This window comes from Neolamprologus multifasciatus, chromosome 16, assembly GCF_963576455.1.
Source record: "Neolamprologus multifasciatus chromosome 16, fNeoMul1.2, whole genome shotgun sequence".
Classification (NCBI taxonomy): domain Eukaryota; kingdom Metazoa; phylum Chordata; class Actinopteri; order Cichliformes; family Cichlidae; genus Neolamprologus; species Neolamprologus multifasciatus.
The window spans coordinates 2,938,575-3,075,084 of record NC_140454.1 but is presented as its reverse complement, the minus strand read 5'-3'; the positions used below and the strand labels follow the sequence as shown (position 1 = coordinate 3,075,084).

Below are 136,510 nucleotides of genomic sequence, written 5' to 3'. Positions count from 1 at the left end.
TAGTATAATGTAGCAGAAATACTATAATTTAGCAGAAATACTATATTAAGCACAAATCCTATATTAAGCACAATTCGTATAAAAAGCAGAAATACTATAAAAAGCAGAAATACTATAATTTAGCAGAAACACTATAAAAAGCAGAAATAGTATAATGTAGCAGAAATACTATAATTTAGCAGAAATACTATATTAACCAGAAATACTATAAAAAGCAGAAATACCTTAAAAAGCAGAAATACTATAATTTAGCAGAAATACTATATTAAGCACAAATCCTATATTAAGCACAATTCGTATAAAAAGCAGAAATACTATAAAAAGCAGAAATACTATAATTTAGCAGAAACACTATAAAAAGCAGAAATAGTATAATGTAGCAGAAATACTATAATTAAGCAGAAATACTATATTAAGCACAAATACTATAAAAAGCAGAACTACTATATTAAGCACAAATCCTATAAAAAGCAGAAATACTATCATTTAGCAGAAATACTATAAAAAGCAGAAATACTATCATTTAGAAATACTATAACACACACAGAAAGAGAGAGAAGCCAGTTTTTAGGTCAGTCAAGCAGCCTGGGAGCTGCTAAATTTGAATCCACCAATCAGAGAGGCTGTGTACTTTTTTCCCGCCAAAACAGGTGCAGCCGTTTTTACACACGCAGCAGAGAGGCAGGATTTTTGCAGTCTATTTCTCATAGTGAGGACTAAACTCAAACAAATGACCATAATTTCCTAACCGTAGGGGCTAGAACGATCATTCTTACACCGTTTTGTTCAGCAGAGATGGGGGAATCTTCAAGTGTTGACAATTTATCATTAAAATATGAATTATTAAAGATATTTGACTTCTAATGCACCATAACTGAGTAGAGGCGAAGCAAAAACTGCCTTGACTTGCCCTCAAACAACGCTTTCTAACTCTAAATCTATTTGGAGTATCGATATCATTCTTTCACCGTAAGAGACAGCAGGCTTTGGTGAACAACCATGGAAATTTTCAGGTCTTTGTGGAAATCTATCAAAAAGATATGACGAGAGAAAAAAGTGGCTCATTTCCAGAGTTTGAAATCTGAAGAAATCTGAGCGAAGGACAAATTTCCTACCCTCAAACAAGTCTAACTCATCTCAGAACGGTAATAGGTGAGAAAATAATTCTTGAATTGTGAGCGTCAGGAGTGTCTGAAGATATACTGGGACAAGCCTCATGTCTTAACGTCGCTTCGTTAGGGAGATATGACGATTCGAATATGCCTCTCATTACAGAAATCAAGCGGTGATTTTGAACAAACTCTCCATTGACTTTCTATGGAGAGTTTTCAGACTTTGTGTTGGTCTGAGGAGATTTGCCAAAATTCTATAAATCCCACAACAATGATAATGACATTTTCTGAAAGCCAGCAAAAATACCTACGTTTTGATGTATAATTTGTGGAAGTTGAGTGAAAATTGAGCAAGTAGCAAGAAGTTGTTCGGACATGAAGAGAAGACTGCGAAACCTTCAGTGCCTCACTTAGAACCAACTGCATAGCAACCATAACAACCCATGTATTTTGTGAAAAATCACAATTTTGCAACTCAACACTTTAAGGGGTATAAAAATAAAACGGTAAAAGATTTGAAAAAGCTGATTTATACCTGAATAGCCCAATAATTTGAGAACATTTTAAAGTTTGAATGGTTGTTCTAAGTGAAAATATGAGGAAGTAGTTAAGTTTCAAAAACAAGCAAGTTTTAGCAGAATTGTGGAAGTTTTCCATTCATTTCAATGGGACAAATTAAAGGAAAAAAGCTTAATATTTTAAAAAGTATAATAGTGAAAAATACCAAAAGATATAGCCGGAAAGAGCAAAAATAGCAGAATAGTTTAAAATTTGAATGGTGAAAATAGCACAAAAATTGTGGAAGTAGTTAAGTGCCAAAAAGTGTACGGAAGCAACTAGAATAATAATAAAGAATAAAGAGAAACAGGAAAACAATAGTGTGGATGCCTTAAAGCATCCACACAACTAGAAAAATTTGCATTTCCTGCGAAAATGCAGTGTGGATGCTTTAAAGCTGAAGCTGTCTGCAAAAACTAGCTGAAAAAGCTGAAAAGTTGCAGAAATTGTAAAAACTTTGCAGAAGCAAAGGAACTTTGCTAAAAAGTAATAACTTAGCAGAACTGCAATATCTTAGAGGAAACATAATACTTGGCAGAAATACAATAGCATAGCAGAACTTGGCAGAAATATTGTAACTTACCAGAAACACGATAACTTCTCAAATATACAAGAATTTAGGAGAAATAGTATAAGATAACAGAAAGAATATATTTAGCCAAAAATACTTAAACATTACAGAAACACTATGATTTAGAAAAATAGTACAACATAGCAGAAATACTGTGATTTACCAGAGAAACTGTGATCAAATATGAATATTGTAATTTTAAATTAATACTATGTTTTAGCACAAATACTATAATTTGACAGAAATACTATCATTTGGCAGAAATACTATGTTTCAGCACAAATACTCTGGTTTAGCACAAATATTATAACATAGCAGAAATACAATTATATAGCAGAAATGCTATATTTAGAAAGAGAAATATAATATAGTAGAAATAATATGATTTAGCAGAAATACTGTAATCAGCACATATACTGTAACATGACAGAAATTCCTCCACTTAGTAGTAATACTATAACATAACACAAATGTTATGATTTGGCACAAAAACCATGATTTGGCAAAAATACTATGATTTAGCAGAAATACTATGATTGAGCAGTACTACTACCAGTACTAAGTACTAAGATGTAGTAAAAGTACTTTGATTTAACAGAAATACAATTATGGAGGAGTAATACTTTAAAATGGGAGAAATATTGATACACACACACATACACAGAGCCTAAAGGGAACAGTATTTGTGCCATGGAGTGTTAACAAGAATGTGAGGTCCATATTAGAAAAGCTGGTAAAATCATAAAAAAGTTTGCAGAATTGTAATAAATGATGAATATGAATTACTGGTCTGTGATAGTGTATTAATTTGTAGGGAAAAAAACATGTTGACCAATGTGGGATTGAACCCACGACCTTTTGGTTAAAGACCCGTGTCATTACCAACTGCGCCACTGGGAAAGAGAGCGGGCGCCTGGAAGACAGGGTCATGAGCAGTCAGAATTAGATCGCGGTGAGAGGCGCGCTGAGTTACAAAACGTCGTGTAACTCAAAAACTAGGTGGACTAGAAACATAATTCTTGTACTGGGTCAATCAGCGGACTTTGGTGTACTTTGACTGCGATTTTTATTGCTCTTTGTACAACCGTTGCTGAGATATGACGAGAGAAGAAACGGCAGACCTCAGATATGATTGGCTGGCTGGGAAGCCGTGCAGGCCCTGATATGTAAATTTCAGGGCTAAGTGTCTCAGTCCTCACAGAGGATTGGCTGCCTGGGGACCTGGCAGTAATATATAGAAATAGTATGATTAAGCAGAAATACTATAAAAAGCAGAAATACTATAATTTTACAGAAATACTATAATTTAGCACAAATACTATATTGTCACGGGGGTGTGGGGAAGGAGGACCCAGGCGCAGTGCTCTGTGTATAAACAGTGCGTTTATTTACAGTGTGTGGAAATAACAACAAATTCCCGTGCTTTCCCCAGACTCCCGTGTTGTGTCTTCTCCCACTGTTTGTGCTCTCCGCTCCCGTGTCTCAGCACTCCCCGTGCTGGCTGCTGTCTGGCACTCCACCCCTCTCCTCTGGACACAATAGAAGCAGCCGTCAGGACACATACAATCGCGGGCATATACACACACACTAACCAAGCACAACTGGATGACTGACGTGGAGTCTCACGCAATGATCCCGCGTCGGTGGGAGCTCCAAGACTCTCTTAAGTAGCCAGAACCAAAACAAGCAAAAACAACAAACAACAAACCCTCCCAGGTCACAGTCCCAAAGTCAGACCGCGCATCCCGCAGCGGCGCATCCCGCTCGCCGATCTCCCCCGGCTGCGGCGCGGGCTCCTCCCGCTCGCCGAGGTCCCCCGGCTGCGGCGCGGGCTCCACTCGCTCGCCGAGCTCCGGCGCGGGCTCCACCTGCTCGCCGAGCTCCGGCGCGGGCTCCACCTGCTCGCCGAGCAGCGGCGCTGGCTTCTCCTGCTCGCCGAGCAGCGGCGCGGGCTCCTTTGGCAGCGGCGCTGGCTTCTCCTGCTCGCCGGGCAGCGGCGCTGGCTCCACCGGCTCGCTGAGCTCCTCCGGCAGCAGCGCTGGCTCCACCGGCTCGCCGAGCAACTGCTCGGGCATGCGAGCTCCACTGGCTCGCCGAGCTTCTGCTCGGGCAGTGCGAGCTCCACCGGCTCGCCGAGCTCCTGCTCGGGCAGTGCGAGCTCCTCCTGCTCGCCGAGCTCCTGCTCGGGCAGTGCGAGCTCCTCCGGCTCGCCAAGCTCCTGCTCGGGCAGGGCAGGTCCGGGTGGCGACGTAGCAGCCGGTGAAGAAGATGGCAGAAGGGTGACTGCAGGCGGATGAGATGACGGCGGTGCCACAGCTGCAGATGTTGAAGCAGCGAGTGGTGTGGAGACCTCTGACCGAGGTGATGTTACCTGCGCTGTCGGCTCGTCCACTGCAGACACAAAACCAGATGGGGAGGGAAATGGAAAATTGTCCGTACTACTCACCACAGCCGACTCTTGAGAAGTTCGTGGATTAGGCTGCGGTGAGGAAAGCCGGTGGAGCGAACGTCGTTTCCGTGTAGACGTCGGGGCCGGCATCTCAGGCTGTGAATCCACCAGCGGTCCGGGCCGGTGAGCAGCCTGAGGAGGAGAGTGGAGGTGGAGGGTGGAAAGCAGGAAGTCCAGGACAACTGGATTGAGGGAGTCCACCAGCCAGGGGAATTTAACAAGTGTCTCCACATATGTACAAGCATAGAGCAAACGGGGAAGCAACACCAAAAATATATAGTAATACATATAACTAGTCCATAACTGCTCAGGGATCCTGGGTTGCTCAGACCCAGAACCCTGACATATATTAAGCACAAATCCTATAAAAAGCAGAAATACTATAATTTAGCAGAAATACTATATTAAGCACAAATCCTATATTAAGCACAATTCGTATAAAAAGCAGAAATACTATAAAAAGCAGAAATACTATAATTTAGCAGAAACACTATAAAAAGCAGAAATAGTATAATGTAGCAGAAATACTATAATTTAGCAGAAATACTATATTAAGCACAAATCCTATATTAAGCACAATTCGTATAAAAAGCAGAAATACTATAAAAAGCAGAAATACTATAATTTAGCAGAAACACTATAAAAAGCAGAAATAGTATAATGTAGCAGAAATACTATAATTTAGCAGAAATACTATATTAACCAGAAATACTATAAAAAGCAGAAATACCTTAAAAAGCAGAAATACTATAATTTAGCAGAAATACTATATTAAGCACAAATCCTATATTAAGCACAATTCGTATAAAAAGCAGAAATACTATAAAAAGCAGAAATACTATAATTTAGCAGAAACACTATAAAAAGCAGAAATAGTATAATGTAGCAGAAATACTATAATTAAGCAGAAATACTATATTAAGCACAAATACTATAAAAAGCAGAACTACTATATTAAGCACAAATCCTATAAAAAGCAGAAATACTATCATTTAGCAGAAATACTATAAAAGCAGAAATACTATCATTTAGAAATACTATAACACACACAGAAAGAGAGAGAAGCCAGTTTTTAGGTCAGTCAAGCAGCCTGGGAGCTGCTAAATTTGAATCCACCAATCAGAGAGGCTGTGTACTTTTTTCCCGCCAAAACAGGTGCAGCCGTTTTTACACACGCAGCAGAGAGGCAGGATTTTTGCAGTCTATTTCTCATAGTGAGGACTAAACTCAAACAAATGACCATAATTTCCTAACCGTAGGGGCTAGAACGATCATTCTTACACCGTTTTGTTCAGCAGAGATGGGGGAATCTTCAAGTGTTGACAATTTATCATTAAAATATGAATTATTAAAGATATTTGACTTCTAATGCACCATAACTGAGTAGAGGCGAAGCAAAAACTGCCTTGACTTGCCCTCAAACAACGCTTTCTAACTCTAAATCTATTTGGAGTATCGATATCATTCTTTCACCGTAAGAGACAGCAGGCTTTGGTGAACAACCATGGAAATTTTCAGGTCTTTGTGGAAATCTATCAAAAAGATATGACGAGAGAAAAAAGTGGCTCATTTCCAGAGTTTGAAATCTGAAGAAATCTGAGCGAAGGACAAATTTCCTACCCTCAAACAAGTCTAACTCATCTCAGAACGGTAATAGGTGAGAAAATAATTCTTGAATTGTGAGCGTCAGGAGTGTCTGAAGATATACTGGGACAAGCCTCATGTTTTAACTTTGCTTCGTTAGGGAGATATGACGATTCGAATATGCCTCTCATTACAGAAATCAAGCGGTGATTTTGAACAAACTCTCCATTGACTTTCTATGGAGAGTTTTCAGACTTTGTGTTGGTCTGAGGAGATTTGCCAAAATTCTATAAATCCCACAACAATGATAGTGACATTTTCTGAAAGCCAGCAAAAATACCTACGTTTTGATGTATAATTTGTGGAAGTTGAGTGAAAATTGAGCAAGTAGCAAGAAGTTGTTCGGACATGAAGAGAAGACTGCGAAACCTTCAGTGCCTCACTTAGAACCAACTGCATAGCAACCATAACAACCCATGTATTTTGTGAAAAATCACAATTTTGCAACTCAACACTTTAAGGGGTATAAAAATAAAACGGTAAAAGATTTGAAAAAGCTGATTTATACCTGAATAGCCCAATAATTTGAGAACATTTTAAAGTTTGAATGGTTGTTCTAAGTGAAAATATGAGGAAGTAGTTAAGTTTCAAAAACAAGCAAATTTTAGCAGAATTGCGGAAGTTTCCCATTCATTTCAATGGGACAAATTAAAGGAAAAAAGCTTAATATTTTAAAAAGTATAATAGTGAAAAATACCAAAAGATATAGCCGTCATTAGCAGAAATAGCAGAATAGTTTAAAATTTGAATGGTGAAAATAGCACAAAAATTGTGGAAGTAGTTCAACGGCGAAAAGTGTACGGAAGCAACTAGAATAATAATAAAGAACTAGAAAAATTTGCATTTCCTGCGAAAATGCAGTGTGGATGCTTTAAAGCTGAAGCTTTCTGCAAAAACTAGCTGAAAAAGCTGAAAAGTTGCAGAAATTGTAAAAACTTTGCAGAAGCAAAGGAACTTTGCTAAAAAGTAATAACTTAGCAGAACTGCAATATCTTAGAGGAAACATAATACTTGGCAGAAATACAATAGCATAGCAGAACTTGGCAGAAATATTGTAACTTACCAGAAACATGATAACTTCTCAAATATACAAGAATTTAGGAGAAATAGTATAAGATAACAGAAAGAATATATTTAGCCAAAAATACTTAAACATTACAGAAACACTATGATTTAGAAAAATAGTACAACATAGCAGAAATACTGTGATTTACCAGAGACACTGTGATGAACTATGAATATTGTAATTTTAAATGAATACTATGTTTTAGCACAAATACTATAATTTGACAGAAATACTATCATTTGGCAGAAATACTATGTTTCAGCACAAATACTCTGGTTTAGCACAAATATTATAACATAGCAGAAATACAATTATATAGCAGAAATGCTATATTTAGAAAGAAAAATATAATATAGTAGAAATACTATGATTTAGCAGAAATACTGTAATCAGCACATATACTGTAACATGACAGAAATTCCTCCACTTAGTAGTAATACTATAACATAACACAAATGTTATGATTTGGCACAAAAACCATGATTTGGCAAAAATACTATGATTTAGCAGAAATACTATGATTGAGCAGAAGTACTAAGATGTAGTAAAAGTACTTTGATTTAACAGAAATACAATTATGGTGGAGTAATACTTTAAAATGGGAGAAATATTGATACACACACACATACACAGAGCCTAAAGGGAACAGTATTTGTGCCATGGAGTGTTAACAAGAATGTGAGGTCCATATTAGAAAAGCTGGTAAAATGATAAAAGTTTGCAGAATTATAATAAATGATGAATATGAATTACTGGTCTGTGATAGTGTATTAATTTGTAGGGAAAAAAACACGTTGCCCAATGTGGAATCGAACCAACGACCTTTGGCTTGCAGACCCATGTCACTACCAACTGCGCCACTGGGAAAGAGAGCCGAGCGCCTGGAAAACAGGGTGATGAGCAGTCAGAATTAGATCGCGGTGAGAGGCGAAAAACGCCGTTTTTTGGAGTTACAAAACGTCATGTAACTCAAAAACTAGGTGGACTAGAAGCATAATTCTTGTACTGGGTGAATCAGCAGACTTTGGTGTACTTTGACTGTGATTTTCATTGCTCTTTGTACAACCGTCGCTGAGACATGACAAGAGAAGAAACGGCAGACCTCAGATATGATTGGCTGGCTGGGAAGCCGTGCAGGCCCTGATATGTAAATTTCAGGGCTAAGTGTCTCAGTTCTCACAGAGGATTGGCTGCCTGGGCACCTGGCAGTAATATATAGAAATAGTATGATTAAGCAGAAATACTATAATTTAGCAGAAATACTATAAAAAGCAGAAATACTATAATTTAGCAGAAATATTATAAAAAGCAGAAATACTATATTAAGCACAAATACTATATTGTCACGGTATGGCATGGCAAACCGTGGGGGGTGTGGGGAAGGAGGACCCAGGCGCGGTGCTCTGTGTATAAACAGTGCGTTTATTTACAGTGTGTGGAAATAACACCAAATTCCCGTGCTTTCCCCAGACTCCCGTGTCGTGTCTTCTCCCAGTGTTTGTGCTCTCCGCTCCCGTGTCTCAGCCCTCCCCTTGCTGGCTGCTGTCTGGCACTCCACCCCTCTTCTCCTGGGGACACAATAGAAGCAGCCGTCAGGACACATACAATCGCGGGCATACACACACACTAACCAAGCACAACTGGATGACTGACGTGGAGTCTCACGTAATGATCCCGCGTCGGTGGGAGCTCCAAGACTCTCTTAAGTAGCTTAAGGCTTAAGTAACCAGAACCAAAACAAGCAAAAACAACAAACAACAAACCCTCCCAGGTCACAGTCCCAAAGTCAGACCGTGCATCCCGCAGCGGCGCAAAAAAAAAGCGCCGCTCTCCTGCTAGCCGCTCTCCTGCTCGCCGAGTTCCGGCGCGGGCTCCACCCGCTCACCGAGCTCCGCCGTGGGCTCCACCCGCTCACCGAGCTCCGCCGTGGGCTCCACCCGCTCACCGAGCTCCGGCGCGGGCTCCACACGCTCGCCGAACAGCGGCGCTGGCTTCTCCTGCTCGCCGGGCAGCGGCGCTGGCTCCACCGGCTCGCTGAGCTCCTCCGGCAGCGGCGCTGGCTCCACCGGCCCGCCGGGCAGCGGCGCTGGCTCCACCGGCTCGCTGAGCTCCTCCGGCAGCGGCGCTGGCTCCACCGGCTCGCCGAGCTCCTGCTCGGGCAGTGCGAGCTCCACCGGCTCGCCGAGCTCCTGCTCGGGCAGTGCGAGCTCCACCTGCTCGCCGAGCTCCTGCTCGGGCAGTGCGAGCTCCACCGGCTCGCCGAGCTCCTGCTCGGGCAGTGCGAGCTCCTCCGGCTCGCCGAGCTCCTGCTCGGGCAGGGCAGGTCCGGGTGGCGACGTAGCAGCCGGTGAAGAAGATGGCAGAAGGGTGACTGCAGGCGGTGAGATGACGGCGGTGCCACAGCTGCAGATGTTGAAGCAGCGAGTGGTGTGGAGACCTCTGACCGAGGTGATGTTACCTGCGCTGTCGGCTCGTCCACTGCAGACACAAACACAGATGGTGAGGGAAATGGAAAATTGTCCGTACTACTCACCACAGCCGACTCTTGAGAAGTTCGTGGATTAGGCTGCGGTGAGGAAAGCCGGCAGCGCGAACGGCGTTTCCGTGTAGACGTCGGGGCCGGCATCTCAGGCTGTGAATCCACCAGCGGTCCGGGCCGGTGAGCAGCCTGAGGAGGAAAGTGGAGGTGGAGGGTGGAAAGCAGGAAGTCCAGGACAACTGGATTGAGGGAGTCCACCAGCCAGGGGAATTTAACAAGTGTCTCCACATATGTACAAGCATAGAGCAAACGGGGAAGCAACACCAAAAATATATAGTAATACATATAACTAGTCCATAACTGCTCAGGGATCCTGGGTTGCTCAGACCCAGAACCCTGACATATATTAAGCACAAATCCTATAAAAAGGAGAAATACTATAATTTAGCAGAAATACTATATTAAGCACAAATCCTATATTAAGCACAATTCGTATAAAAAGCAGAAATACTATAAAAAGCAGAAATACTATAATCTAGCAGAAACACTATAAAAAGCAGAAATAGTATAATGTAGCAGAAATACTATAATTTAGCAGAAATACTATATTAAGCACAAATCCTATATTAAGCACAATTCGTATAAAAAGCAGAAATACTATAAAAAGCAGAAATACTATAATTTAGCAGAAACACTATAAAAAGCAGAAATAGTATAATGTAGCAGAAATACTATAATTTAGCAGAAATACTATATTAACCAGAAATACTATAAAAAGCAGAAATACCTTAAAAAGCAGAAATACTATAATTTAGCAGAAATACTATATTAAGCACAAATCCTATATTAAGCACAATTCGTATAAAAAGCAGAAATACTATAAAAAGCAGAAATACTATAATTTAGCAGAAACACTATAAAAAGCAGAAATAGTATAATGTAGCAGAAATACTATAATTAAGCAGAAATACTATATTAAGCACAAATACTATAAAAAGCAGAACTACTATATTAAGCACAAATCCTATAAAAAGCAGAAATACTATCATTTAGCAGAAATACTATAAAAAGCAGAAATACTATCATTTAGAAATACTATAACACACACAGAAAGAGAGAGAAGCCAGTTTTTAGGTCAGTCAAGCAGCCTGGGAGCTGCTAAATTTGAATCCACCAATCAGAGAGGCTGTGTACTTTTTTCCCGCCAAAACAGGTGCAGCCGTTTTTACACACGCAGCAGAGAGGCAGGATTTTTGCAGTCTATTTCTCATAGTGAGGACTAAACTCAAACAAATGACCATAATTTCCTAACCGTAGGGGCTAGAACGATCATTCTTACACCGTTTTGTTCAGCAGAGATGGGGGAATCTTCAAGTGTTGACAATTTATCATTAAAATATGAATTATTAAAGATATTTGACTTCTAATGCACCATAACTGAGTAGAGGCGAAGCAAAAACTGCCTTGACTTGCCCTCAAACAACGCTTTCTAACTCTAAATCTATTTGGAGTATCGATATCATTCTTTCACCGTAAGAGACAGCAGGCTTTGGTGAACAGTCCATGGAAATTTTCAGGTCTTCTGTGGAAATCTATCAAAAAGATATGACGAGAGAAAAAAGTGGCTCATTTCCAGAGTTTGAAATCTGAAGAAATCTGAGCGAAGGACAAATTTCCTACCCTCAAACAAGTCTAACTCATCTCAGAACGGTAATAGGTGAGAAAATAATTCTTGAATTGTGAGCGTCAGGAGTGTCTGAAGATATACTGGGACAAGCCTCATGTCTTAACGTCGCTTCGTTAAGGAGATATGACGATTCGAATATGCCTCTCATTACAGAAATCAAGCGGTGATTTTGAACAAACTCTCCATTGACTTTCTATGGAGAGTTTTCAGACTTTGTGTTGGTCTGAGGAGATTTGCCAAAATTCTATAAATCCCACAACAATGATAGTGACATTTTCTGAAAGCCAGCAAAAATACCTACGTTTTGATGTATAAGTTGTGGAAGTTGAGTGAAAATTGAGCAAGTAGCAAGAAGTTGTTCGGACATGAAGAGAAGACTGCGAAACCTTCAGTGCCTCACTTAGAACCAAGTGCATAGCAACCATAACAACCCATGTATTTTGTGAAAAATCACAATTTTGCAACTCAACACTTTAAGGGGTATAAAAATAAAACGGTAAAAGATTTGAAAAAGCTGATTTATACCTGAATAGCCCAATAATTGAGAACATTTTAAAGTTTGAATGGTTGTTCTAAGTGAAAATATGAGGAAGTAGTTAAGTTTCAAAAACAAGCAAATTTTAGCAGAATTGCGGAAGTTTCCCATTCATTTCAATGGGACAAATTAAAGGAAAAAAGCTTAATATTTTAAAAAGTATAATAGCAAAAAATACCAAAAGATATAGCCGTCATTAGCAGAAATAGCAGAATAGTTTAAAATTTGAATGGTGAAAATAGCACAAAAATTGTGGAAGTAGTTCAACGGCGAAAAGTGTACGGAAGTCCTAAGAATAATAATAAAGAATAAAGAGAAACAGGAAAACAATAGTGTGGATGCCTTAAAGCATCCACACAATAATAATAAGAGAAACAGGAAAACAATAGTGTGGATGCCTTAAGCATCCACACAATAAAGAATAAAGAGAAACAGGAAAACAATAGTGTGGATGCCTTAAAGCATCCACACAATAAAGAATAAAGAGAAACAGGAAAACAATAGTGTGGATGCCTTAAAGCATCCACACAACTAGAAGCCAAGGATGCAGAATTTGTTGCGCTGGCTGCTGAGCTCTGTGGGTTTTTGCAGCAGCTCTACCTGCACTAGATGCTCCTGCTCCTTGTTGTTTCTCTGACTTTATGTCCTCTACAAGAGTTTCTGTTTTTTTATCTTCAAATGTTCAACATGTATGCTAATTCATAACGAAGAAAGCTTTGTAACTATCCCCACTAGTGAAGACTGTCATTTCCACAGCACTGCCCCTCCCCTAGGTCTGCAGCGCTGTTGAAAAGGGTCTGGAGGAAGCAGGTAAGCCTGTGACACAAAAATCACCAAACTCGGACGACCACAGACTGTTTTCCTTCGTGGTGATGAAGGAAACGCTGGGCTGGCATTAAAATTAAAAGGGCATTTATTCCCTTCAAGGACCTGAAGCTCCATAAAGCGCCCTCTGACAGCCAAACCCACCTGTTCTCTGATTGGATAGTTAAATTTGTGATTGATATGACATTGGCCAATCAGATGAAAGGAAGAAAAACAGGGTCAAAATTCGTACTTGTAACTTGAAACTTGAGTGCAGAGTTTCACACATATCCACACACAAATTCACTTTACACATACAAATCCTGATTTACAAGCACAAAATATTTCTGACCACAATTTGAGCCCATAGGACATTTGACATTTGGTTTATTGTCTGTGTTCTCTTATGAACAAAATTCTATTTCTTTCTATTTTTATTTACATTTTACAAAGCACCTCAACACTTCAATCTTAAGTGAAATTATCTAACAAGTCACAAACACACAGCTGTCAAGAAGAGGACATGGATATGGGGACCAAAACCAATTATTTTTTACACCAAGACAAATGAACTGGTTCTTATATGGTGGTTCATGAAAGGCCTCGTTCACCCAGTCACACACATTCATAAACACACAATCAGATTGGAGGTGTTCGGGGCACTATGGCTGTGCGCTTGCTTACAACACATGGTGATTCCAGGCGGTTTCCCATTCAAGCCTGACCCTGCTCAGCTTCTGAATAATTATTTTTAGTCTTTCAAAGAAAGCCTGGAATGTTTTTGGCCTCTAGACCAGGGGTGGGCAACTTCAGGCCTTGAGGGCTGGTGTCCTGCAGGTTTTAGATGTGTCCTTGATCCACCACAGCTGGTTTTAAATGGGTGAAATACCTCCTCAATATGTCTTGAAGGCTGTATCCCAATTCAGGGTCTGCAGCCTTAAAGTCCACAAGGGCCGCGTACTCAAAGACCGCTAAGGCCGGAAGTGCGAGGCTTGTGAAATGGGACGGTCTAGCCTCCGCTGCCCAGGTTGCCTAGCAACCATGATACTAACCGCTGGAAACATTTCATACAGCTTTGTTTGACAGAAATGAAGGAGAAAATCGTTTGTTCATTTGTTTGTTTGTTTCTACATGAGCTTTTTGTGATTTAATAAGTATCTAAGGCATCTTACTTTGGTAATGTAAATATAATATGGCTAATATTACAGTTATTATATTAATCATTATTAGTTATTACAGCAGTGAACTTGAACTCTGTGTCAAACACTGAGCTTCAGTAAAGATTCAAGTTGCAGTTATTTATATTTCCTTAAATCTTCATTCAAAAACATCTTTGACAGTGTGTATAGATGTATTATATAGTGTATGTGAATGCCTTCAGATCTGGAAGGTATAAACACTCTTGATAAAGAATTTAAAATTTGCTGACGACACTGCCTTATTTCTAAAGAATGTAAATATGTTCTCTACTGCAATTAATAAAATCCTTCCATTCTCAAAAGCATCCGTCTTAACACTAAAGCTTGAAAAATGTGAAATCTTAGCTGTGCACAGCTGTAATCAAAGTACTGTTAACAATATTCCAGTACAAGAGGAGGTAAAATACCTTGGTTTAATAATCAGTAAAAATACTAATGATCAAGAGAATAATAACATAACTTCTAGATTAAATGTAGTTAAAAAATATTTAATCATTGGTTAACATTTGATTTGTCCATATTAGGTCGTATCTTACTGTCTAAAGCAGAAGGACTCTCAAGACTCACATACCCGTTATTCAATTTTTACATCTGCAAAAATGATTAAACTGTCCAATTCTATTATATTCAGCTTTATCTGGAAGAATAAAACACATCATACACGCAAATCACAGTTAAAGACTATGAAAACGGGGGCTTAAAAGCTTTAGACTTTGAATCCATTATTGCTGCGTTCAGGCTCAGATGGATGAACGACTGCATTTCCCTCAATCTATGTGGTACCATAATCCAAACAAACTCTTTAATAAGCTGGGGGGTTAAATTTTCTGCTCAGATGTGATTTTGAAATATCTGAGATTCCTCTTTTTCTATAAGCAAGCTTTGAATGTTGGGAAACTAATTTTCACCCACAATTCTGTGTTGTGGAATAACAGGGTCAGAGTCATCAATAAGAGTCCTTATTTAAATCAGACTGGTATGACAGCGGTGTGTGTTTTTGATCTGCTTGATAAAAATGGAAACTTGCTATATTATGAAGAATTTATTGATAAATATAAAATAGACGTTTCATTTAATAATTATAATAAGGTTTGTAAAGCGATACCCACACCATCGTAACACTTTAAAGTATTCACTAATAAGAACATGCTTACCTTCACTGACGAAAATACCTCAATATTTTCGTCAGTGAAGAACGGGGGTGTGTCTTAACACACCCCCGTTCTCTGCTAGCCATCGGGGCGGGGGGGCTGGGAAGAGATGCTGGCTGTCCGATTGGCCTCCCTGCTGCTGCGGAGCCTGGGGCGGTCTGCTTGCCTCCACCCCGGAGGGAAGGGTAATATCTCTTGGGTCTGGGTGCCGTTTCCATCTCTGGGGGTGAGGATACCTGGACCCGGGGTATAGAGTATGTTTGGGGAGTGTGATTGTGTGTACATGTCCATTTACGTTTATTCCTACGTTGGGCGAGTGCTGAGTGTTTGTATATGTGTGCATGAGGGTGGGAATGCATGTCTGTGTCTGTGTGTGCCTGTTTGTCTGTGTCTATATGTCAGGTCGGGTCTTAGACTCCACCTCTCTGGGAACTCCAAGGCCCTCCAAAGTGTGGAGGCCTATCTCCCCTCACCACACTCCCTGCCGGTGACTGATGCCCTCAGGGGTCGGTGCATTGTTGGTTCTTGGTGTCCAGGGCTGGGCGCTCGGGTATGTACCGGCTCACTCCCGGTGGCTACTTGGCGGGGCCTGGCGCCTGCTGCTCGGTCAGGCCTCTTCCGGGGCGCGGGGGGCCCTCGGGCCTCCGCCCTCTGTGCCTGCGGCTCGGTTCACTCTGGCACAGCTGGCTGCCGGCGGAGCCGGCGGGCACGCCGGTGCAGCCCCCTCTAGCTCCTGCCCGGTGGCTACTGGGTGACCCCTCGTCTGGGGATCCTCAGCCCTTCCCATGAAGGTGGCACGGATGCCCCTCCGGTGGTCCTCCTTGGGCTCTTGCACTCTGGGGCCTCTGGATGTCTGGGGCCTGGATCTCCTCCATGCCTGCTTCATGCCCTGGGGGACGGGGCTATGGCTCTCTACATCCTCTAGCAGACCATTACATGGGGAAACCATTTGAATACAAGCGCGCCGATCCACACAGGTGTGCACATGGGTGTTCACTGTTCGTAGACTTAAATCACACCTTTCTTGGCTGCTACTTCAAAGCACATTGTGCGCTGTCTGTCCTGCGTGCTGCACAACAACATTCAATATTTAGTATTTACTGCTGTTTACACTTAGCTAGATTAATGCGATGGTGTTGTGTATAGTATGTTGCTTTGTTTTTTTTTTTTTTGCTTGTTTTCTATTCTTTTTCTCTCAACAGGTGATCCCGGAGATATTTTTTCTTCCCCCCTTTCTCACTGTCCCTCTCCCCTTCTGTTTTTCTTTTCCTTCCTCTTTCTTTCTCCCTTTCCTATCCCTCACTCATGTCTGTCCCGTCTGTAACAACTGAAAATAAAATAAATAATAAAAACAAAGGTCGATCAAATGGACCAATACGGCAATGCCATGATGATCCATTTGGCAAAATAAATCCATTGGGTATCCTTGTTGGTCTTCAGACAACAATTCTGATGGCTAAAGAACCAAATGGGACAGGCAAAAAAAAAAAAAAAAAAAAAAAAAGAAAATACCTCAATAAAGGACAAACAGTTTAATAACAAGTTAATCTCTAATACCAGTTGGAGAACTCCTGTATAAAAGGTTTAAGTTTGAGGCCGACTCTTTTCTGTTCTTCTGATCCAGAAACACTGGAGCATCTATTTTTCACTTGCCAGTATGTTGATGCTTTTTGGTTTGAAATACTCTGTTGGGTTTCACTCAGAATTTCCAATATACCTTCCTTCACATCTAAGGATGTTCTTTACTTTATGGACAACCTGGATTCTGAAATCTCAGATGTTGTCAGTTTTGTAATAGTGCTGTGTACGTATTTTATTCATTCATATAAGTGGAAGATGCCTCTCCTCTGTTTACCGTCTTCTTGAATTACTTTTGTCAATATTTTAAGTCACTTAAGCTTATTTCAAATATGAATAAAAAGACTATGCTGTAAAATTGCTATTCTAATGTTCCTGCCTGTGTCAAATGGTCCATGTTCCTTATTATTTTACCCTAGAAACTTTATTTTCTCCCTGTAAAGTTATGACTTGCTTCACCATCTTTATAATGTAAATTGTTACAATTCTGGTCTGTTTCCTTGACTTGTTTTGTATATGAGCATTTCTTTCAATAAAGGTTTAAAAATAAACCCTGCAGGACCCCGGCACTCGAGGCCTGGAGTTGCCCACCCCTGCTATAGACAAACGACACTTTTTGCTGTGGTTGCTGGTTTGATCAACTCATTTTGTGGATGTTTTATAAACAAAGACTACAGCATGAATGTAATATCACACATTTGAAGCATCCATCACTGTGTGCATTTTGTTGCATCAGTTTACCCGCTAACAGGCATGCTCATGGAGTTCTGCTAGCTTGCCAGAAACATGGATCCACGCACTAACACGGCTTACAGACGTGTATACAAACGTTCAGATGTGCACACGTTTGAATCATTTCTCCTTTATTTTAAATGCAACAGCAGTCGTGACACCAAACAGCCATGTGCTCTGCTGGGCGTCCTCGAGCAAGACATTTTCAAGACATCAATCAGCGTCAAACTGTATCTCGAGCGTCGCTGAAACACACCGAGTGAGTACTTTCCTGCAGGGCAGTGGGTTATAGGAAGTATTTCTCTCAGGTGAATCCCTCCAACCTCCCCAACAACATCACCAAACAGGTGGTTGAAATGTTAAAACAAACTTAAACCATTTTCTCACCATAATTACAAACCGGAGGGGAAAAAACAACTGGAAGCTGAGATGATTGCCAAACTGGGGCAGGAATATCATATTTTTGGCATCTGTGCTGGTGCAGTGGTGGTGACATGTCATGCAGAGGATTTTCATCATTCAGGATTAAAAACTGGAAGGTAGAGACAGAGTGAGGTTAAGCGGCACATAGGAAAGAAAGATCAGAACATGGATTTAAAAACTTTATCAAAAATGACAGAGCAAGTTTCAGTAACTATGGTGGAAGCATCAGACGAACTACTCGACTGAGCTGAAGCGTCCTGCTGGCTACTCTAACCACATGTTCCCTCTGACTACTATCAGAAGACATGTTGCTAAAACAGAATCATTCATGTGTGACTTTATCTACTGACTTACAAAGGCTAACTACGACAGCTGACAGTGTCATGGTTGTATCCACTCTTAGCACCAGAGAAGTGGATTCTTTTAACAGGGTGCTCTTTTCTCGTGTCAGGCAGTGCTGAAAAATATTATTTTAACCAAACGTTAACCCTAAATGTTTGCACATGTGGGTGGGATCCTGTAGGTAAACAGTTCACAGAGCTGTCACCTTAATCCGATAGATATTTCAACTCCAAAGGTTAACATCAGGGTAAGATGTGGATGTTTCAGAGCTCAGTGTTTAAACAGGGCTCAAAAGACTTGCAGTTGACTGAAGCCCCATCTAGTCTTTAAAAAAAACACCACCAGGGGGCGCAAAAGTAAATAGAAAAGTGAAATTGTGCATTTCATGGTTCTATGAGTTAATTGCACCTGAACCTGTCCTAATAGAAGCTGTTGTTATTTTCAAAAGCACGTTCCAGCAATGGGACATTAAGGCCAACAGAGAGCTGGGCTACTCTCGGTCATCCTATCAGGTTGTTGCCCCATAAAAGCTCGAGATTAGTGTGTTTTGGCTACATCGTCACACAAAGATGCTAGTGAGTATGTCACAGATTACACCAGGCTTTAGGTCAGGGCGTGATGTAAACAATGCTTTTAACAGTTTGAGCATGTTGCTTTTCAGGCACTTGTTCCCAGCATATCCTTTAGTGTTTGATTACTTCAGTGGTCGCACACTTTCGCTAACTAACAAAGTGACTGAATAGTTAAAACACACACTCGTACAGTCTTCTTTCATTGGTGGACTTTAGGCTTGGGCAGCATCTTTGTCATATTTTACCAGGTTATTTCATGTTTGTCTGCATCTCGCCCCCACCCTGACCCCAGCTTGCACAGTGGGAAAGTATCATGTAAATTTCACTCAGCCATGACCCAGAACAAACTAATTACTGACACAGCTTACACATGGAAGCATCAGCTGGTGCTGGACTTCAAACATTAGTCACATGCAGGGTGGTTTTCTTACTTTGAGATTGCTGCATCAGTCTACATTATAATTTAACCCATTTCCATTGAAGCTGGCTGAAGACAGGCAGGTCTGACTGTGAAACGCTCTTCGGCCAATGACTTGTCAGTTACAAGTATACCTGATAAACACAGCATGACAAGGATTTACATAATGAACTTAATGAACGAACTTTTTATTCAATAGGACCAAAACGAGTGGCTGAGCGCCTCGTACTAGTGCGGGCAAAGACGTTACAGTAACAACACGTTCTCACTCCCAAAGCGTAACATTTTAGGCTAGGTGACAAATTGTCAACATATTACGTTTTCGGCTACCCACCACGTTCCTGAATGACGACCTCGGAAAAATGAGAACCGTATGGACTCAATCTACACATGTTCGCTCTTTTTCTTCAAATCGCTTACAAACACGCTACTTAACATCATTAAAGTCCTGGTTGAGCTCAGGAAAAAGGTTATGGTTAGGGCTGGAATACAGGGCTGGAACGTCTATTACCGCGGGAGCGTCATTGCACTGGATTTCGGCCATAACCCGCCGCGTACCATAAGAACGCCGAAGGGTTCTTATGGTAGGAGTCTTCTCTCACCCTCGTTCTCTGCTTTCTGCTGGAGCAGGGGGGCTAGGAGGAGGAGTTGGCCGTCCGACTGGGGTCCGGAGTGTGGGGCCTCCCTGCTGCTGCGGAGTCGGGGCGGTCTGCTTCTCCCCACTGCAGGGAAAAGGGTAACACAACCTGGGTCTGGGTGCAGTTCCCCCCTCCAGGGGCAAGGGTACCTAGACCCGGTTCGTAGAGTACGCTTGGGGAGTGTGATTGTGTGTACAGCGTCTCTTTATGTCTGTCTCCACGTTGGTTGAGTGTGGAGTAAGTGCATATGAGAGCATGAGGGTGGGAATGGATGTTTGTATCTGTGTGTGCCTGTATGTCTGTGTCTGTATGTCAGGTTGGGTATCAGATGCCACCTCTCTGAGGACAGCTCAGGCCCTCCAAGGTTTGGAGGCCTATCTCCCCCCACCACTTCCCCTGCCGGGGGCGGACTCCCTCAGACGTCGGTGCGTTGGTGGTTCTTTGTGTCCGGGGGTGGGCGTCCGGGTACACACCGGCTCACTCCTTGGCGGCTGCTTATCGGGGCCTGGAGCCTGGGGCTCGCTTGGGCCACTTCGGAGGTGGGGTGCCCCCGGCCTCTCGGCCTGGGGCTCGGTCACTCAGGCACAGCTGGCTGCCGGCGGAGCTCACGGGCACGTCACTGCAGCCCCCCCTGGCTTCTGCTCCGTGGCTGCTGGGTGACCCCTCATCTGGGACTCTCCTCAGCTCTTTCTGGGACAGTGGCGCGGCTGCCCCTCTGTTGGTCTTCCTTGGTCTCTTGTGTTCTGGGGGCCTCTGGATGTCTGGGGTTTTGATCTCCTCCATACCTGCTTCATGCCCTGGAGGACGGGGCAGTGGCCCCCCACACCCTCTAGCAGATCATTACATGAGGGAACCTTTTAAGAAAACAAGCGCGTCCATGCTCACAGGTGTACACACGGGTGATCACACACACAAACTACACCCTTTTTGGCTCCTACCTCAATGCACACTGTGCTGTCGATCTTACGTGCTGCACAATAATGTTTAATATTTAGTATTTACTGTCATATTCCCATATATCATTGTGATGTGGTTTATTGTATTACTCTCGTTTTCTTCTGCTTGTTTTCTTTTTTCTTTCTCAACAGGTGATCCAGGTGATCGATATATGTATTTTTTTTTTTTTTTTTTTTTTTTTTTTCTTCTGCTTATTCTGTTGGTTTTTGTTTTTTGCCCTTCTCCCCCGTCCCTCTTCTCAACTGTTTTTCTTCCCCTCTTTCTTTCTCCCTTTTCTTTCCCCCAGTCAAGTCTGTCCCGTATTCAGCAAGTGAAAATAAAATAAAGAATAAAAGGTGAATCAAATGGACCATTACGGCAAAGCTGGGATGGTCAATTTGGTAAAGAAAATCCGTTGGGCATCTTTCTTCGCCTTTAGACAATAATTCTGATGGCAAAAGAACCAAACGGGACAGGCAAAAAAAAAAAAAAAAAAAAAAAAAAAAAAAAAAAAAAAAAAAGAACGCCGAAGGTCTCCTTTTGCGTTCCTCAGGAACGCCGCGGGACGTGACAAAACGTCGGCATGTTACGCCTTGGGAGTGAGAACGGGCTGTTACAGTGTGATGAGATTCTGTGAGGACAGTGTGGTGACAGCGGGGGGGGATGACCTTCCTTTTAACAGGAAGACCTCTACAACATTGAGGGAGGCCCACCAACAACGATGTGGTGATTATGTCTGTCATTAAAAGGACGTCTTTGATATTGGAGCACGAAAGCTGAGCTCAGAGAATTAAACGTGACTCATCGTAACACTTAAATACAGACAGCTGAGAGAAAAGAAGTCCAGGTCCATCCCGACGGCCTCTACAGAGGGAAGACGAGAAAACAACAGGCGCAAATATACTCGTGTGATGTAATTTCAGTCCTAATTTGTTTATAATCTGTGCCCAGCATCCCTGGTTGAATGTCTACGTGACATACAACATGTTTTCAATCAGCAGATATTCCACCAATTGGTTTTACGCCCTGGGAGTCAGCAACCAATTAGCCACGAAGCTGCCAATCTCTTAACACCAGTGAAGTAGTGTAGTATCTTCTTATATCAGTGTAGCATCTTCTCGTTTGTGTCCTTGGGCAAGACACAACACCTACTGGTGTTGGCCAGAGGGGCCGATGGTGCGATATGGCAGCCTCGCTTCTGTCAGTCTGCCCCAGGGCAGCTGTGGCTACAACTGTAGCTGCCTCCACCAGTGTGTGAATGTGAGAGTGAATGAATAGTGGCATTGTAAAGCGCTTTGGGTGCCTTGAAAAGCGCTATATAAATCCAATCCATCATTATTATTAAACAGTTTGGTAGTTACTTGGCGGTTTGTTAAGAGTGGAACAAAAGAGACTTCTTTAGAAATGACCCAAATATAAACCCAGAGGAACTGGCTGTAGCCCAGATCTTTAGAGAAGAAGGCGGACCCATCCCCAGTCAAACTCATTCACTCCGGACACTTCTTAGAATCTTAAAATAACTATAACAACAATATCTTTCCAGTATTAAATAATCTTATATAAAAACACACAAAAACAGTTGGAAATAAATGGCAAACCTCCCTCTAAGGGCTCCCCGCCTGCCTCCCCCCTCAGTTCACAATACACATTTACACACTGCGCCGTCCTTCACTTATCCTCCTTCCCTTGATCAGTAACATCACTGCCACTGCTCCATGCAGTACCTGTTGTTTTGCAGCAAAAGGTCTCTGTTGCCGTTAAAGTCTTTGTCTCTTGTCGCGTTTCATTTAAGCTGCACAGACGTTGTGAAAAAAGCTCGATAGGTGACTTTTCTGCTTCGCTTGTATACAGATATATACATATACATACTTATTGGATTAAACATGTATTGTTAATGATAAGAGTAATGAGGCTAATATTAACAGGGTCTGAGATCAAGAGTAGGACACTTGCTACTTCCTCAGAGTCCGAGGGTGGATGGTTTAGGATGGAGCGAGACGGATAAGGAGAGACATTAATTATTTTCTCTTCAGGAACAATTACACCAAATTGTTGAGTTCAGTTCTTTAAGCTCCACCCACAGCGTCCTCCTTCCCCTACCACTCACTGGTCAGTTTGGTGCTTTGGTCCCGTTTCGGCGGAGCAGGAGGCGGGCCTCGCCGCAGCGTTGCATAGCCTGAGATGTTGGCGTGTTTGGCGGAGTGGGAGTGCGCGTGGTGGCGAGATAAAGTCTGAGAGTGTCCTCGGACTCCCTGCTGCTGCTGTTGCTGCAAGAGCTCAGGCGGAGGAGGGGGGAGGAGCGCCATGTCGTCCATGGTGCCCACAAGCTCCATCTTGGAGGAGGATATGAGGTGGGAGGAGGTAAGCGAGCCGTGGCGAGACACGGACTTCCTCTTAAGGGTTCGGTTTAGGTCTTCCAGGAAGTGAGATTTTAGTGCCAGGGAGCCCGGAGCAACGGATTTGGGGGAGGTGGGGGGAACAGGTGAGGAGGAATAGGAAGACAGTGATGGGGGTGGGGTCTGAGATAGAGGGGGTGGTGAGAGGGGCGTTGAAGTTGTATTATCGTACTGCGCCGTGTTGCTCATTCGCCGGTTCAGTGTTGGCGGAAGGACCGCCCCCTTTTTCAGCGACCCTTGTTTCCATGAGGACGAGGATAAGGAGGAGGTTGCCGGGTGTTGGTGTGACGGCATCTGGGGCTGGGGGTTCACCACTGCCACCTTTGGGGGTTGGTGAAAATCTGATGGGTGGGAAGGAGGAGGAGGAGGGAAGAGCTCAGAGTCACTGGGGGGAGGTGGGAAGTAGTCTGGGGACGAATCGAGGTGAGCAGGCTGGGAAGGAGGAGGTGGGGGCAGAGGACACTGGAAGTCAGCCGGCTGGTGGTGCTGCCCGGTCTGCAGTCCCTGGAGCGCCAGCGGCAGGTTCGCCAGGTTCAGTTTCCCTGGTTTGGGCAGCGGAGCAGGAAGTGAGGAAGAGTCTTTAGAAGGTGACCCCGTCGCGGACGAGGAGCTCGACGAGGTGCCCATTTGAGGAGCTTGGCCAAATTTGCTAACCAGGCTCTCAACCGTCTTGGGCCTCTCCTCCTGGGTCTCTCCTGACGAACTGGAGCGGATAGAGGAGGCTCTCTGAGGCGTGGGTGGGGGGCCCCGTTTGGAGGATCCCGTGGACGAGGAGGAAGGCGACCTCTTTATGGGCGAACTTGTCTTGGAGGACGAAGAAGAAGAGGGAGGAGGAGGGAACTCTCCCAGGGAGCTGTCGGTAGGAGGTGGTGGGAACTCTGGGGATTGTGGAGCCACGACGCTGCCAGGCTGCCACTTTGGTTTGGCCTTAACTGCTGGAGGAGACAAAGGGGCGGCGATCTTGGATCCCTCCATGTTGGAGTTAGGGGCGGGGTTTCCTGGGAACTGATTGACTATTTGTTTGACCAAAGAGGAGGTAGCAGCTGCAATGGAGACGGAAGAGGAGGTGGAAGAGGGAGAGATGGCGAGGTTTTTGGAGGAAAGGCTGTGCTGCTTTGGCAGAGTGGGAGGTGGCTGATTTGGGGAGTGTCCCGTGGAGAAACTCTGCTGCTTTTTAAATGATCCGTGTCCAACTTGTGGCTGCGTTGGAGACACGGGTGAGAGTGCGATGGGAAGGGAAGAGGGGCCGGAGGGTTTGGGAGCGGTGAGAGGAGGAAATCCTCCAGTGAAGGTTTTGGGAGGGGCAGGAGGTGGTGCGTTGGGTGACAGAGGTCGGAGACCTTGCAGGGAGGTTGGAGGAGACAGCTCAGTGGGAGGTGGAGGAGGAGGTTGGGGAGAGTTATCATCAGGCACTGCTGGGCTGAAGTCATACACCATGTTGGGAAACTTCTGTGCCAGGAACTGTTGGAGGCCCGTGTTGGAGAGTTGAGTGCACGCGCCAGGGATGGGCTCTGGAGGTGGTGGAGGTGGCAACCCATTGGCGTCCGGGCTCTCAGGGGGAGGAGGGGGTGGGAGATAGGAGGGCTCCTCCTCCAGCGGGGGTGGTGGAGGAAGAGCGGATGGGCTCGGAGGGCCAAATTTCAATGCTGCCATGGCTGAGCCCGGCGCTGGTGCCGTGGGTGGAGGAGGAGGGGGAGGAGACGGTGGTATCTGAGGGGGGGTGCTGTAGGCAGCTGGAAGGGTGTTGTAGTTGGAAGGTGAGGGTGGGGGGGCACCCGCCTGCTGCGTCCTGGATTGGTTCTGGCTCTGCAGGCGAGCCAGCGTGCTGTACTTCACGTATGAGGCGGGAGGCGCCGGCTGATGGGCCACGCTCGCTACAGGGGGCGGTGCAGGAGGCGACGGCGGCGACGGGGAGGAATCCTCAGATGGGACGAGGCTGTCGGTGAAGCTGGTCCGGGATGGGGGAGTCTGAGGCTGAGAGAGAGGGAGGGGCTGGGGGGAGAGGCTGGGTATCTGCACAGGGATGGGTCTACTGATCGGGTCGATCTTCATCATCTGCAGAGATCAGAGCGGGGGGGGGGGGGGGGGGGGGGGGTGCAGGATCAAGGCGTGGTGAGAAAGGAGGGGAAAAGAAAAAATGACCACAAGCTAAACACACCCGACTCTCAAAATTAAACAATCCACAAGAAGGCGAGACATCAAACGAGTGCAGAGAGCACACACAAACATTTACTGAAGAAACTCCAATCGTGTGAGGTCTTAACATGCCCTATATACAAAGGTACTGAATGTGTTTGTTATTAAATGTGTTTATACACCAGTTAGTATTTAATCATTAGTAACATTCTGCTCCTCTGTTTCCTGTCTTCCTCCCTGCTAAAGCTTTCTTCCTTTGAAAAGAGTTTTTCTTGCCACTGTCGCCCAATGCAGGCTCATGGGGGGTTTGTCTGGTTGTTGGGATTGTCTCTGTTTTATTGGAGCGTCTTATATATAAAGCACCTCGTTGTTGTGATTTATATCAATAAAACTGACAACATGCCTTGTTTGTTTGTTGCATTTAAGTCAGTTTTTTGATTTGTTACAGTTGTATCAACATAGTTTATTGTTAAATCCCCCAAACTGATTTTATCTCGTATAAAATGTTACAAGTTGTCCTTTTATATTCATATCTATATTTATTCCTATATGTCAATATTTATCTATCGTAACTTTGTTCCTAAACTAATTTAATACGAGTTCTTGTTGTTTGTTGTGTATTTGCTGCTCAATTTGCATCTGGGATTCATAAAGTTTCTCTGATTCTGAAGTTACTATAATGTTAAAGTTTTCGTGCAGGGGGACACGTAGGCCAGCAGCAGGCTGTCAGTATACAGGCAATGAACAGTGGAAACCTTCTCATTAAATCAACACACTGCTGAATCACTGTATGCCCAAGTCATAGTTAGCAAACGATGCATATTTCAACATTATTATTAGAGTTCAATGTTATTGACACATTATATATTCTGGGCAGGTGTCAGGTTCCTCTGACACGCTTGTCTGAGGCAGTTTGTGGTTTAGCTGCTGTTCCACGTTCTTTATAAACTCTTTGTTTGGCATCAAACTCAACGATGTTCACCGTGAACCGGGCTCAAACATGTCTGGTTAGCTTTAGTTAAACATTATTAAAATGTTTGCTAGTCAGGGCACTCACACCACGAGGTTAGGAAGAAAATCCAACAGGTCGGCTGCAGCCGTTTAAAACAGGCGAAAACCAACATATACATGTTCCCATAGAGACAAGCTGGCGGGATGGTCCTGACTCTAACCTCACTGGGGTCACCGTGAGTGTGACCCCTCCACGTACAGTAATGATAACAAGCCTGTGTTACATTACATGATATAATGACACTGGCTGCAGCGCAGCAGCAAAAAGAACATCTTTGACTTGCAAACACTCTGAATGATTTAGCTTTTTGTCAGCAGCTACTGGCTTTCTGATGACCAACAAAAAGTCCTGAATCCTAACTATACATCTGCAATATCTACATTTGCTTGTTTTTACTGTAGCTTTTTAAAGACTCGTACAGTTTGGGGTATTTTCACCTTCAAACTGATGCACAGAAATGCTGGAGGAAGCAGCGTGGGCCTAAAGTCGAGGAAAACATCTACATCTACCAGATTTACTCAACTGTTCAATGTCACGATTGTCTATTTTTGAACTGCAGCTCAAGTGTCACTTCAAATAAAACCAGTGTTTTAAAGATTGCAGCCAAGCTGTTGACATGCCGGTTACATCACTTCCTGTCTAACCTCCACTCCCTCCTCCTCCTGCACAAAGTGGAACTGGCATACGTCCCTTCATCTTTGATCGCTGGTAGGAAAGCAGAGGGGAAACGTGGGCGAAGAACACAAGCAAACAGATGATGAAGCGACACGCTGTGAGCACGACCGCACCTCTCCTTGCGTTCCTCTCCTCCAAGCGTCGGAGAAAATGGAGCTGACGACACTCTGGGAGCGGGTGTGGCCCGATGATGTCATCTCTGATACACCGCTGTCTGACTGGCTCGAGTGGTTGGACTGGGATTCTGGAGGGTTAAGAAAACATTGAAAAACTGGTGACAGTGTGTCTACTTGGAGGCCCTGACGTGAGAGAAAAGATTAGCTCATGTGAGCGCCTACGATCGCCGTAACGCTCCGACAATCCATCAAGCGGTGCGGCTTCGTAGCTTAGCAAAGTCGTACTGAAACATCTGACAGATTTTCGAGCGCCGTGTACATAAAATCATTTCGAGGTCAGTAAACACAACCAGAGTTCATACATAAGGCACACGGGATTATAAGGGGCTCTGTCGACTTTCAGAAAAATCAAAGGATGATTTTAAGTGTGCCGTATTTTCCAAACAACACGGTAATAACGACGGCCCGCTAGCATGCTCTACCAAAAATAGTGCTTTGTTGTGTATCTGACGGACGAAAGCTAAACCAGTTCCACACCAGTGAAGTTGCAGCATTTTTACAAACCAGTTCTGGTTCATCGTTTCATTGAACGATCCACTTTCACTCTTTTCATTCTGCGTCGCCGCCATGTGAGTATGTAAACAAAGGCACTGCGCATGCGCGTTTTACCCATATTCTATCGCCATATTTCATTTTCTTATGGTTGCCCAACATTACACCGTATCACCATGAACGGGATGATATGGCCCCGCCCTACCAGCCAGTGAATGATCTCAACCAAAGGAGGCACACGGACCTGGAAGGCTGGAGGAGCTGGATCCAGACTTGATGGAAGACGAAGACAGGGAGGACCAATCATAGGCTGCCTCCGACCTCCTCATCGCTTCCTGGAAGTTGATGTACAGCTGCTTCCCGTACTGATGGACACATACACAGGTGACACTTTACTCAAGACAGGCAGCTTCAGCAAGTCAAGTCACAGGTTACACACTCTGATAAACAGGTGGGCTGAGAAAAGGAGCACACAGGCAATCAGAGCGCTTAACGTTTGGCAAAGTTAGCTGGTACAGGGAAAAGAATTAGAGCTAAAACACATCATTTAACAATCATCATTTTCATGGTGCACCAGCACGGTCCTGTGTCCCAGTCTGTGAGCCGCACCAACATCATACACTACGAGTGAATCATCTCAAATTAGCGCCGTCGTGTGATGTGACAGGGAGACTGTGTGAAACGGTTACCTTAGCGATGCGGATACTGTTGATCCACTGCTGCAGGGTTCTGACATCATCACAGCAGAGATATTTGATGTACTGTGACTTCTTCTGGATCTGAGGGTGCTACAAAAACACACTGCATTAACTCACTGGATACTATTAGACCCCTCCACGCGTCACTACAGTTTCTCACCACTAGATGGCAGTATGCACCTACCTTCAGCACCATGCAGTAGTCTGTGGGAGCCTTGTACTTGCTCTTGTAGTCCTGACCAAGGTAGACATTAACATGATCCAGCTGGAGGAAACACGCCAGGTCTCTGGATGCCTACACAAACACACACATCTCACAACTTTGCACCAAACACTTCTGGCTGTATGACAACGTGCTGCCTCCATCACACACCTTGGCCTTGCCCTTGGGGACGTAGTAGATGCCCGAAGCCCTCAGCAGAAAGTAGCGCTTCTTCCAGGACTTTTTGCCATCCTCCTTCAGCCATAAGACGCCCTCCATCTCAGGGACGGACACGGAGCTGCCCCCGAAACACTCCTGATATACAAAAATTAAAACCATCACGTACAGTCTCGTTCTACATGTTTAGCCAGCATTTCATGTCAGGATCCAACAGAAGGGAATCTGATGAGGACACAGAGGAATAAAAATAGAGACCGACCTCTAACAGAGCCTCCTTGTTCCTCTCGGCCATCTCGCATGTCTCCTTCCTCCCCAACAAGTAGTTCTGCAGGAGACAGTGAGCATGAGAAAGAAGGGCGAGGTGAGGAGCAGGAAGTCCAAGAGAAGGTTCAGTCGAGAAGTCGCAGCAATCGGCTCATTATTGTCCAACTTCTGGTTTAAGGTCGACCCTAATGTTCAGGAAAAAGTCCCACTGTGACCTGCACTATGCTGCATGTGGAGATCTGAGGCTCCACTGGGAACCCGACCAGAATCCGTCCCCATGAATGAGAGCGGCGTCCTGCGGCGCTGTGAGGGACAACACGCCAGTTCTCCACCTTGCTCATCACCTGTTACCATTTACAAGATTTGCCTGGAAGCTTCTGCACCTCCTCTGACAGAAAACTTGAGTTCTGACAAACTGGAGGACACCCAAACGCCGTCGCAGAGACGCGTTTGATTCTTATGAGCCGATTGCTGAACTTTTGAACATGGGGTCATCATTGCAGGGTGCTTTACATGTGCATGTGCCTCACCTGGGGGTTTTTGAACAGAGCATACTTCTCGATACGCTCAGTGAACATCAGGCGGTTCTGGCTGTCTCTGGTCCAGTTCAGCAGGTTCTCCACGAGGTTCTCGTGATCCTCAAAGATCCGCTCTGCATACAGTCAAAGTCCAGACCGCAGCGTTAAAATCACTGCTAGTCCACCGCTAACACTTTCAAAGATTTTGTCATGAAGCAAACGATAAAGTGTTTCACACGAGCTAAAGATCTGGAAATGTCACCGCTGCCCTGACACGTTTCAGCTTTCCGTACGTCCACGTTTAAAATCTCACAACAGGAGACTTTTTATTTTCCTACAATAACAACCCAAAAAATGTTTTGCTGTGAGTTTCGTGACCAGTTTATGAATACTAACATGTGATTAAAGAGGTGTGTTTGTTGATACACGTCAGCTTTCCTTCAATCAGCAGAAGAATCCTCATTAGATCATTCCTGCTGTGCAGTGACATCAGCTTCAGGTCTCAAACAGGAAGTCAATTTATTGCTGGTGCCCAGCAGGGTGCTGGTGTGGAAATCGACGTGGAAAGCATCACTTACTTGATTAATTAGTGCAGCTTGATTTAAATCTAACCCAGATTGTGGTTGTAAGCAGAGCTTTGAGACACGTGGATTTGTGTAAACGAGGAAGCTTTAGATTCAGCTGATGTGATCAAACACACTTTGACGTCCCTCTCTTTCATAACACTGCTGACCGCAATTCAGCAGAAGCCCTGAAGATGTAGGTTAGATCACACGCATCACTGCCCTGGACCTACAAACAGACTGTGTGTGTGTCAAAGTCTGTTAAACTGAGGCGAAGCTTGTAGTACAGTGTGTGCTACATACACGCAGTTCAACCCCCAAAGGAAGTGTGTTTGCAGCTGAATATCTGTGCTGTCACTGATGGCGAAACATCACTGAATACAATTACAAATCTAAGCTAAACACCAGAGCTGAGCTTCACTAGTTTGGTTAAACTCACTGAACAAGTCTGGTAGATCACAAACCCCAGTCTGCTTCACACGGTGAACACGAACACGTTACACTCATTTAACAACAGTGTAAGATTTTAAAAAGAACCCTCTTGTTGATTGATGACCATAAAACCAGGTTCAGTTTCTAAGAGCTCACATTGAACACGGAGCTACAGTGATGCTAAACCAGATGTGACAGTGACGGAGGGGTCGAACCGTAACATCTGTCAACCACTGCTCATCAGCCATATGTCCCAAAATAAGTGCCTGAGCCTAGAATTTCACCTGCAACATGTTTTCCCAAAGACTGTATGACTGCAGCCATTCCCCAACTCTCTGTGAATGGTACTCATGGCCATTGATCAGTGGTTGTTGATCAATGGTCATGAGAATTTGCATAATTAAGATTAAGGAACTGACCTCACAGCCCATTGTTCCTCCAGTGGGCTGGTTTCAGTCATTATGCAAATGTTCTGTTTATAAGATTGAAACCTGCAGTCAGCTGAGACTGAAGACATCACCTGATGATGATGAAACGTTTCTCCCATGAAACGCTACGTCCAGATGAACAGAATCAACTTTTGGAGACAAAGACTGTATGACTGGAAGTACGTGCAGCAGCGTGGGACGTCAAAAAGAGGGCACGTCACGTAGTGTCCATGTGTAAATATGGGAACAGTTTAGAAAAGTATGACTCAGTGTGGATCACAACAGCTGGTGTTTAGAGATGAGGTCATCTAAGCTTCCACTGCAGCCACCAGCTGTACTTTCATACTGCATTTTCCATCTGTGATATATATAAACATTAGGGGCAACGATACTCGTATCGATATTGAACCGTTCGATACAGTGCTTTCGGTTCGGTACGCATATGTATCGAACAATACAACATTTTTAATTTATTTTATCAACTTTCCTTCTGACGATGCTGTCTGTGTTGAGCGCTCAGTGGATCTGCGCTCGACAGTGCAGCCTAGGCGGAGTAGTCGAACGCAGATTCACTGAGCGCAGCGCAAGCTAGCAAGACAGAAGCTAAGCTCGTTGCAACATGGCAAACTGAACCTCCCCCACCCTCATTCAGATCTGGCGTTTGGAACTATTTTGGTCTTCATGTGACGTATGACCCTGAAGGTAAGCGCGTCATGGACTAAAGTAAAACAGTATGTCGGATGTGCCAGCAATGCTCAATTACATTGGTGGGAACTAGTGCGTTAGCGCAGTTAGCTCGTTAGCGCAGTTAGCTCATTAGCGCAGTTAGCTCGTTAGCGCAGTTAGCTCGTTAGCGCAGTTAGCTCGTTAACGTGTTGGCCGTCCAGCCCCACGCACGGGGCGATCCGCGGTAGCTCGTTAACGGAGATTTGCCGTGTTGTGGCGTTAACGTCATTTCAGATTAACGCTGACAGCACTAGTGGGAACACAACGAATATGACTGCACATTTACTCCGACATCATCCTAGTGCAAAGACAAGTGGAAGCAGACAAAAACAACAAGCACGCATGCTACAAACTTTACCCGAGTCATTTAGACAGCCGTTAGCACATGATTCTCCTTATGGGGACCTGATATGTTTAATATGCTGCTGAGTGTGTGTGTGTGTGTTTATTTTTATGCTCCTCTTTCCCTTCCCATTTCTGGGCCACCTGTCAGACGGACGTGTATTTGGGATTTTGGAGGACTGAACTGGAACGCGTTTGTGGTGGAAACCTCTCTGTGTGCAGTGTTGCCAACTTAGCGACTTTGTCGCTATATTTAGCGAGTTTTCAGACCCCCTAGCGACTTTTTTTCTACAAAAAGTCGCTAAAAAAAGACGTGGAAGCGCATATCGCTTTTACTCTCAACAAGCAGCGGGTGCTGTAACGCAGTCAGTTCTTCTTTTACTCTTATGCTGTTTTGTGGATCAGGTTTAAAACTACTTATAAACACACACACAAAGTAACTCCACCAGAGTGCCTATTTCGGGTCACTTTTGCCGGTCCAAGCCCGGGTAAAGGAGCAGGGTTGGAATTGTGACATTACAAAAAACAATAATTGCTAAAAGAAATTTAATTTGTAGTTCTAAATAAATTCTAAATGCATTTAGGACGTTTTTTGCTCACTTTATGTCTCGTCCACGATGTTATTTCTCTCTCCAGCAGCGTAGGTTACAATTACATTAGCATGACCAATTATGCAAATTAGGTGATGACGTCATTTAGCGACTTCTAGCGACTTTTAGGACAACCAATAGCGATTTTCCTTACTGAGGAGTTGGCAACACTGTCTGTGTGCTGTGTGAAGGGTTTGCATTAGTCTGTACACATCAGGGACCCTCAACACAAACTTTTAGCAGTGCTGCACATTAAAAAACCCAACATATTATATAATTTTTTAGTAATTTCTCTCCCTGTGTTTGCTTTCAGGAAACAGGAGTACACATGACGTCATGAGCAGACAGAGGAGCCTCTGTGTACACGTGAACTCACCCATCTGCAACTCGCTGATGGTTTCCACCAGTGACCAGTCCGCACTGTAGCCACAGTGAGATTTCTCCAGCAAACTGTCCAGAACCTAAAGACAGGGACATACTGTGAGATTAGCGCTGTGCTCATACTCTACTGCTTTTTAAACTAACTGCATGGCTACACCAGCAGGAGCCGTACCTGTCTGACCGTTTGCCGTTCGTCCACCATCATGGTCTTTGAGCTCTCGTCTGACAGATGAACACGAATCACCAGCTGTGAGCAGGAGGAGAGAGCAGAGTACGTAACACGGCTAAATGTGAGCTGCTAACATCTTGTAAGCTAACCTTAGTCAGGCTAATGTTGCTAGCAACTAGCGTTTTCTTTTTAGGCTAGCGCACTGGCTAATGTTAGCTTTTCATGGGTAATGGCTAACACAATGTTTTATATAAGCTAATAGTATCGTTGTTTTCAGCTTCTTGTTTTCACAATTTATTGTTTGTTTTTAATTAATTTAGGCTAGCGCACTGGCTAATGTTAGCTTTTCATGGGTAATGGCTAACACAATGTTTTATATAAGCTAATAGTATCGTTGTTTTCAGCTTCTTGTTTTTACAATTTATTGTTTGTTTTTAATTAAATCTCCGACACTGAAACCAGCGCTGAGCTACACTCGTTTTATTGAAGCCTTTCTTGAAAGAAAGTTACAAACGTGATTACTTTATATTTACAGTACTCGTTCATTTATTGGTTAGCATAGTATAGGCTTGTTCATTGTTTTTGAAAATGATAAAATATGTTGCTATATGAATATTTCTCCCATCTGCTAGTACGGTGTACGTCATTCTGTATGCAGCGAAACAGTGCAAACCTTCTAGAGTCTTCAGGTTTACCGTCATCTACGCCAGGGGTGGGCAACTCCAGGCCTCGAGGGCCGGTGTCCTGCAGGTTTTAGATCTCACCTTGGGTCAACACACCTGAATCACATGATTAGTTCGTTACCAGGCCTCTGGAGAACTTCAGGACATGTTGAGGATCTATTTAACCATTTAAATCAGCTGTGTTGGTTCAAGGACACGTCTAAAACCTGCAGGGACACCGGCCCTCGAGGCCTGGAGTTGCCCTGATCTACGCAGTGATGTCAGGGAACCGAAATCAGTGCATCATGAACTGAATTCAAATGTTAGAAAACATCTGAATACACTGTTGTCAGTAAGAAAGCTTGCACGTAGAGTCTGACACTCATATTGGCAGAAGCTGGAGTGAGCACAGCTCCTGCAGGCTTTGGTAAAGTCCAGCTGCTGTCAGGTTGAATTACGGCCTGTTGTGATTGGTTCTCTTTGTGTTAATCACCACCAATCAGCAGTGATAGCAGTGCGTTTGAGTCAAAGTAAAGTTTCCAAAGCAGAAACGTGAGCTGGTCTCTTTACATACATGATTACATTTTTAACAACCTCATCTCAAAAGTCACCTCATATCACACTTTCCTTTAGAGCCAGTTCTATGCAGCCAGTAAGTGTTCATTCTTGTATTATTAAAAAACGTGAGCGATGGGTCGAGTGTGATTTTATGGGCTTTGTGCACACAGCTGTTCACACATCTGCCTCTTTCTCTAATGGAGGCTTTTACAGACAGGGTGCCGAAAGATCACTTTTCTGGAGCTTTGTGCAGGATCAACATACAGATGATTCAACACACACACACACCCAGCTACCTGAGTGAGTGTGTGTGTGTGTGTGTGTGTGTGTGTGTGTGTGTGTGTGTGTGTGTGTGTGTGTGTGTGTGTGTGTGTGTGTGTGTGTGTGTGTGTGTGTGTGGGGGGGGGTAAATCCAGGTTGGTAATCCCTCCTCTCTCTGGGATTGGAACTTAACTTGCAGCGGTCATTATGTAGAGTGCTCAGTGTGTGTGTGCATGTGTGTTGACCCCAGCTGTTACTGACCAGAGCTTTCAGTGTGGAGTAACACTGACCTGACCCAGAAAATAAAGTGCGGCGAGCACGTGCCGCAGCTGCCAGACAACGCGTGGCTCACCTTCTTCACCTGGGCCTCCTTGATCTTCTCGAGGGCCAGTCGGATGTTCTCCGCCTTCAGTTTGGCAGCCTGCTCCTCCTACAGACACACACACCGGTCAGTCAGTGCAAACAGCCGTCACTCAGCACCGAGCTCGTCACCTACCTGATTCCTCCAACATGAGTTCATCGTTTATTTCACAGCCAACTCTTCTGTGTCTGCTTGATGCCAAATAATATTTGCGAGGTTGAATTAAAGAAAAGTCCAACTCCAGAAAAGGTTGTTTAATGTTTGGGTAGGATCGATGCATTCCCAGCTGGCCGTGTGCCAGCTTCCCGTCTCGCCACGCTTTGGATGCGCTGGCGTAGAAAGAGCCAAACAGGTTAGCGCCACCACAGAGAGCCGCTGCTCAGGGAGCCCGAACCACGGAAAGAGTTTGGCTGGCAAGCGCGCCTCTCCTCCTGCGTCTCTTCGTTTTAATAATCGCCATCAGCGCGTTATTGGACAGCACAGGAAAATGAGACTGGATTAATGCACGGCTGTTGGATTATCCAAACGGAGCGCTCGCAGCTACTTCCGCCTGGACAGACGCCGCTTCATCATGTCAAAACGAGGAAGAGGAAGGAGTGGAGGAAGACGGTGGATCGGAGCAGCTTCAGACTATAATCAAACAGACTGAGCGCTTACGCTCAGGCTGATGCAACCGTCAGCTGATCTGCAGACTAACAGACTCGTGTATCAATCCCAGAGTGAAAGATGCGACCCTGTCCTGTCACGTCCTCCCCGGCCAAGCGAGACAGAGGGACTGAGAGGAGGAGACGGAGGGAGAGATGCACCCAGCTGGGGGGAGGGGCATTGTTGCTGTGCAAGCTTACATGGAAGAGCACTGATCTCTTTATCTCAGGCGCTCATGCCCCCTCCTCACAGACTCCTGCTGTGCTCTCCTCTTTCACTTTTCTCCTGTCCTCACCTCTCTCAAATTCTCTTTGAGTTGGATCCAGTTTTAAGGGCTCTGACACGAAGTATGGAGGCGCTCTGCTGTCAGGTGCATGAAAACAGCAGCCATGTGGTGAGTGAGGAGATTAGCAGCCACTTTCCCTCATTCCCCTCCCCCACCCCCCAAAACACACCGAAGGATGAACACACACATTCGCACACGCACCAAATTCTCCAGGCAGCACTGAAGCGAGCAGCCTAAGCTCATAAATAGCTTCATAATCCAGAGCCCATACTTGACTGACCTTAATTATTCTGCTTGGTCCCAGTTAACTGTCGTGAACAAACATATATGGAAGCAGACAATCATTCAGACGGACAGCACTGTGCAAAAGTTTTGAGCCACCCCTCATTTCTTTATATTTTGCCTTGAAAAAACTGCGATGAAACCAAATGTGCACAGATTGAACCGATACGGCCTGACAGCCACCGTTCCACTGAGACCATGTCACTGCTGGTGGATCAGTTTTAGGGCTCCTGTCAAACCTTTAGCAGGACTTGACTAAAGCCAGTGAAACAAATGTTTTTGTGATGGGCTGTTAGTAACAAAGTGTCTCTGGACATGTTTAAAACCATCCTTTCAGCCGTTTTGATGCTTGATTAACTCAGAGAGAGTCAAGTGGCTCTAACGGGCTGATGCGATGGCTTCACTGAACGTCAGACAAACAGCAGCTAATGCCCAAAGAAAGCCCAGAGAGCTGCTGCCCTACACCACCTTAAAGATGTAAGGGGTTGCTCAGGCACAGGACTGAGGCTGATTTAATAAATCGTGATGAATGATGACGTTTCCCAGAAGATGGCTATGGTTAGCTTAAAGTAGGCGATCGTGGCTCAACAGTTGGGAGTTCGCCTTGTAATCTGAAGGTTGCCGGTTTGAGCCCCGGCTTGGACAGTCTCGGTCGTTGTGTCCTTGGGCAAGACACTTCATCTACCGCCTACTGGTGGTGGTCAGAGGGCCCGGTGGCGCCAGTGTCCGGCAGCCTCGCCTCTGTCAGTGCGCCCCAGGGTGGCTGTGGCTACAATGTAGCTGCCATCACCAGTGTGTGAATGTGTGTGTGAATGTGTGGATGACTGGATATGTAAAGCGCTTTGGGGTCCTTAGTGACTAGTAAAGCGCTTTACAAATACAGACCATTTACCGTTTACCATAAAGTGCCAGTAGACTGTTAGTAAAATATGATTCAGTGTGAATACTTGAACACGCCCGACCTCTGACATCACTGTTTTCCATCTCGCAGCACAATCATCGTCTCCGTCTCACACATATTCAGCTGGCCTACATTATGAAGCAACTAAAACGAGCGTGTGCTCAGGGAGAGATCTTCTGCCTTTGAAGTTTTCTAGGATGAGTCCCCTCTGTGCTGCAGCTCGAAACACAGCACAGATGAAACGCACAACTGGGCCAGCAGTGTGTGAACAAGAGTGTGGGTGGACTGAGGCAGTGTAACACTGACACAAAAACAGTATGCAGACCTGCTGCATCCACACACACACACACACGCAGTCTAATGACTGCAGATAATTACGCCCGCAGTGTAATCGCTGCTGCAGGAATTAGACTGGCCCAGAAGCTCATAATCTGCCTGGATGGTCGGGGCCGTTATGCGTCCTCTAATCTGGGACACAAATGAAAAGAAAACACACAGCTCGAGCATGTTGTGTGAGTCAGAGTCAGGAATAGTGCAGCGAGACGTCTGACCCACAGCGGTGTGAGAAAACTGGTATTTGTTCGAGTATATTCACTGAATTCTTAGAGACAAGCAACAGTACAAATACTCTGCAATGAAATGCTGCATCATTAGAAAGTATAATTTGATCATTCAGCACTATGTAAAAGTCCAGCTTTAAACGCTGTTTGATGAGCTGCTATTACAAAGACGGCTGATGCCAAGATCTCCCAGCGAGAGCTCACGGGCAGCTGGCTGCGCTGTGTGCACGTGTCCACGTTTGAAGCTCCGAGGACGGGAATCACCGTCTCCGTCCTCCAAAGGAGATTACGCCTGCAAATTTGGCACATTCCCGTAACATCCAATCAAAGTGCCACAGTTGCTTTTTCTTCCAATGAAATCATGTCATTGCCGATCCAATCAGGATAAAGCCTTCTTACTCGCTTGGTTTTTAAGCTGGCCTTCCTAATACACAAATAAAACCTGCAGCTTAAGAACCACAGATTCTCCGACAGCTACAAGTCCACGGACGTCCACGCTCAGCGTTAATACAACTCCCACTGCAGTTAGTGAAGGTTCAAAATAAACAGTAAAACACATGAAAATGTTGGAAAAAAATAAAAACGAGTTTAAAAAAGAATAAAAAAATATTGAAAATAAACCGGGAACACCTGATCTCCACCAGCAGCCGATGCTGATCCCAGTAACTATCATATATAGCAGGTAGCTGGTCCCATTATCAATACCAGTCTCTGTTAAAACGCTCGTTAGCACAGAGACAGCCTGGCCTTTGGTGTCAATAACACAACCCTACTGACAGCCTGACCGTGGTTTCTGCTAACAGAGCAGCTAACCTAAACTGTCCAGGTCACACATTCAGCCCGAGTTATGCCACAATATGAAATATTATCACACACATTTCGTCTTTTTTACTGGAATGCAGCGTCCAGCACCGGCTGAGCTGGTTTGAGCTTGTAGACACAGAAGAGTTGGCTGTCACACCTGCTTACCTGTGCTTGGTCTCCTTATCAGAAGTTATCCTACATCAGATTTTACAGTTACAGGCAAACAGGGCACAAAGAAAACCACAGGTGGGTGTGCTCCAGGCGAGGTTTCATAACTCAACATGCACACAGAAATAATGACATATTAGCAGGTACAGACTGAGTTTATGCCAACTGTTTCCTGTGTGGTCTTAACCTTCAAAGACTTGGTACACCAGTGAAAATATGCCACACGTCGTGCACGTGCAGTGAAGCAGCATTTGCCTTCACTCATACATGAAGCAAACCTTAATTCAAAAGCGTCGCTGCACTTGGCTGCAGGTACGACTGAAGGCAAACCAGCTTTTGCATCACTGTAAACACAAAGTGAGCAGGTGCTGAGTGAGACGCACACACAGCAACGGGCAGCATCCACAAAGCAAAACAAGGTTCAAGCACAGTTAGAAAAGGAAGGCAGAGAGCTGAACAGAGTTAACTCTTGTTTTATCGTGCACATGCATGTTTATTTGACTTATGTAGAAGAAGCTGGAGGAGAGGATGGATGAGGGCAGAGGGGCAGTGTGCAGAAGTATGTGGGGGGTCACCTTGGTCAGTAGGTGAGAAGGTTTTCCCGCTATGTTTCTCAAAATCAGCGAGGTTTCCCTGTCCAAGTACGAGTGCTTGAAAGAGAAAGAGAGAGTGGCGGTGAATCGATCTGCTGCTGATTGGTTGAACGTGGTAGTTTAGCAGAAAGCTCAGAGGTCAGAGACAGAAACCTGTGAAGGAGAACTGCACACACAGCAAACACGTTAAAGCTCATCAGCTCTTAATGGCAGGATGTTACATCCCAGTGACCCATGTGAGGTTAAGCCTGACTGCAACCTGTTTATGTGTGGCATGTAGCACAAATACAAAGTTACTGCAGATGTCAAGAGATTAAGACACACATCATTTGACGGTCATATGCAAAAACTTGTTTTCATAAAAACAACCCACACTGCCCACGGATGCCTGCACAAGTTCAGTTCAGTTTACTCATACGGCTCAACAGTTTGTAAAAACGTCGTCTGCAGAGACCAGACGGAGCCGACTCTACTAACACAATCATGTCATCATGTTGGACTCTGGGTGAAGTTTGAGGGTTTAAAATAAACTACAAAACAGTCACATGACCACAAAGCTCAGGAGTGCAAAGACACCAGTTAATTGAGGACTTTGGGCTGGTTTTTGTAAAAGATCGGTGTCGTCATTTCTGGATTTGAAAGCATTAAACCTGCATTCTCTCAAACAGTCAGCAGGAGGCAACACAAGCAGTCATCCACGAATGGGCTCCAACACTAGCTAATACAAACCAGAGTGTCTCTTATTTATAATGATCTTCTTGTATTTGCTGACTCTGCCGTTTTAGTTTTATTGGATCTGTGTTCAGCCTTTGACCTGGTTGATCATAATATACTCTTGAGGAGGCATCAAGCGTTCTGCCCTTAACTGGTTTAATTCTTACCTCACAGACAGATCCTTCTCTGCTGTGGTGGGAGGATACTCTTCCTCTGTTGTGGTGTGCCCCAGGGGTCTGTATTGGGCCCTTTATTGTTCTCTTTGTATATGCTACCCTTAGTGCCTCTATCCTGTCTGTGCTTGTGCCCGATTTGTACTGTTATTGACTTATGTTGACTCTGCATGTTACTGTGAAGCACTTTGTGCCTTCGGGCTGTTAAATGTGCTATATAAATAATATTGTATTATGTTGTAAACCGTGTCTGTCTCTTATTGAACATGGAGCATTTGCAGGGTATTCTTGCACGGAGACGCTGTGGTTTCACAGGACCACGACGGTGATGGCAAAGAGCACTTAGTGTCAGGCAGTCGGTGTCACAGTGGAGACTTTCAGGTTTTATACGTCTCTGCAAATGCAAATATTCTCTAAAAACCACAGTAAATACAGGAGCACAATGAGACTGGTCCTGTGCAGTTTTCCATAAAGGAAAATGGTGCCAAACATGCTGAATGGATTCAAGGACGAACTGTTTAGTTTGCAGTTTGGGTAATAATGTGGGAAACATGACATCAAGGCTAAATCATGTAAACAGAAACGAGTACAGTGAGTCTCAGCAGCTCTACGGTAAAACACAGTGTTTACAACTGATTCACTAAATGTACAGTTTACTCGAAGTTAAAGGCAAAGCAAAGAAAGAAACTGCAGACATGTGGCATCACTGAGTGTGTCTCTACAGTGAACTCTGACCAAACACACATGAGGCACTTTAAACAATGACACGGCTTCTTTCATCTGACCTGCTCTTTGGGGCTGATGTTAAAATCTGATGCCGAACCATCCTCTCTCTTCTCATCTCTAATAATCTGATCACTGCACATTTGCTTCAATCTCTAGAAACTATTTTATAGAAAGCATTAGGTCTGTCGTGACAGCCGCAGATTAAAAATAATATTTAGGTCAGACACACATAACTGACCCGTGCACAGTGTGTGTGATAAAAGAGCTGCAACCAAAAAACAACCAGATCAGGCGTGTCACATGTAGGAAGGCGAGGCTGGAAACACGACTGGGATACTAAATATTCTGAATGGGCAGCTGACAGTGTTGGTGCCCTTTAGAGCAGCTCAATGTCTTTACAAGACAATAATAGACTAAAAATAATCATAACGTAGTGCGTGGTGAAGCCAAAGGTGTCTGATTGTCATACACACCAGTTACAACACTGTTAACGTCTCCATGCGTTACACTACAGACTTGCTAGCATGTAAATGCTGACAGTTGATTTTTTATCTAAAGTAACGTGACGTCATGCAGTTAAAATGATGTTTTTAATTTCACCACATATAAATCTTCTGTACTGAAACACGCTAACATTTAAAGCTGCTGTTAGCATGATGAAGCACAACATGTGACTGTTTTCATGGCAACGACTGAAGGATTTCATCCAAGTATTGAAACAGTCCTTATATTCATGCTTAAGTTCGATTCCTGCTTCAATCACAGTTTCCTATCAAAGCTGATGATGTCACTGATACTGACGTAACTGTGTTTCTACGATCGGACTTTCAAACATCCAACATCAACATATCTCTGCTGTGTGCTGACAGAGAAAACTGAACCACAATCAGGCTCCCACTGACTCAGAGCTCATGTCTGACTAAACCTTTGTGCGTCCATAACTAGAAAGTTCAATTTACTGAGACGAGGTTATTTTTGCTGCCCGCGGTCAGAGTGAGAGCCTCAGTGATTCAGACTGCACGAGTCAAACTTTCTAATGAGCTCGTGGGAGAAATGCTCCAGCAAACACAGCACTTCTCCTCTTCCTCCTCTGTGAGTCTTTCTTCCTCAGCCCTCTCAGTATTTGCATGTTTTGTGTTGCTAACATGTCTCACACGCTGACTCACTCTTGCTTCTTCCATTATTCTAATATTGTTTCTTCTCTGCTCTCTCAGACAAACTGGAGCAGTGACCCCGTTTCCTCACAGTAACAGGGTTTGTTTGAGTGGAGCTCATTGGTTTTTGTTAAACAAGGTTTGAGGTTCCACTTCCTCAGCAAGGAAGAAGAAGAACCACACCAGTAACAAACAGCCGACAAGGTTGTTGGAGAGGAAACAGTGTGACGTTGCATCGTTGGTCCCAAACACTCTGAGTCTCATGGGAAAAGATGGCTACAGTTGGTCGTTGGGGGTTAACCCTTTAAGACCTACCATAGAACCAAGTCCACCAGAGCTTATATTATATGTTTACATGCTGTGGAGCCATTTTTGGGAGCATTTCAAGTTGCTATACATCAATACAACCATTATAGCCCAGATTTTAATAATATATCTGCATTAAGTGCATAGTAATTACATAAATTGCAAAAAAGTGCAATAAACTACAAGAAATTGAAAATCGTTTTTGTTTTTTTAACATATATTTCTAGTTAGAGAAATTTAAGAGGCTTATCCCTCAAAACTGTAAATACAAAAAAGTTGCACAAAATAGTTTCCCACCACAGGAAATTTATTTTGAGTGTCTTCATAGTTTTATTTTTGAAATACACCAATTTTTATACACTGCAGGAAAAACGAAGATAAATATTATAATGCAAATTTGCAAAAAAGCAGCATATGCATCAAAATAAACTATTTCCAGCAGTGCAATATGAGTCCTAAACATCCCAGAAACCACACAGAATATGTGTTCATTACAGAATATTACAGAACAGCAATATGAGAGCACGATCTCTGTCGTTAAACTTTGTCAGGCAGCATGAACCACAGCCTCATGTCCTACCTGAACCATCGGCAGCTGCCAACGATAATTTTGAACTTGAAATTGATTATTCACTTGTATATGTGTATGTTGGGATTGGGCCGGTTGTTAGTATTGGTGGGGGTTCACCTACACTGCCGTATAGTGTACACTTCCACACTGTGTGGCTCTCAGGGCTTCAGCTTCCTTTGTCTTTAAGGAGAACATGAAACACTGATGGAGGGAGGGAAGAATCAGACTGACAGCTACAGTACTGCTATAGTACTGTATATACAGTACTGTATATAGTACTATATACAATACTGTATATAGTACTATAGCAGTACTATAGCAGTACTATATACAGTACTGCTACAGTACTGTATATAGTACTATATACAGTACTGTATATAGTACTATATACAATACTGTATATAGTACTATATACAATACTGTATATAGTACTATATACAATACTGTATATAGTACTATAGCAGTACTATAGCAGTACTATATACAGTACTGCTACAGTACTGTATATAGTACTGTGACTACTGCAGTAGTCACACAGGAAGTAAGGACAACTGTGTTTATGTTGCCTCCTGCTGGACTGTTTAAGGCTATTGGTGTCATTGTAATGATGTCCATCTTTTACATACAGTCTATGGAAACGTCCATGCTGTTGGAAACTGCAGTGTACACGTTTTACACTCGTCTCCAGCTGCAGCACTGGAATGATGCATCCATTAATAACATCATGCAGATGTTTCTTTATCAGCGGATTTTCACCCTCAACCTAAACTGCAGGAGAAAACTAAATGTGTGCATCTATGTTTGGACTTCCTGAGCTCCACATGTTCTTTACTTGTGTCGTGTAAATGCAGTCACTGTGTGATTAATCGGCTCGTTGTAACAAAGGCGGTGTAACGCCAGGCAGTGAATATCTGAACTTTTAACCTCTAACCAACCAGATGACCTCCTTGTTTGTGAGTTTACTCGTCATCACATTATCTACAGTTACGTTCAGCTAAAGCAGCACAGTACAGAGAGCCGTGTACCTCTGTGTTGGGATGACCTCGACCGGCTCCTTCTGCCGGGGGCGCCACCTGCTGGCCGTCCGAGTCAGCGCACAGAACGCTGTCCAGCGAGTCCATGGAAGAAGCCGAGTTAACGGAAACTCCGGATGCTGAGGTGACGGAGGAGCGTGACGAGTGGACAATCGAACGCGCCTAAAGTGGCAAAGCAGGAGAAATAAGAAGGAGAGAGGCGCTGTCATCTTCAGACTGGACACAAACGCTGGACGAGCAGAGATAATAAAACGCTGAGATGATGCTCAGACAGCAGTTTGCTGTTTAACTACTAACAAGCTGCTTGTTGTTGTGATGAAGCACGAGCTCTGCTCATACCTCATGTTCGCCGACCGTGCCGACCGACCCTGTGCGGCGATGCTGCCTCTGCGAGGATCCGGGCCTTCGCATCGTGGCTGAGGATGCGAAGGAGGAGGCGGAGCTGAGAGAGTGGGAGGAGCTCTGACGAGCAGCTTCGTCCATACTGAGCGACGCCTGAAGGAGACGCAAACAGAAGACATGAGATAAAGGACAGGCCGAGTACGTCTGCAGGAAGGGAGCGCGCCGGTGGTGCTGTGGATGTGTCATCAGTGACAGGTGGTGCAGGTGGTGCTTGAAGGTTTTACCCACTAATATCAGGGCTGTGTCACATGTTCAGGCCTAACATCTGCACAAAACTAACTAGGAAGCATCTGGAAGTTAGGGTTAAGTTGAGTCCCGACTGTCACCTTCTCCAGCTGGGCTGTGATGTCATCCAGGCTGAAGTTAGAAGCCAGGGCCGGTCGCCCGTGCTGCCCAGCGGGAGCTCTGATGGTGCCGGCCGGTGACGCCCTGGTGCTGCTGCTGCTGCTGCTCGCCCCGCTGCTGCCACCCCCACCGCTAACGCTGTTACTACCGCTGCCGGCAGCACCGCCGCTGCCCCCTGCTGGCTGCTGCCTGCTGCTGCGCCCAGCTGGGGGCTTCTGGCGAACCTGGAGAGACGAGGAAAAAGAAAGTGTTAGCGAGGCACAGTCGGTAATCGTACAGCCAGCGACCAGAGGGATGATCGTGCGTACCTTGGTGTCGGTTATGCCCAGACGGGCCATGCTACCAGAGCTGTTCGGTTTGGCGTTGACGGTGCTGAGTTCCTGCTCGATGGAGCAGAGGTCGGCCATGAGAGCGTCAAGGTCCACGTTCTCCCTCTGATTCAAGGCCTCTGCAGAGACAGAAGGATGTGAGGCAGGAACAGAGAGGAGGAAGCAGGCAAAACAGGGAGACTACAACTGAGAAGAAGGATAAAAATGTCTGACCGTTGATGTTGTACATGGAGAACCTGTAGGAGAAGTTGGCTATGTTGGTCTCCTGTCTGAGCGGAGGCTTCTCCTGAGGCGGCCGCTCTGAGCGACCGTCGTCCAGGCTCTGGGTTGGCAGGCGAAGCAGAAAGAGCGTTTACATGCAGCTGCATTTCTAACACAGATAAGCGTGGACTGTTTCATGCTCTGTGTACCTGCGTCAGTTTGTCCAGCTCTCCCAGCCAGGCACCGAACATCTTATCCAGGTCCTGGTCCTCCTTGTCACTGTCCTCCTCTTCCTCCTCCTCCTCCTCTCTGACCTCCACCTCCTCATCTGACAACTGATCCATCTGAGGGTAAGAAGAGTCACGCTCACTAATGCTGCACCTTCAGGAAAACCTGTGATCTCTGTGCTCCATCTGGTGGTCAATAGTGTGCACTACACCCGTATTAAACCCTGTCTGAAGCTTGTTGTGTGAAAGCTGCAAATTCAGTGCAATCAGCTGTTACGCTGTTTGGTCCTTTGACCTTCAGTCTCATCTGTGCCCATCCTGATATTTTTGACATTGTGGTCAAAAACAACATTTTCTATAAATCACATAAAGAGAACTTTTTAATTTCTCGACCCCTTTGAGTCTGATTCACAGGAAGAGTTGGAGCGGTTTGTTTCCACAAAGCTAAAGAGAAGCCAGAAATGAAAATAGAGGGGAAAGGTTAAGAGAGATTAACTGTGTACCCAGACAGAGAGCGAGGGAGCGCTGCTTTGATTAACATCAGAGTTATTTAAATATACTGAGAAACAGATCAGAGACGCAGCAGCTGTTACATACTTTACTGACAACCAGCAGCAAACACATCTTATTGTAATGAAACCAATGCTCCAACGGTTCATAGCAGTAAAACCATGAACTGCAACCAAACATCCATTTAGTCAACAGGCTAATTCCAGCTACAAGCTAATGTCTTTGGTAAATAAAAACACTGCTGACAACAGTTTAGCTGAATGAATCGCTTTGAAGAGTAATAATTGCTTTTATTCGCCAGAGTTACACAAGTATCACATGAGCATTTATGTCAGAAGCTAATAGTCAGAAGCTAGCTAGCGTAAAAACACAGTAACAATAGTAGAAAGGTGACACATTCAAATAATCTTAGCTTGTTTTATTTGCACTGACACCCATATCAACACAGCATATATAGAATATGGGAAAGCCCTCAGACCATGAATACAGCTAATCTAGCGGTGCGTCTCATGGTGGACCCGCTAACGTCAAAGACTGTCTGGCTACATGATGTGATATCAACCCAATGGAGACAGAAAGAAATGATGTGCAGCTCTCAGAAACCCACATTTATCTCATAAAACAACAGGAAATGTTCAAACTGACGTTTTATTATTTCATTGAAAATATGATGATTTTGAAGTTGGCTCAAAAAAAGTTTGGAGTGAAGCATAAGGGCGGAAAGTAAGTGGTGCTGAAATCAGCTGGAGGAACGTTTTTCTCGATCGTGGCTCAAGAGTTGGGAGTTCACCTTGTAATCGGAAGGTTGCCGGTTCGAGTCCCGGCTCGGACAGTCTCGGTCGTTGTGTCCTTGGGCAAGACACTTCACCTGTTGCCTACTGGTGGTGGTCAGAGGGCCCGGTGGCGCCAGTGTCCGGCAGCCTCGCCTCTGTCAGTGCGCCCCAGGGTGGCTGTGGCTACAATGTAGCTGCCATCACCAGTGTGTGGATGTGTGTGTAAAGCGCTTTACAAATACAGGCCATTTACCATTTTGTATGTAACTGTAACTGGTCACACGTCAGCAGCACGACTGCTCAGTGCGGCAAATCTGAAAAAATCTTTGTGTGGAAGCGACGAGGCCTAAACTCCATATTGGATGTCGATGATCTTTGGTCCTTGTGGCAGCACTGCATTAAAAACATGATTCAATCATCGAATCATTGCATCTGTGAACACAGGTCATCGTGCCGTCCACGAGTGCAGGTCAAATGTCATACAAAGAAGAACCTGATCCAGATCCTTTCATCAGGGCCAATGCTCGTTTAAGGTGGACCAAAGAAAAGCAGGAAACTGCTCTGAGGTCAGACAGATCAAAATTTAAAATTCTTTTCAGAAAATAACATGAATGCCGTGTCCTCCGGACTAAAGAGGAGCGGGACCGTTGGGATTGTCATCAGCCTGGGGTCTGATAGTACGGGGGGGGGGGGGGGGGGGGGGGGTGCATTAGTGCCTATGGAGTTGGCAGCTGGTGCATCTGCAAAGGCGCCATCAGTAGATTTTAGAGCAGCACGTGCTCAGACAACATTTTATTCAGGGAAGCTCGTGAATATTTCAGCAAGAGAAACTTCAAACTGCATCTACAAGCTGCTTTGCAACCCACTGCCAGCCTAACTGCTGTGCAGCTGTTCCCCCACCTCTGGCTTTCTATGCATGCATGCATCACATCACACTTCTAAGACCAGCTCATAGCAGAGGGCAGAAGATCAACACACGCAAACATAAAGCGCCTTGAGACGACTGTTGTAGATTGAATATCAACGCGAAGGAAAATAGTCGTATTTTGACTGCAGTGATCTCGACTCTGCCGTTTCTAACGTCACACTGAAGGTAGATGAAAGCAAATCATCATAGTTGATATTACACACCATTCTTCTCTGTTCCAGTAGTGAAAAAACTGTCTTTTGGTAAAGATTATTTCTGACAAAAATGTGGATTTATCCTACAAGCAGCTCCTCCACTCTCCACCCAGACAAGCCCACAGTGCTGCCCAGGGCACAGGATGCTATTCCTGGAGCGCTGCTTACTTGTCACCACTCTGCCCCCTTTATGGAGATACATAGCCAACCAACACACACACACGAGGAGCGCTGCTACAATTAGATCCCTGTGGTTAGCAAGGTCTGTCATTTAGACGTGTGTGTGTGTGTGTGTGTGTGTGTGTGGTTTGGGGGCTGCTGAGGGACCAGAGCAGCGCTGCTCTCACAGCTGCACTCTTCTACAACAATCTGCTGTTTCCCTGCAGCCAAAGGTTCGAGCGTCTCCTCATCAGCTCTGACTCAGCTCGTCTGATGCTCTGACTTCTGGTCACTGCACCGCATGTTTAAATGGAGGAAGACGACATGAGACCACACTGTCACACAACGCTGTTGCTGTACATTGAAAGTGTGTCAGGATAGTTTTAAGAATGAATCATCAGATATCTGTATCTGCCTCTTTCCTGAGAGTCTCCGAATTCATTCTGGGATCAGACGAGCATGTTAGCTTAATGACCTGTTAGCTTAGCTTCAAAGGAGCAGCAGGCTGAGCTGGGTCAGGCTACTGGTCGCCCACTACGGCTCGTTCTGGCAGCACCGTTTGTAAAAAGCAGAAGGAAACCACTGAGTAAATACATATATGAGTCCACTGGTGAATCTGTGTCACCCACACAGGCCGACGGTGTCGTTCCTGCTCATGCTTTTGTCTTCATCACTCTGTGGCTCTTTTCCTGTGTCGGCTGAGAGGAACAAATAAAATCCTGATATTTTCCCCTCCAGTATTTCGGTGGCAAACAAGTTTCTCACTCCAGAAATGTGCTGACATTTCTCGATCCGATGACTCTTTATGCTGAGACACTGATCATTATTCTCTGACGTGTGACATGATGTCAGGTGAGGCTGTGGGGTCTCACAGGGGCTTGCAGCCGTAGCCTGGGTTTATCTTGCTTGTTTTCAGTTCGTTTATCGTTGCTTCGGTTCTTGCTTCTGACCAGTTGTTAGCAGTGAGTCAGCAGATCCACAGTGACAAATCAAATCAAAACACATCACCAGTGTCCTGCTGCGCACCAGTACAGTAGGAGACTGGGACTGGTTTAAAAGAGCAAACAGCTGGTGCCTTTTTTATCTGTCATCACATCATGAAGGAGGTTTGACTGCACGGCTACATGTCAGCGTCCAGCTCAGCTGTACTCGCTCCACCCTCCACCCTCCAGCATGCTGTCAGATGCACCTTCAGGTGGAGTCAAACAGCTGAGACAGCAACTCACTGTGATGGGCTGTAAGTGTGTGTGTGTGTGTGTGTGTGTCCAAAGTAAACAGTAATTACTCTGCTGTAGCCACACTCCTCCTGTGTGTCACAATGAAACCATGCAATCATCCCCCATGCTTCCTACCTCCCTTCTTCATTTCTCTCCCTCGTTTATTGTCCCCCTCCTCCCTCGCTCCCCCCTCCTCTCCCACTTGTCTGTCACAGGTTACTCAGAGGGAGTGAGACAGTGTTTCTCCATATCCTGTAGAGACGACAGAGTGACACGAGCAGGATGTCGCTACAGTGTGAACGTTGCGCTGTTGCATGATGCATGATGCATGCACAGCTCAGCACGTAGGTGTCTAAGCACTGTCTTCCTTCTCTCACCCCAACCAATCACAGCAGATGGCCCCGCCCCTCCCTGAGCCTGGTTCTACTGGAGGTTTCTTCCTGTTAAAAGGGAGTTTTTCCTTCCCACTGTCACCAAAGTGCTGCTCATAGGGGGTCATATGATTGTTGGGTTTTTCTCTGTATCTATGAAGCGCCTTGAGGCGACTTTTGTTGTGATTTGGCGCTATATAAATAACATTGAATTGAATTGGTGCTGAGAACGCTGCTCACCCTGGGTCGTCTCTAACGACCTGGGAGGAACTGTGCCCGTTCTTATTATAACTGTACTCACGGAGAGTTGCTATTTCAAAGCTAATGCTAGCTAGAGTCCACTAGTCTGTATCAACGTTCTGGCTCTCAGCACAACGCAGACCAACAAAGTGTCTTCATGAAGATGGTAAATGGTTCTTATAAAGTGCTTTACACAACTCGTGCATTCACCCATTCACACAAGCAGATCTTTCTAAGTGCTTTATAGCTAACATTCACACTCTGATGGATGCATCGGAGAGTAATTTGGGGTTAGCATCTTGCCCAAGGATATTTGGCATGCAGACTAGGGGAAGCCAGGAATCGAACCACCAACCTTCCGATCAGTAGCTGACCTGCTCTACCACCTGAGCTACAGCCAATGAAGACAGAAAGCAGAAAGCTGCATCGGATCATTCAGCATATTAGCGAGCTGAGGTCAGCCATGTTGGGTTGGCGTTCAGCGCTCTACTGCACGTCTTTGGACGCAATAAAACGGACATTTTTTAGACCAAAGATGCTGTGAGATGAGCACAGACAGCACAACGACCTCTGAGAGCTTTTATCTTGTTTCCAGCTCCAACGACGCCACTTCCTGTAACCAGCTGGCAAACACTACAAATCATTACAGACGGGAGGGGCTAAACCTCTCCCCCACAGCGTTAAATAACAGACAAGAGCAGAAAGAGGACTTGCTAACGCTAACATAGACCTGAAACTGTAGAGCCAGTGTTCAGGCTGAGGACACAAAGGCCCATCTAGGACGCACCAGGGCGGCCTTCTGGACGTCTGCTTGCCCTCCAGTTTTCTGTGATTGAATCACACCATGCAGCAACAATGCAGAGTCTGAGTGCTCTTAACAACTCATAAGCACACTAGGACTAAAGAGAGGGAAGGAAAGGAGGAGGGAGGTGAGGACACCAGAAGGATAGAGGCAGAGAGAAAGGGAACAAGTGGAGAACGACACAAAGTGAGAAGAGATAAGTGGAAATGAGGCAAGGAGGAAGGAGACAAGGAAATGAGTTAATAGGGATGGGTACCGGTGCTGACATAAACGGTAGTAACCAGACCAAAAAGCAGCGCACATTTTGGTGCTTTATTTCCCTGAGCTGTGATACACTTTAGATTCTAGCCAATCATTTTACGTTTCCGAGGATAGTAGGCGGGTCCAGGTACGTACGTTCTTTTAGAGCAGAGCTACAGATTAAAAACGCCCAAGGCGAAGCGGTCAAAGTCTGGCTGTACTTCACAGCAAAAGATGCAAACTCAGCAGCTGCAACAAGTGCTTTAAGCTGATACTGTGATGCTGTCAAAGGAGGTAACACCTCAAATCTGATGAAACACCTGGTGACGCATAGCGTTTTTTTTAAAAGCCGAGAAATGCGCCGTATTTGATAGCTTGCTGTGAGACCTCACACCGAGCACATCTACTGCGGGTGTGGTGCCTGTTATCGACCCGGAGTTAGCAACATCCCCCAAAAACCCGAAGAGGAGAGTCCTGGCCCCTAGCCCTGCCAGTGTAGCAGAAATGATGAGGATGATGATGCAGCAGCAGCCGTTCTTCTCTGCGTGAGTAGCTTAATGTTGTTCGTGTGTAATTTACGTTGAGTAGGCTAACCACGTTATTACATTAATGCATGTAAGGTGAACTAGCAAACATCATCATAGCTACATGCGGCTGTCTTCTTGTTTGATGGCAGATACTCCCTTCACCCTGGACAAAAAGGCTAAAATGACCAAAGAAAAAGTGGAAAACAGTTAAACATGAGAGGTTTTTGGACAAAGTTTGTGTTTTTTCCATTGTTTAAGCTGCTTCCAGCCAAGAGTGATACCATATATGCCCCATAGCTGCAGAAAAGGCTAACATTGTTATCTTTTTCCAAAAAACAGCTGAACATGAGAGGTTTTTGGACCAATTTTGTGTTCTCCATTCTTTAAGCACCGGTTTGAGCACCGTTTAAGCACCGGCACCGTTTCAAAAGTACCGGTTTGGTACTGGTATAGGACAAAACCTAAACGATACCCATCCCTAGAAATGAGTGAAGAGGAGGTGAGTAAACAGGGAAATGACAAAAGACATAAAATCCGTGGAAACTGAAAGTGAAAAAAGGAGGAAAAGAAATGAAATCAAGAGAGCGACGAGATGAGACAAGTTCAAAAGGAGGGAAGAGGAGACAGAGGGGATGAAGGTTCCAGTCATGACTTCACCAACATCTGCTGTCTTAGTGCCCTCGAGCAAAATGCTGCATCTGTACTGGTTCCAACTGTGGTAGCGCAACAGAAAAGCCTTTACAGACCCCACAGCTCAATGTGGCTCGTTCCCACGGCTCTATATCAGGACATCAAACACACACACACACACACACACACACACACACGGTATTTTTAGGCCTGCTTGTTGGGTTTGTTGGGTTTTTGTGAAGCGAAGCTATAAATCAGAGAAAAGCAGCAGCGAGTAAATCCGGGTGGGACTCGTTCCTCTGTGGTGCTGATGGTGCACTCACACTAAAAGGCTCCAACAGCTGCAAACGCACAGCGCTGTCTGATCACCACACTTACAAGCACAGTTGACTTTTTCTTGAGATGTTTCAGTCAGAGCAGGTCGGTCAGGAGAAGACGCACATCTGAAACCGCCGTCCCCGGACCTGCAGCGGTCCCCGGACCTGCAGCGGTCCCCGGACCTCCGGCGGTCCCCGGACCTCCAGCAGTCCGCGAGTCATAGATTGTGCATCATCCAGGGTTGAGCCAATCAGGACTCTGGACAAATATTTTAATCAAGCAATGCAAAAACCAAACCAGCTAAATTAGAAACAGTTTCCTCGAGTTTGGCTTCTATCAGGACGATGACTGAAGCGTTTTATCAGCGGGGCGGGTGGTCCTGGGGAAGCCTTTATCCCAGTGAGGGGTCCCTGGCCCCTAACCGTTAGAGAGCCCCTGGGCTACGGTGGCTTAAATAGTTCCCCCCATACCAGAGCTTCCAGTTTGATGGGTGTGATCTTTATCCCCGAGTGTGGGGAAGATGCTTTCTGTTTACTTTGGTTCTATGTGCATCGTTGTGATGATGAGTCGTCTGCAGCTAACAGCACAGGAAGCACACTCAGAGTCATTAGTTCACTCGAGCAGCGGTGAGGCGACATGAATGATGATTACTCGCCTCGCTCTCCTTTCAAAAGCTCCCTCACAGCTCGGAGGTCATTTTAAAACTCTACCATGACAACATGTAAACAAATATCTAATCAACAAACATCGTTGTTGGTGTCGATGGTCTGAGATTTCCCACTCGAGCACCTGTGAGTGCTACAGTGAACAGCAGGTCCCTCATCAGCACCACAGAGGAGACTTGGTAGGCAGGTCTGAGCTAACAGGAAGTAGCTTTAACACTCACTACGACCAAAGAAGAAGAGCCTGTCTGAACGCGCAGCACGTCAACGCCACGCTCTGGCCAACCAAAGACTCACCAAAACTGGACAAAGATTGAAAATGTTTCCTGGTGGGATGGTCTGAATTTCTGCCGTTTGTCCAGTAAGACCAGCATGGATTCATCCCGTCCACCTGCTGGTGTGGGGATATCGTTGATGGCCACGTCCACCCACAGACGCTGTTTTTCCATCGATCCAGCTAATATCAGATAAGTGGTTTTTGTTGCTATGCAGACGACACCAGCTGCTATCTGCATGAGGCCGAGCGGTTTCTGACACAACCCCAGAAGAGAATCTGTGTCTCCAGCTGCAACCTTAGCCTTGCCTCTACACCAGTGCACCCAGTTTCCTACTTTAACCTCTGCTCGCCTCTTGGTCTCTCGTCTCAACCAGACTCTGAGCTGAATAAATACAAACTGAGCTACAAATGTTAGAAACAATAAAAGAAGCTGGTGTGAGCAGCTTTGATCAGGGTGTATTTGTAGCAATGAAATTACTTTTTTATCTCAGTTTCAGCAGGAAAGGCCATCCGTCCAACAGCGATGTCATTCCCCTCATTCAGCCATCTTTGTTACATCATCACCAGCTCGAACAGGATGCAGGAAAAAGACCAAAAAGGCCATCCTGTACTTCCTGTGCTTTGTAAAAAGGTCACTAACAACATAACACACATTGTTTGATTCTCTTAGCAGCAGCAGATTACATCAGCAGATTTCACGTGAATACAGTTTCGCTCATGTCACACAGGAAGACGAACGGTGGGAGGCAGAGGAAGCGGAGGACGAGTGGGGGGGCCGCCTGCTGATCCAGCACAATGATATCACTTCCCCCGAGACCACAGCAGGCATTACATCATTTCCTTTCTGTTTCCCTGCTTCGTATCGACACCTGCTTCTGTTTCTGAAGGAGGGGAGAGTGGGAGGTGGAGAGAGAGCGAGTGCTGCTGTACTGCTGGCTCACACTGCTCATCACAGCCACTGACTATAGTACAGGTTACTGTGTCTGCAGGCGTGGAGGACAAACCTGTCACAGAAACAGAGACAAGCAAACACGTGTGTGCATGTGTGTGGTGGATGGTGAGTGTCTATCCGAACCTCAAGACCCAGCAGATCCCAACAGGGCTGCAGCCATGTAGCATGATACTGCACACACACACACACACACACACACACAAAGAACAAATGAGATCTATTTTTGCTCCCATAGAAACAAACAGGAAGTTGATTCTACTGTACGACACAAGCAGGCTGAGGTGAATACAGCGCAGTGACGCTACAACAACCCGACCCTGCAGACACAAAGCTGTGTTCATTGTAGTTGATTGTTTTTGGCTTAAAGAACTCACAACAGGACGAAAACATGAAGAAACTTTTACTCTTGCATGCTTTCACCGACCGCACGTGGAGAGACGTTTGTATGTCAGACACGGTGACCTTTATAGTTACACTTGTTATATTCAGGATGCTGTAGGGTCTTCACCTGTGGTCTGATGAACCTGCTTCCAGCTGAATATTATACAGTTAATGTTGTGTTGGGTGCTGTTCCCACATCTCTGCTACTCTACCTTTGAGGAGAATTTAAAAACACACCTTTAGTTACAGCAGTCACAAGATTTCCTAACAACTTGACTCCTGACCCTGACTTTGAAAGATTTGTATTAGTTATGGAGTGACTGTAAAACTCCTGCGTGCATATGAACGGTGCATGTAGAAGATGACATGTAGAGCTTTGCTAACGCGTGATCATGTGATCAGTCACAGCTGATGTTTGTAAACATCACATGGGCACCGGTGTGGTCTCATCTGTTCTCACAGAGCGCACAGATGCATTTACTCCCAGTGCACTGGGATTTATACTTTACATACGCTAGTGCAAATCTATATTAAAAAGAACTTAAATAAACACTATTGATCTAACTTCACTCGTGTATGTGACTCACACACACGTGGCTCATGCTCGAGGAAGGAGCCCACAGATTTATACCACCAGCTAGGGCTGTTCGATATAACATATATATCAGATGACGATATAAAAACGTCTATTGTTTCATTTTACGCTATCGTTTGTTTCGTGGTGTCACAAATTAAACTGTTTACGACAATATTTTTCATGTTTTGATGTCACTGTAGTTATTATTAATTTATTAAAGTTCTCTCTTTCTCTTATATTTAATATAACCACACTACAGACGGACAAGCGCCTGTTTTTATGCGTTGTCGTTAGCAACAACGACGGTAACACCTTCGCGTGTCCGCTTGTTTATGTACCACAAACCTTTCACAATAAAGCTCAAGATCCTGTTGAGACTTTTCAAAATAAACTGAATCACGTGAAAGAGCAGATTATTTACGGATGAGAAGTAAAAAAGACGCCAGGTGCTAAAAAATAAACCTTAGAGTCAAACGTTAGAACAGGCTTTTCCCCGCAGCACGCCGTGTAATAAATACTCACAAAGAAAACGGCGCCGTTACAACTTATGTCTAAAAATGTATCGTTTCATGCATCGTTAAAACACTCGACTCCAGCTACATGACGCACAGCTGGAAACACTTCACACAAGTCGAGCTGCCAGAGATTCACAGAATTTACAGAAAATGTTACATGTTTGTGATTTATATCGTTATCGGACGATAGATGTCTTATATCGGGAGATGACAGTTTGGTCATATCGCACAGCCCTAACACCAGCACTCAGAACTGACACACAGCTGTGTGAAGTGAACCCATTCAAACAAGTCACACACACACGTGTCCGTGCGATTCAAAGGGCTCACGTGCTTTAAGGCCAATTACCTTTGGTCTGCTAACAGCTCAGTCCAGCTGGAGCGCAGCACACAGTGATGATCCAATCAGCCTGCAGACACACACAGAAAAGGCATCAAGTACAAGAGCAGACTTCAGATGGACTCACATGTTGTTGAAAGCACGCCGGTCCTCTCACAGCTGCTTGTTGGTGTGTGCGACCTGCTTACAGCCTGATGTGGTGCAGAGCAGCGTCCCTCTGTATGTTGCCAGCAGGTGGCGCTGGTGTGTGCATCTGCCGTGCTGAGTGTGTGACCTAAAAATAACTGACAGGCCCAACGTTTAAAGACGCTGCTGCAGGCTCCGCCCACGCTCCGGCCTCCATCTCCACCCTGTGAGCCTCACCTGCTGAATCAGCATCAGTGCATCATCCGCTCAGACCCAATCATGCTGTAATCAGGCCTCACACACAAACACAACGTGTGAAACCGTGTGTGTGTGTCCACAAACTGAGTGGACACATGTATAAAAACGTCACAGCGACGCTGCGATTGTACTATAAGATCATTAGCAGCTCTCATGTGATCAGGAGCTGGAAGCTGCAGCAACAAGCAGGCTGTTGTTGGAGCGAACAAAGAGCAGCACAGAGCTCACGGGCACATCGGCGGCATTCAACCCAGCAACTGTTCCCTGGGAAGCTGTGGAGCGTCTGATTTTAGTGCTGTTGGCACGGTTACTAACAAACAGCTCATAAACATGAACAAACAGTTTAAAATCAGCGTCTGTAGTTCAGTGTGTCACATCTGGAACGTTCCAGCTTGTTTATTAACCTCATCAATCTCAGGCTCATGTCAGCTGTTACATTTGGTTACGCTGAGCTCAACCTGCTGCTCACCCCAGATGGGCTGCTGGTGACTAAATGTTCAGAGGTTAAGACCCTCCCCCTGCCGTAGGGTAAAGTAACTCTGTGCTAACTGTACGCTATGAGGAGGAGCCCTTTACTAACGCTCAACAATGTCTCCCCATCAGCAGAGGTGTACATCCTCCACCAGTCACATCGACCTAGAGACCAGTTAGCCAGCAAATAGTTACCACTGGTCACCAGTAAACGTGTTGCCTGACCGGTTGTCAAGTATTGACTGTGGCAAGCTGCTCGCAGTTTCTAGGTGAAACTGACTGAAAAGAGGTAGAGCTGCTCGATTATGGCAACAATGATCATCACGATTATTTTCACTGAGATCTCGATTATTTGACGATATTTATTTAACAATAACAATGTGTTGATTAATGACTTTAAAGATTGTCAAAAATAATATAAAATAGTGCAAATGCTGATAACAGTGCAAATGTTTGCAATATAAGAAATAAATGAAAAATAAACATCTATGTTTAGTGAACTTTGCAGTGTTGCTCTGTGGTGCAGCTGCGACACTGTAGCAAAGTTTACACACTGTGTCTACTTGATCCACGTCTGACTGAACACATAATGTTTCCACACCACTGAAGGTTTTTACCTCTTTTCAACCAACAGCAGTCACTCTCCTCTCCAAATAACTTCTGCTGAGCTTTCCGAGCTTCCCTCGGGTCCTCTTAATGTTGTGACGCGTGTTCGAAATGCAGAGAGGTGCGCTCGATTCGCCGCACGGAGCAGCGCGAGAGTGAAGCACGAGGGAGGGGCTAATAATCGGCTCAGTCATTTTTAATGATCGTTGAAAGCCCAGATCGTAATCGTGATTAAAATTTGATTAATTGAGCAGCCCTAAAAAGAGGTCTACTAACCAAAGTACACCAAACACCTCACAGCTGCTTCGGTCACCAGCAGATTATCGTCTACTTTACTCATCGAGCACTCGCAGACGAGTCGGCAACTTCCATCTCATCTGCAGGTCAGTAACCTCCTCGCAACGAAACAACCACAAGGACAACAGTCACAGCGAGTCGATCAGAAGTCGAAACGACTTTTATCCCGGATTTAAACACTTCTCTGCGGATGAGAAGGATCTCTGGAGGAAAATGTTCAAATGTTTTGATGAAAAGCATGTTTATGATGTCCTACAGCAGTGCTCTCTGCCCTCAAAACACCAGCTGAGGTCACATCGTTTGGAAAAAGGTGTCCAAACTTCAGCGTGATGTTGCTGTTCTGAACACGAAGACATTTTTAGTCTGTGTGCTAACAGTAAGTGACAGAGTGAAGCAACATCCCCCTGTACTGTTACTGTTACTGTGCACAAGAGTCACTCAGCAGTGAGTGAGCCAGTATTCAGTCACTCAGCCGTCTAACAGGAAGTGTTAGCTGTTAGCTGTGTGACATTGTAGATGATACACTCCAACATGAAATGTAACCCACTGTGTGAACCCATGAAAGTACAGCACACTGGTGTGGGCCTGTTTAAAGGGTCCAACAAATCAAACAGGTCACAGTCTGGATGACCTTTGGCTTCGTGTCCTTAAAGTGACCTCACCATGTGTGTGCCGTATCACTTGGCATTCATATCTTCCAGGAATTAAAAGCTGATGTGTCATTTAAATCAGTTCCCCATCCTGCTGTGTTGCAACTGGAAAGCATTGGAAAGTATTAGCCAATAACAGTGTTTCAACACAGCTCGTGGTTGATCAAGTCTTCTTTGTGACGCTCTGCTGCCGCTCCAGCTGATTTCAACTGTTTGTTTTTCCACTCATCATTCTGTTACTCATTTATTTATTCTTTGGCTTGAATAGTTTGTCACATTTCTTTGCATCGTCCAACACCGGTCCATTCCCACCAACAGCCGAACATCGTTGGTGTTTTTCCAAATCCATCCGTCCACAGATGTAAAGTATATGTTGGCGTTCCTGCCCTCACTGTGATTCGTCTGTTACGTTTTTCAGCCTCACGATGACGTACGTGGACCTCACACTTCCCATAAAGACGTGACCACCTCAGTCATGTAAATATCTCGTTCTGCTCCCACCAGCACAAAGCACAACATGTACCTGACGTTCTTCTGTTGGGAGGCAAAGCTTAAACAACACTGTTACCTCCCCGACCTTTGGCCGTGAAGGGATTGCTAATGTTTGTAATATTAACGCTCCGCCTCTCCTGATTGGTTATTCCCGGCTGCCAAACGGGCCCCATTAACAAGTCTTATGAAACATGGCGGAGGCTTTAAGCTCTCTGGAAACAAAGGCGTTACCATCCTGCTACTTCAGTCACAATAAGACTTTATTATAAATCTTATTACTTTAAGACGACTTAATAGTTTGATGTTTGAGGGACTGAAACACTCCTAATGCAGGACTTCTTCCTCAAACATCCTCAGGGCTGAGGCTCCGCCCACTGGATTCTGATGATGCAGCATGTTTCTACGTGACCCATTAGTGAGTCACATGAATTCAACATAACAACGCTGTTATTAGAGATGCTGCAGGTTCAGGAGTTTTGTGGTAGCTGGGTGACCGTCTCATGGTCAGGATGCATCGATGAAGCTGATCTGAGTTTGTTGAAGGATGTCAAACACACTGAGGTACAAATACAAGCAGACAGATTTGAAATCCCAGAGGTCAGCTGAGAGCCAGCGGCTGCCAGGCTGCTAATGCTCTCAGAGATTGTGACATTTGTTTGAATACTAAACTGATTACATTAATCTTGGAGCGAACTTTGACACTGTGCTGAATGTAGAAATCTCTCTGTTCACGTTTAAATGTGTGTGAAGAAGTTTAAACTCATTTATGAGGAAAGCTGCCACTGTTAGTGCGACAGACACTAGCTGAAGTATTTCTTTGTACATTAGTACAGTTAAACAAATGTTCACTCCACATCTAATCATTTCATGCAGTGAAACGCACGACTTATAAATTCCTTACAAAAAGAACGGGATAAAAGTATTCCAAGAAAATAAGAGCAAAGCTAATAAACACATTGTGCAGGTCGATCATCGTGTGCCGTTCCTCAGAAAATCCCTGACACACAGACGCTAACGCTAGTGCAAGTTTTAACTAGTCCAGCTGTGGAGCTTAGACTCCATTAGGCCTTTATGATTCAAAGCTCTGACTCACAGGGACCTGCAAGGACCTAAGATGTGTCATTAGACAGCGGCTCTATGTCAATGCTCCACAAAGACACTGAACTACACACTTCAAAGAAGTCAAACACAATGACAGCTGACGCGTGCAGCTGTTGGTGTCCAACCAAGAATAATCCCTGCTTTGGGTTCAGGGACTCGGGGGTGTCAGCGAGCGTCCTCGTAGCTATAAAAACACCAGTGTGACATGTTTGAAAGTGAGAAGCTGGTAGGAACCCCCAACGCACCTATTTAGACCATAGCACCGTCAGCACTGCTCAGTCCACAGCAGCTGGAGACTCCTGTCCCACACACAGGATCATTATAAGACGTTACTACATGCATCCTTTTATACCGACTACTGAGCTGGCACGCAGACGAGCGCGCAGACGAGCGCGAGGACGAGCGCGCAGACGAGCGCGCAGACAGATGAGCGCGCAGGCAGACGAGCATGCAGACGAGCGCGCAGACAGACGAGCGCGCAGACAAGCGCGCAGACAGACGAGCGCACAGACGAGCACGCAGACGAGCGCGCAGGCAGACGAGCACGCAGGCAGACGAGCGCACAGACGAGCGCGCAGACGAGCGCGCAGACGAGCGCGCAGATGCAGACGAGCGCGCAGACGAGCGCGCAGACGAGCGTGCACGCCCCAGGGTTAAATCAGCTGCGTTTTTTCCTTAAATTGTTACTCAGCTGCGCGCTGCCAGAGGGCACAGCCAACCAGACAGAATGAAACTGGAAACTCCAGTTTTTTTAAACGTCACATAAACATGGATGAAAACTCATTTTAGCTCTGGATTAAAATGACACACATTGATTTACTTTCTGATTTTCTAACTGCTGTTGCAGAATATCAAGATTCCTGGAAGTAAGCCGACACCTGCACTGCAGGAAATGCTGTTCATGTGTCAGGGTATTATTTCCTCTGCATCCAATATGGCTGCTGACACAGCAAACACAGTACTTCCTCAGCGCCACAGTGTCATTTCTCCACTGGTGACCATCGGCACAAGCGCAGCATCTGTTGCTATTTTAGCTAGCTGTCATATCAAGTCTGAAATATTCCAGCGGGCACTTTCTTAACTAGAATCTGTGTCTGCAGTTTGAACGAGGACAGAAAAGTTTGTCCCAAGTCACAGTTTTCACTCACGCGTGCGGTAACCCCCCTTGCACGGAGGCCAGAGCCAAGTGGCACCTTTAACACCACCTCAGTGTACGTGCAGGCGCTGCAATCTGAAGGCCGGCTGCTGACTGTGACAGCCTGCTGATGCCGAGCTGATCGGTTTTAGATTTAGCAACAGAGCACTGTTCAGAAAGTCCTACAGTGATGCTGCAGGGGTCACACTGCAGAACTGTCAGGGAGATTCACAGCACTCGCCTGTGCTGCAAACAGAGGCAACACCTCAGGCACTTAATGCAACGTCACTGAGCTACTGGGTTAAACTGCTGCTCGGAGGAAGAGGAGCAAAGAAGGAGGTCAGCAAACCTGCCTGAGCAGACTGTGTGCCACAACAGGAAGAAAGGATTTGGCTCATGTTGGACCTTTGAAAATCAGAATTAGATTGATTTTATTTTGCAGTCAGAGATCGACTGAAAGCAGCTGCAGCGACTAACTAGTTGCCAAGACACTGAGGCTACACACTAATGTGTTTTTGTTTGAAAACGCATCGTTTTCTCTCCGTTTTGGCCTCCCGTCCACACTGAGGCGCCGTTTGCCTCAAGGAAAAACACCGTGCTTTGAAAACGCTCTCGAAAACGCAGACTTTCTAAAACGATGATGCATTTTAGTCATGCGATGCAGTCATGTGACCAATTAAACAAAGATAGCGGAGGGCGTTATACAGCGGTTGTTTTGATTGCTCTCAAGTTTGACCCTAAAAAGGATTAATATCAGTTTGTAGATGACCAGATAGATTTAATTCTCACTCGCTTTTGCACAGGACTGGAACGTAAACGTTTCCGGCCGTTGCAATGTGGACGCACAACTCTGTAAAAACGACTGAAAACGCTAGTGTGGACGCGGAGCGTTCTCAGACGAAAACGCCGTTTTCAAATCTATCCGGGCTGGTGTGGACGTAGCTAGAGCAGAGAGATATGAAAATATTTATCACGATATACATTTGAAAATTTGCAATAACGATATAATTGACACAACAAAATACTTTACAACTCCACAACTTTATTAGTGCAAAAACCTCATCAATGTATTTTCACTTAAACAAGCAGCTGTTTTTTATCTGCATTAAAGTTATATAAAAATGTAACAGTGCAAATGCAAATTCCTGTCTGACAGTTTAACCAAAAGGCATTTCCAGTGGAAACTGGCCGACATATCCTCATCATAACCATGTATAATGTCCACAACACTTAAAAAGAGGTTATATGAACGGTATGATATGGCCCAGCCCTACACGTAGCCTGAGCAGGCGACACCCATAACCTCGGGGCGACAACTTTCAAACCCACGGCGACTGTCCAGTGGTGCCATCTGCCACATAATCTCAGACTAACTGCAATCACTCTGTAAATAACTGCTGTCTAACTTACAGACAGACAGACTGCCATCAGTCAGTATTAACTGGCTGGTTGTATTCTGGTTAGGGCTGGGCGATATGACCCAAAATTCATATCTCGATATTTTTTACCTGGACGGCGATATAAGATATATATCTCGATATATTTTTTTAAAGCCATAAAGTAAGAACAAAAAGAGAGTTCTTAGTCAAAGCTGTGTCCCAGATACATAGAGCATAGATGTACATAAAATTTACTCAAAAATAAATTATGAGCATTTATTAAATAATAATGATCCATAAATAAAAGAAAACAATGTTGTTTTTGTGCATAACAAAAAGCTCACAATTGTGCAGTCAAAATGTAAACTAAAAGACGCTGAGCATAGTAACAAAGACAGATTTCACAGCTGCTCTGTTCCCAACTTCTACTGCGTGACTGACAGCCTGGAGTTTGAAATCCTCTTCGTAACCACGTCTCTTAACAGGTGCCATTTATGGCCCTTATACACAGTAGGGTAATATTACGTTGAAGCACAGTACGTATCACTCCGCGAGGCTCCTCGGTAGCCGTAATGCTCTGACAATCCATGAAGCGCTGCAGCTCCGTAGCTTACCAAAGTCGTACTAAAACATTTTTTGACAGATTGCTGAGCGCCAGGCACGTGCAGAGGGGGGGGGGCTAGAGGGGCTTGAGCACCCGCCCCTTTCCTGATGGGTGCCCATGGTGCCCTTTTGTTGAGGCAACTTTTAAAAAAAATATATATATATATTTTTTTTGTGTGTGTGGGCGTGCGGAGTCCTGTCTGTGCCCCTCAACAATAATATTTAACTATTAATCACAGTTTTGCTAAATAAAAGGATCTGGCTTGCATCAGTCACATGATCGCATTTAACCAATGATCGCTCTTGACAGCAGAACGCGCTGGTTACGAGCCGGGAACGAGCTCACAAAGAGCACGCGCATTTTTTGCGGTCTGGAGCTGCAGGAGAAACACAAATTAACTCAGAGACACAGACTGATGCGACAAAACCAGTAAGTAGGTGTACAGCGTACACTGTAGTGTGTAGCACACAGGAGTATTAGCTTATTACGTACACGTTGGTCAGCTGTCTTGTTGCAACTGACGAACTGAAACAAACGAGCGTGCTGCGTGTGCAACAGCGCGACAAACATTACCTGTCCTTTTATTAACTGCACAAGTAGTGCTGGTCATAGCTGCTGGCTACCTGTGTAAGGCTGTCATGGGTCTGTAGCTCTGTCACCGTTTTAGGGAACATGTTTAGTTTTAAAGTATTTAGAACATATTCAGTTTTAAAGTAAGTTTCCGGGCTTTTCCTGCCTTTCTGGGGAGATTATATTTCACTAAAAAACGATCTAATATGCATGTCCACATAATTATGCATTATTATAATTATAATATATTAAAAAACACACGCTGTATTTTAAAGAACATACATTAAGAAGAAGATTATATTAGATTTATATTTTAAATAAGACAAAATTTGGATTTTACAGCAGTAAAATTATTGTATCTCTACAGTTTAAAAATGTAATAAGCTTTGCCCCTGCACAGGGTGGATAGTGAAACAAATGGAATCATCATAAATACATTATTTCATATTTATTACTTCCCCCTCCTCATTGCTTTATTATTGTAGCTCTAGTAATAAATAATAATGTAAGGATTCTGGATCAGCACCGTGATGCCCATAGTATATACAGTATTCTGAAGAAGGTCTAAAATGTCACTGTGCGTGCATGTGTGTGTTTTATTTAGATGGATTTAAAAAAAATATATTACTCATGATATAACAATGTGCAGACATGGCTGGTAAGGACATGAGGAGGAAACAGTAGGAGCTGTGTGAGGCTACTAAAGGCAGTGCTATAACATTTTTCTGTCATCATTTTATTATAGATTAAGTTGAGAGTTGTTAGGTGTTGATAATTAGATTATAGTTTATTGCAATAGCAAGTTGTGCCTTGTTCTCAGATAGACAGCAAGTGGAGAGTGATATATGAGATGATGGGATGGAAGGAAGAAGAGAAGCAAAGAGTGATTCACAGGCAGAGCCTAAATTATTTCTCACAGTTTTTTGTTGCCTTATGGTTCCAAGTGCTGTCACCAATCTTTGCATTTTGTTATTATCTCATGACACTTGTTTAATCAGCTACCATCTCTCCTATGGACTTTTTAATGTCTACAGTCTCAGATCAACACAGCCCTGCCCTTCTCATATTAGATTCTTGATGAATGTGTGTTGTTGTTATTCAGCCTGGTTCAATGTGCCCCTTTTTAACTTTGAGCACCCGCCCCTTTAAACCTCTCTGCACGGCCCTGCTGAGCGCCGTGTTCCACATAAAATCGGTTCGCGGCCATCAAGCACAACCAGAATTCATACATAAGGCGCGCTGTCAACTTTTGAGAAAATGAAAGGATTTTAGGCCGTGCAGCGCCTCTGGGCTGCATGGCGTTAGCGTGGTTAGCTTGTTAGCGTGGTTAGCTAGCTAACACGTTGACACCGTCCAGCCCCACGCACGGGGCGATGCGCAGTAACTCGTTAACGGAGATTTGCCGTGTCCATCTTGTCGCTTCCTGCAGGTGAAGCGATGGGGGAGGAGGGGGAGTTGTGTTCAGTGAAGGAGAGGCGAGCCGAGTAATGTTGCGTAAAGACAAAAGTGGACGAAAGAGAGGCAAACTTGCGGCTCCACAAGTATAGTTATAACGTAACATAGACTATATCGATATAAATGATATTGTCACATCTTATATCTCGTATAAAAATATATCGATATTTTTTAAAAACTCGATATATCGCCCAGCTCTAATTCTGGTCACAGTAAGTTCACTGCAATCGTTTTGGCCTCGATGTCCTCTCCAACTGTTTGCTGTAGAAGTTATCAGCAGCTCACAGAATTATTAAGAACAATGAAAAAGCTAATAATGCCAGTACAGCGGCCCCTCATTGATCGCTGGAGTTTCCTTCTAAAAATAATCTGCGATAGATGAAATCCACATCTTTTTTGCAATTATTATAGATGTTTAAAACTCCTCACTACACACTTTATACACTTTTCTCAGACAGGCATGAACATTTTCACACGTTTCTCTCGTTTAAACACAAAGTTCAAACCTTTGTAGAAAAATAAGCCCAGTATTACAGAATGAAACCAAAGGCGCCGCAGGTGACGACGTTTTGTCGACATTGTGTTTGTTGGGGAGAAAACGTACAAACGTGCAGCACTTTCGAGTCACGCTGCTGGTGATCAAAGATTGATGTTTGACACGCTGAACACATCCTGTACAGGAGACACAGCACGGAGGAGAGTGATCGACGAGGGTCTACAGCCAATCAGGACGCAAAACACAATGCGCTTTAAAAAAAACAAACAAAACTGCACAGAAAACAATCCGAGAAACATCAAGGTGAAGGTGAAGCACCACTACACCTCACTGGTGCAACCCTGCACCACTTTCTTATGCAGCTCCTTGAAAAAACATTATTTTTAGACTGAACAAGAAAACCACACAGACGTGACAGTAACAGAGTGTCAGAATTACAGAGTGAAGGAAACAAACCTGAAGAAAATAAAGAAAACAGAGGCCCGTCTGCTCCGGACGATCAGGTTATAAACTTTCAGCTCTATGTGGTGTAGTTCTTCCATTCGAGGCGATATGAGGCTACGTTCACTCTGCAGGTCTTAATGCTCAATTCAGATTTTTTGATCAAATCCGATTTTTTTGTCTGCTCGTTCACACTACAAATAAAATGCGACAGCAAACGCGCTCTAGTGTGAACGCTCAAAGCGGCCGCATGCACAAAAGAAGACGTCACACACAACGCGCTCTGTTTAGACCCAGAGCAACAGTATGTTTGACTGATGGCCCTTAATATAAAGACTTCAGACTTTACGTTTCCCAATTTTTGCTTTAAGTTATTTTGTTATTTACATAATAATGTAAATAACCTAATAATGATCCTTATTGCTGTTTTAGAGGAGCGGTGCTTCAAAGGATAGTTGCAGATTTCTGTCAGAATCTGCAGATTATACAGTACAAATAAAATGTTCACGTTTCTCCAACGTTGTTCCCAACAGTTTCACTGACATCTACACGGGATGGACAGGAAGTGTTCACGATGTCTTCTCAGACAGTAGTCGCTTTCTAAAACATCGGATATGTATCGGATTCAGCACCACATACAAAGGTGACCCAGGTCGGATTTAAATAATCTGATTTGTGCCATTCACACTGATCGGATATGGTTCGCACAGGGTCAAAGAAGTTGGATTTGATGCGCTTTCGCCTGCAGTGTGAACGATATTTTCACACTAGAGCGCGTTTGCTGTCACATTTTATTTGTAGTGTGAACGAGCAGACAAAAAATTTGAGCATTAAGACCTGCAGAGTGAACGTAGCCTCATCCATCAGTTAAATAAACAGCGTCTGAACAATGAAGATGAAACTTTAACAACGTGTCAGCTTCTTTTTTTGGAAAACAGAAATGTTACTTCACAGAATGAAGACGGCCTCACACCCACAGACACTCGTGTTAGCTTTTAAAACCTTCATTAACAACATCCCAGAATAATGCTGGACTGAAGTACAGTGTAAACTATCCCACGGTCAGAGTGACGGTTCCACAGCTGTGCTGACAGCCAGGACTCCAAAAACAGATCATTTCAGCTCCTTTTACCTTACAGAGTTTAAAAACGTTGCTTCTACATGTTACTGTGACACACAAGCTGAACGTACCAGAAAACTTTCCACTTCGGTTCTCAGCTCAAATGATTCCTGCCAGAAACAACAACTAGGAACCAAAGACAACCTCCTCAACACCATGACCACAGCAGAGTGGGTGTTTTTACTTTCTGTCTCTTTTTGAGACTGTACAAAGAACACACACACACACACACACACACACACACACACACACAAGTACAAACAGGGAAAGGGAAGCAACACTGACCAAGTGAAAAACGTGCTCAGACACATACAAACACAGAAACTTCTACAGATTCCTGCAGATTATCGTGTAATTAACAAAGCAGACGCCGAACCTGACTCAGCTGAATCTACCAGAGCGTATCAGAAGAATAAAGATGCATGAATCTGTTTTTAACATTGTTAAGAAGTTCCTGAAGACACCTACAGGAGGAGGTGAACTCCTCTTTCATTCTTTCCATCCACACATTTTTCCAAACCGAGCGGAGGATTTGAGCTTCCAGCAGCCAGACTTAACTCTCGGATTTAGTTTCTGTCTCCAAGTCCATAATTATCAAATCCAAGTTGGCTGATGCCACGAGCAGCATCGGTCTGAGCGTCGCTCCAGTGTTTGGGATCCGCACAGAGACAGGAGGACTCACATACTTTCCATGTGTCCCGGAGAGCTGCTGGGATATAAAAAGGTAGCTGCGGTTTGGTTTGGACGACTGTGTTTCCACGTGTGATAGAGTGAGCACAGGAAAACAGGCTGTTCCAGGAGGACCGCGAGCCATAACACACAAAAGCTTCACTGCTTCCTGTACGGAAAACAGGCAGCAAACACACACACGTGGTCTCCAATGTCTTCAGACATGAAGCTACGGGACACAAACACACTGCACCGGTTCACCATCGCTGCTGCAACGAAGTATGTGAGGAGTTAACCTCAGTCTGTAATCACGCCATCATCATACATCTGTGTGCGTGTGTGTGTGTGTGTGTGTGTGTGTGTAGCGAGCTTAAACACCGCTGGTATCTAAAAGCAATGACCGCACACAAGACGAGGGCGGAGCCAGGGTGAAGTGGGCGGAGACGGCTGTTAGAAAGAGTGAAAGGAAAGATGGTAGTGAGACCAGCTATGATGTGGGAGGTCAAACCAAGCTTATGCAGGTGGTCCACTGGGTGTACTGGTATCCAGTGGGTCACGTGGCCCACTCAGCAGGACAGTTTGATGCATTTCCTTTGACAGCAGCTTCTGATCATTTTCAGTGAATGAGTGGAAACATAGAGTTTCAAACTAACAGCATCAGTGCTGCTCTCTCTCTTTGAGCCGAGCTACAACTCTACAAACTATCTGTGACGGCCCACTTTGATCTGGAGTGGACCAGTGAAACCCTCCTTTGTGTCACATAAGTATAAAAACTGCTGTGACAAAGACACAAATCTGTCAGCTCGACTCTTTGGAAGAAATAAACGTATAAAGTTACAGAAGAACTTAGCTCAGTGCCCACAGAGGTTTCATTAGAGACACAGCTCGGTGTTTTTGCCCTTCGGACATTTCTGTGGTACTGCACAGCAGAGATGAGGCCTTCCTGTCAGAAAAGAAAACAGCCTGGTGCGTAATAAGCAAGTGAAGAAGATGTTCGAAGCGACTGAGGGACAGAGCTGTGTAGGAAGTGCGATCGTGATGGGAGCAACAGCCGCACTAAGAGGGAATTCTGTTTTTCAAACGTGAGGTTTTGCTCTCGTTTGCTTTTGGTTCAGCTAATTTCAGTTGGACAGTGACGAAATCTGGATTTTCAGAATCTGTGAGATTTCCACACTCGGTGGGTACGTCCTGTACGTGGGAGCCGCGCTTGGCGTCTCCATTTTTTGGCGGATCTATTTAGCTGCTCTTTAATCGTTTGGTGTTTTAGCTTTTTGGCCACCGGCCCCTCTGACCACCACCAGTAGGCAACGGGTGAAGTGTCTCGCCCAAGGACACAAAGACCGAGACTGTCCAAGCCGGGGCTCGAACCACCAACCTTCCCATTACAAGACGAACTCCCAACTCTTGAGCCACGATCGCCCATTTACATGCACAAACTGGAGTCTATTAGATAGATATGATACAAACCACTGCAGTGCAATACCTGTAATACCTACAGCATGTTCTAATCGCTCTAATAGGATATTATGGTCGACAGTATCGAATGCTGCACTAAGGTCTAGCAGGACAAGCACAGAGATGAGTCCACTGTCAGAGGCCATAAGAAGATCATTTGTAACCTTCAATAAAGCTGTTTCTGTGCTGTGATGAACTCTGAAACCTGACTGAAACTCTTCAAATAAACCATTCCTCTGCAGATGATCTGTTAGCTGTTTGACAACTACTCTTTCAAGGAGTTTTGATATGAAAGGAAGGTTGGAGATTGGCCTATAATTAGCTAAGACTGCTGGGTCTAGAGAGTTGGGTCTGTTCTGTGTGGAAGCATTTTACAGTCAGTGCTGCAGATGAAGCCAAAGTGATATGTAATGTGTGCAAAAGTCAGATCAGCAGAGGCAGAGATGTCAAACATCTGCTAACATCTGCTATGCATAATCACCTGCACCTAAAGCATCCTCTCCTGGTCCTGTCTGACACCCCAGTTTCACTCTGTTCAGCGTCCTCCAACAAGGACGGGTGGAGGTGGGTTCATAATGGTCACAATGGTATTTTATTAGTTGTTGGTTTAACCATGGATGAGGCTGTTGTGTTATTTTCTTTTCAGTGACGTTCCTTGTTACATGCTCATTGCTGGATTTATGGAAAAACATCAACTAATATTGCATATCCATAATTATTATAATGGATATAATAAATGAATACTTACACTAGAACGTTAATTAGAAGTGTAACGCAAAAAAAATGGATTTTTAAGCCTATTTTGGATTTTACTCGAATACAAATACAAATACTGGTATTCAATTCAATTCAATTCAATTCAATTTTATTTATATAGCGCCAAATCACAACAAAAGTTGCTCAAGGCGCTTCATAGATACAGAGAAAAACCCAACAATCATATGACCCCCTATGAGCAGCACTTTGGCGACAGTGGGAAGGAAAAACTCCCTTTTAACAGGAAGAAACCTCTGGCAGAACCAGGCTCAGGGAGGGGCGGGGCCATCTGCTGTGATTGGTTGGGGTGAGAGAAGGAAGACAGGATAAAGACATGCTGTGGATATACTGGTATATATAAATATATATACTGCTTTGTGCATCTCTAGTTTGTCCTGTGTCCGTCTTCACACGGACACATGTGCACTTCAGGGATTTGACCTACCTGCAGCACATTGTAGTCCACGAGCTAAGCAGCAATGAGGTGTTTTTTTTGTCTCGCACGTCTGCTGCACAGTGGTGAAGCGACCCCCAGACATCAGCACTCCTACACGCCTCAGCAGACGTGCTTGGTGCCCACAGCAAAAGGACATCAGGTGGTCCTGCACCGAGACAAAGGCGGCCTTCTACATCAACCCTGTGAGCTTTACAGCTGCACACTCCTCGTCTTAGGCTGAGCCGCTCTGCAGCCAATATTGTAACTGCTAGTTTGAATGGTTTTAAACTAAAGAGTGAAACTGGTTTTTTGTTGTGATAGGGCAACAAAAACCCACAAAAACAAAGACGTTCAAAAACGCCAGCATGTCTTCACATTATAAACAAGAATAATAAATATAAATGACGCTCCACTGAGTTTGGACATTTGTAAAAATAAAGAACTGAGTCACTGCAGAGATTTCTGTGCTGGAAATGACTTTACAGACACATGTTTACGTGCATTTATTTAAAACTTGTTGTGTTTGCCTGCAGAAAGCACCGACTGGTTCTGAGTGCAGTCGTCTGAGGGTTTAACGCCGCTCCTGTTTTTACTGCGCGTCAGACTCCGCCTCCTCGTGAGGGCCATGAGCATTTTCTTGAATTTGAACCTGACGTAAAGCATTTGAATGCTTCTTGCACTGTTCCCCGGGCGAGCTTTAAAAAGAAGGAAACAATGTCAGGCTCCACTCAGCGCAATCAGAAGGATAGTCCTGATCCCCAGCTGCACAGCCGGCCCCTGGATCTCCGCGAGGGTCGACACAGACGCACAAAGACGGAAACAGAGAGAGAGAGAGTGGCTTGGCAGAGTCGTGCAGCTCAGGGGATAAACATGGAAGGAAAAAGAGGAGAGAAGAAGAAATCACATTCAATTTTCCAAGAATGAGGGCTGTGCAGTGATGCAGCGACAGCAGCCTGCATCTGTCTGCACATCTGTGTGGAATTAAAGAGACACAGCGGTGACTACACACATCTGCAAACGTCCTGCCACACACATCCATACCAACACTTCGCTGTCCACGCGTCTCACATTATAGGACAGTACAGGACATGCTGCTGTGCTGTACTGCTGTGGGCCAACCACAGTTCAGGTTGCCGGTTCGATCCCTGCTCTCTCTGTCCTGGTTGTTGTCAGACACTTCACCTACCGCCTACTGGTGTTGGCCAGAGGGCCCGATGGCACCGAGCTGTCAGATGCAGGGGTTGGAAGTGAAACCATTTAAAGCATCTTTGTTCTTGATGCTCGTGTTGGATTTGTTGACATCTGTGGCTGATGGCAGCAACACGGTGGATAAAGACCAGCGGAGACGGGCTGTCGCTGTCACAGATACTGAAACCTTTTGGAAACCCAGCAGCTGCTGCAGCTTCACGCTCTTGCTAAGATACCTCAGATAGCTAACCCAGGGCTCGCAAAATCGCTAGCCCCGGGACGTCGGGCTAGCGATTTTCCAAGAAAGGCCCCCATTAGAACCCATGAGAAATGCAAGAAATGCAAGAATAGCTCAGTCTGCAGTATCTTTCCCAGCTCAAACACCAATTGCAAATAACAAACTAAAAATGAACCTGAAAAATCTGTTTAGAACAGCTACTATGTTGCAAAGAGTGAACACTGGCACAATGTAGCAGTCTTTGCAAACTTCAAAAAGCAAACGGCCTCGATCTTGGTTCCACTTGTCTCTTACCTGTGACTTCAGTGGAAAATTCAGATTCAGGATCTGACACAGATTCATGTTCACAGTTCTTACAAGTTCATAGAAATTTCTGTTCAATTAGAACCAAGTATTTGAGTTGATGATTGTAATTTTTATACAATGTTGTAATTTGTGTTTCAACAATTTTTTTGAGTATTGTTTTGTTTCCGTTACAATATTATACTTTAATGTATAATATTGTTACAATATTATACTTTAATGTATAATATTGTTACAATATTATACTTTAATGTATAATATTGTTACAATATTATACTTTAATGTATAATATTGTAACGGAAACAAAACAGGAAACAAAAAATTGCTCTCTTTTTTATTTGGGCTACTTAAATTTATTTTGGGCTACCAAAAACTGAAAAAAACTGAGTCCCTGCCCAGAGGGCTACCAGGGATTTTGAAATTTTGCGAGCCCTGTAACCACTGCTTTCCACAGCAACGTGTCCTGAGCTTCCTGTGTCAGGTGTTTCATACCATTTCACTGCTCAGCTATATGTGGACGTCTTTGGGTTTTACAAAAACACATTTCTAGTTGTCACGTTAGAGACTGATGCAGTGTTTGAACCTTATTTGTATTAATTCTACTTTGATTTGTGTGAGTCTGTTTCTTCTCCAGAAGTTGTTCAGCCACTGAAACTATGACAGGAATGTGTCTCAGACCAACAGCATCCCTGACCTCTGAACCTTGAGTGGCGTGTACGCGTTTCCCTTACGCACAATCCAATAAAAACCACTGAGATTTGCTAACAAGTACAGGAAGCATCATTGTACTAGTCTCTGATTTACCCGCTGCGTGTTTTCTCTATAAAGACGTCCACTAAGGGGAGACACTGGAGACCAGAGTACTGTTACTCATCTGGATACTCCATTAATACTGTGTCTATGTGGGAGGCAGAGAAACACACAAAAACAGACACACACAGGCTGAGTCATTGCATTCAGCTGCCTGTTTCAACAACAAACAGTAAAAACCATTTACTTCTACCAGTGTGCGCACACACACACGCACGTGCAGCTTCATCACTGCCTTCATGAGTCCACATGTTCAGTGCTTAAACACTCGGTCGTCCAACCCTCGTCTTAAACCTCAAAGTTAACGAGCAGTTAACGAGCTCTTATCAGGGGTTAACTCGGAAACGCCGTGTGTGGGTTTGAAACAATATCAACCAACAACACGCACAATCACCAGTGGGTGTGGGCGTAACATTGGGGCAGATACCATCAGTGGACTGATGTCTACTTTTAGACTTGCTGTTGACAACCAGTGGAAAGCCAATAGCTGAGGAGGAAGCTGCTTCTGTGACCGAGCAGACATGTAGCATGTAGCATAATCCCACTGTGTGATAATGTGTGGCTGCAGGCTTCGCGCTGACACAGCACCACGCACAGGTGGTGTGTAACAATACCCTGCAGCTCACTCTTTGGCCATTTATGACGTTTGCAATCCAACTTCAAACAGCTGAAGTATGTGGCTTTAGCATGAAGTCATGTCTTTGTTAAAGGTGAAACATCTGCATGTGCACCGCGGCGTCTGAGGGCTGGTGTTCATGTCCACTTTAGTCCCGCTCTGAGGTTTCCAACCATGTGATCTTTGTTTTATGAACAATATCTTGGGAGTTTGACATTTTTATTACTGTCGTCAGAGCTCCGGTTGGGTTGATGACGGCCTCAGGAGTCACCCGCTGTAGTCTGGTGACAGCTTTAAGGTTAAAGAATTATGGAGCTGCTTAGGACTGCAGGTCCTGGGCTGTCATAGCGGCACATCAAAGGGCTAACATGATACACAATCATATTTTTGTTATTTCTCCTCTTTAAAGCAAAGAACTTCATGGCTGAGATCCATCCCACATAGTGCTGGGCGATATGGAAACAATATTTATCACAATAAAAATTATTTTATATCACGATAACGATATATATCATGATATACCACCTGACCTGTGGTCATCTGGAAAGTACGCAGTCTGTAAACAGTGAGCGCAGAGTCTTTGTTAATGACGTGGTTACGCTCATGCAGGGCTGCGTATCTCTGCTCGTCCACAGGTCAGCAGCTTAATGCACGACACTGCAAACATCCTGCTCTACTTCGGCATGCGTCATATACGCGAGGCAACTCGACTTTACTAACGACCGGGCATAACGTACCTCGGATCAAGGACTTTGGCGAGGTCACGAAAGCTTCTCAGCTACATAAACAGGGCCATGCCTTTACAAATGTAACGCGAGACGGCTCCTGTGATTTGTTTATGGCGCTGGGACGTTTTCTCATATGGCGTGCCTCGTGTGAAAGGCTGCTGTATCTTCAGCTGGTATAGTTTTTCTTTCCCAACTTGCTCCCATCGTTCCACAACTTGGTTTGGCTAGGATTTTCTAGATTCTTGAGTTTTCTTTTTCGTGGACCTTCTGTAGGTGATAGAAGAGATTTGTTGTGTTGCCATCGGGTACAGGAATAGTTTTATAGCATAGCTTGCAAATGGGCGTCTTCTGCTCCGTGTTGGTGCTGTTGAACCCAAAATGTTACCAAACCGCAGACGTACCCCCTCTTTTGGTAAAAGTGCTTCTTCTCGGGCTGCCTGTCTCTGCCTGTTGCACGTCCATCGTTTTGAGTTACCGTAAAGCATGTCGCAAATCCAGCTGCACGTAAAGCAGCACCATGTCGCAAAACCACAAGATGGAGTTTCTTTGGGAAAAATATCATTTTTTTTATAAGTTAAGAGTATTTATAGTGAGAAGACAACACTAATATATTTGCCACAGGCTATTTAACCCTTTAAGACCTGCCATAGAACCAAGTCCACCAGAGCTTATATTATATTTTTACATGCTGTGGAGCCATTTTTGGGAGCATTTCAAGTTGCTATACATCAATACAACCATTATAACCCAGATTTTAATAATATGTCTGCATTAAGTTCATAGAAATTAGATAAATTGCAACAAAGTGCAATAAAGTACAAAAAAATTGAAAATTGTTTTTGTTTTTTTAACATATATTTCTAGTTAGAGAAATTTAAGAGGCTTATCCCTCAAAACTGTAAATACAAAAAAGTTGCACAAACTAGTTTCCCACCACAGGAAATTTATTTTGAGTGTCTTCATAGTTTTATTTTTGAAATACACAAATTTTTATATACTGCAGGAAAAACGAAAAAATAAATATTATAATGCAAATTTGCAAAAAAGCAGCATGTGCATCAAAATAAACTATTTCCAGCAGTGCAATATGAGTCCTAAGCATCCCAGAAACCACACAGAAAGTCATAAAGTCAAACATAACTTTTAAAAACACCAGTATAGGCTCATGAGGCCCTGATGGTAAAAAACTACATTTCTGCAAAAATGACGTCACTTCCGGTTTCGGGCAGGTCATGGCGGACATGCGATAGTTCACGCTGATGGACGTAGGAAGTGTTACAAACAGCTGATTGGATCGGCAAAGCGTGTTTCTGGAATATTATGTTTTTGTTGCTGCAAGTGCTTTTTATGCAGTTTTTGCAAAGCTGTATGTGGAAGGAAACTGTGACCGAGGACAAGCTGATGGCATAAGATGTAAGTACAACTCCTCCGGTTTCATATGCAAAAAAAATTATTGCGCTAGCTCACGTGGTTGCAGAGCTACCGGGATTTAAAAGTAGTTACGCAAAACAGAGCGTGCTGCTCTGACCGGCTTTAAAGGGTTAATGGTATATTTTATTTAATAATTTATAAAGTTATGTTAGAAATGAGGGTAACCTCTTTAATGTCTAAACACAAACAGTTCAATGTGCTGGGAAAGAAAGAGTGTCCCTGCTGATATGCTGCTCCTTCACACCCTCCGTCTGTCTCACCCCTGGGATGAGATGGAATTTCCTGAGAGAAGGAGGGATGACTTTTCCATACACTTGGCTAGAGGAGGACAGACATGCAAAAGAAAAACCCCAAAAACATCAGATGGTGACCTAGTTTGACCTCTCCTAGCCTCCAGTGGCAATATACTGACAAACTGCAGCAGAGCAGCTGATACAGATGCCAGAGGAAGCACACGAGGCCAAACGTCGACGCTGTGCTCGCAGGCCTCTGCGCTGCTCGGAAACGCAGATGGGCTAATTCCCATAACAGAGGTCTAAGTGCTGCTGAGCAACAAAGCAGAGCCTCGCACAGTCACTGAAAGCTCCGGATCATCAAAATAATGGTTCCTATCAGATGCATGTCCAACTGGAACAACATGAGAGCGCACAGTGGAAGCAGACGACAGGAGAGAGCTAAAGAAACAAACTCATCGTCTGCGTTATTAATCGAACAGCAACCTGCTCCTTCCATTGTGTCGATACATTAGAGCAGATCCTTCTTTTATTTTGAAGGTGCGAGGGCAAAGGCCTCAAGGCAGCAGAAATAACAGGTTAACTCAATGTGTCCTCGCTGGATGCTGCAAACTTCTATTCATGGTGAAAATGTAATTTCCTCAGAACTGTCAGCGTGCGCCTAATGATATGGCCGTGTGTTTGGAAAGCCTCGTGAATGAAGTAAATTAACGTCATCTTTGTACAAACATGTTTGTAATGTGTAATTGTCCACGACATTCCAAAGCCATGGTTTGATTGACTTAAGTCTAGCACCATTTCCTGTTTGTGCTAACGGTGCATGGCCCGTCATGCTGTAAATGCATGTTACACAGTGGGTATAAGGGTGGAACGGCCAATCAAAACATAACTGTTTAGATCATCAGCTTTGAGATCATTCATCATTTACCCTCATTACATGTTACATTATAATCTATGTACCACATCATTTTACAGTTATTATGTGTATTATAGTTTATTGTTGGTGCTACGGTGCTGTGCAAAAGTCTTCCCACATTTATTTTGATTTTTTAGGAAAATGGGAAAAAGGTGCAGTTACTGAAACATGTGCAGACATCCATGGAAATATCAAGTATAGAACAGTTGAGCTTGACAGTCAATATTTGACCACCTTCATTCGTCCATACAGCCTGAACTCTAAGACAAGCTTTCCAGTTATTTCTTAAATAGTCTTGAGAAATAATCTCTAAGCTTTTTGAAGGTTGCTCCAAAGCTCTTCTTTGGATGTCAGCTGCTTTTTGTTTTGTTAGACTGCAGAGGAGGCCAGACCGTGAATGACACAGCTGCACTTTGGTTTTTCAACTAGGGCTGCCACAAACGACTATTTTGATAGTCGACTAATCAGATCATGTAAAGCATACGGCTTATTGCACCAGCATGCATCTGCTCTTATATAACTATCAGCAGAGATGGGCAGTAACGCGTTAATCCGATTACTTTTTTCAAGTAACGAGTAAAGTAAGGGATTACTATTGCAAAAACGGTAATTAGATTACCGTTACTTTCCCGTAGGAACGCTGCGTTACTGCGTTACTAAAATCGTGATTTTTTTGCGAGAATGTCTCATGACAGTGACGTAAGCGAGTGCGACGTTCGTGACAACAGCTGTGTGCAGATCAACAATGGATCATATATCGAGTGCAGAGAGAGTATGAGCGTGCAGCATTTAAAGCGTGGAAGTACTGACCTTACTTTGAGTTTATTCCATAAAAAGTGACAAAAAAACAGCGAAAAAAACCCTAAACTTCCAAACAAGCACCGAGTAGCTACGACGTAATGGGAAACTCACAGAGAAACTCGCGGATTCTTCCACTGACCGCTGCACACCTGCACCAGGGTAAACCTCCGCCTACCCCACTCCTGCTTTACAGGTGAAAATAGAGCAACAGGACCGCTAGTCTTTGACTTTATTTATTTTCTGCTGTGTTTTACTTGCATCTATTTGAAAGACTGAGTGTAAACACACAAAATATTTTATTTTATGTGCTGGAATGTGCAGAAAATAGGTTTAAATGTTAAACAAATTTCTTCCAGTCAGAGAATGTTGCAGATAATTAAATGTTTGCTTGATGCATAAAGTTAAAAGATTAAAACTAATAAAACAAGTTTTAAAAAGAGACTTTTCCATTTGATTACATTTTGTATGATGATTATGCAGAAAAAGTAGAATTGGGCTGAAAGATCTATCGCTTTATCACCTATTCAGTAAATCGTGTTGTTAAAAAGTAACTAAGTAATTAATTACTTTTGAAAATAAGTAATCAGTAAAGTAACGGGATTACGTTTTTGGGGAAGTAATCAGTAATTAGTTACTGATTACTTTTTACGTAAAACTATAGCTTATTGCACCAGCAGCATCTGCTCTTATATAACTATCATTAGCTTACAGCTTTAAGTGTTTAAGGTATGTGCTAACTAAAAATAAAGACAAGATGATAGTTTGTTAAATTTTAATGAAATTTGCAGATTGTTTCGGTGAAGTTTAATAAACTCCTTGCTATCTAAAATATAACAGGACACCGGAGTATATTCTCGAGCATCTCACACTTCTGATAATCAGCTGTCTGCTTGACGTTTATTCAGCTGTGTAAAAACTATAACTTTAATCTCAGCCAAACCGATTTACTCAGGAACAAATAAAATACTAAAAAAACCCAAACAATAACATTTTTAAGTTATCTAAGTGACTTATATATCATGTTTAACCTGAGTAGCCAAAGGCCGCGGGGGGTTGAAAATGATGCGGGGAGTCGGAGCGCTCTTGCAAATATGTGATGTCTTGATAAACCGAACAGATATTTGAAGTTTACACGGCTAAGGCCACATTTGGAGGAGTCTTCGAATTTGGACAGTCTTTGTCGTGTCGCTGTAACGTAATCGGCCTACAAATGCGGACTCAGGAGGATGCGGTTCCTGAATTTGGACACAGCTTCTTCTTCTTCGGGGTTAAACGGCAGCTGGCATCCTTGTACATGCAGTGCTGCCATCTTCTGTTTCAGTCCGTTATTACACTCTTAAATCCTACTACTTATTCCTGCGTCTTTTGGGATCTTACAAAGCTTCAAACAACGCGTCGACTATTAAATCAGTCGTCGACGATTTTGATAGTCGACTAATCATGGCAGCCCTATTTTCAACCCATGTATGTTTTACTGCATTGGCAGCATGTTTGAGATCGTTGGACCTCATTTACTAACATCTGCTGCAGTTTGCACCGGACTGTTTTGTTCTGACCACCGTGCACATTTATTAGTCAATCTGATTCATTCGAACCGACAGTCTAACAGGATCTCCATACAGTTTACATACCATCTGCATTCTGCCCCACCCCCATTACTGTAGTGACGCTGGTGTAAAAGAGAGGCCAGCACCTCTAAACCTAACAGTAGAAATAAGTGTCTGAGGTTGTGGTTGCAAATTTTGAAGCCATCCTGATAACCTTCTCCCACCAACGATGTGGAGATCCAACCTCTTTAGATCCAATTAAAATCAAGACACTCAAAAAGATGCTGTGGAACAGAGTTTAATACACTGAATCATATGAACAGCAGGAAAAATACATACAGACATTTAGCAAGAGAATTACATAGCAGAAAGCAAGCAAAGCAAAACCCCGGGGTGTACAGCCTTAAGCACAGACAGCAGAGCAACAGCAGAGGGGAAAAAGTGCTGGGGGTGTCCTCTGGTCCCCTAATATATAGGGACCAGTATCCCCGCCCCCTGCTGCTGGGTAACTTTCCCACCCGTCCAAACACAGCTGCAGGGGTCAGGTACAGGCCAGGGTACGGGCAGGGCTCTGGCTGAGGGCTCTCTGTTACAATGTTACTGTCTTGGTTGTGCTGCATGAAAGGTGTTGAGTGTGTGTTGGAGGAGGTTAGTTACCGGAGAGTAAATTATTCAGGAGAACTCTCAGCAGCATTAACTGCCCTGTTACTGTAAAACCTTAATAAACCTCGGTGAAGCAAAATGTCTTGTGCTTAAGACTCTACATGAAAGTTCAAATATATATGTTCAGTGCACATAGATATATAGTGTAATTAGTTACAGGAGGAAGAGGTGCAGTTTTCCAAAGTGTCTCCATTGGAGCATTTTTCATGGATTTAACTACAGAAATGGGAACAAAATCAAGCTAATGGCACAACTGCTAAGTCACAACACTAACTCACCTCTCTCTAGTTTGGTGTTTTATGCTTGGATGATTCATGGGTACAAGGACTGGGTTAAAAGGCAGTGCCTGTACTGCCTTGGTGAGCTGAGGTGGGTAAGGCAGCCAATGTCCCAAGAAGCCTGGTGAAGGCCAAAATCGGACTGATCACCAAAAAAGGTCGCACAACTCAAAAATCGGCTCAAAATGGGCCAAAAATCGCACAGTGTGAGCTCAGCATTAAGTGCTTTATGCAAAACACTCCTTTCACCAAATCAGCGAACCGTCTGAAGCCTGTTCATGTTCTGGTTCGCCAAGGAAAGCAACCAGTATACTGATTAGCAGCGATGATTACTCAACAATATATTATTGTTTATAATGTTGATGCGCTTGGTCATTAGGTGAGTTTAACTGCAATGGTTGGCCAAATGATGTTCACAATATTTATCCTGTCAATTTATCCTGTCTTCCTTCTCTCACCCCAACCAATCACAGCAGATGGCCCCGCCCCTCCCTGAGCCTGGTTCTGCTGGAGGTTTCTTCCTGTTAAAAGGGAATTTTTCCTTCCCACTGTCACCAAAGTGCTGCTCATAGGGGGTCATATGATTGTTGGGTTTTTTCTCTGTATCTATGAAGCGCCTTGAGGCGACTTTTGTTGTGATTTGGCGCTATATAAATAAAATTGAATTGAATTGAATATTTAAACAACTTAAACATGTAATCCACACCTTGCCAGCAATAAGCAGCAACTCCATCAACTCCATCAGCATCAATGCTAAAACCATCAAAAATGGTGTCACGCTGTTTAAAGGCGACTAAATCAGCATGTTAGTGAGGGCACAGTGGACAGTGTAGTCCGGGGGCTGGTCACACATAGCTGGGGAAGCCTTGAGTGGAATTAGGGCATCTGAGATTTTTATACTCCAGTTCACTCTCAGCACTACCCCGAGACACAGGATCCTGCCCCACTTTGCCGCACGCGACCGCGTTATCGAGGCGGGACTTCTCAAAACTGCCAGAACGATTAGACTGCAGCTCTGACGAGCCCAGTTACAGACGTTTACGCCTTTAAGAGTGGTTTTAAGAACATTTGGTGGAAACGAGGCATCACACATTTGAATGAAACGTTTAAAACTGTAAGTGTGGTGAAATCATTCTGAATACTTTATATTCATTTCCTGTCTTACGTCACCAGTGGACGCGATTAACTCCTCAACTAAAGAAGAGTTTGTGATCACAGTCTCAGTCCCACAAAATCAACTTCATGTTGCACTACATCAGTACACTTACATCAGTATACTAGCAGAGACAAACACACTACACTGCTCCTACATCTTCAGTCATCTTCAGTGTGCCACAGTTCTGTGATAGCCCTTCCTGTTACTACAATGGTGAGTGAATGAAGTTTAGATCTTGTAGTTGTGGAGAGACTTGATGATAAAGACGTGTGCAGCTGTAGCAGCAGGTCCACTGAGACATGAGCAGGAAAAACAACACGAGTCTTGTATGGAGATGCTGGAGCGTTTGACCAGCAAAAACATGCTTCGACACGGACGCTCTAAAACGCAAGGAGGAAGCCTGTCGAAGAACCACGGCAAGTGAACGCGTCAGGATGTTCATACCTGAAATCTTCCCAGCAAAGCTCCTGGAACAATCTCCCATGTAGAGCTGCAGGTTTGCCCTTCTAGCTGTTTAATAATAATAATAATGTATAATGTAATGTGTTAGTCCCCATAGGGAAATTGCTCCTCTGCATTTAACCCATTCACCCAGTGAAGCAGTGGGCAGCCACCAATGCAGAACCCGGGGAGCAGTGTGTAGGGACAGTACCTTGCTCAAGGGTACCTCAGCCGTTCAGTGGAGTCGAACCCCCGACCTTCCAATCATGGGGCCACCAGTCTACCTACTGAGCTATCCCTGCCCTGTTCGCTCTGGTTTTCACTCAGGTGTTTAAGATGAACTGTAACCACGTCAATCATGTGAGAAACTTCTCTCTCTCATAGACTGTATATAAAAGACGGACATGAGTAACCATTGGATCCTTCAAAAGGAAGATCTTTCGTCATTGCCATCTTACTACTTTTTGAAGTGGTCATGATAAACAGACTGGTTCTTATACAGCGCTTTATTCTACCTGAGCACTCACAGCACTTTATACAACACGCATTCACCCATGCACACCAGCATGGAACATACGATTCAAATAGTAACACCAGCATGTGATAACAAGTACTGATGATATTCTTCTTGGTTATAAAAACAACAATGAACTAATCACAATAACTGTGGTTTGGCAGCTATATTGTGTAAGTGTCTGCATATTATATTAAAAAATAAGATAATTTTGTGTAATTTTAGCATTGTTATTAACATGGCCTGTTGGGAGCTGTATCAAAGCAGCGCCTGCTAAGCCACGCCTCTAATGGCTGTAACACAACTAAACCACACCCCCATATTTAGTGTTAATAATACGGCTGGCTGTGTAGGACAGGCTTCGGTTGTGAATCTGTGTGTTGTACAGTTGTGGGTTCAGCTAACCGCCCTGCTAGCATTTCCTAATAGCACTGCACATCTCTATGGACTCAGAAACAAAACACTGCTCACACTGTAACCACCAACACTGAGGCATCCAAAACAAATGGATGACATCAAAGAAATATGTTTATAAATATGTTGTGTATATACACAGTGGAATCACGTCATTCAAACACCTGACAGCTTACAGCAGCACACATAAAAAATGGCTGACCACCACTTCTAACCCTGCTGGGGTCCGTCAATGTAGACGGACAGGAGTGTGAGCAGGACAGACAGACAGAGGAAGTTAGACCCTGACGGGAGGACAGACAGACAGATGGCAGGCCTGCATGTCTAATGATGCTGCATCTGAAAGGACTTTTAAAGAAGCCTCGGGACGAGCCTTCGTTAGCTTATTACACAAAACACCACGAAAATGGAAACTGATGCTCAAATCACATCAATGCGCGTAATACGTGGATGTGATTTAACCGGACAGCAGTGAGTTGTGAGGCAGCTGCGGGGGACACGCCCATATCTGTGTAATGCTATATGAAGGCCACGCCTAGCTCGTGTCAGCCCGGCATGCCTGGCCTCGGAGCTACGCCGATATTCCGCCTGGAAAGGCGATGCAAGCCGGCTGCTGCTCCCCGGCGACCCTGCGCATACAGGCCCCTGCGCAGTCTGACACTACGAGCAGCGAGCCCGTGTGTGCACATGCAGACACCCAGTGCCTTTTTTCTGTCACCCCCCCCCCCCCCCCCTTCTCCTTTCTTTGCACACACATGCAGCTTCTAACGGAATTAATTAGCCTTTATTGCAGCGGATGTTAGCGAATGGAAATCGTGATGCATTTGTCACAAAACGAAAAAGCTCCGGTGTTTCAGCAGCTTTAGTGCTTGATCCACAAAGGTTACCGAGAGAGAGAAAAAGGGTGAATGCGGTGTGATGAAGATGCGTTTAGGTGAGCGAGGAATCGGGCTACTTACTGTGCGGATCCTGGGAGGAAAAACCGCAGCCAGCAGCGGGAGACGGGGCCGAGGAGTCCGCCGGGAGCTTCTGCGGCGTCACGGTGGACACTTCGCCGGGATTCTTGCCGGTTTAGTGCCGGTTTTCACCGACTGCCCTTTTCCCAGATTCCACTGATTTCCCTTGCTGCCACACTGAATCCCAACAGCGCTGCTGATACTGGAGGCTGGCACTCGGATCACTTCCGGCGTGACTTTCACAATAAAACAGAAAGATGAGCCCTTATTATTATTATTATTATTATTATTATTATTATTATTATTATTATTTAATAACTGACAATAAATAATGATAACATATTTATGTCGTGTTTACATTATAATGATAACTCTTGTATTTTAATTGTAGCTCATTTGCCTTAAGAAAAAAAAAAAGCATTATTATTAGTACTGACATTTGAGAATGCCACTTCTCATGTTTATTTGGCTAGGCTACACAATATTAAACACTTTTAGGTTCTATTTTTTATTTATCTCAATTTAGATTGGATTTTTTTTTTTTTTTTTTTTTTTTTTTTTTTTGTCATTGTACAAGTTAAACTGAGGGAAATAATCCAGTTCCAGACCGCACACAGACCAGTGTATATTACATAAAAAAGAAAGTTTTTGTTTTTTCTCTGTATATCAAATTTTAGATTTAAGGATTGAGAATAAAGTGCATATAAGGACCATACAAATAGGAATTAAGCTTTTACTGTGAAGCCGAAAACGCCTCACTTCCGGTATTCTGCAGTTTGACTTGACGCTACACCGGATCCCAAAAAAACTTGTGGGAGCGCGTATCCTCACCCTGCGCGTTCCCGGTGGCTCATTTCCTGTCCTGCCCAACCCTTAAATCAGCCTTAACCAATCGGTGCTGATGAGTTCATTCTATTCTATTGTATTCTATTCTATTCTATTCTATTCTCATGTCATCTGTGTGAAAGGTTTATAATATAATATAATATAATATAATATAATATAATATAATATAATATAATATAATGGGCCAATATGTACCACACACACACAAAATAGGCACCTGGTCCGATTTTTACACTTGGATACATCACTGTGTGCATGTGTGCACGCAGTGATGTATCCACATCCACACAAGCTTCATATTTTAATTTACTAAAAGGAGACCCCGACAGGATCAAATATAATACGTTATAATTTTGTTTGTTTCTTTTGTTTTGTCTATAAATAAAAGCAAGTGTGTCTGGTAGCTCATATTAACACAACCCAACAATTATTATTATTATTATTATTATTATTATTATTATTTTAAAGGGTCTAACACCTAGCACACTTTTATAATCAATCATCATATGTACAAAATAAAAAATATTATGCTTTCTTCAAAGCATGGTCCGCAGGACGTACGTCAGCATTGAGTGAAATGAGTTTCCAGAGAGCTCCCTCTAGTGTCAGACTGTCAGACTGCGCTGACACGTCATTCTGCGCAGCGAAATTCAAAGATCTGTGTGAAAAGCAAAGAAAGGCCAGAGTGCAGAGGGTGCTGTAACACCTGTATCACAGTCTACTCTTCCTTTTGACATTTCTCTGACAATGTGTGACAGAAAGTTATTAGTTACTATTTTTTCTGTTTGTACTGCCAAGCATCATCATCATAGTCAAACATGGTGCATTTTTCACAATGAACTATCAGCTAAGTCCCATCAAGAGCCAATATGAAAATATTACTAGTATTATTATTATTTTCTAGCTACCAGCTTGCTTCAAAGAGCACAACCTTCTCCATGTGATATGTCAAATCATAGTTATGGTCCACGAGACGATGGGAAAGACTCGCACACCTCTCCCTTATGAGCGCCCTCACACATGACTTGAACGTTAAATGGACTGATTGTTATATACTGATGGTTTTCTCCCGGAGCACACAGAGCACACACAACAGGCCGCATGTTTTCCTGTGCTTAAGAGGATTCTTGCCCATTGATATTTGCATATTTGGTATGCAAACTGGAGCAGCCAGGGATCAACCCACCAGTCTTCCAGTCAGTGGATGACCCACTCTACCTCCTGAGCTTCAGCCAGCCCCAACCAGTGGACAGTGAAAATGTCCTCATTGCGCCTCACGAAGAAACCTGTGAACACAAAGTCACATCTGGACTATTATCATCACTGCACCCAGATAAAAGTGCTGCCCAGCTGAACATTAGAACTGGTCGGACACGACTATGCTGTGATCTCGAGCTGGGGAAAAGATGCTAAATTAGCTTTTCTCTCTCTCTCTCTCACACACACACACACACACACCGAGTTTAACAATGTAGCAGCTGTATTTCATTTTCTAATGAAACTTTGTCTAATCCCAAGAATCCACCTGTCAGTGTTACAATAATGGAATTAAACCATTTTAAATGGGAGAGCTGATGGGTTCAATAAGACTGTTGATTTTTTTCTTTTACAGCAGAACACTTGGGGCTGCTGCAGAGAGGAAGGAAGAGGAGGAGGTACAAGCTGCAGCTCTAAGCCACAGACTTGCATGCTGTGTTTGGCACAGTTGTAGAGAGCCATTGCTATAAATCTCTGATGGGGTTAACTTTTTTATTGTTGCTCAAACTTTAGAGCTCAACCCTGCACTTGTGGGGTGCAAAGACACTGCATGCCAATAAGAACACCAATTTTCCAAAGCCAGAACCAACAAAGAGCCGCAGACAAACAGAGACAAGCAGGCAGTGGAACGTTAACCTGGCGGTGCGCTCAGCGGGAGCGGGACGTCCCCTGCTGGCTTCCTCTGGTGACTTATAATAGAAAGACAATGGAAAAAGCAATCAAAGATTTCCACCCACTTATTACATATATGTATATTTTTTAAATGTGCATTACGTATCTCAGTACTTTGACGAGCTTTCCAACTCACAGCCCACGCTGCTCGTTTGAAATGTCGGGACATTTTATTTTCATCCTCTTGCACAAAGCTGTGAGCTCGTCACTGGAGGACCAAGGGAAGGTTAATGGCTGCACATGTACACACAGTGTGTGGTGTGTGTGTCTATGAAGATGCATATTTTAAATATCAACTCAACACATGAAATGGAAGCATAACCACATTATTAACCTTTCCACAGAGCAGACGTCTTCCTCCCCACACCTGCGGGTAGTGATTGCTCATAGGGATCAACAACAAAGCCTGTTGAAGTGAGTCTTGCTGTAAACTGGCACAGTGTGAATTTATGTAGCTGAACTGAATCCACATTACATAAACATTTATGTCAATTCTGAATGTTTTAACATTATGTGTTAATTCTTCACGAGGTAACTTTGTTACACTTTTACAGACATGTATGTTAGTACAGGAAGTTACCATGTACTAACATACAGGCCAACTACTCACCAAATGGATTTCACTCGATATAATGTCTTAACTGGTTCATTGTTCATTATTAACGGACTTATCCTTTACTTGTATTTATTAGAAATATTATTGTCACAAAGACACCAATCGTGTTGCATAAGAAATTGTTTTTCAGTGTGTATAGACATGAAGATTAGAGCAAGAAAAGTTCAATCAAAAGCACAGTTGTGTCCAGGACTGTGGAAGAAAGGACTTTGTTACCAGCACAGTTAATACAAATACAACAACTAAAACATTATTCATTTGGTCTGACTGTTAAAAATGGAAACATGAATTTAAAACATTGTATATGTGCAAATTTTATATTATCAAAGCTGATTGGTGTTTTATGGAGCACTTTTGTGTGTTTTTATAGTGTGTATGTTTGTCTAGTCAGAATGTTACATTGTATATGTGAGTCTGTCTTATAACACATTGTTAAAATGTAAAGAGTTGTGAGCGCAGGAAGAACGGGGATCTTAATAAACACAAACTGCATCTTACAGCCGCTGTGGCCAGCACACACTGCTCAGACGAATGCAGGCCAAAGGAAAAACTGAGAAATGTTTAAAGGGGAGTTTGTGGGTCTGTCACAGTAAGAGATGCTTCTGTTTTGTTGTAAATATACCAGTATCTCCTGTGCCATGAAACCTGTTAATAGCTTACTGTTTCTGTAAGGATGTGTCACTGAAAGTGTGTGTGAGAGCACGAGGGAGATTATGCTGTGTGCAGCTGCTCAGAATTGTGGCAGATGTGGGTTGAAGCTTTCCTGAGAACTGCTCGTCCAAACAACGTGGCATGAGAAAGAACTCGTCGTTCACATGAAAACTAATGAAAAGATAAAGTCTGTAGTTATAGCAGCACAAAAGCAGAAGCACATTCTTCCAGGATAATGTATGTGTTATTGGTGCACCAAACTTTAGAGTTCAACTTTAAAGATAATCAACATATTTTTAAAGGCATTGATCAATCCATCCATATCTATCCAAAGCTAAGCTGCTGTGGCAGCAGGCTACATGGGCTACTCCAGATGCTGTGTTTTCCAGTTCCTCATAAAGGATCATGAGGGCTTCCGTGTCCAGATCACGGGAGAGGCTGGCAGGTTGTTGACACTACTACGCGAGTAATCCCAGTGGAAGGAGTAACATAAAAAGGATGTAAGACCGATGGAGGTTTTGATACTCTGCATCTAAACCAACAGCAAAACAACTATTAGCTCAGTGTCACAGGAATGTCAATGGGACTGGAGAGCTGGATGGCAACAAAGAGACAAAGATAGTCAGAACTGAGACTACCAGAAGCCTGCATTGCAGACACTGAGGGCAGCTGCAAGTACCTGGGCGACCATGAAGAGTCCACAAGCAAAGCTGCAACCTCCAAATATCTGCACAGAGTAAGGAAAGTCCTGAGGAGTAAGCTGAATGGGATCTATCTATCTATCTATCTATCTATCTATCTATCTATCTATCTATCTATCTATCTATCTATCTATCTATCTATCTATCTATCTATCTATCCATCCATCCATCCATCTATCTATCTATCTATCTATTAGGGGTGCAACGATACTCGTATCGATATTGAACCGTTCGATACAGTGCTTTCGGTTCGGTACGCATATGTATCGAACAATACAACATTTTTAATTTATTTTATCAACTTTCCTTCTGACGGTGCTGTCTGTGTTGAGCGCTCAGTGGATCTGCGCTCGACAGTGCAGCCTAGGCGGAGTAGTCGAACACAGATTCACTGAGCGCAGGGCAAGCTAGCTAGACAGAAGTTAAGCTCGTTGCAACATGGCAAATTGAACCTCCCCCACCCTCATTCAGATCTGGCGTTTGGAACTATTTTGGTCTTCATGTGACGTATGACCCTGAAGGTAAGCCTGTCATGGACTAAAGTAAAACAGTATGTTGGATGTGCCAGCAATGCTCAATTACATGAGTGGGAACTAGTGTGTTAGCGCAGTTAGCTCGTTAATGTGTTGACGCTGTCCAGCCCCACACACGGGGCGATCCGCGGTAGCTCGTTAACGGAGATTTGCCATGCCGTGGCGTTAACCTAATTTCAGATTAAGGCTGACAGCACTAGTGGGAACACAACGAATATGACTGCACATTTACCCGATAGCATCCTAGTGCAAAGACAAGTGGAAGCAGACAAAAACAACAAGCAGCATGCTACAAACTTTACCCGAGTCATTTAGACAGCCGTTAGCACATGATTCTCCTTATGGGGACCTGATATGTTTAATATGCTGCTGAGAATATAGCCCAGAAGAAGCGTATAGTATAGCTTTTATTTTGGAAAGAGACATTTCTCCATAATAAACTCTCTTTTCCAAAGATGAGTGATTCCTCAATCAGATACAGGGCTCGCAAAATCGCTAGCGATTTTTCCAGTCGGGCTGCCCTGCTCTGCTCGTCGGCCTATCGTAGGAAGGAAAAATATATGTCAATGCTTTTGCATTCTTTCGGAAATGTAGCTGGGTAATTATGTCATTGGCATCGGTGAGCCACTGTCAATATGTGACATACTGAAATCGCGTTTGAATTTGCGCTTGTTTTTTGCTTTCACTTTGCAATCGCGCGAACTGTGTATAGAGAGCGACAGCACTGATTGGTGAGTGATGATAATTTGCGCACCAATTCCTCTGCCATCATCTTATCAATCGTTAGCTTACTATGCAAACATGACAAGTGAAATCTCCCGCAGCTTAAACATGAGAGGTTGATCGCGCAGAGAATCGCTGAGCGTTATGTGAGTGCGTGTGTAAAAGCAGCAGGATATATATTTTAGTTCTGCTGAGCCAAATAAGACAGGTCAGGGTGAAGAAGTGACAGCCAAAGAAAAGCTTACCATAAAACGGAAAAGTTATGACAAATCAAACTATAAGGCAAAAAGAAAGTGCAGCTTTATGGTTTCATGGACAAAAGAATTTCTGTGGCTGCAATATGACGAGCTAAATAACCAGGGCTGCACATAAGTGGTCATCAGGTGCGCATTCGCTGTCAAAATAAAAAACGCGCACAAGATAAGAAGTTGCAACGCGTGTTTGCATACATAAGATTTTCAGGAGGAGGACAGACATTTGTTTAGAACTCTTAAAGATGTCGAAGAAGCTCCTTTAAGCAATTACTTTGGTTTTCCTCCACCTCCAAAGAAATGTCAGAAGGAGTCCGAACCACAAAAGAAGCGCGTATTCTCGGAAAAGTGGTTGCAGGAGGTGAGCTGGCTTCAAACAAATGATGAACGCACAGAGAGGTGGTGCAGAATGTGCCGTGAAAATTTAATAAATGACAAATTAATAAAAAGGCATGAACATTTTTTTTGTATCGAAAAAATATCGAACCGTGACACCAAAGTATCGAACCGAACCGTGAATTTTGTGTATCGTTGCACCCCTACTATCTATCTATCTATCTATCTATCTATCTATCTATCTTTTAATTAATTAATTTATACAGAGAGAGAGATAGATTCACATGGGCCACCCTTTTCATTTGTGTCAGTTTCATTAATTTACCACCTTTCATTGAAGCTGGTTTTCAAAACCCACAGATTTTCCACTTTATTTTAATTTCTTCTTTGGAAAGAATGAAAAAAATGTGTGAAAGTGAAACATGTGAACACCCTCAAAACTCTTCTTTACACACACACACACACACACACACACACGCACACACACGCGTAAACTCTTCTTGAATTTCGACCAGTTACAGTTGCTTTTGTTGGGCACTGAAACTAAACCTTCAGTTTGTTGTTGTACTTATAAACATCTGGGCGTCAGTCAGCTTTTGTTCACAGAGTAACAGAAAAGAACAAAACAGAGACTTTTGATCCATTTTCACCCATCTGTGTGTCTGCTGTGGTCTGTAGTTCTCCCACTGACTGCATGTGTGTTTTGTTTGTCTCGCACGTGTGTGAAAAATCCATTGTATGTGCAAATGCACATTTTCAGACTGGATATGTTTGTTTATATGGGTGTACATGTTGCTGCAAACTTACCTCTCAATTATCTCACGCATCATAAATTCCTCCACAGCGGAGAAATTCTCGGATGCTTTTAATTTAACATTATCCCCGCAAAACGGCGTTGATTTCTTAACAGATCTATTTATTAACCATTGTTTTTCGATTTTAGATGAAATCTGTCCGGTTAAAATGAGACCCGTTTCTGTTTCCAAGTCCTTACCCTGGCTAAACGACAACATCCGCTCCATAAAACGTGATTGTCGTAAAGCTGAGCGCTTATGGAGAAAAACCCATTTAAATGTTCATCTCCTTTACTTAAAGGATCTTTTAGCCTCTTTTAACAATGCAATTAGAGATGCGAGGGCTGCTTATTTTTCTCATCTGGTTGCAAAGAGCAGAGGTAATGCTAAGGTATTATTTGACACTATTACTGATATTATTACTCCTGCTCCACCTGCTGCCATTATTTCTTCTAATGAAGACTGTGAAACATTTCTTTCTTTCTTTCTAGAAAAAATTAGTAATGTAAGGAAAAAATTGCCCCCATCAGCATCTGCATTGTCAGTTCCTACGCCAGCTCGGCCTGTCGTTTTAGAAAGCTTTTTACCCTATCTCACTATCAGAGCTGGAAAAAATAGTTAATGCAACAAAAGCATCCTCCTGTTCACTCGACATTTTACCCGCATCGTTAATCAAAAATGTCTTCCACTCTATTGGTACCTGTGTGCTCACCATAGTTAACACCTCACTGGGATCTGGTAAAGTCCCTTCTTATTTTAAAACTGCTGTTATACACCCCCTGTTAAAAAAGCCTATGCTGGACCCATCTCTCACTAGCAATTACAGACCAATCTCAAAAATACCGTTAATTGCTAAGATACTAGAGAAGGTTGTGGCTAAGCAGCTTACAGCAGTTTTAGACAAACATAATATCTTTGACAGATTTCAGTCTGGCTTTCGTAGAGCTCATTCTACTGAAACAGCCCTTCTTAGAGTTTCCAATGACATCCTGATGCAAAACGATGCAGGAAAGTGTTCTGTACTCCTAATGTTGGACCTCACGTCAGCCTTTGACACCGTTGACCATTATATTTTGCTTGAAAGGCTGAAATACTGGGTTGGTGTATCTGGGTCTGCCTTAGAGTGGTTCTCCTCATATCTCTATGAACGATACTTTTCTGTGGCGGTCTCTAAGTACAGGTCATCTTCCACGTCCCTGTCCTATGGTGTGCCACAAGGTTCTGTGCTGGGGCCCTTATTGTTTTTAATATATCTACTTCCTCTCCAGCATATTTTGAGCCCCTTTGAGGACATTTGCTACCACTGCTACGCAGACGACATCCAGCTATATATATCTTTTAAACCTGAAGATGTTTCTAAGCTGCAGATTCTAAATGTGTGCTTAGAAACCATTAAAGGTTGGATGGCTGACAACTTCCTCCAACTTAATGAAGAAAAGACTGAAGTCCTTGTATGTGCTCCAGACAGACATGTACCTAACATAATGAATGCTCTTGGTCCTCTTTCTACATGTGTGAAATCGTCTATCAGGAACCTCGGGGTAACCTTTGATTCTGCTCTTACCCTGGATGTCCACGTCAAATCTCTGGTTCGGTCATGCTTCTATCATTTAAGAAACATCTCTAAATTGAGCCCCATAGTGTCTCATACTGAACTGGAGATTGTTATTCATGCATTCATTTCATCACGATTGGACTACTGTAATTCACTGTTTACATGTCTAAACAAAAACTCCCTTGACCGTCTGCAGATTGTCCAAAACGCTGCAGCAAGGCTTCTGACAAAAACATCTAAGTACTCTCATGTGACACCATTGCTTATACAGCTGCACTGGCTCCCCGTTGAATTCAGAGTCCATTTTAAGATTCTGGTTCTGACATTTAAGGCTCTTCAAGAACAAGCACCAGCGTACATCATCGAACTTTTACAGCCCTATGCCCCTAGTAGGTCCCTGAGGTCTTGTGATCAGGGCCTACTTGTTATTCAGTATACAAGACTGAAAACCAAGGGTGATAGAGCTTTTGACACTGTGGCCTCCAGACTGGGGAATTCTCTTCCTCAGAACTTAAGATCTGCAGACTCAGTGATTACTTTTAAAAAACAGCTAAAAACACGTCTTTTTAAAATTGCATTTTGTTAACTTTTGACTGTTTTTTTTTTTTTTTTACCTTGTAAAGCACTTTGTGATCTTTTATCTAGAAATGTGCTATATAAATAAAATTTTACTTACTTACTTACTTACTTACTTACCTGTAAACTGTGTGTGTGTGTGTGTGGGGGGGGGGGACACGTGGGTATTCGTTTTCTATGGTTTCATAGCTTCACACAGGAAATGTTCCTCTCTGACAGTCACACACTTCTCTTTACTGAACGTGGTGTTTGTTAGCACGTGGCAGATAGCTTTCACGTAGTGAGGACTGTGATCACCCCCTCACACCGTACAGGAAACAAAATCCGTCCTCATCACAGCATCAAACACGGGCAGCGTCGCTTCAGAGGGGAGCAACATGAGGCTGAGGGCTCTGTGGATGGTGGTGATGGTGTGCTTCAGTGATGGAGAAGCCACAGAATGCTTCGGTAAGACCAGTGATTTGTATGAGTGAGTGTATTAATCAATGTGACGACTTTCAGAATGACAGAGCTGTCGCCTGTCGGATTCTTGTGCTTTGACTTTGCAGTGGGTATAAAGTGAGTTTGTTAAGGACAGTCCTCCAAATGTTCTTTCTTGTGTGCTGGTAGCAGTTTCGTCGTACTGCATACTGTGGGACAACAAATTAAATACTAACACATGGCTCACAAATAACTTTTAGTACACAATATGTACACTCTGAGAATCTACACTGACATAAACACGGGAAAGTCTGAGAAGCTGGCTTGACTCGGAAAACTATGCAAACTGATTGGCTCAAAAAATTTACTAAATAAACCAGATGTGAGGTACATAACCTCAGTTAATGACAGAATGAATGACCCAGATGTTTATCAACATTAATGCTTTGGGTTGGTCATGTTATGCCACACACACAATCACAGGAACGCCGGTTTTAATAGCAGTAAAACTGTGAATAACTACACTTTTACACTGTGCTGCACCACAGAAAGAACAGCCCTGAAAATGAGGCAATATCTCTGGGCGACATTGCCTTTTTAATTTGAGAGTTCAGAGGAGAACGGCCAGACATGTTCGAGCTACTCAAAGCAGAAACCTGACTGAGAGCAAACATGGAGACAAAAGGTAACTAAGAAAACTACAATCAGCACAGCAGGGCGAAGCACAAACAGATGAACATATGAACAGAAATCCTTTCTTAAAACAAAGACCGTCCAGAAGACAAAACTAGAGATACTAGCAATAAAGAAGAGTAAACCAAGAACACCCTGACTGTGAATGACGGCGTCCAACATTTACTTTATTGTTTCATACAACACAAAGAAAACTGTTGCAAAGCTCTTAATAATAAACAGAAGATTCTTCTTTTATGGTCACAAGAGTGTGACAACTCATAAACACTTAAATAATAATAATAAAGATGATAGTAGTAATTTAAAATGCTGTGAGTTTGAATTTCCTGAGACAGTGTTTGTTCATGCACAGTGTCAGCAGCACTTAAAGAACAAATTCAGAAACATGGATAAATCAGTGATTCGTGCACTGATGTGTGTGTACACTGTAGAAATGACTCAGATGGCCTTCACAGTCACCAGGTGTCAGCCTAGCGAACCTTTGCTGAAATGGGAGCTTTGTATGACAGATGCACAGCTGATAAACCTGCAGCTGCAACTGCAGCTGCAGGTTTATCAGCTGTGTGTTTATCAGCTAAAATCTCCAAGGACTGTTTCCAGCAGCTTGTTGAATCCAACAAAGAATCAAGTCAAGTCCAACCAGTGCTAATGAAGCATACCTAAGAAACTGGCTGCTGAGTGATCCCAGTACAATCTGTGTTTGGACAAATAAAGAAAACAAACTTGGTAACAACAGGATTATACTCGTAGGTTTCAGTCAAAGAGCCTTTTCACACACGTTTCATTCAGTGTGTCAGTGGTGCTTACATTTTCTGGTTTCTTACCTTCCTAGTTGCCTTTTCCATGCTGGGCTGTCTGTTTCTTGAGGTTAACACCGTGGATAGAAGCTCCATGTGGCGTCATATTTAGGTTAAAAACAGTCATGAGAGGATCAAGTCTGATGTCCAGGACTCACAGTTTAAAAGAAAATACAGCGGTGTGAAAAAGTGTCCCTCCGTCAGGGGTACAGCAGCACGACCCTCTCTAGTGACGAGCGGCCACAACTAACGATTCAATGAGATCGACTTTTTGGTAAATGGCCTGTATTTGTATAGCGCTTTTACTAGTCCCCTCTAAGGACCCCAAAGCGCTTTACACACCCATTCACATACTGGTGGAGGCAGCTACAGTTGTAGCCACAGCTGCCCTGGGGCAGACTGACAGAAGCGAGGCTGCCATATCGCACCATCGGCCCCTCTGACCATCACCAGTAGGCGGCAGGTGAAGTGTCTTGCCCAAGGACACAACGACCGAGACTGTCCAAGCCGGGGCTCAAACCGGCAACCTTCCGATTACAAGGACGAACTGTCAACTCTTGAGCCACAATCACCCTTTTCTGAACTAAAACAGTCCAGCTTCCATTAGAAGGATCCATCTCAGCCGTTTGGAGTTTATGCTCTTGTGTTAACCCTGATTTTCTGGATCATATTTTACTTGTTGACTGAAAAATTGTAAACTGGGGCATTCCAGGTAAGCAGCTGAAAATGTTTTGGTTCATGTTTCAGTTCATGTTTGACAACAACTGACAGAAATCCCAGTCCAACCACAGATCAGAGTGTGCCTGCAGGGATGGATTTGAGCCTGGAGCGGCAAACCCGAGCTGGACATCAGCATTGTGTCAGAGCAGCATGTTCCAGCACGTCTGCAGATGCTCTTTGGTAGTAAAAGCAGCAGAACCAGTGATAAACTACAGGTTGTGTCAATAACATCAAAGAAGGCTGAAAGCTCTGTTTTGTTCATTTTCATTCTAGGAGTTTTATTTCTACACCAGGAACAAAAACACTTTAAATCTTTGAAGTGACCGCTGATTGTGGCTCATCCTGAACACTGGGGAGTCTTTAAGGACACAGCTCTGGACTGATGCAGCCTTATCTTTAGGACCCCCCCTGTATGTGTTACTATAATTCACCATCCCTACATTAGTAACCTGCTGTTCTCAGGTTGTTGTTGCCAGGATACAGCTGTTTACTGGTGAATATTGAAGGGTGTGCACATTTGCACAGACTTTGCACAGTAGAGCTGTGTCAGTGAGAGCTGTGCCTAAAAGTGCTTTAGAAATATTTTGACTGACTATTTGTTTTGTGTTTGAGCAAAAAACTTTGAGCAGAACATTTCATAAAAGCAGAGAAAAGTGCAACAGTTCACGTTGGCATGGGTTAAATGTACTGCTTACATGTATTCAGATTTACAGTCTTCCAGGTCCTGGGAGCGTGCACCACGCTGAGCATTGCTGTTTGTTATTATGACAGGAAGCCTCTGCACAACCTCATCCTTTGTTGCTTGGACTCTGTTTTTGTCCATCAGGTGGACCTGTCATCTCAGTGACCGAATCCAGTAAAGTGATGTTTCCATGTCCACGTATCCAAGCCTCAGAGATGAAATATCAGTTAATCTTCAATGACAAACCCATCAGTAAAGTCAGCCTGAATAAGGTCAGTGTGTGAGCTTGTAGCTTTAAAAAAAACTTTAGTATAGATTTTTGTATCATTCAAATATGTTGACTTTCTGTGTCATAGGCACTGGAGTACAGTGCAGCGCACCTCGCCAGTATGCACCACAGTTATGTAAACAGTTTATGTTGAAGTCGTAGTATTCATTCTGCTTTTATGTCTCAGAGAAAACTGATGAAATGAAAGTCAGATTGCAAGACCTGCTGATCTCTGCCACACGGGGAAACCACAGGCTCACCTCTGCACTGAGAGTCCATGCAAGTTGGTTTCTATCTGTTCACAGTGTGCAGCATCACAATGCAGATGCACTGAACTTTGAAAGCTGTGAGCAATCAAGGCCATGACATCGACATGTGATGGCAAGCTGACAATTAAAATTGCTGCGTGGATCTATATCTATTTTTGTAAGGTATTACGCGACTTTGTGCAGAACATCTTTGGTCGTTCTTCAAAAAGACACTTTGTCATTTGGAGTTTTGATGACAGAAATCGGGAGCTCTGTCTAAGACTTGTCCCATAGGTGTATGAGCTGGGCTCAGATCTGGGGACTGTGATGGCCTTAGCATCACAATCTTTATTGTCATTGTGTTTTAAGAACAATGACAACTGTATGCAAGTTCAGTGCAAGTGAAAAGAATCAAAATCAGAAATACTTTATTAATCCTGAAAGAAATGATGGGAAATTACAAAATGAGGAGGTAGAAGCTGCACCTGTGTTTGGTTACTATTTCATGTGGAGAGTCAGAGGCTCTTGGTGACATCATATGTCAGCATATGGATGAATCAGTGGCTGTTGGTATAATATTCCTTTAACTAAATGTCAGGCTGACTTCTTTAGAAAGCTGTATTACAGTTTCACTGACTGTTAAACCGATTTATGTGGTTGCTTCACATCATACCTCCCCCACAGACCCCCAAAACCACATATGAGCTTCAAATTCAACTGACTGATGTAACCAGTTTGAAAAAAACATCTGAAGATTCATGCAAAAGATCCACAACAGTATGGGCAGAAAGACATTTAAGTAATGTTTTACATTAAATTTAATTTTATTTCATTAATGTGTCACAATATTATATATATCTATATATATATTAGGGGTGCAACGATACACAAAATTCACGGTTCGATATTTTTTCGATACAAAAAAATGTTTATGCTTTTTTAATTTGTCATTTATTAAAATTATAAATATATATTTTAACTCAAAAGTACAGTTTTTAAATTTAATGTTGCTGAAACAACAAAGTAATAAAATAAATAAATCTATCTGATGGAGAAATCCCTCATCTTTGGAAAAGAGAGTTTATTACAGAGGAATGTCTCTTTCCAAAATAAAAGCTATACTATACGCTTCTTCTGGGCTATATTCTCAGCAGCATATTAAACATATCAGGTCCCCATAAGGAGAATCATGTGCTAACGGCTGTCTAAATGACTCGGGTAAAGTTTGTAGCATGCGTGCTTGTTGTTTTTGTCTGCTTCCACTTGTCTTTGCACTAGGATGATGTCGGAGTAAATGTGCAGTCATATTCGTTGTGTTCCCACTAGTGCTGTCAGCGTCAATCTGAAATGACGTTAACGCCACAACACGGCAAATCTCCGTTAACGAGCTACCGCGGATCGCCCCGTGCGTGGGGCTGGACAGCCAACACGTTAACGAGCTAACTGCGCTAACGAGCTAACGAGCTAACTGCGCTAACGCACTAGTTCCCACCAATGTAACTGAGCATTGCTGGCACATCCAACATACTGTTTTACTTTAGTCCATGACGCGCTTACCTTCAGGGTCATACTTCACATGAAGACCAAAATAGTTCCAAACGCCAGATCTGAATGAGGGTGGGGGAGGTTCAATTTGCCATGTTGCAACGAGCTTAGCTTCTGTCTTGCTAGCTTGCGCTGCGCTCAGTGAATCTGCACTCGACAGTGCAGCCTAGGCGGAGTAGTCGAGCGCAGATCCACTGAGTGCTCAACACAGACAGCATCGTCAGAAGAAAAGTTGATAAAATAAATTAAAAATGTTGTATTGTTCATACATATGCGTACCGAACCGAAAGCACTGTATCGAACGGTTCAATATCGATACGAGTATCGTTGCACCCCTAATATCTATATATCTATATATATAAACTTAATGCAAACTGCAGTAATTATTGATTACTCTTTCCTCTTGTATTTTCTCTAATATTTTGGAAAAAGCCTGTGTAAAGCCTGATAAATGAGACATGTGGTAGATGAGTTTACATACCTGAAGTCAGCCATCCAGGACAGTGCACAAGAGTGGTGAAGAGGAGAGAGCAGGCAGGGTGACAGAACAATAGTAGCAAGAGTGAAAGGGGAGGTTTACCAGATGTTAGTGAGACCAGCTTTGATGTATGGTTTGGAGATGGGGGCATTGACAAAAGAGACAGGATACTGGACAGGAAGTGGCAGAGTTTTCAAGATTTTCACTGGGAGAGTCCAGAATGGATTAGAAATGAGAACATCACAGGTTCAGGTTGAGCTGTTTGGAGAGGCGAGGCTGACATGGTTTGGACATGACAACATCTATGTTTAATCCATGTGTGAACCTTAATGAGCTCTGCTTCTTTCAAACTTGCTCCTTTGAATTAAACACATATAAAAAGGGTAAACCTCCGCCTACCCCACTCCTGCTTTACAGGTGAAAATAGAGCAACAGGACCGCTAGTCTTTGACTTTATTTATTTTCTGCTGTGTTTTACTTGCATCTATTTGAAAGACTGAGTGTAAACACAAAAAATATTTTATTTTATGTGCTGGAATGTGCAGAAAATAGGTTTAAATGTTAAACTAATTTCTTTCAGTCAGAGAATGTTGCAGATAATTAAATGTTTGCTTGATGCATAAAGTTAAAAGATTAAAACTAATAAAACAAGTTTTAAAAAGAGACTTTTCCATTTGATTACATTTTGTATGATGGATTATGCAGAAAAAGTAGAATTGGGCTGAAAGATCTATCGCTTTATCACCTATTCAGGTTGTAAATCATGTTTTTAAAAGTAACTAAGTAATTAACTTTTGTTGTTAAAGTTCTACCATTTAACGTAACCAAGCAGGAAATTAAAAGGGTAATTAAATATGCTGCTGTTTGCTCTTTAAAAGTGTTTTCATTCTTCAACTGCAGTTTGGTTAGCCTTGATAAAAATACTTAGGTTTAGAAAGAAAACAATCACACAATTGGTGTTTGCCCAGTGAGTGCACTGAATGTTTTGGCTTTCTGCAACTGGTTGCAAGTGGTTGACCTTAGGTTGAGTGTGCAACACCCTCAACCTAAGGTCAACCAACTTTCACTCACAATTCTACTCTTTAAATCTATGAGGCTCTGGCAGTATTCTGAATGTAAGTAGCTAATGGGAATTTCTCTGTTTGTAGATGACAAAGGATTTCCAGTTTTCACCTTGTTTATCTCAGTTAATCACCTCATTATTATAAAGAGCGCGCACCGAATTACAGACTAACTGCAAACTTGACCCAATTTAATTGCAAACTGATTGCAGACTGTCTTTTTTATTGCGTTTTCGTCACTATCTTGGTGCCTCAAAGTTGCTTTGAAGATGGCAACTGGCTGCAAGCGGTCACAAACCTGGTCTCAACCTTTCAAGCAATTATTTCAAAGGCAGCTCAATCTCAAGTTCCTTGTTCACAGTCACTATAATTGTGCTCCTGTCGCAGTTCTTAACGCAATTGCATATAATTAAATGTTTGCTTTACATTACATTTTGTATGATGGATTATGCAGAAAAAGTAGAATTGGGCTGAAAGATCCAAGACGTTATCACCTACTTAGGGGATAAATCATGTTTTAAAAAGTAACTAAGTAACTAATTACTTTTGAAAATAAGTAATCAGTAAAGAAACAGGATTACTTTTTTCGGGAAGTAATCGGTAATTATTACTGATTACTTTTTTCAAGTAACTTGGCCAACACTGCCGGTGGGACACTGCCGGTGGGACACTGCCGGTGGGACACTGCCGGTGGGACACTGCGGTGTTCCCAAAAAATCATCTCCTGGACGGGCCTCAGGGCCTCAGGGTCTCCATGTGGTAGGACATGCCTCCTCGGCCTGAGTGACATCCCAGCCAGATGTCGGAAACACCTGGACTCACTGCATTCAATGAATTCAGTTGAAATGATGGTGAATGATTGCTTGTTCTCTTCATACAGAACCATACTGCACAGTTTGAAGTCACGGTGAGTGAGAGTGGGGTGTACTCCTGCATCACTGAGAAGATTTATCCTCCACCATACAAACAGAGCTGCCAGAGAATCCAAGTCAATGTAACCGGTAAAACTCATACACACAAACTCATGAAGAAAACCATTCCTTTCCATTCTGTGTTTGACCTTTTCTCTATGTTTGTATGTCTCAGTCTGTGTTACCCAGGTGTCTCTTCTCTGTCCTTTTACCTCATGTATGTCCTCAGTTTTCCTCGGTGTCGTGCCTGATGCTGTGCGCTCTGTTTGTTCCATGTCTAGTTTCTTATATGACCGAGTTCGCTGCGTTCGGGTACACCTTCCACCCACCACACATGCCAAATAGTGACATTAAGTGCAAAAAACAGTAAAAATGAATCCAGCAGTTATGAACCTGGTGATTCAATAATTTATCTGTTCTGTTTATTATCTACATACAACCACATAGAACTATGTGAGGTAAGGCTGAATGAGGAATGCATCCAAAAACCTTTAAAATACCTCTTGCAGAGTCTCACAAAGCTTAAAAAAAAACAAGTGCTGGTGAGTTGCAGCCTCCTGGAGTCTGGTTAAGCTCTTTGCACATCACTCAGATAAAGAGACTTTTTCACTCTCAGTCTTTGACTCCCTGCTTAATTAGGTTATTCGATCATATGCAGAGTCCCTGCAGCTGGTAGATCGCACCTAGATAGGACCAGGTTCACAGCGGGTAAAGTAAATATGAAACACGTCCCCAGTTTTAAGTACATATATTTCTGAAGGTGCTAATTTAATGCTAACTTTGAATTCTGACCAGATCTCCACACAAACAAACTAATGAAACCATAGATGCTCACAAATGAGATTATGAGGAATAATCAGAAATGACATTGAAAACGTGTTGAACACATGCAGAAAGGGAGGTGTGAAAGGCAGGGATGTCACCACAGCTGAAACCAGTCATGTGAAAGCAGCCCTGCTACTTAGTCCCCTCCCTGCTGCTCCCCACCAGTTGTTGTTGCTTCCTAAAATACTGAAGGGTCCAGTGAGCATCGTTGGGGCCATAATCTGCAAGTGGAAAGAACATAGTTTCACCATAAACTGGCCACAACCAGACAGATTTCAGACAGAATGAACAGAATGATGAGGAGAGCCAAGGAGCATCTGATCTGGGATCAGCAGGTGTGATCGTTTCAAAGAAAACATGAAGTGAAGAAGCTTCTCGGATGAGAGGTGAAACCAGTCATGCATATCCTGATTATACAAGAGACGTTACATTCATCCGCCCATATTCAGACTCTAAAACAAACATGTTAAAGTGAATTTAAAGTTTGTTGAACAACATTTAGACAAGCCTGTGCAATACTGGGAAATATAGTCGTGTCAGATGAAAACTGGAAAACTCTTGATGGAAAACATCATGCATGCCATGTTTGGAGGTCACAAAGTACCACACCAACAGTGAGGTTTAGGTGGGGACATCAAGGATTTCAGAGGTACTTTCCCCACATGAATGTGAAATATAATATATAATAATAATGATATAAACTGTACTCTTATGGAATTTCAGATGGGAGGACTTTGACATCAGTCAACGACAGCATCATACCTGTTAAGGACTGTCCATGCAATCCTCCATTAATCCCAGAGGTGGTGATGTGGGCGGGCTCTTGTGCTTTATTGGTCTACAGCCTGACAATCACCTGCATAACCATTGCTCTATGGGTAAGAATAAAAAGATGGATTTCACTCATTTGTCCACATAAAAGTAGCCAAAGCAGGTAAAAGGATCAAAATGGGGAAACCATAGAGACCTTTGTACACAGACGTCTCCTGTAGAAAACACGGTGAGGTTATCCATGTTACTGGATCAGGAATTCACTTCAGAAAGATGGTTTCTGCCTTTTTATTCTCATCACTGATCTGGTTCAGATGGTTACTTTCCTCATAAATTTGTTTCATATCATTAATTTAACATTTTAAAACCAAATTGTCACATCATGTCCGACAGCTTCATGTCACAGCTGGAGTCACGAGAAACTTCATAAACTGCAGACGACATTAGGGATGAAAATTAGACACAGTTTACTGTCCATATGTGTCTGATTGAATTTTGAATTGTGAATTTATTTATTTAAAAGGGACAGTGCAGTTAAACATAGTTCAAGTGCAAGACATGAGACTGATGTACCGCACAGGTTTATAGCTACTGCTAATTTTCGACAATTGTCCCTTGTTGGGCTTACAATCTAAATAAATACATATTACAATAAAACATTTTCATAAAACCAAATTACATCATAAATACAATTACAATTGATAGAGAATAATTTAAAATAAAATTAAAATCATCAGATAAAATGACTACAACTTTGGTTTCCCTTTAACCAAACTTTAACCTTCAATGTAAAGGAGCTAATGTCTGTAATCAGTTTGATATCGGTTGGAAGTTCCACAGACGTCAAGCCTTCATAGAAAAAGCTGACTGACTGAATGTAGATCTGCGATATAATATCTTGCAGTTGCCGTTCACCTTACTCCTAGTAACACAATTACTGTCTTGTCTCTGGATGTATCTATTGAGACACTCTGGGGCCATCCTATTTATACATTTAAAGACTAATTTAAGATAACACCAATGATTAAAACTCTTAAAATTAAGTAAGTTGTACTTCTGTAAAATGTAACAGTGATGCCACGAGACTGATTTTTTATCCATTATTTTTAAAGATTGATTATATAAGGACACCACAGGCTGAAGTGTAGATGGTGCTGCTTGGGTCCAAACTGTCATACAATATGAAAAATGTGAAAATATCATAGAATGCATATATAACTGAGCCTAAGTGGGTATATGGTGCCGAATTAACTTAAAACAATTCAGATTAGCCTTGACCGTCTTAAAATTATTCCTAAAAACTTAAAATCTTTGACCTTCCTTATTTCTTCGTTCGCTAGGTTGATTTTAAAATCATCAGCTGAATTTTGTTTCCTAATCGAAAAACAAATAGAAAGATGAGGAGAGAGCTGTAGTGCAGTGGACTGGGCTAATGAGGGAACTGAGGCATCATCTTACTTTTCTCTGTAAGCTAAATTTGTGGATCGTAAGCTATAATTTAACATTCTCAGCTCAGCCGTTGTGAGTTGTCTGGGGAAAGAGCATTTTTAATTTTATCTCAGTATACATGAATACAAATCACTCTATTGGGCTTGAATGCAAAATTCAGTGGTGTAGTACAGATATTAGTTCTTGTTAACTTCAGTGAACTTTGAGCATCATTCTGTAAGAGCCATTAGCTGAACCTCAGCTCCTGTGCAGAGGTCAAATCTATCTGCAAACGACACCGTGTCTCTCTGCACATGTTTGCAGGCAGTAATATTCAAAATAGCGAGCTCATCAGCTTTAACTCATCAACGGTAGAGGTAATGAAGAAGAAACCAGATGCATTACCAAGAAGACGGAAAGCTTTCTCGCTGGGTTTTTAGCAGACGTAGCTGATTTTATCAGTTCAGACATTTTCAGCTGATATCAGTTTGTAGATGCTAATTCACTGAAATATGACTGAGATAGCTGATGCTCGCAAAACAACTAAACCAAAGCAGTTTTTATGCGGTTGAGTTTTTTTGTATAGCACACTCAGTGTGAGATAACCCACCCCTCTTCCTCGTGTAAAAACAGCACATGAAGCCTTGATGTGTTGATTTCTGTCATTTCCATTTGGTCACAAAAACGGTCATGATGAGACTGCACACTGATGAGACTGACAGCATGTAGCTCTAGGTGCACACCAAAGACAAGACTCCACTTTCAAACATAATATTAATAATATCTACAAGCAGACATGACCCAGATCGAGTGACTGGGCCCAGAAGCTCAGCAGGAAAGTGTTTACAGAGGTCAGCTGTTCCTCCACAGGACTGGAAGTCTGTTTGCAACCACAGCTACCGCCACCTGGTGGCCTTCAGATAGAATACAGCTTTAAGCCACTTCACTGACTTCATTTTTCCAAATCAGGAGCTACATCCATGTTTTATACTGTCTATGATTTCTGCTAACAGTGTGTAATTTGCGTATAATAATTAGGAGTCATGCAGTAAATAAGAGCCATTCATATCAAAGTAACCACAAAGCGTAGGTGTTTCTATGCGCTTTTTAAGGTACACCTGTTCAGCTGCCTGTTGATGCAAATATCTAATAAGCCACACATGGCCGCAACTCTGTGTACAGTGTGCTGTATTCATCTAAAAACCACAACAACAATGTGTCTGTCGGTTTTGTGTTCCTTAGAAAAAGCAGAAGAAAGAAGAGATGGAAAGTGTTGTGTATGAAAACACCAGACCCAGGAAATCTCCCAAACTTTAACTGCTGCTTATGGCAATCATCCATAAATATCACGAGTATTAAACCTACGAATGCTGCCAACACCTTTTAGTCAGAGTTAGAGGACTACTGCGTAGGTATGGAAAAGGTTCGCCTGTTGGGGTCTTTACCAAGTTGTTTTTTGATGTTGTTTGTATGTTTTCTGATGGTTAGTCTAAACGACGTGGACATGCACAGCACATTTAATGGTATCCACTGACTCAGTCTCATTGCATCATTTTAACTTGTGTGTGGACATTTCTGTGGATTTTATTGGCAGTTTGATGAATATCCTACACCAAACAAATAGACTGAAGTCAAAAAAAATGTCAGTGCTTGTGTTGACTATACTGTGGACAGATCTTATTGTAAATAACACAGGAGCTTGTTATATATTCTATCATAATATTTGTATCTGATAATGATATTGTTAAACTATGTTAAGTAATCCATACGGGATCACATTTAGTGTTGTCCTGGTAGATGTTTGGATTTCAGGTATTTGTTTTATGGTTGGTGCTTCGTAGGATTAGCACACGTGATGAGTTAGGCTTACCTAACACCATCACAAGGCTGTTTGTCTAAACCTTTAAATTTTTACAATTACTAAAAGGAAAAACAGTAAAGACAGATAATTGTAGAATCATTGTTAATTATTCTTATTTAAACTTGTTAATATTAACCAGGTCACTTATGACCCATCCAGGGTAAGGAAGTAGAATCTTTCTGCAGGACATTCATCCACCACCCAAAGGCCAAAAACTTTAATGGAAACAACAGTAATGACATTTACTTAATCCAAGATGTAACATGTTCTGGTCCTGGAAGATTTGCCTGTTGAGCATGTACTCAAAGCAAAGTCCAACTCTGGATGACTCTGTGGGTGTCAACTGAAAATACTACATCTATACTGAGAAACCATCAGTTAGTGAAGTGTGTAAATGTATGTAAGTGTGTAAATGTATGTACGTGTGTAAATGTATGTAAGTGTGTAAATGTAGGTAAGTGTGTAAATGTAGGTAAGTGTGTAAATGTACGTAAGTGTGTAAATGTATGCAAGACTGTAGATGTATGTAAGTGTGTAAATGTATGTACGTGTGTAAATGTATGTAAGTGTGTAAATGTATGTACGTGTGTAAATGTACGTAAGTGTGTAAATGTATGCAAGACTGTAAATGTATGTAAGTGTGTAAATGTACGTACGTGTGTAAATGTATGCAAGACTGTAAATGTATGTAAGTGTGTAAATGTACGTACGTGTGTAAATGTATGCAAGACTGTAAATGTACGTAAGTGTGTAAATGTACGTACGTGTGTAAATGTACGTAAGTGTGTAAATGTATGTAAGAGTGTAAATGTATGTAAGAGCGTAAATGTATGTAAGTGTGTAAATGTATGTAAGTGTGTAAATGTATGCAAGACTGTAAATGTACGTAAGTGTGTAAATGTACGTAAGTGTGTAAATGTATGCAAGACTGTAAATGTATGTAAGTGTGTAAATGTACGTAAGTGTGTAAATGTATGCAAGACTGTAAATGTATGTAAGAGTGTAAATGTACGTACGTGTGTAAATGTATGCAAGACTGTAAATGTATGTAAGTGTGTAAATGTACGTACGTGTGTAAATGTATGCAAGACTGTAAATGTATGTAAGTGTGTAAATGTATGTAAGTGTGTAAATGTATGCAAGACTGTAAATGTACGTAAGTGTGTAAATGTACGTAAGTGTGTAAATGTATGCAAGACTGTAAATGTATGTAAGTGTGTAAATGTACGTAAGTGTGTAAATGTATGCAAGACTGTAAATGTATGTAAGTGTGTAAATGTACGTACGTGTGTAAATGTATGCAAGACTGTAAATGTACGTAAGTGTGTAAATGTACGTACGTGTGTAAATGTACGTAAGTGTGTAAATGTATGTAAGAGTGTAAATGTATGTAAGAGCGTAAATGTATGTAAGTGTGTAAATGTATGCAAGACTGTAAATGTACGTAAGTGTGTAAATGTATGTAAGTGTGTAAATGTATGTAAGTGTGTAAATGTAGGTAAGTGTGTAAATGTAGGTAAGTGTGTAAATGTATGCAAGACTGTAGATGTATGTAAGTGTGTAAATGTATGTAAGTGTGTAAATGTATGCAAGACTGTAAATGTATGTAAGTGTGTAAATGTACGTACGTGTGTAAATGTATGCAAGACTGTAAATGTACGTAAGTGTGTAAATGTACGTAAGTGTGTAAATGTACGTACGTGTGTAAATGTACGTAAGTGTGTAAATGTATGTAAGAGTGTAAATGTATGCAAGTGTGTAAATGTATGCAAGTGTGTAAATGTATGTAAGTGTGTAAATGTACGTAAGAGTGTAAATGTATGCAAGACTGTAAATGTATGTAAGTGTGTAAATGTATGCAAGACTGTAAATGTATGTAAGTGTGTAAATGTATGTAAGAGTGTAAATGTATGTAAGTGTGTAAATGTAGGTAACAGTGATCCTTTAGCTTTGCTTTGCTCAATATGTGGCTAAGTGCAACCCTGAGTGGTTCAGCAGAGCACTGGTGGTTGTTAAAAGTTTAAATATTTAAGAACAGTTTAAAACATTTTGTTTGATCTTTACTTTTTTCTTATGTATTATTATTATTATTTTTTATTATTATTATTATTATTATTGTATGTTGTTTAATTAATAATAAAGTCTGTCCCACTACTGTGAAGTATATGTACATTACATGTTGTACAATAAACACCTTTGCTATAAACATGAGATGTTTTAAAATAGAAAGAATGTGTATTTTTAGAATATTTTGCCATTATGTAATGACTGTGTTCACTTCTGGGACTGATGTGCTGAAAATCAATTTCCTTCTCTTGTTTGGTTGATATATGAGTAATTTTCCTTCATATTCAGCTACATTACGCTGTCGTGAGTTCAGAGATGCCTCACGCGTGTGTGGATTTACTCAGAAGTGACTGCATCCTTTTTCTTTGATGAAGATGACAAATGTCTTATTACTCAGAATAACTGCGCTCGTGGTTCTGCAGGAAACCGACACGTCTCAAGTCTCAATATAATCTTGCATATTTTTCTCGTCACTCACTAACATTTAAATGTTATTAATTCATTTATTTTTTAGTTTGTCTCTGTTGAAAATAAATGAATGAATCATTCAGCTGGACTCTGAGCTTTAGTTAAGCGGAACCAACAAAAAGTCTGAGAACACCAGGAAAGATTTACAGCATTTATTTTGAATTTCATAAAACATATTTTTATTATGAATGATTAAAGATGGATATGTCCAAAATACACGTCATGATGAGCTGAGAGCCTATCAGTCAGTCAGCCGGGTCATGTTTTTACGAGTTTTCACACTAGTTTCACTCGAAAGTTAGCAACAAAGGCTAACCGTGTCATAGAGATACAACAGACAGAGATGTAGTTTTTAAATGTGAGGTGTTAAAGAAAACAAGACTGTGTTATATCGGCATACTTAAGTGAATGTGGGCTGACTTTGAATTTGTTTATTTACAGATAACTTGGTTAGATGGTGTTGGCCATTAGCGACATTATGGGATGTAGTTTATCAGCCTGTGTCAGTGTATCTACTGGGAATATGATCAAATTAATACTGTAACATGTTTTGTTACATTTGGCTGTTAGAATAGATTCAGACAGAACTGAGAGTAAAAAAGCAGCAAATAGTCAGCTTTGAAAAAATGGGCTAAATGAGTAATTGCAGTAAAAACTGTATCATATTCATCAACAACATCTTGGCAGTATTACTGTATATTATTTATACCAATCCATAATGACCGTACACATGTAACATCTAAGTGAGCAGACACCTGCCACAGTGGACACTGTGGACAACAAAGGAAACATACTCTTCATCATTACACAATTACAATCAATGAGGAACTCGATAACATTCAAAAACACAGAAAACAAATGTATTTATATGTGAATGGACCAAAACATGCTCAAAGGTTTAAACACCCATTAAAACCACAAAGGTGCCTTGCTGCTGTATGTCAGGAAGGAAGCTGTTGGGCAGGAATGTGTTTTAACAGAGCCTGAAAGCAGATTTATTTGCATACAGAGACATTTCTGACTGTGTTTCACAAAACGTAGACGAAAACGTTTTGTTTTAGTGATTAAGTGTGCAGCGTGTCACAGTCCTGCAGGACCCTCACCCTTTCCCTCCCCTCTACCCACCCTCCCCTCTGTCACTCTCTCATGTCATGACTGAGTTTGTGGCCTCAGAGAGCTTCCTGCCACTAGCTTAGCCTCCAAGAAAGAACTGCCATCTCTGTCACTGCACTTGTGTCCGGTCTCACTGTATTCACAGAGACACAGCACTGGTATGCTGTCGTCACTGATAGTCACCTGTACTGTGTCCTTCCTGAAACACAGAGTTATCCTAACACTGAAGAAAAATTGGGGCAGATGGAAAATATTTATTCTGCTCTATCAATCTGTAGTAATAAATATTTGGATCTGACTGTTGTTGATTAGCAAGTATTGTTAGGAAGCTTTAGGAAAAGTCTGGAATATGTGCAGAGGGAGCAGTCTTAAAGCGAATTCTTGAATATTTGACTGATGAATAAATATACAAAGATTTAAATTCATGTACCTCACTGTGGTATACACATTATTACTGTGTGATTACTAATTACCCAAACTGTGTATTCACACAATCTAATTGCCAACTGTTACCTTTAAAAACACGTGATGACCTGAAATCCCCTCCGACGCTTCGTGGACTTACTCCAGGGCTCTGGATGAGCTAGAAAACATCTTCATCGTCTCCAAGACTTCAGAGAAAACATTCTGTAGGTCAACAAGACAAAAGCTGAACATTTGGAAAGACTGTGTTTCTTGCATCTGTTGTAAAACTGACACAGCTTTTCACATGAATGTCACAGGTGAGACCTGAGCATGGGAACCGGCCCTGGTAGGGTTCACGTCTAAAAGCCTGAATTTCAAAGAAGAGAATTGCATTTACTCGAGAATCCTTGTCTAATGTTAAAATGTGTTTAATCAAACTTTCAGCACTGAGAAAGGGTCGAAATCTTCACGGCACTATAGTTTATCATGGCAGACTAACTACCCGGCATAGCCTGCGCTTACTGCCCAGTATAAACTTTGAATAGCATGGAACCGTCATCACTTCATTTGCTTTATAACAATATTTAGAAACATCCAGAAACCGTAAACACACGTACAGATCCAGTATCCCATTCAAACAAAATCTAAAGTAATTATTACATTTAGGCTTTACATATCTAACTTAGCAAAGCACCAGTTTACCTGAAGTGTTTTACAGAACAACAAAGGGACACAAACATGAAACACAGATACAGTCAGGCAGACACAGACCTTCAGCCTGCATTCTTTCCAAGAGCCAGCAGGGGGCGACCTCACTGCTTTCAAAAGGGGCCCAGATTTCTTACTTCTGTATAAAAAATGACCCCCAGCTTCAAGAAAAGAAACTCCTGATAAGGTCATGATCTCTGTCGAGTCTTAATGAATACAACAGGACATCTGCTTTGTAAATAATAATCACAAATGTCAGAGCAGGGTTAGGCTGGGACTAGCTCGTGACTGACCAGTATGAGTGTGCAGAGTCACTCCTCACTCCATCTTCACAACCAGTTTCAAAAGGCCATCGCAGCACAAACATGCTGAGCTCGGTACTTTGAAACAGGACACACTCATCAGTCCCACTGGGATTGATGACTGTGATGATTGATGACCATCTTTCTCTTCTTCCTGCGCACTAAAACCACCAAAGTCCTCTTCTCCAGTGTTGGATACGAACAGGCTCAGGATGGCTTCGTCATCCACTCTCAGCTTCTCTCCTTCGTTGTCACTTTCAAAACCAAACAAATCCTCGTTGTCAGAGTCGAACACCCTCTGAAGGGCCGTGACGGTGTCTCCATCATGCAGCAGTCCAGCCCTTTGAAATCCGTTGGTGATTGTGGATGTTTTCACACTTTTCCACGCTGTCAGAATCCACCGGTGGAGTTGAGCATAACTTGCTTTTATCGCCGCTCGTCATCCACGCCTCCCGCTGAACACGTAGCGCTACTTTGAAGTTTGTTTTTCGCGCTACTTGTACGGCACTATGTTGCCTGGCGGATGGACATGTGACCAACATACCACTCTTGAACCCCGATACTGTGTGTCTGATCACATGCCCTTCCGCCAGGCAACGTAGTGCCGTACAACAGCGGAACAAACAAAACAAATCCTCTTACGATATCACAAAAATCATGGACAATCCATAGAAAAGCCGCACCTGACTAAAAGCCGCAGGGTTCAAAGCTTGTGCAAAAAGTAGCGGCTTATAGCCCGACAATTACGGTAGTTCCTCTGCTCAGAGAACCGAGTGAAAGGCACAATAATCACAGTGCAGCTTAGTTTCAGCTGTTTCTAACAGGTGAACAAGTATTTTTAAATGTTTCCTATTATTCCCAGGCTTATGAGAAGATGACCTGCAGTTAGCAAGCACTCAGTAACATTAGAACATAAGAAGTGCTCTCAGAAGACTGACCTTTAAAACAACGTGTGAGACGTACAGTTCAATACAATCATAATCATGAGTAACAATTACTATGTTGTCTCTTGCTTTTATATTTTCCTCTCTGATACAAGCTGCAATACAAGGATGCATTACACACAGACGGTTATACGAGTACTTTTTCTGTCATAAAGGAATCAAAAGTTCTAATTTCACTGAAAATAAAGCAGTCTCGCATCTTTTTAGATCCATTTTTAGTTTCCCAAGTTCTCATAACGTCAACTAAGAGTCGCAAAGAGAGAATCGAAAATTTGATTCATACTTCTGAGATCAGTCTTCCACAGCACGGAGGCGGCTCTAACTGGGTCACCGGCATATTGAGATGTCGTAAACCACGGTTTAATTTTCATTATGTTTGGGAAAGACAGAATATATAAAAGCCACATTGTTACATGGTTAGATAGCTATAGCTCGTGTCTTCCCCATGTTCGTCTTCCAGTTTTATAACATTTCATTATCCAGAGTGGACACACTCAGATCACACTGCAGCTCATCCAAAAGGTAATCACAGATATCACCTCATTCACTCACCAGATCACGGACTCACTCATTATTATTATTATTATTATCATCAGATAATTATATTTTACATTCTCTATGAGACTAAAAGAACTTTACTGAGTTCTGTAAACAGGGCTGTTTAATGGAAACCTATAAAAACATCGTCATGTTCCATGGGTCTCACCTAAAAACGTTTCTGTACAGTAATTTAGAATTTCTCTCTCTTATTGCAGACATCTATTTAAAAAGTAAAGCAACTGTTGCTCGGTCAGGCCTCTTCCGGGGCACGGGGGGCCCTCGGGCCTCCGGCCTCTGGGCCTGCGGCTCGGTTCACTCTGGCACAGCTGGCTGCCGGCGGAGCCGGCGGGCATGCCGGTGCAGCCCCCTCTAGCTTCTGCCTGGTGGCTACTGGGTGACCCCTCGTCTGGGGATCTTCAGCCCTTCCCATGAAGGTGGCACGGATGCCCCTCCGGTGGTCCTCCTTGGGCTCTTGCACTCTGGGGCCTCTGGATGTCTGGGGCCTGGATCTCCTCCATGCCTGCTTCATGCCCTGGGGGACGGGGCTATGGCTCTCTACATCCTCTAGCAGACCATTACATGGGGAAACCATTTGAATACAAGCGCGCCGATCCACACAGGTGTGCACACAGGTGTTCACTGTTTGTAGACTTAAATCACACCTTTCTTGGCTGCTACTTCAAAGCACATTGTGCGCTGTCTGTCCTGCGTGCTGCACAACAACATTCAATATTTAGTATTTACTGCTGTTTACACTTAGCTAGATTAATGCGATGGTGTTGTGTTTAGTATGTTGCTTTGTTTTGTTTTTTTTGCTTGTTTTCTATTCTTTTTCTCTCAACAGGTGATCCCGGAGATATTTTTTCCCCCCTTTCTCACTGTCCCTCTCCCCTTCTGTTTTTCTTTTCCTTCATCTTTCTTTCTCCCTTTCCTATCCCTCACTCATGTCTGTCCCGTCTGTAACAACTGAAAATAAAATAAAATAAATAATAAAAACAAAGGTCGATCAAATGGACCAATACGGCAATGCCATGATGATCCATTTGGCAAAATAAATCCATTGGGTATCCTTGTTGGTCTTCAGACAACAATTCTGACGGCTAAAGAACCAAATGGGACAGGCAAAAAAAAAAAAAGCAACTCAGTAGATAAAGACGGATGAGCAACAACAGTTGGAACTGGCTCACAGACTGTCTCCATCAGTCACAGCTTCATTTAAGGAAAACAAATCAGCCACCAGGAAACAACAAGAGCCAGCACTGTGTTGCTTCGTGTTGCTATTGAACTCAAAGCCATAATACAATTTACAGCTCTCCTCTTCAGGGTTGTTGTGCACCACTCCCAGCACTCCTGCAACATCACCCAGCAGTATTTCATCGAATGTTTCATCTCCCCATCACACGCTGCTACTCTCTTTTATTCAGCTGCACAATACTGTCAAGAATCACCTGCACTGATAGTTAAGTTATTTATTTTTCAGGATATAGTTATATTGTTACTTTGTTAGAGTTATTTGATACTATATTTGTATTACTGTATATTACTGTATATTACTATTCTTATTGTATATGTTATCTTATTCCTCTGCTCCTCTGTCTCTCCTGCTGCATTGAGCATGTGTACGACAAAAAAATTCCCTCGGGATAAATAAAGTTCTTCTTATCTTATCTCTATCTTATCTCAGCTCATCTCATCTCATCTTATCTTATCTTATCTTATCTTATCTTATCTTATCTTATCTTATCTTATCTTATCTTATCTTATCTTACATTTAAAGCAGTTCTGCACTTTTGTATTTGGTGCAAACTAAGTTTCTAAATCGCTCGTGTGCAATCATGCAAACATATCACGGTGCAAAAAGAGCAAATATTATATCCTGTAAGTATAACTATAGCGGCAGGAATCAAAGACAAGAAGGGAGAAAGCAACTGCATACTTTGAGCTATTACATTGGTGAAAATGAACACGAGATTTAAAGCTGTGGAGAGCTGGAGGCAGAGAGGCTTGGGTACGCTTCTTTGTTTGGAAGTCGTTCGTTAGTCATTAACGAACTCTACAAATTCAAAAAAACTGAAACAAATAGTCACATGTCTTCAGATGGAAGGGCAGGGATAGACCCACTTATTGGCATCAATTTTCTACTTACCTCTCAAAGCACTTAAAACAAGCTACATCACCTCCACTCTCACACCCATGATCAATAAACTCTCCAACAGCCACACTGTACTCTGGATTCATGTTGCTGTCATGATAAGCAGTGCATCACCATCTCAAATATGTTTAAGATAAAACAGGAAGTACAGTGATGGAGAAGTGTATAATCACATCTAAAGTAGTAGAGATACATGCATGCACTCTGTGTTCTTTTCAAATGGCAGCTGTAGAGTTTGAATAACAAAAACAGATTTTCTTTTCAGAAGCAGCGCTGCAACAGACTGAGCTGCTAACACGTTCTTACATTTGTAATGAAAGAGAACGGGTTAACCCTTGATGGTTGCAGTCAGAGATGCTGCAAAGTGCAAGTGTGGAGCTTCAAGCAGAACCGTGTCTAGAATCTCAGTTTTGGGCTGTAGCTTCGACAGAAGGACGTTTTCTGTTTATTATTTATATCACTGAGACGTTTGTGCATTTAACGAAAAACTGGATAAATGTAACCAAATGTGATTTTGCAGCTGTTAAACTGCTTTCGATAGTTTTGCATTTGCTTCATGTTACAATTGCTGCATCAACACAATCTACTGAAGCTGAGCACAGAGTAGGAACATCAGATGAGCACGTTCTTTTGCAACTTTGGCCTTTTGCAAAACTAAACAGTGAAACCTCCTTTCAATAGCTTTTTGCACATGCAGGGGCTGACGGCTTCTCATTACATGCATGCGCTTCATAGTAAACCGTCCTGAAACAATGACAGCAGCAGAAATAAACCACCATTTTCCGGGTGACTGTAGTGCTGACTGTAACTTCAGTCAGCTTTGTCAAAAACGGGGTTTAACCCCACAGAGTGTTTCCAGGCAAAACAGATGTGACGTCAGGCCACCGAATGTCACAGCATCAGCACTTTCACAGTGAACTATCTGAAAACGCACTTGCAAAATTAGCTGTTTTCCACTGTTTGCACCTTATCGTTGCATATTAGGTGCAGCAGGCCTGAGAGGAATGCATAAATGAAACTACAAAGATGATTGTTATATTCCAGAGAGAAAAAGCAAATCAGCGATAATTAAAACACAACATGTGGGTGCTGATTGCATCATGCGCTGCATTATACTGCAAGCAGGACTTGAAGTCTTTTAAAAACTTTACAGGAACAAATGTGACAAATTAGTGACACAGTTTGCTTTTGAGTTATTACGGTTTAGAGTTGATCTCTGCTTCAATCACAGGTTAAAAAAGTAAACATAAACATATACTTGTGCTAACCTGGACTAGACTACTGGGTTATTTTGGAACTGAATGGACCCGCCTAACGTTTGTCTGTGTTTTTGCAGAAAACCATCCTGCTGTGATGAGGCAACACAGTTTTGGAAAACAAAAACAGTTTCTACTGTACATCCCACTCACAGCTTGGTGTACTCACTCTGCTCCCCTACAAAGTTCAGTGTTCTGCTGTTTTTGGGGTTAGCCTGCCTTGTTTTGTTTGTGTTTGTCTAAAAGCATATGAAGATGAATTAACCTCTTGATGCCACCAGTTCACAAGCGACTCCCCGGGCTTTTGTTTTTCAGAAACGACACAATGGTCCATCTGAGGTGAAGCCCAGTAAGTTCTGATCCTCCGGTTTTCCTGTCGGCTGTTTCAAACAGGAGATAATTGTATAAAAAGAAGTTTAAACTACAACTAAAGACAAAAAAACAATCACAAGTATTCAGGAATATTCATTAACTTAGGAAGAGTCATGGACAGAAAATCATGTTAACAATGGTTCAGTGAAAAATAACAGTTTGTTTTTTATGTTTTACAGATTTTGCACTGTTATCTAAAACTTGGAAGGAAAATTCAACGGTCACAGGAATTCAAACTAAATATTCACCCAGCAAAAGTTTCCACATGAACAAGTCATTTGTGCACGTTAGTTTCCACCCAAGCTTCACCTGCCAAAGCCTCGATCAGCGACTGCGCCTCAGAGACTCACACGCTTCATGTAAAATCAACAAAACTCTAAAAACAATCTGATGTTGGAATTAGACACAAAAGCTTCAGTGAAGAGAGTTTAGTGTATATTTGAATAAAGCACTGACTTTTGCTTTTATTTAACTTGCTGTATGAGCAAATGCAAAAGATCTGAAATTATTCACAGAGTTGAAAGATGTGAAAATTCCAGAGCCAGCAGGTGTTACTTTGTTTCTAGTAGTTGTTCTGGAACATTCTTACGCTCTTCACATCCTTTAAAGAACATAAACAGCATCATGTTTATTTTTCTGTCTCATTAATATTGAAGTTTTCTTTAGACTTTAATTGACTGCTGTCATATTTTACCACGATTTCCTTTCTTTGTTTTTCACGAGTTTTGAGCAGCTTCTTCTGTTTTCTTCAGATGATGCTGCTCAGATTAAACTAGTTCATTAAAATCATAGAAAAATGAAATTCATGTTTTTCTCAGTGTTCCAGCAGAACCACAACCACGCTGCCATCTCTCTTACCGGCAAAACCTCATCATCATTTCCTGTGCTGCTACACAGTTTCCATGACAGCACGTAAGGAAATATAAAGATGAGTTTCACTCGTTTTCATGTGTTTCTGTCAAATTTGCTCAGTGTGAGTGATCGCCGGCGTAAAGATCATTTTAAGAGCCTGTGGCTTTGTGGAGCAGTGTGAAATACAGCAGGATGTTCCTGACTCACTGTATGATGGGATGGATTGTGTTGGCAGCTCTTAGCTTCTGCCTGCCTGTGTGGAGCGGTGAGTATAAACAGCCTTTTACTGATGATTTTTCTAACATTACTTTTAAGCTCATTACGAACAAGAAAAGCGAATGAGAATCACATTAAACTACAGATAAAGACAATGGTGCCACAGTCATGCAAAACCATTGAAGAGCCTGAGGGCAGCTCTGACAGGATTAGTTGGGACACCAAAGATATGTTAACTAGCTGCTGGACCATGCACCACAGTGACTTTCCATATTTAACGGTGGAGCTGTGTAGACAAACTTTGCTCCTACACGAGCAAGTTTAAGACTTACTGTTGACTTCAAACTGGTGCCAAGCCCAGCATCAGTGACGTAACACATGGTTTTCAGGTGTCAGGTGGAAGAGGAGAGAACCATGTACTTGGTATTTTCTGTATTTAAAAGAAGTCATCATTTCAGACGCGATACATGGAAAATGTTAAATACATGTGAAGACTGCTGAAACCTTTAGTTTGCAGGATGTAATCACAGCATTAATCTGACAGGTGGAGTGACCCGTGGATCCAGACGTTTTGCCACCAGAATGACAAAACTGATCATAAAGTGAATCTTCAGCAATATTTCTTTTTGATAGATGTTCAGCTGTCCTTAGCTGAAGTTTACTGCTCCTTGTGAATTTAGCTGACTGTATTATAAGGCATTGTAATGTGGTTTTAGCTTTTAAAGTGCTAGCCAGGAAATTTAATGTATTCCAATTAATCATGAACATCATGAACCGTTCCATCGTCTGATGAAAAACGTAAAAGAGTCATGGAATTACTAATGTAGGATTAAACAATTCAGGTATATTAAATGTCACTGCTCAGCAGGCCTTCAGTAGGTAGGTGCTGCAGCTTGATAGACATTCAAACACAGAGTAACAGAGGAGGGGGTGAAGTAAAATGATGCATGTTGAGTTTGTCAAACTTCTGAGAATCTCTGAAAGGACTCGGCTTGGAGGAAAACCAATGAAACAACAATTCAAATCTGATAACTTTTGATGGAGGAGTCAGAATCCAAACACTCATCCACACTTTACCCTCAGAAAGAATCATCGTGTCTTAGCTCCTGTGAGGTTTTCCAAAGTTGTGTCCTGTCTGTTTAATCCATACAAAACTTACAAAACCCAGAATTTGCTCCCATAATTTTATTATTTTCTTGTGTTAGCTCATTTGTCTTTATATGAACAGATTTATATATACATTTCTTTCTTTGAGTGCTCAATGAAAATGAGTTTAAGCATGTTTGCCTGGGAGACTTGGTTTTGTTGTTTTTCGTCCACTGGAACTGGACTCTGATATGTAAATGGTTTTAGCTGATTGTATTTGCTTCTTCATTGCTCTTACTAATAGTCACTTATACCTTCTCTCATGCCAGCTACGAAAGTGACCCAGCCCTACAGCGTGGTCAGCACCAATGGTGTGGCACAGATTCAGTGTGCTATTCATCCACAAAGCCTGAGATACCCATACCCTGAGGAGGTCAGAGTCGCTGTGCTGAAGGGCCTCCATGGCCACCAAGAACTCTGCTTCTCCATCCTTAACTTCACGGACCCGACAGAGACACGCATGGAGCAAAAAGAACAGGTAATTATTGTTTTGGTGCTTTTTTGCCTGTTGAGGTTGAGATTTCTTCAGGAATCTGCCACTGCGACCTGCTAGTGACACAACATAACACTTAAAAACTCAGGTGGGAGAGCAGGTCACCTACTAATGGGAAGGTTGGTGGTTCCACCTCCTTGTGTTCCAGCCAAACATCGTTGGGCGAGGTACTAAACTCCATGTTTCCCTCCAATGCGTCCATTGGTGTGTAAATGTTAGAAAGCAGAGAAAACAGTGCTGAAGAAGCCCACTTTCATTACACCCTTAATTTACCCTCAGTTACCAAATGAAGGTGGATCATGTGCTCAGCAAACTGCATGCATGAGTGAATAAGGTCTCAAACATTAAGAATCCAGATCCCGTCCTACAAATGCATTTTTCTTCCTCCATAAATATTCTTTTTCTTCATTATATGATGCATTAAACTGAAGATTGCACTCTTACAAATGGCATAAACATTAGACTGAAATACAAAAACTTGTGCACAGAGTGTTGAGGTACAATGGTGTCCTGTACGTTTCAGGTGGAGTGCACTGCTGAGACCACGCACGACACTGTGGAGGTGACGCTCTCTGGCCTGAATGTCACTGACACAGATATGTATCGCTGTGAAATACAGATCTTCTACCCGCCACCGTACCTGCGGCTTATTGGCAACGGCACACTCATTCATGTCCTCGGTGAGGCAACCGCACGGCCCTGTTTATCCACAAAGCTGAAATCTTTAGTCTTACGTTTCCTCTCTGCGTCCACAGACAGCTCCAGCTGCCCCGTGCAGGAAGCTCAGAGGCAAAGTCACCACCAGGGTGAAGAGGAGGGAGATGAGGATAGCACGGCACCTGTCAGTGTTCCTGTGGTCGTCCTGGTGATCGCAGTCATTTGTGTCTTAATCATCATCATCTACTTCCAGGTCAGAACATTATTAATTGATTTTGTCTTTATCAGGATTTGATTAGTATTTATTTCTAGTTAGTAGCGTTACAGCGACCTGACTCCAACACAGTTAACTGTTTCTGATGCTAAGAGTGTGAATCAGCAGTCATTGGCTAACTGGCTTGCAGACAGTAACTGGTTCTAATTTTTCACGTGGAATATTGTAGTTTCACTTATGAAAGAGCAAACACTGAACCATGAAGTTGCACGGGTTGTTTAAAAAGCAGTTTTGTGGTGTTTTTAACCTCGAGGCATTTATCAGCTGCGAGTCACTGATGTTTCGCTCCTCGTCCAGAACAGTTTCAGAGACAGGGAAGTTCTTTTCTACCATGCTATTTAGGAAAATCATTTCCTGTGTGCTCGGGCTCTCCATGGAGTATTCTGCCCTCTGCACAAACAAAACTGATGGTTCAGCCAAAGCTACAGATTATTGTGGCTGTGCAGGGAACTCTGTTGCGTGCTGCGTCCTCCACGTGCCGTCCAGGCTCAGCTGGTTTCCAGAAAGTTGTTCTCTTGTTGATACTGTAACAACTGTAAAGAGAACTCTTTCACTTTGTAGGGTTTTTTCTCCACTTTCACAGCCTCACAGCAACCTTGACCTCAATTTGCTCCACTTATTTCTTTCCAACCACTTCTCAGTGTTTTAGCCTGTTTATCGGTAGTAGTAGTATATTTATGCATATATTCATGGTTAACAGTCCAAGAGTACTAATGGCATGACATTGTATCAGTAGAAGTCTTAGTGGTATAAAGGATTCTTCAAGATCAACAGCAGAAACACAATATGTCAGGCTGACAGAAATCTTTTATCCTTTAAAGGTCAAATCTTTCCATAAGCCTCTCGTGTCACAGACACGTCATGTGATCTTTTCCTTCCACGTAGCTGTTTCTGCTGCATACAATGATAATTATTCACTCCATTAACTTCTGCATGCTTTCCATTTTCAGACTGTCCAGTGTGAACGGGGGAGGAGAGAAATGTTGAGGCCGTGGCCGGGCACGCTTCATAAGGTGGACGGAGCTTCAGGTCCGTGTGAAAACATCGTGTGTAACATGTGAACGTTGGTGGTGGAGCTGTCGTGTGCGGGGCAGTTTTCTTTGGCTTAGAAGCGTTAGAATAATATTATTGCTTCTACCTAGTGAGCGGGGTGGGGATGATCATTTTCACCTCTTTGACTGATGAAAAACACCAAAATTTTACTTTTTAAGTGAAAAAATAATGTTTACATTCTTGTAAACTCAAATGATGGTAAAAAGCTGTAGCTTTGATTCTCCATTGAGTTTAGATGTAAAATCAGCTTAAATGCAACTTAAAATGCAATGCTTGGGATAATTAAACGAGTACAATGATAGCTGTCTTTTACTGCAACTATTGTTATTGTTGTAATGCAAAACAAATATTCATGTATTCATGTTGGATATTAACACAAAATAAAGTTTTTTGACTTTAAATTGTACTTTTGTTATTTGAAAAATATAAATATGTGTTGTTGCAACAGGAGACATTTTTGGAAAACACTTTTTAATAGTTTTCTAAAAGTCCTTTAGAGTCAGAATAAGTCTCGCTGTGTACAAATGGGCTCTTTGCTGTTATGTCAAATAACAGAGAAGATAAATACTGACAAGATGACGTCCACATGGCACAGACAATAACGACACATAGAGCATATTTATCATGTGTCTCCCTGCATAAACTAGGGCTCATCAAAGGTGTTGGAGCCCTGCTTACTGACCTGTTGTTGTTCCTAAAGTAGAATGGGAGGCAGAGCCGAACCAGCTCCCAGTTTGGGTTTGGGAGACAGGCCCCTTCTTTACTTTTAAGGTTAGGCTTCAAACTTTTTTTTGATACAGCTTAAAGTTAGGGCTTGATCAGCTGACTTAGTATGTATCATATGTATGATATATGGAGCTTGTTTCACTCATCTCTTTTCATAAAAGAATCCACAATAGCATCTAAAGCAGCGGTCCCCAACCCCCGGGTCTCGGACCGGTACCGGTCCGTGAGTTGTTTGGTACCGGGCCGTGAGAGTTGAGGCTCAGGTGTGAAATGTATAGTTTTCAGGGTTTTTATCGGTTTTCAGCGTTATTTTGTTATCGTTTTTATCGTTAACTCAGTTTTCCTGGGTCTTTTCACGTGTTATGAATAAATCTTCTTTTTTTCGGTACCGGTACTAGTTTTATTTTGTTGCATTTATCCGCGACACCTTAAAGGCCGGTCCGTGAAAATATTGTCGGGCATAAACCGGTCCGTGGCGCAAAAAAGGTTGGAGACCGCTGCTCTAAAGAACTCCAGGCCTCACCTGCCTCGGTTAAGGTCAGTGGTCACGAGTCAACAGTAATAAAGAGGCTAACAAGGTAAAAATGGATCCACGGTGAAAACAGCTTGCATGTGCAGCAGGGGTGGCAGGTGGGGGCCATGTAAGATGCAGTGGAAATGAAATGTTTGACTGATGTTTTTTGCTTCCCCTGCCTCATCAGTCAGCAGTGTTCCCCAGGAACGTCCTGGAAATCCTTTCTGTGTTTACAGTATATTGTCTGAATCATTGCAGAGCCATGGTTTCTTTTAAGATCACTTAAGTGTTTTCTTACTGCAGTAAAACTGCCTCTTTTAGTTCAGTTCATTTCCAGTTTATTTATATAGTGCCAGCATCTAGTGACGGCCATATGAAGCCGTCTGAAGCACTGAAGCTCGTGTTAGTGTTATGTTAGTTCTCTTTGGTGCCATCTTGTGGCCAAAAGCAAAAGTTGCGTGAAGAGCAGCTTGCATCTACAACTTGAAATGACAGCTTCTGTTTAATATCATAAAAACAACACATAAGGTTATTCTATTTATTTTTTATACAGCAGAACATCCTCTCTTTCTTGCTCGCTCCATGTCTCTCAGTATATCCCACATGGGTTTGCGATCTCTCACACAAAATCACCACAACAGCACAAATCCCACTAAAGATTCACTTCTGTATAAACCACTGAATCAGATACTGCAGCAGCAATGTGCTGATTGAAGCTTCGGACGTCACTGATCACTTGACGGCCCAACCAAGCCTCAATACACTGGGATGAAGACTGAAATATTGTTTGTCTGCTGCTGGCTCTCAAAATTATTGGTGCATAAAAACTGCATATAAATATAAAGGTTTGCTGTTTTTTTCCCTTAAACGTGGTCTGAAAATCCTTGGGTGGCCTGTCATGGTCACAGCTGGTCACAGAGCAGCCAAAAGAAGAAGAAGAAGAAGAAGAAGAAGAACAACAACAACAATGAAAATGAAACTTTTTGAAATAAAGGAGACTCTCTCAGTTTTGTCTCAACATCAAATGAAATGTGCAAAGCATATTTATTTTCTGCTGAAGCTACAAGCCCAGAACCTTTAATCGAGCACCTCATTACATAACATGTTGCCACAATGGTTAAATCAGAATTATGAAAGCATTTTTTGACAGAGTGTGACAGGATAGCATGTAATACAGCGCTTTGGACTGTAGATGGTGCTAGTTAGAGCTTTAAAAGATGAGAAAACATTTTAGAGCCGCTGACAGTTGCTGAAAAGTTGCTACTGGAAGTCTTGTGCACATGTGTGTGCGACATAAACCACAGAGACGTGCACGGTTCCTCTGTTTGTTTTTGTTGATAGTACAGATTAGTATCCAGAAAAAGTACCTGGAGCAGATCTGGATTTAACCCTGTGTAGGCTACAGACGTGTCTACCAGGAGCATCGGCTAATTAGCGCTTTGAGAAAAATAATAGAATAATGCTCTTTTTCAACTTGCAGTTGAGGGTTTTAGAGCACAGGTTATTCACTACTATGCACGTATAAGGCTGTTGTATTAGTCTGAAGAAAAATCTGTTGGATGAGGATGCAGACTTTCAGTTGCATTGAATGCCATACAACATAGATCAGATGTCCTTTATTGCACATATTAAACAAATGTGGGTTTTCTTAAATTTGTGCAGTCTGCATAAAGTTAGAAATATCCTGTCTCAGAGTGACGCTGAAAAACTAGTTCATGCATTTATTACTTCCAGGCTGGACGACTGCAATTCATTATTATCAGGATGTCCTAAAAACTCACTGAAAAGCCTTCAGCTAATCCAAAATGCTGCAGCAAGAGTCCTGACAGGGACTAGAAAGAGAGAGCAGATTTCTCCTGTTTTGGCTTCCTGTTAAATCCAGAATTCAAAATCCTGCTCCTCACATACAAGGTCTTAAATAATCAGGCCCCATCTTATCTTAATGACCTTGTAGTACCATATCACCCTATTAGAGCATCCAAGGGTATTTAAAAGCAGAAGCCTTCAGCTTCTTCAAGAGAAGCCGATAGGTAATTTATAGAGCACATGGAAATGAGAGCTTTATTAAAACTGGAAACTTTTGATAAAACATTAATTTGGGCTGAATCAGGTGACCCTGAATCCTCTCTTATGCTATAATAGGTCAATGCTGCTGGCGAGTGTTTCTTCTTCACTGACCTTTTCAGCTCACTATGTGTTTATACACCACTCTGCATTTAATCATTAGTTATTATTAATCTCTGGTTCTCTTCAGCAGCTTCTGATCCTGATCACCCCAGTCAGACTGCCTGGAGGTTCCTTCCTGTTACTAGGGAGTTTTTCCCTCCCACTGTCACCAAAGCTGTTATTCATGGATAATCCTGATGACTGCTGTCAAACAGTTTCTGAATAACAGTGATAAAGTGACTGACTGGAAAATTGGAAAAACAAAACAACAGAAAGTACCCCATTTAAAAAGAGCTGAATCTGGCTGGCAGAGATGATGGTCATATTTAACTTTCAAATGAATTTTATAATCTTTAAAGTTACTTTCAAATAACCATTTCAATAATCAGCAACCTATTTAACATGATGGTAAATCACTCAATCAGCTGATAAGAGCTGCCCTACTTCTGCTGCTAATGTGACTTTCAGGTTCCCGACTCAGTGGTTTTTTAAGGCTGAAACAATGTTACAATGTGAAAAACAATTATCATCACCGTCTTCGTTGACGAACTAAAATAATAAGAAACTTGAAATTCCCCCAGAAAAAAATAACAGAAGTCCATAGAAGAGTTTTTATAGCACAAACGCATTAGCATGTTGACACACTGAGTCTTTAGATCCGTATACACTCGGCCATAAACCAGAGGACTGCAGCTACTACTCAGGCCCAGGTTAAAGTGGGTCAGCCACATTAACCCCTCCAGCCTCTCCTGGTGACAGATATACTTATTAATGGATCACACTGGATTAACCTCACTGTGACATGTTCATGTGCAGCTGCCACCTCAGCTTCACAGTGTTTTAGCATCTAGCTAGAAGTGCTGAGGTGGCCGTAAACAAACATCACCAATTATAACCTTTTTTCTGTGACGTTGTGTTGAGTTGTTGATGAGTTGTTGATGAGTTGCTGATGAGTTGCTGAATTGTGTTTTTTTGTGAAACCTCCTGCAAAACTACTTTATTTTATTATTTAGAGAGAAAGTATCTCCATGCCATCAGCTAGATGCAACACCAGTCTTCAGCAAATGAAACATTAGCCCTTCACTGTATTTACACGCCTCAAAATATAATTACTCATTTGTTCTGGCAGACTCGAACCTCTGATTGCAGAGCAGGATACAACCAAAGTAAGCACACAGGCCAAGGTGCTCCAGGTAAAGAAAAGCATCACAGATCCTTTAGCACCACTTTTGAGTAAGTGTTTGTATTTCAAACTGTATGTTTACCTTGTGTGAACGAGAAATTCCCAAATTATTCCCAATTTGTACACCAGATTTTTCAGTTGAAAAGTTATTTAAAATGTAAATGTGACAATCATTCCATTAGTCATTAAAAGCCCCAGAGTATCACAGCATTCATGCCTTCGATGCATGTAAGTAAGTTACTGACCACAACTGTTTATATGGTAGATCACTGGTTAGGTTTATGCACTGGAAGGAAGCTGTTGAAGTTTGAGAAAATAGAGTGGTAGGGTTTGTCTCCCCTCAACAGTAGAACACTGTCTTATGGATAAACCTCTGGTCTCTGACTTCATGGGAGACTACTGTGTGAGGCGAGCTGCCACAGGCTCACCTTTCAAAGGCTCTGAGATCAGTAACGACCTGCCGTTCATGTAAAAGTACAGCAAGCATTAGCAAGTAAATGAGCGTCATTGATTTAGCATCGTAACAAATAAGTGTCCTCTCCACCAACATGTGTGATACAGTGAAGATGGAATTTAAAGAAGTCATTAACAACTCTGACCTCGACAGAGAGGGCAACAGCTTTGACCACATCTGGTCTATTAAAACATGCAAATCGAGCAGGTGCAGGTTCAGCAGCATTTTCGAATTAGCATCAATGACAGTGTCTGAGTGAAATACTTCTGCGTCTTTGAGCTCATGAACGCCTGCCTGTCCAGCAGTTATAATCGTGTATACAGAATAATTATTTTTACCGATGACCTCATATGTCTATTAGCCATGGCAAACAAGTTAGCAAAAAACAGAACTCGTGGTACCGACGCCAACGGCATCTGTGCGAATCGATTCTGCCCTTCAGCAGCCTCAGCAGAAACACAACTTCCTCCACTGACCACAGCACAATCTTATTTCTGTTCCTGGCAGACAAAGACGGAAACCAACATGGTTTATGAGTTTGAGCTGCTTTCCTGCTCAGCACACGTGTAATTACTGAGTTACTAAACTTTTTTTGCTGGCTCCAACAAGTCTGAGCTTTTTTATCAACAGGTTCTTTCTCTGGAAGCCACTTTTGTACTTTCCACGTCTGAACAAAGACGTAGTAAATCTCATCTGATACCAGAAATCCTGCTGCCGTCTGGGGAGTTTTTGCAAAAAGACAAAAAGAAATGCAAAAAGGCAGATTAGCAAGGGGATCATGAAATGAACATAATACTTATGAGAATCAAAATAATTGGGATTTGTGATCAATCATTGCTAAAAACACAACTGTTACTTTTGGTGTGTGTGATGATGGTCATGTAGTGTTGCTCCGACTGGTCGTCAACCTTTATTCCAGTTCAGTGTTTGTAATTACCCCCCATGGACTTTCAGCCTCCACCATGTACGTTTTTATGTGGTACAGGTTATTGTCAGTGTCACACCTTTGAGTTAAAAATAGAGAAACATTGTTCTTTTGCCTTACCTGTAAAAGCAGTGGTCAGTGTGGTGTAAGTTAAACAAATGGTTTGCTAAACAGCGTGTGCGACTGATCACTGCTGTCTGTCTACAGTTGCGTGCATGTGTCCATGATCTTTATCAGCAAAAAGTGTTTTTCTTTGAAAGAAACTGTGTTCTGTGATATGAATAATTATTCTCAGCAGTGTTAATCCACATCCTGTTGTTGACAGTTTGTGTGTCTGTAAAATCTGCATGAGCAAGATTATAACACACAGACAAAATCAGGGTTACAAATCTGCTACAGTACTGGTTTCTGGTGTATCTGAGGTCTTTTTGTTTTTATAGCGAAGCACTTTTCTATGATTTTTGATAACTATGACATCCAGATTATACAACTTATATGTTGGCTTTGGAAATTGACTTTAAAAATGTTGTTCTTGTCACGTCTAATGGCCAGAAGATCAGTGCGTTTATTAACCGTGCCAAAAATCTTTCCAACAATCACAAATGTGAAAAGGGGAAAAGGTGCTCTGGGGGAAAGGGTTCAAAGTGTCTCACACTCAGAGTCAGCCTCACCACACCAGGGAAACAGAGGGTCAATATCCACAACGGTGAAAGTAGAGCAAAAACATACGATGAAGCCAGTGTTATTGAGAATGTTTCAGTTTAACGATCCAGCAAACATTGATCCTCAGCCAATACCTTAAGTAGCTGCTTTTACAACAACGTGATCAAGAGCAGGTTGTGCTTCATAGCAGGTGTGCTCAATCAGGGGTTTGGATCCACAACGAGTCCTGTGCAGGAACACAGAGACAAACAAAACAAACACCAGGAGAAGGGAGGAGGGAGAGAGACAGCAGGGAAGACAGAGGGACCGCGACAGACATGTGACTGCCTTGGCTGTTCAAGAAAATTCCACTTCTTTGCTTTAATAAACTCTGTATTTACTTTCATGCAGTCTTCTCTTTATGATAGACTTGGATATGTCCACCTCCTGGAGAGTCTTGTACACTTGGTTGGCTGTTGTGGAAACTATCAATCAGTCATCAAAACTCACCCTAGAAACAGTGGATCAGGGATGATCCCAGAATCATCTTCCAGCGGTTGTTCTCATGGTCCACTGTTTCTAGGGGTGAGTTTTGATGATTGATTTTCCAATAAAAATAGATTCTAGCTTGAATAACGTGATATCGATTCATCAAAATTCCGAATCAATTTTTACATATAAATCTATTTTGCCCGAAACGGCAGTATCCCAGGTTAGCCTCACAAAATTTCAACAACCACCAAACAGCTAAAAACGTAAATAAGAGCTGGTACACAGATTCTGCACAAAGGCGTAAACACAAAGCGTCGACCCGACGCAACAGAATCAGTGAGATGTCTGTGTTCTCACCCGACGGCACGTCACAGACACGCTGTTGGAAAAAGTGAAAAGTCACGATTGCAAATATTCCTCCATTTATCAGTGAGGAATGACTGGTGAGAGAGTTGTCTCGGTACGGAGAAATGATTTCTCAGATTAGAAAACTGTCATCGAGCTGCAAATCCCAGCTGTTACAGCACGTTGTCTCACACAGGCGACAGGTTCCCATGATTCTAAATAAAAAGGACAAAGACCTAAATGTAGTGTTTAATGTGTGAGTGGATGATTTTGACTATAACTTATATGGGACTTCAGGTGTGTTGGTGCATTTTGGGTGTGGCAAGGTTGGCCATTTAGTTCGAGCGTGTCCTGGAAAATATGTCCCTTCAAATAATTTAGAACAAACTCGAGTGGAAGGAGGAGAAAAGAAGCAGAGAACAGCAGAAGCCAGAGATTCGGGCAATGAATTAAACGAAACAGGGAAGCAAAGTGGTGGGAAACTTGGTCAGAAACCAACTTAAGTGCAGAAAAAGCAGACTACAGAAGAAGAGAATGTAGAGCAAATTGTCCACACTTGAAGTCAAACAGTGATAGATACACAGGATAATCAGGAGAATAACACAGCTGTGGTGAAGGAAAGCTCAGGGAAAACTGTAGCTAGCTCTCAAATTGAGAATGATGTTACAGATAAAATGGAGTTGGCAAGCTCAGGACAGAATCTGATACGGAAGAAGAGGATGAAGGTGAAGAGGAAGGCTGGACTGAAGATAGTCTGTCCAGTTCAACCTGTAGAGCCTCTGTTAAACAGCAGAAGAAAGGTTACAGGGTGCGAAATGTTAAACACTTTCTCAAGGTCACAAAAATATGAAAAATGTGAAAATAGAGGAAGTTTTTCAGATAAGAAGTGGCTTCTGTTGCACGTGAGATCACAGTTGAGCAATAAAGGAAAGCGTGATTATACGGACAAAGAAGTCTACAGACTGAGAAAGTTGCAAAACTTAAGCAGGAGTTTAATAATGATGAGGAGTATGATGGCATCTAAGGTTTTGTTTATCAGTAATTAGTAACTGATTACTTTTTTCAAGTAACTTGACCAACACTGATTATTGTGTGCGTATAAGGACCACAAATGGCCCTAACGCAGTAGAACTTGGGAACAGAGCAGTTGTGAAATCTGTCTTTTTAGTTTACATTTTGACTGCACAATTGTGAGCTTTTTGTTATGCACAACAACAACAACATTGTTGTATTTTATTTATGGAGAATTATTATTTAACAAATGCTGATAATTTATTTCTGAGTAATTTTTTCATGTACATCTCCGCTGTATGTTAATAAAAGTGCCTGTGTGAGATCTGGGACACATTGTGACTAAGAACTCTCTTTTTGTTCTTACCTTATGGCTTTAAAAACATATCGAGATATGAATTTTGGGCCATTTCGCCCAGTTCTAATCATGAGATGTATTCTGGACTCGTGGCATAGACGGTTAACCGCATTTGAAAAGGAAATGCTGCTGGACTATTCCAGTGGATTGGAGATTCCTGATGAAAGGGATCCTTTTCCAGGATTGGGATTGAATATTGATTTTACAGGCATGGCAGGACCACTGCTCGTGACCAAAAAGATTCAGATTTTCACATGTTGACTGGAAAACTGTTATATAGATTGTCTGTTCAACGGTTAAATAAAAGGCAATTGAGTGGAAGAACAGATACTGTATGGAGAGAAAAGTTGAAAGTTGAGGATGGTAAGAAACCTGTATGGCGTGACTTTTATAAACCCCCTTTGAATAAGAGGTCAAGTGATCTACAATGGAGGGTTTTGCACGGGGCCATTGCTGCTAATAGTTTTGTGTCCAAGATTTAAAAAGATGCAAGTGAATTGTGTCCATTTTGTCAGGAAACTTGCCTTGAACCACTGTTTGTTATGTTGGAGCATGTCTTTGAAAAATGTGGAGTGGGTTGGTCTCCATTGGCATTTCTCTTTGGTGCCGGCTATACAAAAAAGAGGCTTCAAAAAGCTGCAAAATTTTGTGGTGGGTCAAGCAAAATTTTCTATATATAAAAGTAGAAAAGGTAAGATTGATAATATTTCAGAGAAAAGGGTTGATACTACTTTCATTTTGCTGGTTAAATATAGAGTTCAAGCAGAGTTTCAGTTTTACTCGTTGATGAATAATTTAACAGATTTTTCTTCTCAGTGGTGTGTTCTGTTATAGATGGCCATTTGTACTTCAGCCCTATGTTCATGTGACAGTTTTGTTTTTTGTTTTGCCTTTGTGACAACACGTGATGTCTTAATGTTTGTTTGTTTATTGGTAATAAATGTGTTTCAAATCTTTCTTTCTTTCTCAGGATGGACCAAACTGTAGATTTTGCCACTTCTAATATTGTAGCTATTTCTCAGATGGTTTTTGACCAAAGATCATTGGTGGCTGTGAACACCATTCACAGAGAGCTGGGGAATGGCTGCAATGTGTGAGGAAGAGGAGGAGAAGAAGAGATGGAGAGGAGAACAGGGGGAGAATAGACAGCTTTTCTCTGTAGTTGAGTGACTCGTGCAAACATTTAAAACAATTTCTAGATATTTGTTTCCTGTATTTGTGTCTCCAATACAAACTATAACAGCTGCATACAGGGAACCATTCACTGATGTGAAAAATAAAGGGAACCACGGAAAACTTTGGAAATGCTTCAGTTGATCTAGAAATTTTGGGATTGTGCTGGTTTCAGTGGGAAAAGTATGCAGCTAGTTTAAATAAGAGCAGTGAAAAGTTGTACATTTATAAAGTGTGTCAGTATTTTATAAGGATGTCATGTTTCTCCTGTTAGAGCAGTTGTGTATACAGATACAGAGCTGTTGTGTATCTCAGCGGTCTCCAACCTTTTTTGCGCCACGGACCGGTTTATGCCCGAAAATATTTTCACGGACCGGCCTTTAAGGTGTCGTGGATAAATACAACAAAATAAAACTAGTACCGGTACTGAAAAAAAAGAAGATTTATTCATAACACACGTGAAAAGACCCAGGAAAACCGAGTTAACGCTGAAAACCAATAAAAACCCTGAAAACTATACATTTCACACCTGAGCCTCAACTCTCGCGGCCCGGTACCAAACGACTCACGGACCGGTACCGGTCCGAGGCCCGGGGGTTGGGGACCGCTGTGTTAGAGCCTCTTATCCAAACATCAGCTTGTGTAATGCTCTCATATCTTCAACAGCTTAAGTAAATTCATACTTAAATTATACTACACAGTATTCTCATCATTTTCTCATCATTATAAGAATATTTACTGCATCAGTTTGTCTTCCGTTTTATCTGAAACGTACAAAGATCAAATCTTTTTTTAGCTTATTTTTGAGATATTGCCCTTAAATACAGCTAAAGCTTTCAGACAGTGAGCATTGTATATTAACCATAGAACCAAGTCCGCCAGAGCTTATATTATATTTTTACATGCTGTGGAGCCATTTTTGGGAGCATTTCAAGTTGCTATACATCAATACAACCATTATAGCCCAGATTTTAATAATATGTCTGCATTAAGTGCATAATAATTACATAAATTGCAAAAAAAGTGCAATAAACTACAAAAAAAATGAAAATTGTTTTTGTCTTTTTAACATATATTTCTAGTTAGAGAAATTTAAGAGACTTATCCCTCAAAACTGTAAATCCAAAAAGTTGAACAAAATAGTTTCCCACCACAGGAAATTTATTTTGAGTGTCTTCATAGTTTTATTTTTGAAATACACCAATTTTTATACACTGCAGGAAAAACGAAAATAAATATTATAATGCAAATTTGCAAAAAAGCAGCATATGCATCAAAATAAACTATTTCCAGCAGTGCAATATGAGTCCTAAGCATCCCAGAAACGACACAGAAAGTCATAAAGTCAAACATAACTTTTAAAAACACCAGTATAGGCTCATGAGGCCTTGATGGTAAAAAACTATATTTCTACGAAAATGACGTCACTTCCGGTTTCGGGCAGGTCATGGCGGACATGCGATGGTTTGCGCTGATGGACGTAGGAAGTGTTACAAACAGCTGATCGGATCAGCAAAGCGTGTTTGTGGAATATTATGTTTTTGTTGCTGCTTATTATGCAGTTTTTGCAAAGTTATATGTGGAAGGAAACTGTGACCGAGGACAAGCTGATGGCATAAGATGTAAGTACAACTCCTCCGGTTTCATATGGAAAAAAAAATTATTGCGCTAGCTCACGTGGTTGCAGAGCTACCGGGATTTAAAAGTAGTTACGCAAAGCAGAGCGTGCTGCTCCGACCGGCTTTAAAGGGTTAATATCTTTATGTCAGACAGTCACAAGTTAGAAATGATATGAAATAAAAGTAAATACCTTGAATCTGAACTGAAATGTAATATTTGAGACAGAGTTAAATTACACCGGTGAGCTTTTTTTCCCCAAAAAAACTTTTCAAGTTTAAATAGTAAACTATATATAATGTAAAATGTATTATATTTGTACTGTCACAATGAAATGAAACTAGTCTCATGAACTACTAGCTTACTAGCTTAAGGTAGGCTCATTTTTTGTTAAAGGCACTCAGTGTTCTCTCAGATATTCTCTTGATGTTCTCTTAGATACGTCACATGCAGATGAAACAAAACAATTTTCCCAGAGAAAGTCAAAGAAATGACATAAAATTAAGATTTTCTGTATTTCTGTTGAACATGCTGTAGCTGCTGCCATCATGGTTGCTAGGCAACAGGGAATGTGCAATGTAGGCTAGCCCATCCAGTTTAACAAGCCTTGCACTTCCGGTCTTCCTGGACTTTGAAGGACCCGACTGCGTAGACTGGGTAGGCTGGGTCCTTCGAAGGATGCAGCCCCTGAATGTGGACACAGCCTTGGAGAAGGGAAGACAGACGGACCCTGACAGTTCTTTACCCACGAGGAATTTCAACAGTGTTTGACAACCACGTGTGACTTTCCTTGGCCTTCATGTCTCAATACTGGAATCAGGTCATATTAACTTACTCTGTGAGGTCTAAGTCGTCATTGAGATGGCCCAGACTCTATGTTAAGAAGAAAAGCAAAAAAGACACTTTGAAAAAACTTATTTTTAAAAACCTATTTTAATAAAATTAAACATGGGACTATCATGGATGATGGCTTAGAGCTCAGAGGGTTAATGAACACTGAAAACAGCCATGATCACAGCATCATCAGCGCCCCTACAAGGCCTGCATGCAAATTGTAGTGGATCAGTCGTCCATGGTGTTTCATTTCAGATTTGCTATAGCTGCACATGGCAGGTATAATTCCTTCCTAGGTAACATTTGATAACATCAGTGTCACTGCCCAAAAGTTGATTCTATTCATCTGGACGATTTCAGTGGGATAAATGTTTCGTCATCATCCAAGTAACTTCTTCAGTCTCAGCTGACTGCAGGTTTCCCCAATCACTGACCTGTAGGTGTGAACAGACTGCAGAGTCCTGGCCTGACGAGGTGGCTCTTCTGTGTTGTAGCCAGAGGTTGTTCTGGAGGAAACCTGGTCTTGTTAGGAGAGATGGCATCCATCCCACTTTGGATGGAGCAGCTCTCATTTCTAGAAATATCGACAAATTTATTAAACCCCTCAAAACATGACTATCCAGAGTTGGGACCAGGAAGCAGAGTTGCAGTCTTACACGCCTCTCTGCAGCTTCTCTCCTCCTGCTACCCCCCCAAAAACCCATCTCCATAGAGACTGTGTCTGCTTCCAAAAAGACAAAAAACAAACTAAAAACCAGCAACAAACAACTTAAACATTTACAAAGAAAGAACAATACAGTATCCACATCTGAACCAAAGAGTAAAACAGTGAAATGTGGATTATTAAATATTAGGTCTCTCTCCTCCAAGTCTCTGTTAGTACATGACTTAATAATTGATCAACAAATTGATTTACTCTGCCTTACAGAAACCTGGTTGCAGCAGGATGATTATGTTAGTTTAAATGAATCAACACCCCTGAGTCATTCTAACTACCAGAAATCGCGAAGCACAGGTCGAGGGGGCGGTGACAGCAATTTTTCACACCAGTCTATTAATTAATGAAAGACCAAGACAGACTTTTAATTCATTTGAAAGCCTGATGCTTAACATTGTCCACCCCAGCTGTGAAACTCAGAAACCAGTATTACTTGTTATCATCTATCGTCCACCTGGGCCTTACACAGAGTTTCTGTCTGATTTCTCAGACTTTATATCTAATTTAGTTCTGAGCTCAGATAAAATAATTATTGTGGGTGATTTTAACATCCATGTTGATGCTAAAAATGACAGCCTCAACATGGCATTTAATCTGTTATTAGACTCAATTGGTTTCTCTCAAAATGTAAAAGAACCCACCCACCACTTTAATCACACTCTAGATCTTGTTTTAACATATGGCATAGAAACTGAACATTTAACAGTGTTTCCTGAAAACCCTCTCCTGTCTGATCATTTCCTGATAACATTTACATTTACAATAATTTATTACGCAGCAGTGGAGAGTGGACTTTATCAAAGTAGATGTCTTTCTGAAAGCGCTGTAACTAAGTTTAAGAATATAATCCAGCCACTGTTATCATCGTCAATGCCCTGTACCAACACAGAGCAGAGCAGCTATCTGAACGCTACCCCAACAGAGGTCGATTATCTTGTTAATAATTTCACCTCCTCACTACGTACGACTCTGGATACTGTAGCTCCAGTGAAAACTAAGGTCTCTAATCAGAAGTACCTGACCCCGTGGTATAATTCTCAAACACGTACCCTAAAGCAGATGACTCGTAATCTGGAGAGGAAATGGCGTGTCACAAATTTAGAGGATCATCATTTAGCCTGGAGAAATAGTTTGTTGCTTTATAAGAAAGCCCTCCGCAAAGCCAGAACAGCTTACTACTCATCACTGATTGAAGAAAATAAGAACAACCCCAGGTTTCTCTTCAGCTCTGTAGCCAGGCTGACAAAAAGTCAGAGCTCTTTTGAGCCAACCATCCCTTTAACGTTAACTAGTGATGACTTCATGAACTTCTTCACAAATAAAATTTTTATCATTAGAGAAAAAATTACCAATAATCATCCCACAGATGTAATATTATTTACAGCTACTCTTAGTACCATTGATGTTAAGTTAGACTCTTTTTCTCCAATCGATCTTTCTGAGTTAACTTCAATAATTACTTCCTCCAAACCATCAACGTGTCTTTTAGACCCCATTCCTACAAAACTGCTCAAAGAAGTCCTGCCATTGATTAATTCTTCGATCTTATATATGATCAACCTATCTCTAATAATCGGCTATGTACCACAGGCCTTCAAGGTGGCTGCAGTTAAACCTTTACTCAAAAAGCCATCTCTAGACCCAGCAGTCTTAGCTAATTATAGGCCAATCTCCAACCTTCCTTTCATATCAAAAATCCTTGAAAGAGTAGTTGTCAAACAGCTAACAGATCATCTGCAGAGGAATGGTTTATTTGAAGAGTTTCAGTCAGGTTTCAGAGTTCATCACAGCACAGAAACAGCTTTAGTGAAGGTTACAAATGATCTTCTTATGGCCTCTGACAGTGGACTCATCTCTGTGCTTGTCCTTCTTGACCTTAGTGCAGCATTCGATACTGTTGACCATAATATCCTGTTAGAGCGATTAGAACATGCTGTAGGTATTACAGGTACTGCACTGCAGTGGTTTGTATCATATCTATCTAATAGACTCCAATTTGTGCATGTAAATGGAGAGTCCTCTTCACACACTGAGGTTAATTATGGAGTTCCACAGGGTTCAGTGCTAGGACCAATTCTGTTTACATTATATGTACATGCTTCCCCTAGGCAGCATCATTAGAAGACATAGCATACATTTTCACTGCTACGCAGATGACACCCAGCTCTATCTGTCCATGAAGCCAGATAACACACACCAATTAGTTAAACTGCAG

The 136,510-nt window shown here is 42.7% G+C and overlaps 3 protein-coding genes and 2 long non-coding RNA genes across 9 annotated transcripts; 3 read left to right on the top strand and 2 right to left on the bottom strand.

Annotated features, from left to right (window-relative positions):
- Positions 1-22,430: 22,430 nt before the first annotated feature.
- On the bottom strand, positions 22,431-84,121 carry raph1a (Ras association (RalGDS/AF-6) and pleckstrin homology domains 1a). Of its 5 annotated transcripts, XM_085136178.1 has the most exons (20): positions 83,904-84,121; positions 56,160-56,220; positions 45,520-45,654; positions 45,323-45,431; positions 45,089-45,228; positions 44,762-45,004; positions 44,373-44,528; positions 44,025-44,195; positions 39,338-39,412; positions 35,108-35,185; positions 33,278-33,352; positions 33,101-33,185; positions 29,656-29,777; positions 29,121-29,186; positions 28,853-28,996; positions 28,664-28,774; positions 28,471-28,569; positions 28,026-28,146; positions 27,227-27,357; positions 22,431-25,345 (listed from the first exon to the last, which is right to left on the bottom strand). In XM_085136178.1, the coding sequence occupies exons 3-20, from the start codon at positions 45,652-45,654 to the stop codon at positions 22,991-22,993; spliced, it is 4,416 nt and encodes a 1,471-aa protein (XP_084992304.1). In that variant the 5' UTR covers positions 56,160-56,220; positions 83,904-84,121; the 3' UTR covers positions 22,431-22,990. The 5 variants fall into 5 exon arrangements, with proteins under 5 accessions (XP_084992304.1, XP_084992305.1, XP_084992303.1 ...); XM_085136179.1 differs by lacking the exon at positions 56,160-56,220; XM_085136177.1 differs by lacking the exons at positions 56,160-56,220; positions 83,904-84,121 and adding an exon at positions 52,647-52,730 and having other exon boundaries at positions 45,520-52,610.
- Positions 39,624-43,330, bottom strand: LOC146500011 (uncharacterized). Its single transcript, XR_014869923.1, has 2 exons — positions 40,609-43,330; positions 39,624-40,428 (listed from the first exon to the last, which is right to left on the bottom strand). It is a non-coding gene; the product is annotated as an uncharacterized LOC146500011 (long non-coding RNA).
- Positions 52,883-54,654, top strand: LOC146500010 (uncharacterized). The gene is made up of 2 exons (XR_014869924.1): positions 52,883-53,260; positions 53,299-54,654. It is a non-coding gene; the product is annotated as an uncharacterized LOC146500010 (long non-coding RNA).
- A 9,271-nt stretch (positions 84,122-93,392) lies between the features above and the next one.
- LOC146500008 (uncharacterized) lies at positions 93,393-105,611 on the top strand. The gene is made up of 5 exons (XM_085136217.1): positions 93,393-93,858; positions 96,868-96,995; positions 101,204-101,324; positions 102,783-102,937; positions 105,501-105,611. Exons 1-5 carry the CDS (start codon positions 93,789-93,791, stop codon positions 105,573-105,575), a joined length of 549 nt encoding a protein of 182 aa, XP_084992343.1. The 5' UTR covers positions 93,393-93,788; the 3' UTR covers positions 105,576-105,611.
- An 11,571-nt stretch (positions 105,612-117,182) lies between these two features.
- On the top strand, positions 117,183-121,533 carry cd28 (CD28 molecule). The gene is made up of 5 exons (XM_085136576.1): positions 117,183-117,563; positions 118,930-119,138; positions 119,677-119,833; positions 119,909-120,063; positions 121,035-121,533. Exons 1-5 carry the CDS (start codon positions 117,491-117,493, stop codon positions 121,143-121,145), a joined length of 705 nt encoding a protein of 234 aa, XP_084992702.1. The 5' UTR covers positions 117,183-117,490; the 3' UTR covers positions 121,146-121,533.
- Positions 121,534-136,510: the final 14,977 nt, after the last annotated feature.

Coding starts and splice junctions, on each gene's coding strand:
- cd28 (XM_085136576.1), top strand. CDS start 117,491: ATGTTCCTGACTCACTGTATGATGGGATGGATTGTGTTGGCAGCTCTT. Junction 117,564..118,929: donor CTGCCTGCCTGTGTGGAGCG/GTGAGTATAAAC, acceptor CTCTCATGCCAG/CTACGAAAGTGACCCAGCCC. Junction 119,834..119,908: donor CACACTCATTCATGTCCTCG/GTGAGGCAACCG, acceptor CTGCGTCCACAG/ACAGCTCCAGCTGCCCCGTG.
- raph1a (XM_085136178.1), bottom strand. CDS start 45,654: ATGGATCAGTTGTCAGATGAGGAGGTGGAGGTCAGAGAGGAGGAGGAG. Junction 44,529..44,761: donor TCACAGCCCAGCTGGAGAAG/GTGACAGTCGGG, acceptor CGTCTCCTTCAG/GCGTCGCTCAGTATGGACGA. Junction 39,413..44,024: donor GAGGTCATCCCAACACAGAG/GTACACGGCTCT, acceptor TTCTCTTTCAAG/CACTCGTACTTGGACAGGGA.
- LOC146500008 (XM_085136217.1), top strand. CDS start 93,789: ATGAGGCTGAGGGCTCTGTGGATGGTGGTGATGGTGTGCTTCAGTGAT. Junction 93,859..96,867: donor AGAAGCCACAGAATGCTTCG/GTAAGACCAGTG, acceptor TTTGTCCATCAG/GTGGACCTGTCATCTCAGTG. Junction 96,996..101,203: donor GTAAAGTCAGCCTGAATAAG/GTCAGTGTGTGA, acceptor CTCTTCATACAG/AACCATACTGCACAGTTTGA.